Genomic DNA, 117269 nt, shown 5'->3' with positions numbered 1-117269 from the left:
CAAAACTGAAATGGGTAGTAGGGCTGTAGTGTAGTGTCCATATCTAACTCAGTGGGCCACTAGTCAAGGCCCAGTATTCCACAGTAGTGCTCAACTTTCTATGGAAAGCTATGGAAAAAAGGCAGCCCATCCAAAAAGACCATTATACTGTACAGCTGTAGGCAAAAGTGTGGGTAAGTGTAAATACGTCCCATCACCATCACGTCTGCACAGTTTTAATGCACATTTGCTGTTTGTATACTAAATAAAATAAACAGAAATTGTGTCTGAAAACTGCAATATTTCATTTAATATAGAAATATTTTATAATAGAAATAATATATTGTTTCCTATGAAAGACATGCTGTTCTCATATTTACAGTTAAACATCAGCAACACTGTAATTTGAACAAGGATGGCCAAGTTTTGCATAGGATTGTTTACAGATATTGTACAGTTTAAGAAAGTCCATATCTATTTTGTATATCTGCATTTTTTCCCCACATCAGTAGTTTTATTAGTTATTGTATACAGTTTTAAACAATATACGGTCTTTCTGAAAACAGGCTCCTGTATGAATATATGGTCTCAAAATGGCAACTTCACAAGAGAACAAAAAAAAACCTCTTAACTTCTTGTAATACTCAAGTTATACTGTTCATATGTGCAATAATAATAGTAATAATAATACTATTTTATTTTAATATGTGTGCAATAACTCAGAGGTGCAATAATTCAAACTGTTTTCTACAGTATGTTCCATGTTTACTATCACAGTTTGCCAGATTGCCACTTTACTATATTCATATAATTTAGTCATATAATATAGAAATGCATGTATTTGTACATATTTTCATTTGTTCTCTTTTTGTTTACAATTCTATAGCATGTTTGTTCTTGCACAAATGATTGCAACTGTAACAACTGCAATTTACCTTCTGGGATCAATAAAGTATTTCTGATTCTAATGAACTTTCTAGTGGTATCTATTTGCTGATGCAAAATATTGTTGCAGTTGCCCATAAAACGTTTATCTCCAGGCGAAGGAAAAACCCAGTCCATGAAGTCCATGAAAAAAAAAAAAACGTTAATTCCAAGTCATTTTGGAGAATTTCTATTGGTCCATTTATCATAAACTATCATTCACATTGTGATAAAAAAAAGTGAAAATGAAAAAAAAACAGAGTCAGTAAAGTCAATAAAGTTAGTGTAGTCAATCTCCTTCTTAATGCTTGATCTTCACTGTTTGGATCAGACATATTTATGTTTAATGGGCCCTCAGCATTGAAAGCACCCACAGAAACTAGACACTGAATCCATTATATAGTGCTCATTTACACACTGCATACTGTACCTACCATATCAGTATTGCAAAAGCTAATATTGTAAAAAACAACAACACAGAAACGGAGCACTGTGTAGCGCTACTACTGCACTGTTACATGGATCATGGGATTCTTAAAGCTTTCATATAAAGATAATAATCAATGACCTATAACGCTAAATGAATGGTTAAATAGAGATGAAGTGGTGCAACACACGCAAAACTGTAGGCAAAATCAATACAGCTCCTTCAAAGGACAGTAGAACCATGCCATGGTTCACCTTAACACAGCCCTTATGTGTAATTAATGCAGGACATAAAAAAGCTCAAAGTTACAAACTGTAAAAGTCTGTGAATTTTCTCCACAATGAGTTCCACTGATTCCACTTTATATAACAGGAAAACATAAACATACATATTTATATTTAGCTCCACTCTCGCTCAGTCTATACCTGTCTCATAAATGTACATATCAAAGAATTTCTACAAATCCCTTCTGTCTTTGTATATTCTGTATTTTGTGTATATTTTGTGTGTATTTTGTATTTATTTAATATAATTTTTATATAACTTAGTATGTATATAGTTTTGTCTTCCTGTAGAGCATCAACCTGAGCCTCACCAAAAGCATTTCAAAGCATGAATATCTTGACATGTTGTGCAGATGACCAATAAACTTGAAACTTGAAACTTCCTGAGTTTATAATGAACGTTTTGTGTGAAAGTTCTCATTTAAAATATCCAGGACAACATTAGAAGCTACAGTTAATAAAGCCAATCCTGGTTATTTTCCATCTCTAGAGGTTTGCAAAATGGCTTTAATAAGAAATCACATTAATGAACTGAATGAAGTGAAGCATAATCAGTAAGAGTTTAATGACTCATTACACACTGCTTACATAATACCCCCCCCCCTCCCTCCAGTGTTTTAGGCCTTATTATTATTATTTCTTTTTCATTTTCATGAATAAAAAACATTTCTTAATAAATAGCTGTTAAAGTCGTGTGGCAGACTTAGTATGTTCCCGTATGTTCCCAAAAGGTCACACCAAGTCTTGAAGGCATGGAATTAGAATTGTACTGTACTGTGTCCCTGAAAGCTTTGGTCTGTAATGTAACAAAACATGGAGGTGAAGGGGGTGTGCAGACTTTCTGGCTTGACTTTTGGTGAAACAAATAGACACAATCATAAAAAAGTGAATTAATTAAATTGTTTTTTTTTTACAACAATCCAAAATAAGTCTACCAGAGACACACATCAGCTTATTCTAAAATATAACTATGGTTTCTTCACAAAAAGAAGCAGAAATAGAAGCAATCTGGTGTGTTCAAAAGTAATGTAGCATTAAATACATTATGTTTTATTTTTTCCAATCTTTTAAATTCATAAAAAAAAGGGCAGTTTGAGAATTTGAATGGGCCTCTAGGTCATAAACCGACTGATCAACTGACTTTTCATTTGTATTTTATCAGCTGTTGAGAAATCTCATTAGGCATCAGGTAACATTCTATATTATCTGATTCACAGTTTCAAACGTCATCATTGTTTAACTAGGGTTTGAGTTGAAGGACATGTTGAGTCACATGCACGAAAGAACTTCAGATCAGTGACTATCCTGCTGACCTCAAATATCTAATTCAGATATTTGTCAGGCATGAACTAGAAAGATTCAGTCCCTGAATCTCCAGCCTTATTAATAGGATATTAAACTTGTGAACTTCAGTAAGTCCTATTTAGGATGCACAATTAATTATTCAGTGCATATTATGAATTATTATGTATCTACTATGGATTATTCAGTATCTGATATAAATTAATTAGTATCAATCATGAACTATTCAATATCCACAATGGATTTATCTGTATCTACTATGCGTTATTCTATACTATGAATCTTTCAGTAACAATATTTATAAGTATCTTTTGTAAATTATTCAACATCTACTATGGATTATTCAGTATCCACTATGAATTATTCAGTATCTACTATGGATTATTCTACACTATGTATCTTTCAATAACAATTATTTTTTTCAGTATCTTCTGTAAAAGATTTAGTATCCACTATGAATTACTCCGTATCTACTATGAATTATTCAGTATCCACTATGAATTATTCAGTATCTACTATGAATTATACATGACCTATTATGAAAGTAATTTTTCTCAGTTAAGAAAGGCAGGAATTAAAATATGTGCACAGATGCATCTATAGAGATTCAGAGATCACAGAATGATTTGTATCAAATGTGATAATATCTATAATATTTATACTATATATCTATTTTATAGTCTTGAAATATATACTTAAAGCAGGGTTTGTCCTTACAACATCATTAAGCCAACAAAGTGCTCTATTTCCTCTTTACATCTACACCCACTGGCTAATTTTTGGAAATGTACCTTGTACAGTAACAGACGGTAGTCTGTGTTGATGTAGTTTATTACCCTGCCTCTACCCTATTAATCACTATCAATATTATTGAGGAGGTGGTCCATTCTTAGCACAGCAGTAACACAGACATGGAAGTGTAACTGGTAGTGTGTGTATGGTCTTGGTATGACTGCATCAGGAGTTTTTACACAGGTCAGTGTCATTGCTGGATTAATAGTGGGTCCACCACCTAAAAATATCCAGACAATAGCGTCTCTGCAGTCAGAAACTGACCACTGATGAAGAGCTAGAAGATGACTAATGCAAATTGTGCATTAAACAGATGGACTCCACAAGGGAGGGGTGGGGAGTGTATATGTTCTCATGGCAACACATCCTGAGGAATGAAAGGGAAATGTCTGTGTGAGAGTATGGGTGCAGCAGGTTATTGACACAGGAATATGTTGATAATGTAGTTTTGACGCAATCATAATTGAAGGTGGCGTGTGGCATGCAGATCAAATAAACTATCCAAGATGCCACAATCTATGAATCAGACTCGAACACACAAACTGACTCCCACAGAAACACACACGTAAACTTTTCGATAAAAAGCCAAGGCAAGGGGTAGTATGCATACAGTATTGTGTAAAGTTAATCTTAATCAATCACTAGATTTTACCTGTGTATTTCTGCAGTGAGTGTGTTTACCTGTAAAACTGTACAATATTAGAATAAACACGCATTGGTCATTAAAGCTACTGATACATAGTTAGAGGAACACAGGTCGCGGACCACAATTAGAAGAACACAGTTAGAAGGACAAAGTTATGAGAACATAGTTAGAAGGACAAAGATGGAAGAAAACAGAAGGACACAGTTAGAGGAACACAGTTAGAAGAACAGTTTAAAAGACACCGATGGAAGAAGACTGAAGAACACAGTTGAAAGAACACAGATGAAAGAAGACAGCAGGACACAGTTAGAAGAACACAATTAGAAGGACACAGTTAGAAGAACTCTGGTAGAAGAACACACTAAGGACACAGGTAGAACCACACAGGTAGAACAACACAGGTAGAAGACCATAGGTAGAAGAACATCGGTGGAAGGACAAAGTTTGAAGAACATAGTTTGAAGGACACAGATGGAAGAAGACAAAAGGACACAGTTAGAACACAGGCAGAAGAACACACTAAGAAGGACACAGGTAGAAAACCACAGGTAGAACAACACAGATTTGACGGCTGATTCTCTGTGAACACCAGTCACAGCATGGAAGTCTGCAGTTCCATCAGCAGCTCACCTACTTTGATGCGAGACTGATTAGATAAATTAGTTGTTGGATGGAAACTGGAGCCCCAATCAAGAATGAAATGAACCCCTTCCAGGCCCTAGAAACAGCTCCAAAATAGTAAGAATACAGAAGACGGCAGTATGTAGTTAGTGCGTGAGGACCACGCCCTGAAGCTGGCATAGGCAGGCAAACTAAGAAGTGTATTAGGTAGGAGTTCAGGTTCGGCTTTGAGGTGGCATATAAAACATTGTCCCCTGTGGTTTAGGTGAATAGTGGGTGAAAAGGGTGGAGATGGGGTAGTGGTGGGTGCAATGTTGTTCAACACATAATGTAGATGGAGTGAGAGTGGAGGGTTTATATAGACAGGAGGAAAGGCAGGAGTTAGTGTGTGGTCCATCTTTTAAAACTGTGTGTTAAAAATGCCCAGATGTGCTGAGTGTTGCTGTTGCTGTTGTGAAGAGATGACATGATTGGCTAGGGTTTAGCTTTTTGATGATATCTGCAGTGCTTTCCATCATCAATTCTTCACCAATGGGCGCATTCCACAGCTGGGCTTTTCCAAATGTCCAAGGTTTGCTTTTAGCCTAGCACCCTCTATTTTGGCACACCCATGACACCTAGCATCCTGGGGAAAGACTGTCTCAGAAAACTATTTGCAAGTAAACCCACCATTACCATGGCCATCGCTTTTTCCATATTGCAGCTTTAACTAGGCCTGGTAGGGCTTTCAGTAGTGGACTGGGTGTATGTACATTTTGAAAACGTAAGTACACAAGTCAAGCCCTTCAACCCCGAAATGACCCGTATTGCAGCTTTGTTTTAGGTATGAATGAGGAGACTTCTCACTTTTACTATTTAACTACACCAAGGTACACTGTTTTCTATTCTAGGACACCTTTTAGGGTATGTTTTTGGACTGGTGCAATTTGCGTCATAAGTAGCTAATAGAAGTAGCCAATTCAGGTCCTTCTTGGTCTTCCTTAGGTGTCTGGGAAAAGTATGCACTTAAACATGCATACACACACACAGACACACCCACACCAAAAAACAAGCAAACAAAACAAAAAAAAAAAGTTACATCTACTAACTCGAACAGTCTGTGCCCCTCCCGGCCACACCTCTCTCTATATCACGGTCACTTCATAAAGGCCAGGCCAGGTATCTGCCTCTTCAGAAGATTAATTACTGTTCTTTCTTCATCACCACGCCAAGACTCTCCCATTCACTTACAAACTCCCATAACTTCCCCACACACTCTTCAGACTGCCACTGCTCGAGGCCAACACGGAGCTGCGACAGCATCCTCTGAATTCTGAGTTTATTGTCTAATATTATTATTGTCCATCTTCCAGATGGAGCTCCGATTACCATGGATTATCCTGATCTTTGCAATCTTCATGATGTCAGGTAAAATAGCTTTCATATTTTGAATATGTATTTTATTTTAATTTTCTTCAGTAATAGTAATATTAATGAGTGATGCCATAGAGGAACCATTTCTGATTCAAGAAGGTATGAAGAACCTTTTAAAGGTTTAAAGAAGTTGTTGTAAGGGTTTGTTACCAATTTAAAGGTGCTTTATATATATATATATATATATATATATATATATATAGAGAGAGAGAGAGAGAGAGAGAGTGCTCCTTTAGCTCAGTTCTTTATGGAACCAAATGTGGTGTACCTTTGGTTATAAAAGTCAATGCAAAAGCTATTCCAGTGTTGTTTTCTGTGCATGTGCCTGCACTTTTCAGTTGTACTGTACTGTAATCATTTGAATTATGAGTAAGAGTAACACTCATCATTGCATTACAAAGTAATTTGCAGCAATTTCCCCCCATAAAATGTGCAAAATATGTTTTAATTATACTAATTCTTGAATGCAGTTCAATTATTTCTATTAGTAGTCCTTTGGTTGGATTGTTTGCAAGGTTTTTTTTAAAGACATTCACCAACAACTAAACGTTTCTGTTGATGGTTTAAAGTAAGAAACTGTTTAGAGTTATTTTGCCAGATGCTCTGATCATGATCTGAAAGCTGTATTTCGTATCTGCAGTCCTGGTCTTAAAAGTGACAGCAATTTAATTGCATTTCATATCATCTGAAATAAATCAGATCAGAAACTCAATATCTGAAACTTTAACTATAACAGTCTTCCAACCTTGTGACATCCAACGCAAACCAGGAGTGAAGCCTGGGTGCCTAATCAACAATTAGAAACTGCTATTTCTAATTTTAATTATATATTTAGAATTGCTGTGTATTATTTGTGGAATGACCAACCATTACTGTGGGCACTGATGTCAGTCAGATGATGTTGATCATTTTGTAGGGCCTCCTGCAGCTGCCAGTCCAGTGAAAAACATGCAAGCCTCCGCTGTGGCTGAGGTGACCGTCCCTGAATATGCCTTCTACCTGTGCATAGAGATCACCAACCGCATCTACAACAGTTCCCTCCTCAACTCTGAATCAGCTGACTATAAAAACATGTATGCACAAGTTAGCACTATGGTGAGTCCTCAAGTCTACAATAACGAACAGTTCTTATACTTAAGTGTTACTGTGGAGGATTTGTAATTTGCATTACAAATATTTGTATTTTCACTCAATTACATTTTTATTTAGATCTTCAAAGTTTGCATTATAGATCTGGATATTTTCTATTTTGCATGTGTTTCAACGGTTTAGTCAAATGCAGATTACAATTAAACTTAAAAAGCCATTTATTGAGTTCTGCCTGTTAGTCACTGCATCACAGGTTTTTGGAGAAAGCAAGATGCACTCTGTTAATTGAGTTAGATTGAGGTACAGTATCCATACTTTCACTATAGTACAGTTTCTGCTCTTTTAATTGAGTTAGATTGTGGTACAGTCCCCATACTTTCACTATAGTACAGTTTCTGCTCTTTTAATTGAGTTAGATTGTGGTACAGTATCCATACTTTCACTATAGTGCAGTTTCTGCTATTAATTAAGTTAGATTATGGTACAGTACCCATACTTTCACTATAGTACAGTTTATGCTCTTTTAATTGAGTTAGATTGAGGTACAGTACCCATACTTTCACTATAGTACAGTTTCTGCTCTTTTAATTGAGTTATATTGTGGTACAGTACCCACACTTTCACTATAGTACCGTTTCTGCTCTTTTAATTGAGTTAGATTGAGGTACAGTATCCATACTTTTACTTTAGTACAGTTTCTGCTCTTTTAATTGAGTTAGATTGTGATTCTGGCATGAACACTGAATGCTGCAGTCCACCATCCTAAATGTACCCTTGCTGTTCCTTCACAGCTGCAGGAAGTCTTTAACTGCTCCACATGTGGCACACATGGATCCTATAAGGGGATTGCAGTCATGAGCTTCAGGTACCACTTCATAACTTAATTTCCTGCTATACGTATGACATGCAACTACTAGTCATTAGTTAAAATCATGGGGAACCACAGATATTTGAAAAATACCAGACTTGAGTGTGCAAATTTCAAAGGTTCGGTTAAGAAAAGAAAAGAGACAGGAATTTACATTACATGATTACAGGATGCTTCTCCTGTCTGAAAATTGTCTGTGCAAGGTCTTAATGTGACTGACATCCCTTTATGCAACACTCACAGTAGCCTGCTACTGAGCCCATATTGAAATGAACACTACAGCATGAGCATTGTTTTTTTTTCCGACAGAGGTATGCAGGTAGTGCTGCACACATGATAATTCTGTTTACAATGGATGCATTACACAATCTTAGCTTACTATTTTTTGCTTGAGTGTTCCAAAAGTGCAAATGATCAAATAAAAACCACAAAAATGATTTCTTATCACCTCAACAACATTATCTTTATCCTGCTACAGTGATTCAGCCTATCCAAATATTCCACCTATACTTCTTCTGGGAGAATAGTTTATAAGGTTCTCACATCAAAATATCCTACCTGCTGTTCTATAAGGGTTCTGTAAGCAGTTTTACCTATAATAATACACTATGGTAGCACCCTTTGACAAGGTAGCACAACTTGCCAGAACACCGGATGTGCATCTAGGAAATACAAACATGGAGTGCAGGAGAGGTCGAGTAGATGGATAAATGGATGGACAGGCAGACGACAGACAAGGATGACCGAGAGACCGAGAGCTAGCTTGCTTAGGCTGGTTGGGTTAGCTTTAGCCTCCTAGTTAGCTTTTGCTCACTAAGATTCTCCAAAGATCATAGATCGGTCAATGGGACCCGAGTGTCGCAATTTATGTCTACTTCCAACAATTCCCCTGCAACGGCCTGCCACATGAGTCCTAGCAGCTAGTTGAACAGACTCCCAAAAATGTCCTCCTGGCTTTGCTTCTGTGTTTTGTGTAATGGGGGGGAGAAGACAGTCCCTGCCCTCCAGAAAGAAATTAAGATCTTCTCTATTCTCTATTTTTATGCAGTTCTCAGGGGTTCTGAGAGGATCTGTTTGGGACAACCTTTGGCTTTTCTCACTTTGACCAAAATAATATCTCACAGGTTTCCGGTTTGGTCTAATCTCTCTTCTTGGACTAATCTTATAAGATTAAAATAAGAGAGGGGAAAGATTTCAGAAGCCAGCGAAGCACTAGTGAGATCTGCTTTACTTCTTCTCCTTCTCCCTGGACAAGTAGAATGATACCCTAGAGGGATTTTTATACGGTGGCTCTCATCTCATGAGCCCTGTCTGGTTTCTCTGAGTGAACAATGAAACAAGTAGGAATGCAAGTTTAGTTTAAGATGTAAGGGAAACCCTTGTGAGTGTGTATGGTACTAGCCAAGTTTAGAACCTCCCAGTGGAGAAATTTGGTGAAATTTATATACGTATGTATATACTATACAAAACATGAATTTATGTTCCCTAAGGGCTTTAACTGAATCTAACCATGGTTTCTAAAATTGTTTCTTTGGTCCTCTGTTTTTGGTAACAGCAATGGATCTGTGATTGCAAACTCCACCATCGTCTTCCAGACTGCGTATATCAACGCCATTTTGGTCAAGAATCTTTTCCTGTCTAAACTCCAAAGCACAGACGAGATAAACGGCCTTAAAATCAACCGCAAATACACAAAGGGTAAGAATCTATGTCAGCGTGAATGGGTGAGGCTTTACTGCTGTAGGCCCAATCGGTGGCTATAGCTGGATATAGTGGAGATAGTAGATATCTACTGTTTGTAAATGTTAAATGTCAAGTGAATGGTATATACTGAGTAAAAAAAAATCTCTCCACAGACGTAGCCACCCCTGTGCCAGCTACATTACCAACTACTACCTCCACCACCACACCTCTCACGAGAACAACCCATACCACTAAACCAGCAAACACAAAAACCACCCATGACACAACCACCCATAACACAACCACAGTGACTTCGAAACACCCCGGCAACACCCCGACCACTTCTGCTTCGACCAGCAGAAGCCCAGCCCACCAGAACTCCACCACGTCTGCGTTCAACCACACATCCAGACACCTAGCAGGGCTCAACACTACCACTGCAAAACCCCTTTTCAACACAACCACAAGCCACGCAGCAAACATCTCTGTCAGCAATCCCAGCAAACCCAACAACACGTCCACCTCCACCACTAAAACCAGAAAAACCGAAGCCATTAAGATACCCACTACCAGTTCCCCAGTGAGTGGAGGTGGGGTTTACTACTATGAAGGAGTCCCAGGGTGGGCCATTGCTTTACTCGTGCTGGCCTGCATCATCCTCCTGCTCCTTATCATCCTCCTCATCATCACGGTGAGCATGATTTTAGAGTTCCTTTTACTTTAGTGTTGCTTTTTCTGACATGAAAAGTGAATGCTGACAAGGACTTTCAGATATATTCAGTTGGCAATTGACCTTGCATTGCTCTGCCAACAAACTACAGCCAGTTTTTACTGTCCAAATGTTTAGGAAACCACATTTTTGCTCATTTTAGAGGAATTAATATATACATATATACACAAATATATACAAATGTAGCATTAATAAGCCTAATTCAAAAAATCCACTATTAGTTACAGTCATATGCAAAAGTCTAAGCACCCAGTTGTTGATTTTCAAATCTTCTACAGGAAAAATAGATACAAATACAGATCATCAGTACATCAGAGTATTACAAATGTGCACAAAGGCCTGCAGAAGACACCGAAAGTAAAAATATGAACTTTGCTTTTTACTTTTGTCCATGTGCTCCTGAGGGTAGAAAATATGGGGCAATTCCCCCTTTTTAACTGATTTGGGCCAGTTTAGTTCATTATTTTATGCACATGGGTTAACTAATGATCAGCAAACAGAAACAGAAAGAACAGAAATTCCATCAAAAACTGGGTAATGTGTCAGTTCTTGCGGTTTACGTTGATATAATAAAATATAATACATTAATTAACGCTCTCTCTCTCTCTCTCTCTTTTTCTAGCTCATCCGATGGTGCTGCTGGGACACGGAGCCAGAACCTGAACCCCCACTACCAGAGCAGCACACTCCCTATGAGAGAAAAACCTTCAAAGAACCACTTTCAACCCCCAGCTATAGCCCCCAGACCCCCCAAAAGAGCCCTATCCCTGCATCCCCCTTTGTAAGAGAGCCTCTTTAAATTCAGATATGTTCTCATGTGCATAATGTTTGATCGTGTGCGAAATGATTCTGTGCAGCACGAAATTTTACAATTCGGTATTATTTTTAATACAAAGAAGCATTTATGATGACAGCATTTGCACAGTAATAAAACATGGATAGTGAAAACAGGCCAGTACTTACAACAACCTATATTTGAAAGTTTGCATCCATTGTGATGTACATTAATATAATAGATTTTTAGTTGGTTCTAAAAGTGAAAAATTAATGCACCTGAGTGTATTATGATAGCATTGAGTTCTGGGCTTGTTTTTCTTTTCTTTTTTTTTAACTAACTCTGAAAAATGAGTTATTAAAGGCGATGTCAACAATTATCATTATTTATAGCTACTTATCTACTACTTAGCTACTTCAGCCCCATTTTCTCGCTCTCATTGCAGAATGACTGTGTAAATCATACAAATATGACTTCTTAAATGAAACAAAACAGGCCTTACATCGCCCCTTTTGCCTCCTGCAGTGTATTACAGTCTGTCAGAATGACCGTGTGGATCATCTGAGCATTATTGAGTACACAAATGAACAGACCCCAACACCTTTCCTGTTATATTGTTGACGACTAATCAGCGCTGTCCAGTATCAGTTGCAGCCCTCTATGGACTAAACTGAGTCTCGTGATGAATGTTTGTGCATTAAACTTTAAAGAATCTACCAATATCTGCTGTAAAGCCTTTCAAGATGAACAGCTGAAGAAGACCAGATAAAGTAGCCCAAGAACAGCAATACAATGCATCTATGAGGTAGAAAAGGTTTCTTAAAATCGGCTCCCAGAACTGGTTCAGGTCAACAAGTCTAAAGTGCATTGGGTTTAGATTATCAACAAATTGTAAAGGCAGTGAAAGCATTGTTACCACTTTACCACAATGAACACACTTTGATGAAAAACATTGGCCTGATATATTATTAAGGTAAATCTAATGAGATCAGTCTATATGACATAAGTATATAACAGTAATAAACTAAAAGTATATGTATACAGCTTATAATATATTAAAAATACAATTAATTATTACTGTTACAGTCTGAAGAGCTAACTGCAGCTGCCACAAAACCATAATCAGAGCCAAAATAAGAAACACACATCTATTTATATATCTGTGCTTCATTTATTTGCAGTTGTGTTACAATTTTAAGATAAATGTATCAATGAAATGATTTTTTTTACTTCTGTACCCTCATTTTGGAGACACAAGGCCCCTTAATCATCACTTTTGTAAGCAATCGTAACTTTCTAGCAGATCAATGTAGTGTGTAATGTTTTACATTTGAGAGCTTTCTGATATAAAAGACATATATTTTGTGAGCTTGCATTTATCTGCCTATTCAGCCACGGTGTGAGGTCTATTTGGCCTTTTTAACTTCTACACCACCATTATTGACTGCATTGATAACTTACGATAAATTGTGGGTTAACTGTGTCTATCTATTGTGCGTTGACCAGGAGGATCCAACCAAGCCTAGAGTGAACCGAACAGGGATGTATGTGGTGAACCCAGATAGCTGATGAAGAACAGCAACAGCAGCAGCAGCAGCAGCAGCAGCACACTCAGAGTGTGAGTGTGTTCCTTTTTACAGACATGAACAAAAGCACTGACTGAGCACAAAAGACAAAGAACTACCAGCTCCACCTCTGGTGATTTCTTTAAGTTCAAATGTTTTCACTATCAAACAATCAGCGAGTCCATGAGCAGAATAATTCTATTCAGTCCGAACAAACACTCCACAGCATAACAATACACATTCATGAAGTTCAGTCTACTGGGTTGAGGCACGTTAAGCGCAGTGGGGCATTCAGAGAGGCTTTCACTGCTGTTTGTCTAACACTTATACCGGTACTGTTATACAATCCCTCTTTAATGCAGGCAAACAGATTGTGTTTAGCTTTAACTGAGTCAGGATTAGCAGCTGATGATTGGGTCTCTTTCCACCCATAATAAATTCACTGTGCAGTCTCATGTGTCAAGTGCAGTGGGTCTGATTCAAAGCTATCACTGGGAGAAGCTTGCTAGACATGAAAACTGATAAAAAGGTCATGTTTGAAGGAGGTATACTAGAGCTGAAAACTACAGGAAAACTTTCACGCCATGCCCAGCTCTCATCAAAAAGGGACATGGCTAAAATCTATTTGACAGTTGTTACAATATGAACATTTGGCAGCTAGACGAGACAACCAGGTTCACATATGCATTAGTGTTGGAGACACATGGAATGTGGCTTCCAACGTATCTGTGCAGTGAACACACCAATACACACTAAGAGCAAATACACACAGTGGACAGTGAGCACACCTGTCCGGAGCAGTGGGCAGCCATCGATGTAGTGCTCAGGGAGCAGAGACCCAACAGTGGCATGAATAGGCTAGGCTGCCCAAACTAGCTGCCCATTTTTAAGATAATGTACTACTACAGTGAAGTTGATATATCTATACATCTATTTCTGTACATCTATATCTATACATTGATATAGACACACACACACACTATCAATCTATCGATATATCTCATTCAATGAGTTTAACAGTAATATTATATTAACTGTTAAGTTACAGCCATTTTCCATTAAAATTCCATTCATTTGTCATCAAAAATATTCAACACCATCTGATTTCACACTCATGGGCTGCAATTTTCATAAGAATCTTTCATACTCAACTATATATCTTCTGTATATCGATGTAATATTTATGTTGTATCTATGTTTTTAGCTCTGTTGGGGAATATTTTGGAGAATAATAAAAAGGTCCCTCCATTCTCACAGGCTCAAAAGTAATTACGCAAACTAACATCCCTGTAAATAGAAAGCTTTACATTCTTCCTTTAAATGTATCTAATGGTGGGCTATTCAAGCATGAACATCCAGAACATGATGTGTGTTTGATCAATATTTGGTAGGCCTACCTAAACTTTATGATTTGGTTCGATGCATAAGCTACATGTAGTTCCCTTCTCCACTCCCATCATCTTCCACAGAAAGAAGACTCAATTATCAATTGAATAGCAATTATCAAAACCATCACATGCTCATTATCAGTGTCTTTATATATATATATATATATATATATATATATATATATATATATATATATTTTACCACAATATGTAATCCATGATGTCTTAAATCTCCCTGCTCTGTTTCTGGAAACTCTTCCTGATGCTATTACAGTGAGAAAGCTGGTGATGGCCTTATGCAATCAAAACTCACCCTCAAACTCTAATCAGACATCTCTGTGTGACTCACATTAGCAAATGTTAGTGATAAAAAAATTACCCAAGACGATCGGCTTACTTAAAGGTGAGATGCCACAGAAGAATCTTTTTTGGCTCCCTAAAAACCCCTTCAATAGATATTTCTTTAAAGAATGAGAATTCTTTGTGAAGTTTGCGGAACCTCAACATAACGGAAAGGTTCTCCACCTTATTGGTGAACAGAATGTATTCCATAACAAGCCTAGCGCAGATTTCAATGTTTGCAAAATTAACACAAATTCGTTATCTCTCCATCAGATTCCTGAGGATTGTAAAAATGCTGTGGATGCCGGTTACCCTTTCCAACACCACTGCCTCCGGACTATGATGAAGGGACATGTACAACTGTGAGAAAAAGTGCTTGAACCCTTTGGAGTTGCGATAACTACCTGCGATAGTGTGGAGTTCTGCAGCAATGTTTCCTAAAATGTGATCTGCTTTTCAAATAAAGGTAGTCTTAAGCAAAGTAGGTAAACCCTTACATTTAGTAACATAGTTGATCTCGAATGGTCTATCTCATAGCGCTTCAAAGCATTCCAATGTGATTGAGGTCAGATGCCCTGGTGCTTTGCTCTGTGACACTACCTCCGCCATGTTTAACAGCTGGGATTAGGTTTAGGTGTGTAGAGATAACACTGTACAATCTGCCTAAAGAACATTCCTGTTCCTGTAGATCATCCAGCTACATTTTTTATTTATTGGTATGAGGTCGTGAAGATTCATAGCTGTCCATCATGAGGGCTGTACCTTGTTTTAGGAATCCACAAAATGCTTTTCTTTCATTGACCATGGCCCATGACCTCACAAGCTGTCAAACAATGAAACAGGCTTCTGTGTAAGTGCTGGACATTCTACCTATTCATATAGGTACTAAAGTCTTCTGTTTCTGATCAGATGCAGATCAGATTTTAGGAGCCATTCATGCAGAAATGTGTATAACTGTATAAGAGCTTACCAGCATTTTCTCACAACTGTATGTTAAGTAGTCTGAGTGCTATGTAGAAGTATTGAAGCTATTACTGAGAGGTGGTTTATACTATTTATTTATAAGTATTTGAAATATGAAAACATCAGAAAATAGCTGCACCAACACTTTGATTTAACCCCTTAACACAGTAAGGCTTATTACACACAAAGGCGCATTACTCCGTAACTACAGGGACTTCTGTACAAACTGATGAGGCCGTTTGTAGTAACACTTAAGCCTGCTGGCAGTCCATAGGCTTTTTAAGGGGTTAAACTAATCTGAATAAAAGTGTTACATTCAGAGAGATAGTGTCACCTATTTTACGATGTTTTCACAAAGTGCTCCCTACTTATACGCTGGCTTTAAAGCCAGGTATTGGGGTTTGTATTAACATTAGGTCGGGGCCTTTCCTCTCAGAAATATTCAACTCGTCATCTGATTTTACACGAACTTGTTTTTAAATCAGAATTGTAAACAAAGATCTATTATATATCGTTTGTATATCTGTGGAATATCTATGTTGTATCTGTTTTTTTAAGCATCTGTGGGGAAATAAAGAATATTTTTGGGAGAACTAAAAATCTGTGTGCTATCAATTCTAATATTGCCCTCAGTATTAAACTGCTAAAAGATTTAGGGTATGCTTTTAAGGTCTGACTTCAGATCTTTCTGCAAAGGTTTTGGAGGCTGGATTCTCCAAAGGCGTGGCAGAAAACTGTGCTACAGCCCTATCACAGGCTTGTATTTTGAGTCACCTGTATACTTTAGGATGATTCATAGAATGAAGCAAATTGATCTACGCACTCATTTTGATGTTAATGCATATTAAAACTGTTCCATTAAATGTTTAACTAGCATCAAACATTTCAATGCCCTAAACCTATCGTCACAAATTCTCAATTTCCTAATATTCCTTTTGGAAAAATGAAGAAAATGTAATATAGACAATGAACCTGTGTGAGATATTTACAGCAAATTATGTTTTAACCTTCCAGGCTTTAGTTATTGTTTAGAGTTATTGTTGACATCTCAGTTAGACGGCAATTATTGAAATGCTTTTGTATAACTGCAAAATGTAATAAGTAAAATAATACTTATGTTCTGATTTAAAATCTTAAGAAAAGGGAGTTCCTTGCATTGTTCTTTAGTAAAAGCAGTGGTTATATATAGAACCATGAGAACCATTTGCACAATTCCATGGTCTTCTAATTGCATGGAGAAAATGTTATATAGCCTTTTTTAACACTACCTCGAACCATTTTTTTACCCTTTTGTACATTTACACTGTATTTAAAGTCAGGTTTGGTTCTGCACTTCTTGTTTTTTGGGCTTCGTTTTTGTCAGAAAGCAACAAAAACATGAAAAAACGAAATATTCCTAATTCACAATTGCCGATTCCCACCCCTAGCTCCCTCCCTATCACGCAACGGCACCAGCACAGGGACACTGAACGTTGGCACGTGCTTTTTCTGAGTCACATGAAGTGCCACCACTTGGGAGCCACTGTGCATTTTCCTATTCCAGAAAACATACCGTACATACATCAACAACTGTGACAACTGGTTGTTTGGGTTGTAAGGCTTTACTAGATCTATGAGACTATGAAACTAGTCTAATGTCATCAATCAAAACAAAAATGTATACTTGGGTGGCAACCTGAACAAATCCAGTAAAAAAACAAAACACAAAAAAAACCTCGGCGCCTTTAAGCACTAAGCAGATAAGCATAAAAACATTCGCACGTGCCGAAGCTTTGCCACTTTGGAACCCCTTGTTCTTTAAAATACGGCTCACAATGCAGTATATCGGCTTTAGCGAGATTAATGCAGTTCGAATCACCATACAATAAAAACCTAGGTTCACACCCTCATATGTTCCTGCAACATAACTAATCTGTCTTTCCTGCCTGTCACATCCAGCCTGACATTAAAGTGGCATTACTTACATGAACTGAATGAAATTTCCACTTGAAAATTAGTAAGGTTATGACTTTGAGGCCTTGAAGGCAAATCATATGTGAAAAGTCATCAAAAAACATCTTATCCTTATCTGAAGGATAATCTATTTCCTGGCTTCATGACCAGAAAAAAATTGTGGTGTGTCCGAAACAGCATGCGGCCTGAAAACGTTTCTGCATTATGTAAAACACTTGCTGTCTTTAGTCTGCACCAATGGATAAACTGCTATACAGTTATTGCATAATAAAGCACTCGTTTTTTTTTTATGTCCATTTGGTGAATCACATGCAAAACTACTAGAATCGTTATCGGTTACTACAAACAATCGTTTCTCCAGAGTGATGCATATGGTCATTCCTCGATAAGCGTCATTTACACTGTGATTAATCAGCTCTCCATTGAGGAGCGGATAACAATGCAGACTAAAAGGTCAAGCACACAATAGTAGGTGTAACCAAACACTGTCCTCAACCTGTTACCAAGGGAAATGTTTCTCACAAGTTCTCCCACAGGTAGATATTACCAAGTCATAAATATAGATCAGCATTTAATAACAGCTGAACAGCTGTCCAATTCACGAAGGAGTTTCCACTGCAATGCACTCATTCAATCAACTACGGGCTCTTCCATATAGTATAGTACAATTAAAATAGTTCTTACAACTACAGGTTCTTCCATCTAATAGTAAAAAAGGGTTCTAGCATTTATTCAAAATAGTTCTTACAACTACAGGTTCTTCCATCCAGTAGTAAAAAAAGGTTCTAGCAATTAAAATAGTTCTTACAACTACGGGTTCCACCATCTAGTAGCAAAAAGCTGTTCTAGCGTTTATTCAAAATAGTTCTTACACCTACAGGCTTTTCCATCTAGAAGTAAAAAAGGGTTCTAGCGTTTATTCAAAATAGTTCTTACAACTACAGCTTCCTCCATCTAGTAGTAAAAAGGGTTCTAGCAATTAATTAAAATAGTTATTACACCTACAGGCTTTTTCATCAAGTAGTAAAAAAGGGTTTTAGCGTTTATTCAAAATAGTTCTTACAACTACGGGCTCTTCCATCTAGTAGTAAAAAAGGTTCTAGCAATTAAAATAGTTCTTACAACTACGGCTTCTTCCATCTAGTAGTAAAAAAGGTTCTAGCAATTAAAATAGTTCTTACAACTACGGGCTCTTCCATCTAGTAGTAAAAAGGGTTCTAGCAATTAATTCAAAGGGACTCCTGCAAATGTTTGTGGACACCCCTTCTAATAATTGCACTACAGTAAGGTGACCAATTGCTGGCAGAGATGTACAAAAACACACCGCTTGTCTAGTCCCTAATGCCAGACATGGGCTAGATGGGGATAAAGCCCTCCAGTAGTGAGCTGCGGAGCATTGGAATTGTGTATTCTGCAATGATGGTGCTCCACCAAATTCTTTTATAATGAACTGAGAAGACGAGGATGAAGTGGGGTGATGATCATCCAACATCCTGACCTCACAGCAATTCTCCAAAATCTAGTAGATGGCCTTCCCTGGACAGTAGAGACAGTTACTCCAACAAAAGCAGGACTATTTATTTTTTATGCCCTTGATTTTGGAAGGGTATTAAATGAAAGAGCAGGTGTTCCATTACATCTGTCCTTATCGCATAAATGATTTGGAATAGCTACTAGTAAAGTATTTTAAATTTAACTTATTTCTTAGTCAAGTCCATCAAGTGACTTTTGTTGGAGTAGCTGTCTCTACTGTCCAGGAAAGAAGGCTTTCCATGAGATTTTGGAGCACTGCTGTGTAGAAAGTAGAATTAATGGCTTGACTGTTATTCACTTTAAAAAGATAGTATATGCCAATCCCGGAGGTGCTCAATGGGCATGTGGCTTATATCTGCATGGACTAGACCTCTCTGCCTAGAAGTTAGCAGATCAAGCTCACTTTAATGAGCGGTGATGTAATGAAACTGATACAGGTAACTAATTGAGTGATGAATCAGAGGAGCAAAGGTAAGAGGGGTTGCATGTAGAGGTGGACAGGCATGGCTCAGAAACTTTTATCACGTGTCATTGAGGTCACTTGTATCATTGAGGTTTTATTCTAAGGTTTGAGAAACTGTAACAGGAAAAAAACCCAGATTGAACAAGACTGACTATGTAACGTAAAAAATATAAATATAGCCATATTATTATCCACCATGGAATGAGTATTTCTTTTAAAGAATGTTAATGACTGTGTGTCAGAACCTAGGGCTTGGGGGAAAAAAAAGACTGGACCAAATATTTTACCATGCAAATGTGGACAAGCTTTGTTGTAACTGAATTCCAATTATATATAAAAAGCAAATAATATTGTAATTGACAAAAGGCTTCCAAACTTAACGATCAAACTCATTAATCATGGTACTAAAAGATACAAAGTTCAAAGATACAAAAGCTGAAAGGGGCTGTACCTCATTCTATCTTTAGCCACGCTTCTGCGTCACAAGGTTATCACAGTGCAGAACACAGCTAGTATTCAAAGATAATTAATCATTCAATCAATCAATTCAACATTTAGCTTTAAACAGTCATATCTATAAAAAAAAAAAAGGAAACCTTGCACACACTTCATCAGTAGAAATACATAATGATACGGATGGTAAAACAAAGTGTTGTACATTAAATGGGAACAGAATGTGTCCACAGCACCGAAATGGACCAGTTTCCGATCATCTGGTCTTAACAACGACACGAAATCAGGGGTATACACACACACACACACACACACACACACACCTACACACACACACACACACATTCACAGAAAGATAAATAAGATTTTCTGAATTCAGATTTTCTGAAGAGCTTTAAAAAAGGCCAATCAGTGCTGGAGCTGAGTATGCTAGAAATGTGGTGCGTGATGGAAGAGGGCATGTGCGTCAGCAGTTTATCAGCCCTTTGCTTATCAGGACAGCCTGCCTATATATGAAACAGGCAACCAGAAATAGGGCGATTGGAGCAAAAGCACAGCCAGTATTAGGGTGTTAAGCTTTGAGCAGATTCGGGGCTGCATGATATTGATAAAATATCATATTTCAATGCATATCGGTATTATAATACGCCTTGATTGTCAATAATATGATTTTCTTTTTTTAAGTTGGAGTTGTTGGATTAGATGAACATGCACATGCAAAAATACATAAGAAAGGCAAGGGCAGAATTGTGATCATTATTAATTAAATGATATATACACCTTTAGCCTGTTTGTATCTTCTCCCTATTGGTCAATAGAGCACTCACCAACTTCTTTGGACAATTTTGAACATTTATTTCTCATGAAAATATATATTAGGGGTGTCCCAGTGGTTCAGCAGTTGGGCCAATCCGGGCATAGGCGATGCTTTGTTTTTGCTGCTGCTCCTCTGTGTTATCTGCAGTTGCAGTGTTCTGACTGGGTCCAGTGTGGGTCTGTTACGCCACCACTATGGCCCGGGGGTCACGGGTTCAAATCTGGAGCCACTTGCAGTAGAAGCTCCCACTTCTACTGCAAGGCTGTTCCAGTGGTTTGGTGCATGATGTATGAAAGCTATCACCAATATGTTTTATTCTTTGAGGAACAGCTTAAGGAAATGTAAGATCTGAGGTTCAAGGCCATGTTGTGCCAATATGAAAACTAACAGGAAAGCAGCGTAAATACTTAGAAATATGGATAACGTCTGCACTCGGAAACCACAATCCTTCTGGGAGGATCTTATACGTCCTGTGAACAGATGAGACCGAAGGAGAGCTTTTTGGTAAAGAAAGGGGACACCACTTAGAGCCCGGCGAATAAATTGAGGCCCTCAAAAAAAAAAAAGAACACGGCTCGTACAGTCAAACATGGTGGAGGTTCAAAAATGCTTCGAGGTTGTTGTGCTGGATGCCTTGACTCTGCGCATGGCATTATGAAATCTATGAAATCTGAGCACCCAGAAAAGGTTCAAGACAAAGTTCAGAGCTCTGACAAAGACAGAAGAGGCCAGCAGTGAATCCGAGAAAGAACTCCTTCATGGTTACAGAAAGTGACTGATTTCAGTTATTGTTTCTAAAGGGTGTCCCACCAAATATGAAGTTGAGGGCGTCAATAATTTTGTCCAGTCCAGCTCTGGAATTCTGTGCGCAGTGATATCAGATTTGACTTTTTCCTCTGCATTTTTATGTTTTTCAATGCAAACAAGAGGAATAAACATCTGCACTATTAAGCATCTGAATACTCTGCCTGTCCTTATTTGTCGTTTGCCTTTTTCTGGCCATTATTAGAGCAATCCTGATGTGCAATACCATCCAACACAGGTCCTGGAGAGAGCGGTGATTCAGTCTACTTCAGCACTACTGCATCCACCTTTTAAACAACTGTTTGCATCTACTTAGTTTTGCTGCATTGTTAAAGAACAGCTGTCAGTTGTTGACCAATGACGTGTTTCCCAAAACAAACAAACAAACAAACAAAAAAAGCTTAAATTTGTTTTTTGATTTTTTTAAAACCTGGAGCAGTTGCTGCTTATCTTTGTACCATATTCACTTGAGCAGTGTTTCTGTGTGTGTATAACAAACACACACACAGTCTTATACAAACATTTGGGCTCTGTTTAAAACCCTGTTTAAATTACACGTGAAAATATGCTCACGTTCACGTGAATACAACAAATCATATGTACTATTTATTCGCTAAATTTAACATAAAAAAATGAATAAATAGGAATTGTGTCTGAAATGTGCAGAAGAAATGTCATGTTTAATTTTGTTTTCAAGAAGATTTGTGGAAGATTTGTTTACTAATTTGAACAAAGGTGCCCAGACTTTTGTATAAAACCTGTTAAGTCAATTTTTTGCAATAAAAAAAAAAGGAATTCAGCATAATCAGACGCTGACATTCCATTAAAAGTTCAGTAGTTTTTTTCCTTCTTCTGTAAAGTTGACAAACCTCTGAGATACATATGCATATAACCACAGAACAGCTCAATATATTTACAACTTAAAAGTAGTTTTATGGGTCAACACTTACATGATACTTGCAGAAAATACAGTTTTCACAATGTTTCACAATCCTCACTTTCACAAGGTCACTCCCGTTTCGTCTGCTGCCATCTAGTGCAAACCAAAGCACAGTGCAACTATTCCAAAAAGTACAGCTAGAGCAGAATATGCAGAGTGGAGAAGATAAAAACAAGGTTTTAAAAAACAGAGACAAAGACAGGAGATGAGAGGCAGGAGAGGAAAACGTGAAGGAGTGTTACAGTACATGGTTACAGTACCTGATTCCCTAAAATCACCAGTGACTAGTCTATACAGAGACTATAGGGGTTCTGTTTCTGTGATCAGAATCAGCTAAAACAAAGTAAAACATGCTTTGTGTGTCCGTTCATTTTATAAAACATGTGGAAGTGACAAAAGACATTATCCTGAAATGCCCATTTCCTATAATGAAACATACACAGCCACCTGCATTTAGCAAACCAGCATGATGCAAAGATGCTGCTGTTAAAATCTCCAATCCCAGCCCTCAGACATAATGGAGACTCCGGATTAAAAAACAACCCCTGCGTCTCAATTCAGGCACCGTGCACTAGATTCCTCTACAATACACTGTTCATCTCAGTATGCAGGGATGGTATAGTCTGGTATGGTAGTGTGGTCTTGCACTTTTTGCACTGTAGTGACAGAACTTTCCAAACATGCTGGTCATAACATCAGCACTGGTAGTTATACTGGTTGTAGAAAAGGTGATTAACTAGCCCGGGGTGGTGATCTAGAAAGAGAACATAATGTCTGAATGTTATTTGACTGATACCCTTACTACTGTATTTCCAAAATACAGTATATATTTGTATGTCCTTTTCATAATAGTTATTGTATTTCAATAACTTATAGTATAACTACACTTATAGAAGGGACAAAGGGACCTAAATTATCCAAAATTAGGCTGCAAGAGAGGGCATCTGAATACTGGGACATACAATATTATATGTATTTTTTATTTACATACTTAAAAAGTGCATTTTTTTTAAAGCAATCAATGAACACACATTAAATGCAGGACATACACGGCCATTTGCAAGTTTTTTTTTACCAGTTCCAGTATCAATGGCATTTTCTTGCCAATATATTTACAATAATAACTCAAAGAACCACTCAACCGGTTCTGTGTACGGTTAAATAGTTCTCCATGGTGGAAACCCTGGCCATTTTCACCATTGTTAAGATGGTTATAGAAAGTGCCTATTGCTACTTTTGAGTCCAATACAGAACCCTTTCTGCTAAGAGTGTACAATGTGTAGCTAAATATTAATAATCCGCTAAATTAATTATTTTCTATTTTAATTCTGTTAAAATCTTCAATGAAAAGGTTAAAATAATGAACACACTACAATATTATAATACTAAAATGATGAAATTTGGAAACTTATTTTATTTTATATGTTTTAACTTAACTCTCAATGCTATGCAGTTTTTTTCAGCCATGCTACAATCACCTACAGCTCTGTGCATCATTCTGGACTCATTTAACAGCTTCCTAGCATCCGACAAACCAGAGAATGTGAACTGAACGAGCAGGTTGGACTGATTTTAGACATTAATGTTAAAGCCGAACGGTCGGATTTAATAAAAACACAGATTCCGAACTTTTGAACGCTGGTGTATAGATGCAGAAAATTCAAGTGCATAAACATAAAGTGCCATAAACGTAGAATCGCATTTGAAAACGTCCCCTTCCTCCATGTGCGGCAGCCCATGGCCACAGCACGTAACGCTCTATGCTTTATTTCTCAGAGGTTTTAGAACATTATTTTGGTGTTAACACACTACATTCCCATGCATTTCCCCCACAGTGGTCTCACTGCATGCTCTGTCCTTGAATTGAGACGCAGTGAATGACTAGAAAACTGGATCCCCCCACCATAAGCTTCCTTCTGGAGACCCCAAAACATACGTTCACAAGATTTACTCACATTCTTTCACACTATAGTGCAAGTGTCCGATTATACGTGGAGATTGATAGAGTTAGAGATGTGTAAAGGTTATATAACAAAAATGTCTGATTAAGATTACATTTGTTGAGGCCAAAAAAAAACACAACAACTCTTTACAAGTTTATATATTACAATATGTACCAATATATACTGACATACTGGACATTTCTGCACAGCATTTTTTTCATGTTCAGGAATCACTGTTCGGTTTTGCAGTTCAGGATTCTCCAGGCTTCTCCAAAGCACTGACCAGAAATCCTTAGCAGGTACATCCCCCCCTTTGTTACTCCCTTTAAAAACGTATTATGACCGACGTGTAAATGAGCTCTGTCCCGATTTGCTGCTCTGTATAGTGCCTCAATTCAATATTTAACGAACAATATTTAACGTCTTTCTCTGCCACAATCTGACCGCAGGAACAACCCTTCGTGAGCGTGGCAAAACGGTTCTAGGCAGAATCATACAAAAGAATTCCCAACATGCAATTTGTGCATATGGCCTGGGGAGTGAATGGCACGTTTTAAAACCATCACAATGTTTCGTGTACTACAACAAAGCATTTTCCATTAAAAGACGAGGAAAGTCCCTTAAAATATTTCACATGATATTTCACCCTTTAACGCAGTGTTAAGGTCACCATGCCATGTCTCACTGAACAGGACATTACCTGCTGCTCAAACTTAGCATAGCATTAGTAAAGAATGACACTGATGGTTATTAGTCGGGAGTGGAAGTTTACCTCCATCGTCTGGGAGATTATGAGGTTATAAGCTGAGTCCATCTTACTGTTGTAGGTGCAGCAGCAGGAAATGCTCTGTTATACAGCCTGATTAGGCTCTCTGATGAAAACTTCCAATTGTCCTGAATTACAACCCCCTGAACAGTGATCCTTACTGATCTTGGTGAAACAGACTATATTCACTGGCAGCAGGTGTGGGGTCAAATGACCCTGGGTCACACCTCCGCTATAGAGTCTATGGGCTCCACTTGAGGTTCAGTTGGAGGGGTAGGCACCTCTTCTATGACTGATTCTTCCACTATTACTGGGGCTGGTTCAGGCTCCGGCTCTGTGACCACCACCTCCACCTGCTGAAGTTAGACAGATCCATTAGAAAACTTAGGTGAAGAGTAAAAGCATTATAATTTTAAAACACTACTTATTTTTATACATTTTATGGGCAAAAGTATTGGGACACTTGCTAATTTACTGTATTTTCAAGCACTACTGTCTTCACTGTCCAGAAAAGGCTTACTACTGGATTTTGAAGCATATCCGTGAGGATTTGATTGCATTCAGCATCCAGAGCCTTAGTCAGGTCACAATGCTGAACGAACATCACGCCAACTTATCTTTAACTGCCCAAATCATCCCAAAAAGCATTGGAAGGAGCACCCTCTATCATTCCAGAGAACACAGGTCCACTGCTCCACAGCTCAATGCTTTATACACCTCAAGCCCAGGCTTGACATTAGGCCGATTCTGTTGGCAGTACTTCTCTACAGGGAGTAGACAAGCTGTGTGTGTACTTTTGCACACTTAAAATAGCTGAATGCATTCATTTGAAGGGGTGTCCACATACATTTGGACATCGCACTCAATTAATAATCAGAGTTTAAAATAGGCCAAATAAAAACATGGAATTAACTAAACAATAATACAGCAAGCAGAGCTTTCCTTAGAACAGGATTCTAATAAAAGCAATATTAAACAACACAAAACTAAAAATAAAGATAAGCAAATGTAACAAGAATTTCCATCTATTGTAGCAATAACAAAAGTGAAAAGTGAAAGTGAAGGCATCCAGAGATTCAGGCAGTTTCAGTGCTCCACACAAACTGCATATATTAACCCTGGTTTATGACTTAAATCCTTCTAAATGCTGAAAGAGCAGCAGCATCATCTCTCCTCTCTTTATATCTGTGTTTTATCTGACGGGAGTAAAGTTAGATGGTTGTTTAACATATAATGTTAAATTCTGTATTATGATTATTGTAAATCAAATGTATTTGTATAGTTACTCCCACACATCTTTATTACAAAATCAGTTCTTTGTGGAAGTGGGGCTTATCTATGGCGCTGCTCAAAGTACTATTTGAAACACCTTTATGTGTAACTCCTAATCCTATTTATAATTGAATAAACATGTTATAACAAAACTATAAAAATAGTGTGTTAATAAATCTGTAGTGTGTATAAAACTGCTTCTATAGAATTCAGTAGTACATACAATAATAAAATACAAGGTGTTCCAAATTATTATGCAAGTTTGATTTAAGTGTCAAAGATTACATTTTTTGTTATTCAATAATCTCATTGGGCCCTATTTTAGCAATCTTGGGCAAGCCGTCAACCGTGCAGCTTGATTTAGGACATATCAGTGTGTCTTTGCTATCGCAGCGACGGGAAAAGTACACCTTGCGAGGCTCAAAACGTACAAAAGGCATGTACTAAGTCTCTTAATTAATCATGGGTGTGTTTTGGGCGTAACGTGCAATAAACCAATCAGAGTGTCACTCGCCATTCCCTGCAAGAGCCAGGTGCGGTCTGACTTTGGCAGTTTCCTTTTTCAATGGCGCAAAGCGGGGGTGTGTGCACGTTGGGCACGCGCCTGTGTTGACAATTCACTGCCAAAGATAGCAGTGAACGTCTGACTGTTGACGTCTGCCTGGGTTGTTTACGGTCAGTGGGACGCCTGTGTTTTCCGTTGCTAAGATAGCAATATGCCAGAAATGTACTCAAACACACCTCATTTCGAGACCACCACGGTGGGGTGTAAGATAGCAAGGAGCATCATGACACACCTGGCGCAGGGTGTAAGATAGAGCCTATTGTGTCTCGGGACTCTTTGGATCACTGAAAGCAATCTCAGTCACCTGTGATGATTCATTTGCCAGGTGAGCCCAATTAAAGGAAAACTACTGACTCTTAATGCTGCAAATTCAACAAATTACCTTTTCCAGTTATTTACATTCCTACAAAATCTTTTAAAACTCTGTTGTACATAATAATTTGGAACAGAGAATTTTGAGTTTTTTATTTTTTGAACAAAAATAAAAAAACAAATAAACAAAAACAAAATGTTATCACTGGGAGATTAACGGATAATAATGAATTTATCATTTGGAAAGTGGTGTATGTATTTTGAACCAGATGATCTGGTAACCACTGCTGAATGCAGAATGGCTTATTACACACTAAGGTGTATTATTCAGTAACTACAAGCACTTCTGTACAAACTGCTGGGGCTATTCTATGGTAATAGAGGTTTGTAGTTACACTTTTGGCCTGTCGGCAGTCTATAGCCTTTTTAAGGGGTCAAGTCTAATTGAGTAATTATGGTAAAAAGAGAATAGAGTAAAGAGTAATGAAAGTCTAGTCCACAACTGGGACAGTGTTTATGAAAGATCTCAGAGAAGGAATTGCTACTCTGCACTACAGGCTTTATGGACCTGTAATAGCATTACTGTTTACGCTCTAATGACAGCACCAGTCATTATCTCTCAATTTACAATACCTATTTAAGACCAATAGTTTTTTTACCTATAGATTTTATTTAATACACTTTTGATATTTTATTATACATTCTAATATTCTAGCACTGGTTAATCTAATCTGTTTGTTTGTTAATGAGAAAAAGTAGATCACAGTCCAACAAGGTGCATGGAAAACAGCAAATGATTCAAACGTGAAAAAAAAAAAACAGCAACACTTGTTGACCGGAGATTGTCAATTTCCTTATATTACCAACACATTCAGCACTCAGGCCTTAGCACTAGCTGATTTCTTTCGACTTTCCCATGATGTTACACAAAGCAGCAGTGTGTTTCAGGTGTGCCTTAAAATACATCCACAAGCATGTCTCTAATTAACTCAGATCAAGCCAATAAACCTATCAGAAGCTTCCAAAGACATGACATCATATAGGCTGTCCCAAATAGTTTAAAGGCATAGTAATCTTAGTGTATTTAAACTTCTGACTTTGAAGAAAGTAATAAAAATTGCCAAAAATCCCTCCCTTATTATTCTGGCATTTAGCAAATAGAAATAATTTTAATAATCCTAATTGACCTATAACGGGAAACGTTTATTCTAAACTCAGACAGTAAGAAAAAATGAAATGTCTTACTTCAACCTATGTGTGCAAGTTCCCTAATGGACCTGAGTTACTCAACACGTGCAAGCTTTCCAATAGTCGTTCCCCATTGGCTGATCCCATCCCACTGGTTTCAAGTCAAGCAGGTTAATGTCTCATTTCTGTCCAGAGGACATGAATGTAGGTGAGTTGTGTGATTTCATACCTGAGTTGGAACAATCGCAGGCTGGGGCTGAGCTGCTAGACGTTCTGTACGCTGACTCACTCCAAGCAGCTAAGGCAGGAAAGAACATTGATTTTACTGTTATTAGAGCTTAACTCTGCATATTGAGGTTATTACAGCTTCATTCTGGATATTGATCATCAAACATCAGTTTAAAATAATCTATAGCTATGTTCATTATTCTGGATAATAACATCTCAATATTCTTAATAGGATTTCATTGATCATCTGAAGTCTGAACATTCATTTTCTATTTGTTTTTTGTTTTTTAAAAAACACTGATTCAAACGTCTGAATAGTGATTTAACTTTAACTAATCAGTGAAGAGAGTTAAGTACAGATCATTTAAAAACACAGAAGAAGCTACTTTTACAATACATTCCTAAGTCTTGCTGACCTGCAGGCCTCCTTTAGCCAGAACACTCAGTCCAAACAGAATTGTCACAATGCAGACCACCAGCTCCACCACCAGGAACAGCACCAGAGTGGCCAGCAAGCCGTCAATCAAGAGCTAAACCCGCCCACACCCAGGAAGAGCACAGATATCGTTAGGGAAAAAAGCTAATTACACAAAAACACAGTTATTCCTCAGTCACAGCTTCTTAGTAACTACACAAACATGACATGATATAATATCTATAGAATTTGATTTAAAGTCAACTTGAAATCATAACCACCTTTTTTTTAACCATCATAACCATCTTGTTATGATGTGTTTATGGTCAAATAACACACAAATTATCTCCAAAACTTATGATAATGTTAAGTTATGTGAAAGTTTATTCTAAAGTTTGTAACAAATATTAGCATACAGACAAACAAAAATGCTACAAAACTGACTCATTGAAAAGTTTTTTCCCCCCATTAACTTATCTTCCAGGAGATCTAGAGTGATGGTATTATTCAGATAGTCGGGACCACCCACTGGAAATCAGAAAATTATGCTGGGGGTTTATCTGACATGTAAGACGTTCAGTACAGCTCCTGAAGGCCTGATCACAGGGAGAACTTGCTTTACTGGATCTGCCAATAAACCACAAAGGAAACAAATCCGGACTGGACGTTTGACTGGATTAGACACTGAAGACCCTGAGGATTTCCAAATACGTCACGGTACGACAGGAGAATGTGCAGATTCATGTTGACTTTAAATACAATGCTATGAACCTCATTCACTCTATAACGGTCATTAAAGCCTTCACGTCATGTTCATGAATAATTACACGGCTGTTTGACTGAGGATTTACTGAATCTGAAATTCTGATTTTTTTTTTTTAATCACAGTGCAGTTTTTAAAACACTGACCCAAAGTGCAAAACCAGGAACATGTTAGCAACACAGAACTAGTTTATCTCAAAAACAAACAGCTTCACTAGCTCCACTCTTTTATCTGAAATAGCAACAAAGCAAAGAATCTGAGTAAATTATATATATATATATATATATATATATATATATATATATATATATATACACATACACACACACATACATACATATATATATATATATATATATATATATATATATATATATATATATATATATATATATATATATTGTTTAAGTGAAGATAACTACATATTAAAGGAAAGGTTCGGGGAAAAAACTGAACTTACAGTTGTCCATTTAGTCAAATGTAGTTGATTGGCCAAAACCAAGAGGTTTGGTGTCCAGATTTTGCTTCATTAGTTTTCAACTGAAGCTACGAGGCCAACACTGCTAATAAACACTAGAAATCAAAAGTCACCTCAAATAGTCACCTTTCCCACAGACACACACTCAAACAGACACTCGACTGTCATAACCCGCAGAAACAGACAGTGATGTGCATGGATGACAAAGAGGAGGAGTCAGATTCCAACGGAGAATTAAGAGGTGGCTGCCGCTGCTGCTGGTGTTCAGTTACACACTTCACAGTAAGTCATATGGAAAGTAAGTGGGTTATTTTTAGAGTCTATTTTTTTTTGTGTGAAAAGATTTAAGAGTCAATTTGCAATTATCTGTAAATAATCTGTAAATAATAGTTATTGCTTTTTTATCATTTATAATGTGTATATGGTGGTAATGTATCTATGTTTTCGCATCTGAGTGTCTTGCTAACCCTTTCTGCTGTGACACTGAGAATTTCCCCACTGTGGGAGTAATAAAGGATTATCTTATCTTATCTTTAGGTTTAGGACTACAGACGTTGTGTGTTTGCTAGCTACATTAGCCTCATATCTCCATTGTTAAATTAGGGAAGCAAATTCCAGACACCTACCTTGTCTTGGCTGACTGACTACATCTGAGGTAAGTGGGAAACTGTGTACCTTTGATTTTTCACCAAACTACTCCTTTAAATGAAACATAATAAGAAGCCGATTAGTACAGGAACTGATGAAGCAAAACGAACATGACCACACCGAGGTTTACTGTGCGCTCGAAACACTGAGGCAACTAAAATGTAAACTGTGCTTCCTTTTGCTGGAACAAAACAAATGTTCTGAATAGGAGAAGAAAAAAAGAAAAAACCTGGACTTGTGAAATTGTGAAACACTACACAACTCCACATTCACTTAACTCAGTACTTTGCAATTTAGGCTGTTAAGCAGCTTCATGCATTACAGAGCCTAAAACACAAGAGTGGGTTTTACTTACTTTACAGGTTCGTTCGACCGTGTAATTGCATTTCTTGAAACAATACTGTTGCTTTGGGAGAGCAGACACAAGAGACAAAGCAGAGTTAAATTTTGCAAAAGACATTTGCAAAATTTAACCCCCAAACTAAAGCCCTGTCTGAAACCCTTCTGTAGAAACTGTTACAGTTTTTTAGAATTGCTGTTTTGAGTGGAAATCTCTACAGCATCAAAAAAAAAAAACCTGTACCAAGTGCAAACTGTCAGGATTTCACATAAAATTACACTTCTTTAAATGCTAAATCAAAAATTTACAGAATAAAAAACACCCAAAAAAACTGGTTGAAGAAGAGTGATAGTTGCTCATGTTTTAGGATGTTTTTAGTAAATAAAGTTTTTTACTCGTTGGACAGAATAGGACATTATACTGTCTTTGTCCACTACATGTCTCCCTACCAACAAGCACCTAACTGTTGTTTTGTTGGATGTGTCCAGCATAAATGGTCTATATTTAATCAAAAGAATAAATAATAAAACATATACAATACAAGCAACATAAAGCAAATGTAATGCAGTAATACATTCCTTTGATAATGGAAGTGGTTTAGGTCTTCATTCTGGGAGACAACTGTGATCGAAAGCTAACATCCTGCATAGTCCCAACTCCCAAGTGTACATTTTGGCCCCTCAACACTAGCTCCTCGCCAGTCCAGCTTCCCTGAGCTTGATTCCCTCTTTCCAACATTAGAAGAGACGGCCTGTACAGCAAATACCCACAAAGTTCAGCCAACATCTCTAGCCGCGGCTCTCTAGCGGTGTTCTTTTCTGCACCTCTCTAACTGTGCCTCTCTAACTGTGCCGTGTTTTTTTTCTGCACCTCTCTAACTGTGCCTCTCTAACTGTGCCGTGTTTTTTTTCTGCACCTCTCTAACTGTGCCGTGTTTTTTTTCTGCACCTCTCTAACTGTGCCATGTTTTTTTTCTGCACCTCTCTAACTGTGCCTCTCTAACTGTGCCGTGTTTTTTTTCTGCACCTCTCTAACTGTGCCTCTCTAACTGTGCCGTGTTTTTTTTCTGCACCTCTCTAACTGTGCCTCTCTAACTGTGCCTCTCTAACTGTGCCTCTCTAACTGTGCCGTGTTTTTTTTCTGCACCTCTCTAACTGTGCCTCTCTAACTGTGCCGTGTTTTTTTTCTGCACCTCTCTAACTGTGCCTCTCTAACTGTGCCGTGTTTTTTTTTCTGCACCTCTCTAACTGCACCTCTCTAACTGTGCCGTGTTTTTTTTTGCACCTCTCTAACTGTGCCTCTCTAACTGTGCCGTGTTTTTTTTCTGCACCTCTCTAACTGTGCCGTGTTTTTTTTCTGCACCTCTCTAACTTTGCCATGTTTTTTTTCTGCACCTCTCTAACTGTGCCTCTCTAACTGTGCCGTGTTTTTTTTCTGCACCTCTCTAACTGTGCCTCTCTAACTGTGCCTCTCTAACTGTGCCGTGTTTTTTTTCTGCACCTCTCTAACTGTGCCTCTCTAACTGTGCCGTGTTTTCTTTCTGCACCTCTCTAACTGTGCCGTGTTTTTTTTTCTGCACCTCTCTAACTGTGCCTCTCTAACTGTGCCGTGTTTTTTTTCTGCACCTCTCTAACTGTGCCGTGTTTTTTTTCTGCACCTCTCTAACTGTGCCTCTCTAACTGTGCTGTGTTTTTTTTCTGCACCTCTCTAACTGTGCCTCTCTAACTGTGCCGTGTTTTTTTTCTGCACCTCTCTAACTGTGCCGTGTTTTTTTTCTGCACCTCTCTAACTGTGCCTCTCTAACTGTGCTGTTTTTTTTCTGCACCTCTCTAACTGTGCCTCTCTAACTGTGCCGTGTTTTTTTTCTGCACCTCTCTAACTGTGCTGTTTTTTTTCTGCACCTCTCTAACTGTGCCTCTCTAACTGTGCTGTTTTTTTCTGCACCTCACTAACTGTGCCGCTCTAACTGTGCTGTTTTTTTTCTGCACCTCTCTAACTGTGCCTCTCTAACTGTGCCGTGTTTTTTTCTGCACCTCTCTAACTGTGTGTTGTGTTCTTCTCTGTGCCTCTCTAATTGTTCTTCTCTGTGCCTCTCTAACTGTGTTCTGTTTTTTTTGCACCTCTCTAACTGTGCCTCTTTAACTGTGCCGTGTTTTTTTTCTGCACCTCTCTAACTGTGCCTCTTTAACTGTGCCGTGTTTTTTTTCTGCACCTCTCTAACTGTGCCTCTCTAACTGTGCCGTGTTTTTTTTCTGCACCTCTCTAACTGTGCCTCTCTAACTGTGCCGTGTTTTTTTTCTGCACCTCTCTAACTGTGCCTCTCTAACTGTGCCGTGTTTTTTTTCTGCACCTCTCTAACTGTGCCTCTCTAACTGTGCCGTGTTTTTTTTCTGCACCTCTCTAACTGTGCCGTGTTTTTTTTCTGCACCTCTCTAACTGTGCCGTGTTTTTTTTCTGCACCTCTCTAACTGTGCCGTGTTTTTTTTCTGCACCTCTCTAACTGTGTGTTGTGCTCTTTTCTGTGACTCTCTAACTGTGTTCTGTTTTTTTTGCACCTCTCTAACTGTGCCTCTTTAACTGTGCCGTGTTTTTTTTCTGCACCTCTCTAACTGTGCCTCTCTAACTGTGCTGTGTTTTTTTTCTGCACCTCTCTAACTGTGCTGTGTTTTTTTTCTGCACCTCTCTAACTGTGCCTCTCTAGCTGTGCTGTGTTTTTTTTCTGCACCTCTCTAACTGTGTTCTTTTCTGTGCCTCTCTAACTGTGTTGTGCTCTTTTCTGCGCCTCTCTGTGTTCTTTGTTCTTCTCTGTGCCCTGCCTCTCTAACGGTGTTACAGCTTGAGTAGTACAACATGTTTGACTTTATTCATGTGTTTTTAGTTTTTTTTCTAGTGTAAAATAAGACTAGCTCTAAACTGAGAGGCCTGAGTAATGGTAAAGCAATTCATGGCCTAAACAGAGTCAAACTAAACCAATAAAAGGAACTGGTAGCTGAATGTTAATGATTACAATAGAACCGAGGTTAAAGAAGATTCCTTCCCTCCGAGATATATTTGAGTAGAAGTAAAAGTGTTAGCACATTAAAAAGTACAAATCCATCATACATTTCAACAACACACACTTTTTCCACCAGCTAAATGTAAGTGACTTATGATGGTTTCCTAAGACGATTCACATTCACATCTACAAAACAGGCTACATTCACCCAAATTCCTGAAAGATTTCAGATCTTCACAAAATGTAATATAATACAAACCAAACATGAGGAAACAAAGTACAGATTTAAAAACACGGTTTCATTTATTCAGGGCACATACCGCAACCATGTGAAAGTGTAACTGGGCCCTAAAATGGATGTGCTAAGCTTAGCATCAACAACTCTAACCAGACAAGTCTTTCATATGTCTGAAAAGGAATTCTTTTCTAGGTACAATTGCTTTAATTTACCCACACTGGAGGGTTTTTTAAGCATGAGCTGCTCATTCAAGGTCCTGCCATTGCACCTCAATAGGGTTCAAGACTTTGACTAGGCCATCTCAAAACATTCATTGTGTTTCTTTTAAGCCATTCAGGGACGGGCTATCTCGCTACATAACCCACTTACACTTCAGATCATGGACTGATGATCTGACTGAAGTCCCAGAGCCTCAGAAATGGGCACCAACTTATATCTTATTAACCTTTTTTTCTTTTGATTTGTGCACTGTGAGATGCTTGTTGTGAGCTCCAGATGGCTGAAATGGTCAATTTAAGTGAGAATTAGAATTACCAGTAATCAGGCCTGGGTATTTAGGTTTGGTTAATTGGTCGGTTAAGTTTCTATGGGGGGTAATTACTTTTTTTTTTATTAGTATATATATATATTTTTTTTTACACAGGGTCAGCTGCTGTTGGATAACCTTTCCTGCAATAAATGGAACGCTCATTTGAAAGCTGTAGGTTGTGTTCACTCAGATTGTTTTTTATCTTTTATTACATTTTGTCTAAAGATCTGAAACAATCAACTGTGACTTAGACAAAAACAAGAAATCAGGAGGGGCGAATAGTATAAAATGATAATTCACAAATGTCCTTATTAAAGGCTTCACAAAAACAAACCTTCCCACGCTTCCCACTGCAAGCATCTTATAAAAACTAGACATGGACCCCGGACCTCCCTGCATGTGTCAGCTTGGTGTTTTTTTTTTCCTTTTTCCATTTGCATGCTTTTGCAAATGTTTTGTTTTGCACTTCGGTACAGTGCTTTGAAAATGCATCGCTGCAATTGTATCAAAAAACTGTAACAGAACATGTGACGTAACCATTACAGCACAGTTCTAATAGAACATTTCTGATCTTTCTAGTTTTTCAACACAATACATTCTTTTTCTCCCATTTTCAACATCTATATAACTCTAATTGAACAGAGCATGCACAATAGTCTTGATTTCCTTGATTCTGACCAGAGACTTGTTGCCCGTTTCAATACTAGTTTTTAGAAGCCCTCATCCACTTGACCTCTTGATCCCTGCGGAAGAGTCCTCAACACCACCTAAAAAACATGCCATTGCTCTATAAATTTAAGCAATTAATGAATTATATGTACTTTTGCATGGGCAGGGGTAAGAGTAAACACAAGTGTTGACCTTAGCAGTAAAACTACGAAAAACAAATGGTGAATTTTTATGTTGTATAACTTTTTTAATTTGCTAGGCTTTTATGCTGCAAACTACTTCATATTTAATGTAATTTATATGTAATTCTACCCTGCTAGGCTATACAGTTAACAACAACAGAAACAAAAGCTTTTAAAAAAACAGCTTTAAACCACAGCTTACCACCACATCAAGCAATAATTCACAAGTTTAATGTACATTATGTTCAGATTTGTTTTATACTGCAAGGTTTACACGGCTGTTGAGCCATCAGTCTGAATGTAGCCGAGTGTGAGCGTACACTTTCATTTAAAAATGTGCTCCTCACGGTTCCCTCTTGTCCATCTGCATCAAGTGGCCACTCGTAATGCACTTCGAAATGGTGGGTCAAAGTTGGTGAGAGCACGTTAAAAAATATATATATATAAAAAAAGTATTGAAACAGGACCTTAAGAAGGCATCTCTGAACACATTTTCTTTCTGCTAAATCTGTATTGGTCGATCACTACAGTACGGACATTGAATTTGACAAGTTTTCCTGTACCTACAAAAGAGGAGACAACCTTAAAACTTAAGACAAAGACTTAAAACGCACTTAGAATTGAAGCCAAACACTGTCGCTAAATCAAAACCTTGTCTGTCAATTTAGCGTGTTTTTCTATTTTTGACATGATTGGAAAATGCCAACACTATGGTACAATTTCATGATCAATAAAATCTAGTTACATTCATTAAATATCTTTCCACTGACAAAGAGTTACTATTTTAGAGATACAAGGCTTGTTCCAACAACAAGATAACCAATCCGATACAGATGTAGCAGATCAGGAAGAAAAGCATTACAATGTTCCTTTCATTCTGACGTCATGTGCACCAGGAAATCAAGACGACAACAGCATTCATAAGCAAAATTAGGTCTTGTTGATTGTAGTTTGATTATCAGGCTCAACACGTGCAGATGCCCATGAGAAAGCCACTAAAAAGGTTAATTCGAGCTGTGATGCACTCATTTGTAGGCCAATACTAAGCATCACACTTGAGGAGCTGCAAAAGTGAGAATTAACAGCATTTCATTCCCTTAAAGCTTGTTAGTCTTTGTGTAACTAAGGTTTAAGGCAGGTTTGGTATTAGCTGCTCATGCAGACTGGAATGCTCCTACCGTTTTCATGCATCTACTCAGCAGTACAGTGAGGAGGAGTGTAAGCGTTTGGTGCGTTTTACCACAGCGTATATCTCCAGTCTGCGGCAATGTTCGCAGTGGTAGGAGTCCTGTCGGTAGGGCAGGTGTCGGGACAGAAGGCCCAGAACCGCTGTGCTGAACGCAGCGCTCACCAGGTGGACCACCAGTGTGGTTTTAACCTGCACAGACAGAAAAAAGCAGTCAATACAGAAGCACAGAGAGATTGTGGTTTTGTCAGGGACAGGGCTGCACGATATGACAATGTTACTTTTTTTTTGAGCATATCATGAGCTACAGTATGGATTATAAAAAAGATTGCCATCGAATGACTTCAGAAAACCTGTGATCAGTGATGTCAGATGGTTAAATTATACAAACACAACAACAAAAATAATGATGTTATATTTTTATGACGCTCCTGCCAGTTTATTGTGTCCATTCCAGTTATAATTGTAATATTTCATTGTAATTAACAAATAAAATGGGTATATTCGCAGCAAAAGATGAGAAATCTACATATAGTTGGTACAAAAAAAAAAAAAAAAAAAAAGGTTTCTAGAAATCATCTGGACATATGCTGTACATGTGATGGAGGAATGATCAGTGCATGCAGGGGCCGTGGTCTCATTAGCCCTGCAGTGTGTGATGTGCCATGTGCCTGGGATTGAGGAGCAGCTTTGTTATTTAACTGTTTTGGTATCATATCTAATTATTTTAGCCAAGATTATGCTTCAGTATATTTTTTACCAACTATAACATTTTATTCCCATAATTACCTGTTACTTCCCAAGGTAAATTTATTTCTATTGTTATGCATTCATGTCTGCAGTTGACAAAAAACAGTACATTGATGATCGTATTTGATATAGTTTCTTTAAGTTTTCTATTAATTTCAAAAAGTTTTCAAAATTTGCATAGAAATTTTACATTTTGCAATATTTCCAAAGTTCCCGAGCTAAAGTTCTCATGGGAAGATGCTCGTAATTTACCCGGTAATTTACTAGAAATTTTCCACCCCTTTGCAACCCTAGTAATATATTAACTTTATAGGTACCAGCTTCCCTTTTGTAGCACTACGTTATTAAAAATAAGGGTGTTCCAAAGGATTCTTTTAGCACTGTCAAAGAAGAACCGCCTTTGATTCCACAAAGAAACAATTTGTAAGAGATGTGATTTTAAAGAACCTTCACCTGATGTACTGGTTCTGTATCAATTTAAAGCAACACTATGTAGCATTTTTTTAATCTTATAATAACAGTTTCAGATCATTGTGATGCTTCACTGACCTGTAATAGTGAGAACAGTGTTACTGTTGTTGCTCAGTATGATGCTTACCGCACTATTTAACATTGGAGAAGCGTGCAGGACAACGCTCGTGAGAACTGCATAACTATGTAACGCTGAGTCATATTTGTGTAAAATCCTGTAACATCTCTCTACTGCCTTAGTCTACATGCATTCTTTCACTTTTGGTGCTGGTTCTGTGTCTCTCAGATCATCCAAAAATGTCCAGACTTGTCCTTTATTGACGGATCAAAGCAAAAATTACATTTCCCGACTGTAGGGGGAGCACAGGAGCAAGAAATGCCAATTTTCCATAGTGCTGCTTTAAAGGTTCACACATCACTTTTTCCAAACATGGCTTTTTGTTGAATATTTTACTGAAAAGTGCTTTTTCACTGCTCAAACTGTCCTTTGTAGCACCTTCCTTATTTTGTAGGTTTAGTTTAAAGAGCACAAATCAACTGTGGTGAGAAAGGTTTTGAGTTAAGGCCTGAAGTTTGGAAAACCGGCTCTACTTTTTGTGACTCACCCAGAAAAGGGAGGGGAACCTGCCAGCATGGATCAGGATAGAGCCAGACGCTAGCAGCTACAGAGAGAAATCAGAGAGTTAATCTTAGCACTGAATGCATACATAAATACATACATGCTAATATAGCTCCTCTTCTACATCCATTTTTATCATGTGGCCCCATCTTGCTAGGCATGTCAATTCATTAAGAAAATACCAAAAGACCAAAAAAGTGTTTTGTTGTAACTGTTTTTCTACAAAAAGGCCCTGACAATGGACAATTGCAGAGTTAGGTAACTGCATGCAGTACAACAGTAATGCTTATCTCAATACGTTTGTTGTAGCATAGCGTAAATAAACATAGTGTAGTGTAAATGTCTGTTACTGTGAAGAATTACATACGCAGAAGAACAAACATAATACTTAATACTTTAGGGTTAATGTCTGATTAAGCATTAAACTGTTAAGCTGCTGAAATGATGTTGAGCTCACCTGCACTACAATCACTACCACTACAATGAGGTCAGGGGTGAAGTGGACCTCATAGTAGATCTGGAGGATGGAGATACTCAGGCACAGACACAAGACAGCGATGATGATCTGGATTGACTGAAAGACAGAGCAAAAAACAGACAACACGCGTCAATTTATTGGCAGAGACTACTTTTTCAAAATGCATTATATACCCTTTATTGGAATTATGTAATAATACATAAATAAATAAAACAGACACCACAACAGGCTCTTATTTAATTTAAACACATATTGAGGTCAGCAAAAATGACCATGTCCATATATTGTATGATCATCAACGTAATTATCAGAACAGGCTTAATTGTATCTGATATGAATGTGGTGCTGAGAGCTGTGACTTACCCCCAGAGCCTTGGGCTCAACCCTCTGGAATGTTTCCACCTGCCGGGGGGTCAGGTTTCCTGCAGGGGGCGTCGGACCCTGACTCTCAATCCCCATTCTACGGATATTAAAGAGCAAGACTACACAAACTGTAAACCTTTAGGCGTTGGTGGTTTGTTGGGGTGGTCTTTTATCTGGAATAAAGAATAACAAGAACAAATTAGTCTTGATGATAAGGTACCAATGCCTCATGACTTCCTGTTAGTGATCAGGATTTACAACAACGGCTAGCTTCTCAGTGCCTACATCAATGGGTTTGTTTGACTGACGAATATACAGTACGATGGGAAAGTCTGTGAGAAATGAGATTCTCTGGTCTGATGAATCCATGTCCCATCATGTCTGAAGGAAACCAGGCAGTGCTCATCACCAGCTTGTTTTTCAGTGGCTGGGACAGTGACACTGGTCATGGTTGAGGGAAAGCAGAATGAAGTACAGAGATATTCTTAATAAAAGCCTGATTCAGAGCAATCAGGACCTCAAACTGGGCAGAAGGTTGACCTTCCAACAAGACAATCCCCCTAAGAACACAGTGAAGATAACACAGGAGTATGTCTGAGAATGTCCTTGAGTGGCCCAGCCGAGGCCTGACTCTAATCCAATTGACCATCTCTGGAGAGACCTGAAAATGACTGTCTGGCGACAGTCAGCATCCAACCATAGAGATCAGAGACAGGTTGTGCGGAAGCTACAAAATCATGGTCACTCTGGCTGAGCCCTAAAGATCCAGACGGGAGAAACTTCACAACAATAACTGCAGAACTAGAGCTGGGCAATATGATGATATTTTATCATATTGTGATAACTTTTTGTTATTGTGATACACAATATGCTTTTCTAAGCACATCAAGGACACAGTTAGTGCTTAATAAACACCAACAGTGTAATTAGACTTTAGGGTTAATTAGATGAGATCTGTCATTACTGATGTTTTTAGTCTTTGATTACATGTATCGTGATAAATACTGTGTATCTCAAAAAAATACTTTAAATATCGTGATATAGTATTTTTACCATATCGCCCAGCCTTATGCAGAACTCCACCAATCTGGGCTTTACGGCAAAGTGGTCAGACAGAAGCCTCTTCTCAGTAAAAGAAACATTAAAGCCTGCCTGCAAAAAGCACCTAAAGGACTCCCAGTCTGTGAGAAACAAGATTCTCAAGATTGAACTCACTAGCCTCATTTCTAAGCATCATGTCTGAAGTAAACCAGGCACTGCTCATAACCTGACCAATACAGCATGGTGGTAGCGTTTTTCAGACTGGTCAGGGTTGAGGCAAAGCTGAATGGAGTATAGAGATTCTTAACGAAAGCCTGATTTAGAGCGCTTGGGGCCTCTCCGACAAGACAATCATCCTAAAAACACAGCGAAGAAAACAAGGGAGTGGCTTAGGGACAGCACTGTAAATGTCCTTGAGTGGCCCAGCCAGAGTCCTGACTTAAACCCAATCCACTATCTCTGAAGAGGCCTGAAAATGACCGTCCAGCGCCACTCAGCTTTCAACCCGAGAGAACTTGAGAGAATCTGCAGAGAAGAATGGCAGAAAAGCTTCGACTAAAGTTTGCAGCTGACAAGAACACTCTATCAGCTGTGGTGGTGGTAGCATCATGCTCTAGGGCTGTTTTGCTGCCAGTAAAATTGGTACACTGCACAAACTCTTTTTTCTGAGAATGCTTCATAACCTCAAACCATCAGCTAGACATTTGGACACAAATAGCTGTTGCAACAGGACAATGACCACAAATACACATAGTGGTTGTGGAATACAAAGTGGTTGTGGAATGGATAAAGCAGGCTAGGCATTAAACTTTTAAAATGGCCTTTCCAAGGCCCTGATCTCAACCCTATTGAATAAATGTGGACTGTGCTTAAAAGAGAGCACACAGGCTACCAACTCTGCCAACAACAGTAGTCATACGTCCAACCAGAATTCTACCAAAATATATGCAGAATTTTGACCCTGTGTTGATTTCAGAAAAAGCTTGTGGACCAAAGCTATTTTCTGTCTATTAAAACTGAGACCGTTCCCAGGGGGTTGATAATGCAGTAAGCCAGTACAATTTCCCCCTATCAGAGTCCAGCCCCTGAATCACCTGATACAGGATCTTTCCTGACTCAGCCAAACCAAAGCATCTGCAAGGTACCGATGGTGCTGAATGCCCTTGTCATGGTTCAGCTCAGTATGAGATCCAAGCCCAAGAGGCTCTAGAAGATGGGAGGACACAAGCACGTCTGGACACGTGCTTCGCAGCCACACATGAGGAAGAAGGGTTGGCAAAGGCAACTTGTTTCTGAAAAGCATACCATTCACCCCCATAGGAAAGCAGCATCTTGGCCAGCTGGTCAATAAAGGTCTGTTGTGGCGCTCCACCATTCCGCCTGACTTTGGATAATACGCTCTAGTACTACGTAAAGCTTCAGGGATACCATGCAACAGTACACAATCCTCAGACAGACATTGGGCCACTGACTGAACTGTCTGGTTAGGGAGTGCATACTAATACATACAATAGGTATGTATTGATCTCTCCTTAGATCCAGGACGTCCGCAGACACTCTTTGTAAAGGCCGGCTTACAGTCAACCCTCCCATATGAGCTTTACGCTTTGGCACTGGGGATCTGTGTGTCTGACAGGCCTCACACCAGCAACATAAGTCCTTCGGCATAGAGGGCCAGTAACATGTCTGTTTTGGCTTTTTCCAAACACACTCAGCTGAAAAGTGAGCCGAAGTAGGTCCTCCATGGAGATGCTTGCGCAGACGAGGCACGAGGACTCTTCCCTTTCCACACAAAGCTGCAGAGAACCATCCTTGTGGATGATAACCCTGTTAAATGAGTGCAGCTCTAGCACCCACAACCTTGTCGCCCTGTGGGGTCATTATCAAGGTCCATAAACCATTGGCAAGGACTGGTTATAATTGTGAATGTAGACAGCCCAACATAGTGTTTAAACTCTCACACAGCCCATACAATGGCCCAGAGTACCCTATGAAATGTGCACCACCGCTTTTGTGCTTGGATCAGAGCCTGACTGGCATCAGCCACAACATGCTCTCATCCATCAACATTCTGAGCCAGCACCGACCCCACACTCTTTGGAGGATAGAATAGCAAAATAAGCAATAGTTACAAGAGGGGCAGAGGTGAGCACCCTCCTTAGATCATCCATCCATGTTCTTTGGGTCAGGTTGGAGGCCATGCCTGAAGATGACATGACCACTACAAGGAACACTACATGATCTTTGGCTGAGTGACATTTCCTAGCATTGAGTTTTAGCCCAGCAGACTGGATTCTGGAGTAAAATGCATGCAAATATGCCATGGCAGCTCCCAAACGTGAGTTCGTAAGGCCCATGGGCATGGTCCTCCAGTGGTATAGACCCTGTCCCGTGGTTAAGGCTGTTTTCCACCTGCCAGTAGCAATTAGAGAAGATGCCCCCACCCGGGGCAGGGGATGAGAATCCTTGATTGTGACAAAAGTTAAAACACCTGTTTTATGGTGGGTTGATCACCTGTCCTAATGCGGTGCTTACGCAGCTTACATCTTCCCGTATTTCTATCAGAAACGTTGAAAACCCCTGTACGTTTCTATCTGAGTGTAGTAAGCTGTACTCTAGTCACTGGAGACTTCATAGCAACATCAGCTAGCATCAGGAAGTGGTGCAAGGTCGCATTGGTTTCTCCAATGCGATAAAGCTCACCCAAGTGCACTCCCTGTCACCACACTCACATTGGCGTTCCATGTAACCATCAAAACTGAATGAGGTTAGATCCGCAGTGCTGGGAGGACACATGTTAACTGGCACCAGTGTCCCTGGCATTCTGCACACAGAAGGGAAACAGCAGCCCCAGAACCTACCAGCATCGAGCACTGTGCCTTCCATCACCCCTCTGACGTATGAAGCAGGATTCTCATGGCTCACCTCATTACAGTCTATTTTTGACATACATGTTGGAACACCCTGGGGTAAACGGCACCTTGGTGAAGGAGCGGATGTCTGGGCCATCACCTAACAAGTGGTGCTGTGGACAGGCTGTGGTGACAGGAAACCCACGCTGCACCGTCCTGGGGGCACGCCCTCCGGGGCTGGGACTCCGGATGCTCTCCTCAGACCCATGCCATCGGACACTGACTGCACAGCTGCTTTCTCTATAATCAGAAAACTGTCGGGATACATACTCACACCGTCTGCTTCGAGGGTCTCTCTGGCATTCCCCCACAGTCCCCCTATAATCAGAGCCTCCTCCAGGCCAGCAGCTGCCTGCTCCCTGCACTCTACTATATGGAGTACGCTGGACCTCACCTCACAGCGCCCCTGGAGGGACCTTCACTGCACGAGCACACCCCGGACCCCTTACATTAGCAAAGGTATTTCAGCTGCCCACCACGACATAATATTAGTGGGGAAATTAGCTAAATAATAAATGTGGGCTCAAAAAGAACTGAAGAATCATAAACAGCCTAAATTGCCTGAAATCCTGAACTCATGGACCTGCACCATCATCGTAAAGAATCGAAAATAATAAAAATAAATAATAACAATTATTATTATTAAATTGTGAGTGTTTTTTTTTTTTTTGGCAGATATGATCACACAGAAGCCATAACTAGACCAACCTGAGGTAAAAGGTTAACGCACTGGCACAGCGTAATAGCTAGCTAGCTACATGTCCTGCAGACCTATCTACAGAGAAGCAGTGCAGCACTGTCCTCCACCATCAGCACCACTCATGAGGTCAGTAAGCATGCTGTAAGAGAGGTCTGCAGTATCCACTGACCTTACAGTAGCTAGCTACTAACTTTTCTCCCCTGTATTGTTAGTTAACGTGCTGCGGGGCTAGACTCTACACGGGCATGCGGCCACGCTTACCTCTGCGCTCACTCACTCTCACACACCCTCTCTCTCTCGCTCTCTCTTTCTCTCTCTCTCGATCTCAGCGGTCCTGCAGCTCTGCAAAGCGAAGCAGGTGAGGGTGAGCTCTGATAAAAACAGCCCCGTGATCGTCCCGAGTCCTCCAGCGATGCCAAGACGGGAGGGGAAGAAGTGGTTAAAGGCGGCTGGGGGGGCTATACCGCATTGAGGAGATGCTCGGTGCCCGGATGTGTGGAGAAGGAGACACTGCGGCGCTCTGGCATATTCCATGACTCAGGCATTTTCCACTACTGCTGAGCAATGCAGCTGGGCGTACAGGGGTGCTCTTCAAAAGGGAGGTATAGTGCATGCCGATAGACTGAGGACGCAGGCTCCAAAGGTGCATCCTAGTTTAATCAGAGTATATGAAATATGATTACATCTTAAAAGTGCTGGGCTGCCTGAGTACCGTTATACTAGAATGTACACGCCCATGTTAACCCCATACAGGGCTTAGGACTGAGCCGAGACTGCAGCTTCACGACCCCAGACAGATGCCCACTGATCACACAGCTACCCCCCTTAAAAGCAATGCTTGCTCCTTTACGCCTGGGCTGGGGTGCGCCAGATGCGCCAGATGCGCCATTACGCGCGATTACGCGCGTTACGCGAGAAATGAGGAGAAACACAGCCCGCTACCTGCAACTGAACTTGCAGAAACGTTTTTTGCAGAGTGTTTTAAAGTTGTTCTGAGCGAAAAAGCCGAGCAGCCTACCTGCAGACTGTCTGGAGAAGCCAGAAGCAGTGATGAGAGATGAAGGGTGGAGTCCAGTCTGAGCAGGATGCTCGGATCATTTTAACCCCTCATGGGCCAGGGACATATAGCCCAGGTTATATGGCTCCCAAGTAAACAAAAGGAGGAGCTAGACTTATTAAATAGGCCAAGAAAAAAAAAAAGTATATGTACACATATGTATACGGTTATTACCTCCACATTCCAACCTAGATTAAAAATTATAAGCATGTATCATATGATAAAAAATACAAATCTGGAGAGCTGGATAGGCAAAGGGGTGTGATCCCAGGCTCCAGCAGTAATTGTTAATCTTTAGTCAGACAAGACATCTTCCACCACACATCTAACTGCAAATGTGGGAACTTAAAAAAAAAAAAAAAAAAAAAAAAGAGGGAAGGAAGGTGTGTGAATAATCCACAGCATCAGGCAGATGGAGACTAAGGGCTTTTCTAGGTCAGAGCTCACCTGTGCTGCCACCTAGTGGCGATTAAAAACGTTTTGATGTTTTGACCAATCACTTTTTATTTTATTTTAAATGCCTGTATAAAAATAAAACAGCAATCTCTTAACAGTGATATACAGAAAGCATAGAATTTGCCAAGAAAAACAGGTTCAGCACTGGCAAATACACTAATCATTTAGTTCATCAAAGCGTCAAAAACAAAAACAAAAAAAATCATCTTTGACTTTAAATAACAGGATTTGCCAAGCTTTTTTTTGTGCCTCTGATTTCGGACCAAAAGTAGGTCCAGCCTCATACCTTGACAAAATTTGGCAACATCACAGTTCACAAGTGATTGTCATAAATTAGAGATCCGTCCAGTTGGTGGAGCTGTAGGATCGCGAGGCGCTGCCTGTGGTTTAAATCATATCCAAGGTAGTTCACGTTAGGTCCACAGTACAGAAAGTTTTTAAAGATGCAAAATATGTTACAATAGTAGACCATTAATACTTAGCAGCACCCCTGATTTGAACCCCCGAATCCTGTAAAGACCCTTTAATGGCAGCCCCATAGAAAGTGTATGCGCAACTGACTGGTTAAGATGTATTCAAAAAATAAATTAACAAAAACGTGGATTGGTGCGAGATGCGCCGTTTTGGAGGAACTTGCCAAGTCAGAGTTGTTCACAGTGGTGGTGGACTGAACCAGACCGACTCTAAAAGCTGCCTCACAGGAAGCTATTACACCAGATGCTTATGAATACTCTGTTTTGTTTACATCTCAACTCCTCAATTACACAGACATTTTTAAAATTCAGTGGAATTACCCTTTAAGTTAGTTAGCATGTTTCAGACATCGGACATTTTCCTTTAGCTTACATCGTACCATGAAGGGTGATTTTAATATCTGTATATAAGAAGGTGCAGATTTAAATAAGCACACAAACCCAACATCATCATGTGTACCACATTTGCAAACATTGGACATAGGAGATTCACTCAATTACACATATGAAAAAACAAAAAAGCCCCCAAATCATTTAAAAATCTGTCAGGTTAACCAAAGAAAAAATAGAATAAATAAAAACTAAATGAAATCAATGAATAATACTGTAATCAGTGGTCTAAAAGGATTTACAAGAATATTTCACCAACAGATTTGCACCGTTTCCTCACCTTACCCTTAATGGAGCTGCTCACCCAACACCTGTTTGGTGTCTAAGGTTTGCTTCTTTAGTTCTCGAACTAAAGCTACAAAACTAATGCAGCTAAAACATAAAGGGAAGCCTATAGCCCACCAGTTAGCATGGTCTAAATTACCTGGTGGAGTTTCTCTTTACTCCACCTTCTACCACCACCACAACCACAAATTTTCTTTATGACTTGCATGAGGACATGCAATTTAAGGCCAACGAAGGTGGAGTTCAGGCTTCAGATACTTACTGGCTACATTAGTCTTGTAGCTTCAGAGCTAAAACTAAAGGGAAAAAAACTACTAGATTACATTTGGGGTAAAAAGAAGAAGGGTGTAAATTTGAGGTCTCAAACCTTTTCAGCAACTTACAGAAAAGGTCACTGAAGAAATCTCGAAAGACACTTCCTTACCCATTCTATTTTTCTGAAGAAGAGAACCTCACTGTAACCAGGGCTGTTCTGTATGGAAGTGGTTTGAGAGCTTTCTCGTGTGCACATCTACACCATTTTTGGTTCACAGTGAAAGAAACATGTATGTCAAATATGTACAGACTGGAGTAATATTCTCATAGAAAAAGTGCAAAAAGGAGTACAGCATCAAGTCCACTGCAAAAGGTCCTTGCGAGATGTGATTTGAGGTGCTGAACTCCCCAAAATAAAAAGTCCTCTTGGGCTACAAGTACCATTCTGTGGATGAGGATGAGGACCACACCCACTGTAGGTTTAAGCAAAGACGGCATTAGCCCAGTTCTGGCTCAGAAACAGGTGACGGGTGAAATGCTTTGTAATCTGCGGAAGGGAAATGCTCATGAGCTTCAGCACTAGTTTGGCTGTACAGATTCAGACGGATTCTGAATGGTTTGTTTAAGGGCTGCACAAAAAGTTGTTTGCTAATTGCTAGCAGTGCCTGTAAATGTTTTGATGGATAATTACAAAAAGGTCAATTTTAGGTCAAAATAATGGCGGCTAATTCTTTAACCACGCGTCAAACATTCACCGATCTGTTTTACAAGGCATATCGCAATATATAATATGTAGCAATTAGGGCTTGCCCGAACAGCATTGGACAAGCTTGGAATAGGTCTGGTGTTCCTGAACCCATACTCAAATATTCATTCTCAAACCTACCCTGTAAAACAAAAAAGCTCAAAATATACCCAGGGGGTTATATAAATAGTGATGAATTGCTTGAGTACAGGGGTGTTAAAATCAGCCGTTAAAATGACAACATTTTCTGTCCAAACAGGCCAAGTATAACCTGCAATTTTGTTTTTGTTAGGGGTAACCGTCTCCACTGTCTAGGGAAGGCTTCTACTAGATTATGGAGCATTGCTTTGAGGATCTGATGGTAATCAGCGACAAGTGACCACCTTACCTAATCCCGAACTCATCCTAAAAGTATTTGGATGGAGCACCATCATTCCAGAGAACACGGCTTCACAGCTCAATGCTGGAGGGCTTTATACCCCTCTAGCCCACTTCTGGCATTAGGCATACTGCCAGTAGGTTCATATTTACGTATGTTCATGACTCCGATTCTATTGGCAAGACTTCTTTACAGGGTCAGCAATGGGTGTGACGTAAAGGAGCTGAATGCATTTATTAGAAGGGGTGTCCACAAACATTTGGACATGCAGAGTTTTTAAATGTTAATTAAACCTGCCGTGCCTATGTAGTATACCAGGCTGTCACACACTGCACACTGGTATTTTTTTGGATTGTCTGTTAATTTAGGGTAACTGGATTTTGCAGGCATCTCTGAAAGCAGCGCTGTCTGTTGCCCTCTAAGGCGAAGTGACAAGGGTGTCTAGGCATGAATTTACGATGCATTAAGCCACCTTTTATTTTTTATAATTAAAGGGCCCATATCTTACAGTTACAGTTTTATGGGCATGTCCACATACTAAATTTCAACCCCACTCTTTCTGTATCCCTTAAAATTGCTGTTTTTTTTTTTAGCAACACTGCCTGATGTACACTGATGGATGGGTTTTGTGACACAAAAGCAACAAATCCAATACAGGCGGCTACTGCAGCTTTGTTAACAGTGTATATTCTCTACATCAGGGCTGGGCAACAGAGGCCGGAGCCCAGCACAGTTTGCTGATTTTCCTGCTCAATTAGCAGGAGAGTTAAACCCAGTGTAGTTGACCCAGTGGCCTTCCAGGACCAGAATTGCCCACCCCTGCTCTACATCAAACTTTAAACATAAAAGTGAGAAAATTGATATGGGACCTCAAACTCCTCAGAACCATTGGTGGTCCAATTAGTCCAATAACTATAAAGAGAACAAATGAGTACGGAGTACTGAAATCTTTCGGGCCAGCCCTAAGAGCACTGTTATTGCTGTGTGCATCTTGTTTGTATTGTGCAGCCCTTGTTAAAACCAGGCTGAAAAAACACTGAAAAAAAAAGTTTTTCTTAAAAGGAAAAAAAAAAAATTGTCCTCAGATAGGCGTGTTGGGCAGGTGGCCATTGGAGCCGTTCACTGTGCCGTTGCTAAGGGCGTCTGGAGATTTAGCCATGCTCTGGGAATGCCCGTTGCGCTTTCCTCCAGCCGGTGAATTTCCCCTGAGTGCCTCTCTCTCATGAGACGTGGCTTCCCCCGCCCTCTCTGCATCTCTGCGCGAGCCGGGGCTGTGGGGCGCCGTCTTGCTGTTACACCTCTGCCGGAAACTGAACAGCGCGATCGTTAGCAGTGCGCTAACACACAGCGCTAACAGCACTGAGACCACCACCAGCTCCTGCAGGTAGCTAGGGCTTTTAGCCAGCAGTTGGTGCTCCCCTTCGAGGCCGTCGATTTCCTGCCTGTCCAAATTATCCTCCCGGACTGTGTCGTAGTTCCTGCTGCTCTTGCTTGTGGTCACTGCTGGAGTCCCTCTCACCGGCACGGTGGGCGCCAGGTCCTTCGCCTTGGGCTTCGTCTCCGTCTGCATTACAGAAACGGGAGAGACACCAGTTTCAAAGTCAACGTCAACTTAGTCATGCCTTCCCAGCACTATGGATGTGGTCATGCCAGTATTTCTCACAACCGGTTTATTTACTGAACTCTTTGACAGGGTGCCCTGCTGTCTACCGTAACTCCACTATTAGTGTAACACCTATACATATGTTGCATTATTTTCATACCGTCTCATCCCTAGTCTGTGGGGTGGTCATCCATCTTGTGGTAGAACCAGCGCTCCCTCGGCCAGTTTCAGACGCGTGTGTGATCTGAGATCTGCCGGGTGTTGAAGGCTGGAGGGTGGGGCTGCTCTTCTGTCTGACCTGGTAAACGTAGAGCGTCTGCGTGAAGCCGTTTTCCACAGCCTTGCACAGGTACTGGTCCAGGGTGGACAGAGTGGCGAGGAAGCGGAGGCTACCGTCGTCGTGCTGCATGTAGATTCTGGGCGAGATCTGGCTGTTGAGCCGCTCCCAGTGCAGCCGGGCCAGGTGTGACGCCGCCGGGCAGTGCAGATGCACCACTTCGTTCAGAGACACGGACACCAGCTCACCTGGAGGACACGGGGCTGCAGAGGTCAGGATTAGGGGTCAAGGGTGAGCACATACAGGACACCACGAGACACGGGGCACAGACACACAGACTAAGCAGCAACTGTAGTTTAAGTCTATACTAGTAAACATGCAGAAGTTGGACGCAGAATTACAGACGCTGCTCCTGGACTGTATGTAAACGCTGTAATTCTGTATAACGCTCTGAGCTGTTCAGAGAAATAAATGCAATATTGATCAGCTGCAGCTGCTAACAATCTAGCACAGGTGTTGACTGATAAACTCTCGGGCGCTTATCACAAGGAACTACAGAATACTTGACTATTTTCACAGCAGTAGACCGTTACAAGATGATTTCTGAGTGTTTGCAGGTATATAATTTATCCATCAGAAAGCTGAATGCCATAGTTAGCAACACCACAGGCAAGGCAAAAAGCTAATATCACCACACCCTTCGGACGCGGGAGTATGGTGTCCGTTTTGACTAAACGCCAGTGCTTTACCAAGAATCTGTAGTGTGTAGCATGATTAGACAATAAATCTCAGATCCAAATGGGAAGTAGGTAATGATATTTTGTGGGTTGACCCCAAAAGTGAAGAACTCTAATGGTTTAACTGGTGACCTGTGATGGATTCTAGACACATCTGATGGTTATGCTGAGATTTCATAAGATCTAAAGGTGTCAAACGGTCTCTTACAGCGACCACTAAGTCATTATACCATTTATAGAAGAAAGAAAACATCAGGTTTTTATTCTAAGGATTCCAATGGTCCTTTTTTTAGCATATTCTGTTAATAATCTGTAAATAATATTGTTTTTGACTTCTATTATTTATATTGTGTATATATTGGTAATTTATCTACGTTTTGCATCTGAGTGTCTTGCTATCCCTTTTCTGCTGTGGCACTGTGAATTTAACCACTGTGGGACTAATAAAGGATTATCTTATCTTATCTTATTCCTGTGCTCAGTGACTGTAAACCCAGTTGCCACCTGAACAGCTTCCAGAGACAGTAAGAAAAGTGAAGTGCAGTCATTATTTATTTATTGCAAACCATGTAAAGACATGAGAAGTAGAGCAAAAAAAAATAAAAAATCCACACATGGTCACCAGAGCAAGAAAATTTGGTCACTGGCACAGGCCTAGTTTCACAACAAAACCTGAAGGGAACTGGAGCACTAAAAAACTGGTAAATAAGATAAATATGAAGGCTAATAAACAGAAATGGAGGAAACCCTGACAGCAGTGCTACAGTATTTACATTATTTTATTACTTTATAATACAATGAAATTAAGAATTATATTTTGTATTTAAAATGTAACCATTAAAATGTTCATATTAAGATGACACTGACCAATATTCTTTGATGACCAGAATATGCAGCGTCCTAGTCAATAAGGATTCACTTATTATACAGTTGTTATTATTAGGGTCTTTAAACCACCTTAAACCAGCCCTCTTATTTACGACAAAGCACACACACAAGACGAAAGACATTTCCGACACAAGATTATAAGGATACTCACACATAAAAACATTTAAAGCAGCTCATATTGCAGGACATATCGACTAAACTACATCCAGCAATAAACAGACCAGTCCAGGGCCTGGTGTATCTGAGTGTTACTCACCTGCAGGAGTTTTCTGGAAGCTGGAGCGTGATCTGGGTGCCATAGAGGAGGATTTACACACTTCAGACACATTCCCTCCATCCACATCCTGACCACTGTGGAGAGAACGAAGACCAAAACTTTATTAACAGCCCAGTCTGTTTTTACCACCCAGTTTTATTAGTGTTTACACACCAAGGTCTATAGTGTACACCTCCTTAACGTTTTTTTAACCTGTTTGCCTTTTCCATTTTGAGTCTTAAATCATAATGGTTTGCTGGAGATAATGGAAGCACATTCTTGACATCTCAAGGAAGCATATAAAATTAACTCACAGGAAAACTAAAAAAAAAAACTGTATCCATGGTCTTTTTACAGCTGCTGTATCTAAGTGAATTTCACGAAACAAAAACCATTCCTCTGAAAAAGAAAACTCTGGACACTGACAAAGTTAAACTGGCAAAGAATCCAGAGCAGTTCCAGCACACCAGTGTGGTGCATGGAGTGGGTTTTTGTCTAAAGAACACATACGTCTACTTACACATTCCCCTTAATGGAGGCGATATCGGCACAAGCTTTCTGTGAGGGGTCCCAGCCACAGAAAGGGTCTCTGGCCAACACACACTCAGCACAGCTCCAGTAGTACGAGCAGTTAGAGACCGGAATAGATGCTACTCCCTCAGAGGAGCCCACCAGCACCAGACCCTGAATCAGGCACAGGAGATAAAGCATTAGACAACTGCAGCATAGCTGAAGCAATTCACAGGTATTACCAGGATGATGCTAGATGGCTGATATGGTATTACATGTGACCGCAAGGGTGTTAATAGTTGGTTTCTAGGGCAAGGTTGCCGCTAAGCAGTTTTTTCTTTAGTACTGCAGGGGGTGCTGTGTAATCTCTGGCAGTTTCTAGGTGGTTAATATGATGTTCCATATGGTTGACAGGTATAGCTAGACAGTTAACTAAGCCAATTAGTGGGCGCTACGATATTGCAAAGTTGTTATGGTATTACAATTGGTTGCCAATATGTTGCCAGGTGGTTGCTAATGGTTAAGGGTTCACATGTACAGTAAGACTGCTAGTGCTCTCCTTCCCTGTGATTCCTAAAGCTGCTCAGTATAATCTGAAGGTCCAGTTGTACCTTAGAGACCGACAGCAGGATGTTTTTCACCGGCTGCGGCGGTTTGAACACCTGGATCTCCTCTATAATGTGGGCACCTTTCTCCAGAAGTACAGCTTTGTGCAAGTAGCCAGTTTCTGAGAAAAATACAAACAAACAAACCCACTCACTCATGTGTATAAAGAAACCACACAATGAATATAAACAGAATTATCCATAATGTTTGATTCTGTATATACTAAAGATCTTCACATATTTTCAGGATGCACGTTGGACAATGTAAGAAAGAGGAGCCAAACACCTAGTCATACCTGTGTAGATTGCACATGTGTGTGTATGTGTGTTGGCTTAGCATATTAACAAATGCTGTATAGTGTAACCAGCATGTGGGGCATAATCAAACACTTAATAAATAAATAAGTAAGCAAGCCAGGTATGGTCCTATAATAGACCCTTTCCACTGACGGATGGGATTGAGGAGGTCTGGTAAATTCTGCATTTAAAAAATGGATACTGTAAGCTATTGTAAACCTCCTAAAAAGCATCTATTATGAATGTAGATGGACCTGATATATTATATAGTCCCAGACTATAAACTAAAGCGTATCAAAACAGGTGCCAGAAAGGTGGCAGTTACTGCACGATACCTGTGAGAAGGTACAGAACGGTGTAATCTTTCCCACCAGCTGCCCGCACTCTCTGAGCTGCAATGTTGCTGTAATGGTGGTCAGGTGAAACAATGGTCAGCTCCTGATTGACAGGTAGGACATTCCCATCAGCCAGGAAGTTCTCCTTCACAAAGCGCAGCGTGTTATCCGAGGCATTGTGGAGGCCGCACTGCATGGAGGAAAGATACAAACACAAAGAGATGTTCAACAAAACACAAGAATCTCAGTTCACGAACACACACACTTGCATTTAATCTCAAAAGCACTTAATAGTAAAAGCACATTCAGATAAGGACAAAAGTATTGGGACATCTACACATACCTACAGACGCTTTTATGACTTTCAATATATGCCACTCCCCCGCAGCTCGGAATTTTTTTTTATTTACTTTAAGATATTTCCACATTTCTTCCCAGTTTGAATAGCCAGTCACCCAAACCATACCTACTCTCCCCCATTAAATGCTCCCGAAACTCGGAGGGTGAAGAACAACACACGCCTCCTCTGATCTCGAAGGGTTATTCCAACAAGCAACAGTTGTCATTACCATTTCTGAGATAAACTGACAAAGCCTTACTGAGAAATGTTGCTTCTTGGATTATAAAATATTTATGTCGATTTATGTTAGTTTTTATGAAATAAAAACTAAGTTACAAAAAAGAACCAAGTCATAAGACTTTATTTTTTCCTTTTTTTTTTATAATTTTTTTTTTTTTTTTATCTTCCCCACCCCTAATTTACATTAACAAATAGCAAAAAGTATCCACTCCACAGGACATAGTAGCCACATAAAGAGTATATTGTGAGAGGTATCGTGATATGTAATTAAAACAAACAAACAAACAGAAAAACTCATTGTATTAATAAATCAATGACTGGGCTCCATCGTTTAATAATAAATAGTTTTTTTGGAGTCTTAATAAAAGGTTCTTTGCTCCATTTGGTAAACATCCCAAACCTTTTGGATATACAGGTGATATGTGGGGGGTCTGGTGTCATCTATTTAATTATAATGCACTTCAAAGCTACTGTGAGTAGTATTCCTAAAAGGTATTTCTTAGACCCCCCCCCCCATGCCTTAAGGAATTATTCCGTTTACGTCTCATGAAATACTTACGTAGGTGTCAAGTGGCTTTATGAATGGTCCCCTAAGAATTATACAGGCATTTGACTATTGAATCTTAATTCTTTAATTTATACACCATTTTTATAAGCATCCATGTACTCAGAATTACAGCCCGACTTACTACACCCAAAGATGATTTTTCAGTAACTACACCCAAAAAAACAACACAAAGTGACCGAATTATTCCTCTTAAATTGTAAGAGTAAAGAAGGCAACTATTGTAACTAAATATTTTGGACATTTTATAAAAATACATTTTGACTCTGCTTACTGCAAGTAAGCTGGGAAGATCATAAGGAACGCATATGAAGAATGTGTACCTGGCTTTCCAAACTCAAAGACTAGGTTTAATCCATGTCTGATGAACTGGGCCATCACGTTTTAGTCTGGATGATTAAACTTAAAATTGGAGTTGAGAACTTGCCTCTCCGGGGTTGGCGATCTTCTCCTGCACTCGCGTGCTCCATTTCAGCGTGTCCCTGTTCAGGTATTTGTAGTTTCCAGCAAACACTTCTTTAACAGCCCTGAGGCTGAACGCACACACTGCAGAGCGCCCAGAGTTTACGGACCTGCACATGCAGCACAGACGCACAGCTCAGTGAAATCTGTAATAGAGCACCGCATTGAAGCAGACAAACGGCTTACAGTGAGGGCTAGCCGGGCTAAAGTACAGCCTCCACACCGCGGGGTTAGCTTAACACACTGTTGGCAGCTCATGTTTTGGACACTGGTGAATCAGAGATGCAGTTTAGATGTTAAGGGAATACATTCTAGTTAATACTCTATAATAACAGTAGCTAATACTCCCATGTTCTACTTTGTGGTGTAAAACAAATGTGCCACTGATGTGCCACTAAACGGACTGTTTAGTGACTGTTACAATCAGCCCCTTAGTCTGTTATACTTTACCCCGATCTATTAGGGAAGCTGTAGCGCTTGTACTCGCTCTGCCCTCATCTTGCTCAAATCCGAAACTGCCAAGGATTCATTTTGTACACACACACACACACACACACACACACACACACACACACACACACACACACACACACACACACACACACTACAGCATGCACAAGAGCTGCTATATCTGAAGCTAAACTGCTTAGAAACTGGTTTTATCTGAGCCATCACTGATGAGAAGCGCCCATCAGTCTGCGTGTGCACGCATGTGTATGCTCACCACTGTGAGCTGAAGATGCCGTAGAACAGCGTATCGTCCTCAGAGGCTCCCTCTGGAGGCTGAAGGGTGGTCATGTCCTGCAGGACGTTGTAAGGCAGCTCTCCGTTGGCCTGGCAGAGGAGCTGAGCTTTGGTGAAGGTGGTCCAGCGCCGCTGTAGAGTGCGCTGACCTCCAACATCACTCTGCACACAAACACAGAGAGATTTCATTAAACAGCATGACCCATATATTATCGATTGAATCCAGGTCAGGTAATTTTACCTGAATTCTATTGCATTGCAGTTGCTGGGGCACTTATGGGGACCCCAGTGTGACTTATTGTTTACTTATTGTTTTTCCATGTGTGTTTTTTTATAAACAGCCCAAAAATCACTCATTCAATCAATCATTCAAAATCAATCAATCATTTAAGGTTTTAATTTTTTTCTTTGACCAATATCATGGAATATCACGTTTCTTCAGCTCTGTCCATTCACAATGACGTTATAAGGAGGGTTACAGCCAGGACTGCTTTGTGAATGATTCACAATACATGATGGCCAGTCTAAACAGAGCATAGGCCAGTCTTAAAGGAACAATAAGAAAAACATCATGTTTAATTAAAACCAATGTAATTATGTTTAAAATGAAAGGAAAAAGTAGTTGGAACATTGTTTGAAAATTTGGTAAACAAGTCTACACAAATATCATATCAAATAATACATCAGGATAATGACAAATGACAAAAATCAGATATGGGCTCTTTAAACCTCATCTGTATTTTGTACATTTCAGGGTTTTAATTTTAGGTTAATTATGTTTAATATTATAGCAGTATTTATTTATAACAATATAAATAACCAGAACACGGACTCCCCTCCACACCATATAAGAGCATTACCTCAGTACCGCACAGGACAGCCATAGAACATGTGTTATTTGGGTGTTTGGGGTCATTCTCTGGCGTGATTAGACACAGCAGTGCTGCCGGAGTTTATCAACACCTCAGCATCAATGCTAGACTGAGACTAGTGACCCCTCCACCCAATAACAGCTGCTCTGTGGTGGTCCTTTGGGGTCCTGGCCCTAGAAGAAGCATGCAGAAAAACAGAAGGACTACAATCCATTAATATAGAACTACAAAGTGCCCCTATATAGTAAGTGGAGCTGATCAAATGGACAGTGAGCGCAGAAACAATGAGATGGTACTAATATAGGAATGTGAATTCATAATTTGTCTTAAATGCTGCTGGTTATTTTGATGAACACACTGTTCTGGTCGTACAGGAAAACGCAGGAAATGACTCACTGTGCAAACTTGAGCAATGCGAGACACGGTGAACTTGTTGATGAAGTCGTACTCTCTGCCGAGCTCACTGAAGAAAAAATACACTTTCTCCTCACTGGGAATGAAGGTCGAGCTGATGAAGGTGGGATCTGTGAGCCGGGGGAAAAAGAAAGGAAATCGCAAAACGAGCAGCAGAGAGCTTAAACTTGGGCTAACGCTCATATCAAAAATGCAAATCGTAGAGGAGTCTAATTCTTTTTACCTTCTAGCCAGCCTACTGTATCATCCAGCTTCACATCAACACGATCACCCTCACTCAGATAGCGAGAGATAATGGGCCGATTGCCCCTGTAATCCGCCACCGTACCCGTGTATAACTCTCCATCTAAGACACACACACAAACACAGACACAATATATATGCACATAAATAAACATATACACACACACACAAAACTTGTGTGTACAGTTTAGTTTCATTTATGGTTACAGGGATCAATAAAGCTTGTGTGTATAGCGTATTACCACACGTGGAGCCAATAACTGAAGTCACAGGTCACCCAAAGTTAAGTCAATCAGGAGCTTAAGACAAAGAGGATTATGCCAGACTCTGCTCACTTTCTATCTTCTCCTTCTACTTCCTTTCCTTCCTGTTCCCTCGGTTTGGTTTTTGTACATTATTTATTCATACAATCATTTTTTCTGAATATCATCACTTATAATAGGACAAAATACTTAAATAATGTCAGGTCTGGGTGTAATTATAACAAAAACAAAAAACAAAAAAGTATACTTTGGCCACCAGGTGGTGATAAATACTTTCCTACAGCACCTGCTGGTAGTAAAATGTGTTGAGCAACATTACAGTCACAATGAATTCCAGTCAGTGCATCCCTTCTGTCTAAATATATTGATATATTTTATATATTTATTTAATATATATATATTGATATTGGTCATCTCCAACGTATATATCACTGATATATATCACAACGTAAATATCACTGATGACTTTCAAAATGCTCTGCATAATTAACTGGTTAAGATATAAGCAATGCTCATAGTGGTGGTGAATGAAATCCCCAACACATAGCCACACAAACACAGCATCACCCCAAAATCAACCACACAACAGCCGCATTACACCCAGAGCTTAAATGACATGTGCGACATGAGTCTGTAAGTTTCTCTACAATGCTACTACTAAACCTACCCTGAATGGATGTGTGTCTAAATCTCAACTACTGAAGTATACTTGCTTAACACCATCTTCTAGTATTCACCTGTTCCTGGCCTGTTTAAGTGAACCCTGCAAGATCAGGCTTAGGACTCTACCTCTGAACTCTGCTGGGAAAGACGAGCTCCAAAAGCACACTTGGCCCACATGGCCGACTTTTTGCAGTAGAGTGTCTTACCCACAGTGATTGCTGTGTTTTTCTGGTAGGGGTCGTAAGGGCAGCGACCTCTGCCCTCTTCTGGCTTATTGCCGGTCACCAGAGAGAATTGCCCGGAATTCTAAGAGAAAACACAAACAAAATAATTACTTCTGAGGTTCAGACTTCCCAAAGCAAAACAGTAAGCCTAAGCAATGAGGACCAATGAGGTTTAGAGTTGAGTGTATTTGGCAGCGGAGGAGCACAGTTTGAGTGACTGGTGTTGATCTACAATAATGTTGAAGTTTAATAGTCAAATCAGGAGCATCAGCTTACGCTGCGGTCCATTTATCTTGGAAATCTCATCCGAGCTGACAGCGTTCCATTACGATAATTAGAGAAGTGTACACTAACATTTTATGGTTGATCCAATGGAACTTCGTCCTGCTGGGCTTTTTGTTCCTAGTCATCACTGTTCTAGGTTAGCATTGTTCGCTGTGTTGACACATTATGCAGTATTTGGTGCATCCAAACACCATGGAAACACGTCCACGGATAGAAGTTGGACAGTACCGTCTGTACGACTGATTCAATGAGACACAACTAGATAGAAGTGCTAAGATGTGCTGTGCAGCAATCTTACATTTAAACTCTGGCTTTCCGAATTTTCCCAAGGTAGGAAACTTCAGAAATTAGGGAGCTTAGGTAGGGAACCTCAGAAATTCCGACATGTAGCGACCTATTTTTTTTTTTTTAGAGACATTACAGGAGACAAGAGTAAACTGATTTTTACTGAATTTTTTAAATCCCATTCATTTCTGGCATAGAGAAAATCCATGTTAGCTCCGAAGCTCCCAATATAGACAAAACTACAAAACGATGCTTCAGTGAGAAACAGTAAATGAGAAGAGGAGAGTGAGGGTGGTATTGAAGCTTATTAAACCCTGTATGGAGATTAAACCTTTTACTTATCACATCAACAAAATATTATATTAATTAATACTCAAAATCTTTATATTGTTTTACTAGGAGACTGAATAAAATCTGTCCTCTGATCTGCATCTGAGTCTGCGAGCAACAGACATGCCAGTATTATCCTTCAGTCACTGGCTAGGAAGAGATTCATGCTCTCTGATTTCACACGCAATTCACACGCACAGACAGACAGACAGACAGACAGACAGACAGACAGACAGACAGACACACACACACACAGCGGTGCACGAAACCAATGACGGCACAGCCCTGTTCGCATGACAGGATTAGAGAATGTGTGCTGATGTGTGAAGGACAAGCCAAGCACACACACGTGTGCGAGAAAATGAGCAATTAACACACTGGCCACAAACACAGATCCAGACAGACCTTAAAGTGACCCTTTAGGCCTTTGAGTGTTGAGTGAAATATTAATATTATAATATGACATAGGGAATCAAAAAGCTTTAGACTTAGCCTTAGACATTACTGCCCCGGTCACACTAGCTATCTTGGGACCTCAAACATCCCTTTCGACGGAAAGCGTTTCTTCGCCCTTAGCTAAATTTCAGTTTAGATATAAAAGTTAAAACAAGTTTTGTTTTTACTTTTTACACTAAATAAATGAGGAATGTGGTAGCCAGTACCAATACCACTGAAATTCTACTATTCTTGACACCAATTTCAATACCATGACAAAAAATAAATCAATTAATCAAACGTTTTTTTTTTTTGTTTTGTTTTTTTTTTTTAAATCTTATTGTTTAAAAAAAAAAGGAACAAGAGTGGGATGGAAATGTTCTGTGCCAAAAATAATCCAAAACAAATCCACTTTATGATGGCATAACATTTCTATTGCTCGGCCCAGCTGCCTGAAACATGGAAAAATGCAAATAGGCCGGATATAATAAAGAACGAAAAATATTATTTAAAACAGTACGGGGCATGTAGCCTTTAAGTATTTAAAACAAACACTACCACTGTATTCAAAAACTCACTTGCAGCATGTTAACAGTGGTGCCCAGCCTGAACAACAAACAGGCAGTGCTAAACATGTTGACTAGAAGAAGGGGAGCACTAACCTGGTTGATGGTAGCTATAGAACCTTGCAGTGAGATCTAGCCATCATTTTATGTCCGTAACAGCTTTCTTGTAGGTATATAACCACGCTTTAAGTAGGTAAAAACCACCATGACGCTTTTAGCAGGTCGTCAGAGTGGTCAAATGACCACAGTTCAGCGCCTCTAGGTCCAAGTAGCTAGGTCAGACCAGCGTTCGGCCTTCTGAATGCAATTGACAACTAATAACTATGACATTTCACAAACTAAACTAATACAACTCAAATGTCTTAAAATATTTAGTAAAATGTAATTAACAATAATAATTAATAGAATTGAATAAAATAGCTAGTATTTTCCCTCTCGGATGAAATAACTTTCCTATAATGATCTACCAATCTCATCAACTGGGACATCAACTGGGAGAAGGTTTTCCCACTCCTCCATGCAGAAATCTTTCAGCTGTGTGATGTTTAAGTTTTAGTGGTTAGTTATAGATGGTCTCACATTTTTCTGTGCTGGAGAGCTCTCCAGGCCCTACTGCAGAAAAGCAGCCCTGAACCAGGGCTACTGCTCTAATGCGGTGTCTGGTTTTACACCAACCATGTCCTCTGTTACTGTGTCCAAATAATTCAATAATTAGTCTTGTTCTGGTGTTTTCTTTGACGGCAAGGGTTTCCTCCTTGAACACCTCCCATGCAAATCAAATGTGTGTGGTCTCATCCTGATGGTAGATGTTCTACTTTGACTTCAGCTGTGGTAGGAGCTACCTGTAGATCCTGTGATGACATTTCAGGATTCTTGGTGACTTCTTTACTCATTCTTTGGTCTGCTGTTGGACTGAACTTGGTAGGGCGGCCACACTTGTTGCATTTCTGAATTAGTTTGTGGAGAGGGGAACGGCTAAGATCCTTTCAAACCCCTTTTCCCAGACTCATCTACAACCTTATTTCTGAAGGCCTCATAAATTAGCCCCCCCTAAACAGTATTTCTATTAATTACATTTTTCAAATGATTTTTAAAAGAACATTTCTTCAGTTTTATTGGTTTAGATATATGACCTTCATCTCAGTATAGTTCAAGTGAAGATCAAACGTCCATATGTTTAAATATTTTTAAAAAGTCAAAACGATTTAAGGGGTGCCCTACCTTATTCACATGACTGTAGTTACTAAAAAGCTTAATTAAATAATTCATAGTAAACTCACAGCACTTAAGAGTGGGACCAGACTTTATAAGGCAGTTTATGGAGCTTATACATTTAGTGCATCAGGGTTATGTAGGCCCACAGTTTCTAAAGCTTTAAACGTTATAGCATTGAATCCTTTGACATGTTGCAGTCACAGCAGATTTAGCAGTGAGTTAGCAGTTTAGCTAACCACACCATATCCAATATCAGCACTTTTCCAGTTCCACTGTGGTCATAACTGTTTCACAAGGAGACAAAAAGTGCCAATTTCTAGTGTGACTGTGGTTTAACACCAACATGAAGAACTGTTTTAGCAAGCAAGTCTATTAGAGATTACTAAACACCACACGGTCTGAGGGGAGTTTGTGCTGTTTTAGGTGTGCAGTTAGCAAAATGCAAAATAAGGGGTAAAGGCGATCATTACTTATTAACTAACTAAAGACATAAACTTCATACACTAAACATGTCTTGGCTGACTCTCAAAATTTAGGCTAAAGGGGTGCTGGGGGGTTAGAGAATGAGTGGAGGTTAATCAGGGTGTTCCTAGGACTTTGCTGGCTGGCTTCCTGATGGGACTCACTTTGCTTAATTGACTGATCCAAAAATCTGGCAGACGTTAAACTACCTTTGGATGACTGAACAGCATTTTTTTTGCAATACGTATCTATGCAATATGCAAATCAAGCATATCACCACAAGTTAAAATAGGGTTTAGGGTATTAGACACCAAATATTTTATTTTTTTATCGCATTATTGTTCTATTAATGCGCTGACTGAAACTGAAAACGTTAAAGTGACCAGTTACAAAGTACAGATTAGTGTGCGCCATTACACATTTTTAATACTTCATAGTAGTTATTGCACAATTACAGAACATAGGAAAATAATGAGTTATGTAATATTTGTGTTGAGTTTAGTATCTAATTAGTTATGACATTCAGTATTCACTATCATTTTCTGAAATTTATTCATAGCAGATCCTGAATAATTCTTTGTAGTTGCTGAATAATCCATACGAAATACTGAGTCAGTCATAGAAAACACTGAATCAAAAGCCTAGCATCTGACAGATTAATAACAAATACTGCAGGCTAGTTTTTTGCTCGAATATTTTTGATCAAATATTTACCGATGTGTCAATATTATACACGTATTATACAAGCAGAACACTGCTGAAGCAGTAGACAGACAGGACATGAGAAGACAGAGGTGAGTGTAAATGCAGCTCTTACTATGTAGGTGCAGCGGGGGCTGAAGGCAAAGGTTCCACAGGCATACATATGGGTGGAGTTTAGCACCTGCAGAACTCGTACAAAGTTTGGACAGTCCGTCTGAAGGGGAAAGAGAGAGGATGTCAGAAACCATAATATTTTTCAAATATTGTACATAGAGAGTATGTATAGTGTGTGTATAATGTGTGTATAGTATACGTATGGTATGTATGTAGGTTAATGTACATATATTCAGTATTTTTTTTTTGCTACTGTGAGGGACTATGCGCCTATACACAATTTTTTCCACTCACCTTCACACTTATGTAATGTGATGTGACAAATGTGATTTCATTTAATTTGATTGATTTGATTTATTAAAGATGGTTTGAGGGCAGTTAGCACAGTGTTAATTGGTGTGTATGAGCGTCTACATACAGTTAGCTATGAATATGATAGAATCAAATCATGTCTTGGCTAATTGATGACCACTCCCCCTCTCTCTTAAGCCTATATGTAGACAATGAGCCAACTGTGAATTCTTCAAAAAAAAAAAATAAAAATAAAAAATGAACTGCTCAATTCACACAGGGCTCACTCAGACATTACCCAGACTTTGCACTAGGGGGGACTGGCAGGATAAAGTTCGGGTAACGTCTAGTAAAACTGATCCAGTCATTTGCGTTTACATACGCAGCTCCTCTGGGTTATGCTGGTTCAGATTTACATCAGTGACTCTAATGATCTTTCTGAGGAAGAAAGAAGAGGAACTAACTCTACATCATGAATCTCTGAATCTACATCATGAAACCCTGTCTGTGTTATAATGATACTGCGACTTCAGCATTTAGTGTAATCCCAATCGCAATAATCACATTTACTTCATACCTCCTCTTTGCCCTTCATGGAACAGTCACTGACGTCTTGCTCTGTGGGTGACCAGTCGAGCTGAAAGTGGAGAACAGGGACAAGAGGAGTAAGACTCAGCCACCACTGCTTAGCCAAAATAAATCCCATTAGCATTAGAGCATGACAGAGGTACTGGTTGGCTGATCATATCGGTCAATACTCACGACCCACAGTTTTTATAACTGTGTTATAAAACACATCATTAAAACTGAAGACTGGGGTTTCTACTGTAAATTTTGGACATTTAATAGAGGTCACAGACATTCAAATTATTCTCGTTATTAAAAAACACTGGCCCTTTAATAATAGCACTGGCCGCAATGTAAGTAATTCCATGCCCTAAAAGTGGTCCAAACACAAGTGGTCCAAAAATTCATCATTTCTGCTCTACAGACTCCAATATATCTAAAAATTAAGAAAATTATTCTGATTATTTAATAAACATTAAACACTACATCTGCGGGTTGGGCAAATAATCATGATCTAGTGCTGTTTTGGGGGAAGAGAAGTTCCCGCCCCCGGCCCAAAACGAAAAAACTAAAAATACTGTACACATTATTCAAAATGGCAAGTTTGCATGTCTGAATAATGAAACAAAAACTGTGCACTATTCTAAACTTGTTAAAAAGGCTTTACCTTCTCCAAGACTTCTTCTTAAATTTCTGGTAATGCAACCTCACTGGAGCTCAGCATGCTTGGAGAAGAACACTAACTACGAAATTGGTCAACTCCAAGACGCCCTAGCTGGTTGAGCTGGCATTGAGCTGAGTGACTGGGGGTGAGGGAGGACTAACCTACCCACCCATAGTTTTGCTCTGTGTGCGATCACAGAGAATCTAAATCGCACCAGCGTCAAGATTTAAACAGTGTAAAAATGCAGTCTCTCAAACGAAACTGACAAATGTCTAACAAAAAATAAATAAATAAAAACAGCAGATGTTCAAATACTAAAACTGTCCGAATCCCAAGCAATAGAAGAAAACCGACAAAGCAACGGTCTACTCGCACCCACCTTGCGATTGAGGATCAGGCCTCCACTCCGACTGACATTGACTGAGAGAAGAGCGTCCCTCGCGCCGACAAACAGCGTCTCCTCGTCCTCGCTCAGCAGAAGCGTGGTGGAGTTCCGAACATCAGGAGGATTGAAAAGGCCGACGGGTCGGCCTGGACTGTCTGCAATGACAACACAAGAATTTACGGCCAGAGCCCTTCAGACCTTTTACCAACAAGACGACCGCTGCTTCTCAACCTTAAACCGTTTTCACACCAGAAACCTGCCACCAAAAAGTTCTCCTTTGTGGTGCTGTTAACATGCCAAGACTAGCCAACTTGCCAACCATACACATAATAATGAACATAATTATGCCCTATTATTACATATTTACCATGGTACAGCACCGCAGAGTGGGGTTATATACGTCAACATAGGCCCTGCTCTGCTCGGCTGAGGAATTAACGTAGTGATTTGACGTAGCAGAGTCGGCTAATGATATGCACACCACAACGCAGTGCTACACACTTAATTCTAATAGAAAACTGTATAGGCTAGAAAACTGCCATTCTTGGGACAGTAGGCAAGCTGCGTGTCCGCTTCTCTCAGCAAGTTGGCCAACTAACTGAACTAATGAAATGGTACAATCACTGAAAGATGATAAAACGGTCACCGGACAGTGTGCGGTCTTCCCTTTTTCTTATTTAAAGCCAGTGAGAAGAAACGGTCTTGCTTAGACGGAGCAGACATCAGCATTTCCACAGCTAGAGCTCAGGTCAGCTCAGCGAGAGCAGCAGCAGTTTGGTTGTGGATGCAAATTTGTGTGTGAAAGTTGAGCTCAGAACGTTTTGCAAAGATAACTGTGTGGCTTATGTGGTTTAACTGCTGGCTAGAAGCGTTCGTTACCCTTTAGCACTTGTTTCCCTGTACAAAGGCTGGTGTTGTAGGGATCAGCCTGTCTTTAGAGGCCAGGACTGGGCCACAGGTCACAGCACAGAGATCTCTCCACTTTCCACTGTAAGGTGAACAGAGTTCAGCTGAATCTCAGCCTACATTCTCAACCAACCTTCTCAAATGCAGGCAATCAGCTTATAGCATCATGCCTTAAAAGACCACATACTCGCTGCAAGCAGAGTCGAGCTCAGTAAACTCTAATAGACTTGCTTATGTGGTTTTTGACACTGTGGGTCTCACGGTGCTGTCTATAAACTATTCAGCCTTCAGACAACCGCTGCTAGTTTTAGCCATGCAATGTCTATGCTGTCAATGCCTATAGACAACAGCATGTCATACAGTGTAAGAAACCACAGTAGTCTAATAGCGCCACTGCAAAGCTACAGAGGAAAAAGGTCTCACACACGCACACAAACACACACACAAACTGACTATATTTGGGGTAAGCAGGCTGAACCATCACTTCAAATTATGTCCTGCACAAGTACACCTGAACCAGTGGACGTTTGCCATTTTATCAGAACTGGCTCCCAGTGGCAGTGGACCAATATGACCGTGTTCAAATCCAGGAAAGCTTTTTAGAGCAAACACACACACACACACACACACACACACACACACACACACACACACACACACACACACACACGCAGGCGCAGACGCAGACGGATGCATGCACGCACCCCTCCAGGCCTGGTAAGGTTTTCCTCCAGTCCAGTTTGTTTACCACAGACAGAAACTGATCTAAATCACTCTGACAGGTGCCACAGTTCATTCATTTTTTACAACCATCAGGTTCTGCATTATATATAAACACCTGCAGAAGCAGCTCACTGAAACGTTTAACCCCAAATCTGCCAGGGACAAAGGGGAGTTGAGAAATGTCCAGATACAGAGTACACAGAAGAAATTGCCTACTAACTACTATATGCATTTTGTGTGATCGTAGGGTGCATCGGAAACCTGTCACGGGGCTCAGAACACTACAGGCACGTTACAGGATGAGGAACAAAGATCGTTTTCATTGATAAACAGCTTGGGGTCATTATACAAATCATTCAGTTCACACTTGACTAGTGTGAACTCTGTTTCCCTCTCTCCCTCATATACATGTTATTTGTATCATTTTTGTAGTAACCCCCTCCTTGAAGCTTTAAAAGCATAAATCAAACATATAATGAACTTTTTTACAGCCCCTTTCATACATAAATGCAGCTTCACAGAGGTTTTAAAAGCCAACAAGATAAAAAAAATATGCATACATAAGATCATATGAGCATCAAAATAACTTTAAAAACGAAAAATTAAATGAATTAAAATTACATAGTAAACAAAACATAGTAACAAGGCCAAATGAGCAACACAATAATTGAAAGGGGGGGGGGGGGGTATCCCTATCTGATCTCATCTACTTTAAGCAGTGCTGGATCTCTAACAACAGCTTTAAACATACGGAGACGGAAACAAACAAAAAAAAAAAAAAAAAAAAAAAAAAAAAAAGTGTGATCTGTTCGCTCTTGCAGGTTGCGGTTAACACACTGACGACAGCGTTCTGACAAGCTGCAGCTCATCATCTTTTCTGGCAGCCCAGTAAACAGAGTTACATCAGTCAAAGAAAACAGCAGCATGCGTCAGCTTCCAGCATCATGCTGAATAACATATGGTCCAATACAAGCAGCGTTTTTCAACTCGACTGAGTAACCATGTGTACCTAACTGAGAACCTAAAAGTACACTGCGTCTCTCCCTACTGCTGTATTTTGGCAATAATGAATGATTACTGCACATGAAAAAGGGGTAAGATGGCTTAAAGGTGGTTTAGGAGGAGGTCACTATAGAATTTGCACAGCTTTTTAAATAGAATATTTTTTTCAGCCCCAATAATAATAATAATAATAATAATAATAAATAATAGATCTATATTAGTTAAAGAACTGGTTGGGGAATAGTTTTGGGCTTCTCCAGCACCTACATTCAGCATGATTAGGAGAAAACTGCACATACTTCTTATTCGACCTGTCAAAAGGATCAGAATAGTGATGGCATATGATGATCATGGATAAACATCAAACAGGACATGTTCCATTTTGGAGTGGAGGCTTATTATGGACTTATTAATCTTCAGACCAGTATTTGCAAGAGTTAGAGGAACGGTATGCAACTTTGGTAACCTTAAAGAACAGCTTCACTCAAAAATCACTGATTCTCCTCTAGCTTGTAACAGGCAGGAGGGCGTCCCGGTCATTGCTGTGGAAAGTTTTGTGCTCGAAATCATGTGTGTGTAAAATCCCTGAAAATTACCGTATCAGTCCATGAGATTGTCACACCAGCTTGTCAACATCTGTATAGCTGTCCATGGATCCAGGTGTGATTTGTATTTATGGCAGTGGAATAAAAGTGAATTATACTCCACCACTGTAGGGGGAGCCCAGGAGCAAAAGGAAAAAGCCAATTGTCATAAAACTGCTTTAACATGCGAGACTTCAACTGAAATGAATGGAGGGCTGTGAGCTTTTGTTTTTTTGGGGTGACGGTACTGCTGTTACTGGCTTTAAGAGCATAATGCACTTACTGACTCACAAATACCAATAAAACGCTCACATCTTACAGTTCTGTTACAGTGCAAGGTCATGGATTGGCCTGTATGTTTTCTGCATCCTCCCACATTGAAATACAAATCCCCACATAGTGATTTCAGTCCTCAAAAGGACACCTCATACCCACTTAGTTGAGTAGAAGTGTGAATGTAAGCATGCATATCTGGTCTAAATGTTTGGTTGTTTCACTTTCTAAAGTCTGCCTTAGGAAGCTTCGGCCCGCTTTACGTTCTGCTCTGCTAGTCCAACAGCCCCGTTTTTATTCAGGTGCCTGAAATCAAACCACAGACAGCAAGAGACTGATGTGTTCAGGCACGTCTTCAGAAAACAGGAACCCTGACTGACTGTATGTGCACATGAATACTCATATGTGCATGTCTTGGCATGGTTGTGGTTTAGAGGGTTTTGGGGAAAGTGCAGATGAATACAGCAGCCATGCCCAAACACCACACTACTGTAAAAAAAAAAAAAAAAAAAAACTAAAGCCAAAAGCCAGAAGCAAGAGACAGACATAGAGAGAGATTAAACTACTAAGCAACCCACATAAATGCACAATTACTGTTCATTTAGGACAAGAAAAAAAAAAAACCCACAACACAATTTATATCCTATAGTTTTGCCAATTTATTAAATAACTAGTAAAGAAAGGCTGGTGGTGTGTGGCTCAGCCTGTGTTTCGAGGCCTGGATCAGGCACAGCTCACAGCATGGAGATATCTCCACTGACCTCTGCGAGTTAAGGCGCTCCAATGGCCCTGGTTTCTCTGGTAAGCCTGTAGTGTAGTGGTTCTACACTACAAGGTATACGTAATGTGCGATGTCTGCTTCTTTGGTTTTGCACTGCAGCTATGAGACATTTCTCCCTCAATCAGGGAGAGATCTTTAATAAAAGTCTCCACACGGCTTCTCAGTGATAAAACTCATATCTCATATCTGGACGACAATATCACCACCACCACAGGACAGCCCAGATTAGTACCTGAATATTTGCATTGCATGATCAGGTTCACAAATGGTTAAAGAGGCACCTCTGTATCATGATACATATCGTAACACAAGATTCTTCCAGTCAGCTGGCCGTTCCGGACGTAAATAAAATCACAGTGAAGCACCGGTGAAAATTAACATTTAATCCACTCCAATCAGGGCTTAAGAAGTAAGCCACTCAAAAGGCCGCTGGGTCACAAGGTGAAGCATGAGACCATAAAGAAACACTGTCTTTCTAACCTAACCTCAGCTGCATTAGCACAGATATCTAGCTTTCCTTCCGTTTCCTCACAAACACACTTGGAAAGGAAAACGGGGGGCAGGTGCCTCCGAGTGATACAGCAGACACAGTGATGAAGCACGTCTAAGCTGTGGCAACACTGGACTGCTCTGTGCAAGATTACAAATTGCTCAAGAACTTACACCGGAAGCCAAATTCCAGCACATACACCACTCTCCCAGTAACATTCAGGCCTGCGATAACCACAGACTAACAGGGGAAGTAAAAACACATACTGCAACACCATGACCAAAACATCCAACACGTGTTTCCTAAAAACAAAGGTGTTTCAAATGGGTGTTCTTTGAGTGATGCCAGAAACAGCACGTTTGGATTCCATGGGCAGGGAGAACATTTCACAGTGGAATTCTAAACAGTGTATGAGCTATGTGGTTCAGAAATCCCAATTGATTTAAGAATGACTGCTACCGGAAGTTTACCTAGTCTTCCCATCTCTGTGCACCCGACCAGTATAAAGTTAAGTTAAGTTAGATCGGTCAAAACCACTGTTAGTAACAGAGGCACAAACGCCGGCGTTGGCAGCCTTCCTCAGTAAGCCACCCGGCATTTTGACAGTACTACACCAAGTTAGAGCCATATCGAGGCTATAGAAAGTCAGAGTAGATCACATGTGAATGGAAATTTACATAGCAGCCAGAAAAGCAGGCAGTCTTTTGGCAAACAAGCAAATGCCAAGGTAAGGTAACCTCAGCTAACTTTACAATCGTAGCCCAGTACAACTCATCTGTTTTGCAGTCTAGTTTCACTGTACCTCAACTCCGAGGTATCTCATATTTAATATTATACACACACATATATATATATATATATATATATATATATATATATATATATATATATATATATATATATATTTGTTCTATTTAAGCTGGCCTAGCTGGCGTTTACTAAAAAAAAAAAAAGAATCCATGTCAACATGTGCCGGTTGGTTAAATGATCAGAGAAGCAGTGGTACAGTGGTTGGTAAACTAGGACATCCTTGATCATGTCCTAGAAGTCACCTAAGGTAGGGGGTTTTTTCAAACTCAGTGTAGGACTTCCGTAACAAAGTTAAGCTCAAGCTCTGTACGCTAGAATTCACCAATCAAGGCAACCACCTAAAACGGGTACGTTGCATAGCTAGGTGGCCGTTCTGCAGTCCTCTGGGGAGATGAAACTGTACACAGAATGCAGGAAAGAAGTCAGTTTACAAGGTTAACTCCAAGTGAAACAAAAGACGAGGCATTTCAAATCTTGTCTCTGGATTTTTAGATTGCCAGATATGTCGTATATATGCAAAACAGGAACAAACTGCTGAATTTTCATATCGAACATCTAAATCTGAGTCGATTCAGGTCAGGTACAACCCTATGTATCGTTCACACAATTCAGAAGCCATTAGCTTGTTGCATGCTGAGAACAGAGAAGCTCCCTGGACCGAGTGATACAGCAGACACAGTGATGAAGCACGTCTTTAAGCTGCGGCAACACTGGACTGCTCTGTGCAAGATTACAAATTGCTCAAGAACTTACACCGGAAGCCAAATTCCAGCACATACACCACTCTCCCAGTAACATTCAGGCCTGCGATAACCACAGACTAACAGGGGAAGTAAAAACACATACTGCAACACCATGACCAAAACATCCAACACGTGTATCCTAAAAACAAAGGTGTTTCAAATGGGTGTTCTTTGAGTGATGCCAGAAACAGCACGTTTGGATTCCATGGGCAGGGAGAACATTTCACAGTGGAATTCTAAACAGTGTATGAGCTATGTGGTTCAGAAATCCCAATTGATTTAAGAATGACTGCTACCGGAAGTTTACCTAGTCTTCCCATCTCTGTGCACCCGACCAGTATAAAGACAGGGCTAGGAACGAAAAGAGAAAAGGTAGACTAAACTGGCTAACGTTAAGTTAAGTTAGATCGGTCAAAACCACTGTTAGTAACAGAGGCACAAACGCCGGCGTTGGCAGCCTTCCTCAGTAAGCCACCTGGCATTTTGACAGTACTACACCAAGTTAGAGCCATATCGAGGCTATAGAAAGTCAGAGTAGATCACATGTGAATGGAAATTTACATAGCAGCCAGAAAAGCAGGCAGTCTTTTGGCAAACAAGCAAATGCCAAGGTAAGGTAACCTCAGCTAACTTTACAATCGTAGCCCAGTACAACTCATCTGTTTTGCAGTCTAGTTTCACTGTACCTCAACTCAGAGGTATCTCATATTTAATATTATACACACACATATATATATATATATATATATATATATATATATATATATATATATTTGTTCTATTTAAGCTGGCCTAGCTGGCGTTTACTAAAAAAAAAAAAGAATCCATGTCAACATGTGCCGGTTGGTTAAATGATCAGAGAAGCAGTGGTACAGTGGTTGGTAAACTAGGTCATCCTTGATCATGTCCTAGAAGTCACCAAAGGTAGGGGGTTTTTTCAAACTCAGTGTAGGACTTCCGTAACAAAGTTAAGCTCAAGCTCTGTACGCTAGAATTCACCAATCAAGGCAACCACCTAAAACAGGTACGTTGCATAGCTAGGTGGCCGTTCTGCAGTCCTCTGGGGAGATGAAACTGTACACAGAATGCAGGAAAGAAGTCAGTTTACAAGGTTAACTCCAAGTGAAACAAAAGACGAGGCATTTCAAATCTTGTCTCTGGATTTTTAGATTGCCAGATATGTCGTATATATGCAAAACAGGAACAAACTGCTGAATTTTCATATCGAACATCTAAATCTGAGTCGATTCAGGTCAGGTACAACCCTATGTATCGTTCACACAATTCAGAAGCCATTAGCTTGTTGCATGCTGAGAACAGAGAAGCTCCCTGGACCAAAGATTCGCCATCATTTCTTCTCCAACACTTGGTTACGTGCACCTACACCTTAATGGCAGCTCTATTCCCTCTATACACTCTTTCAAGAAAATTTCTCACCCATTTCAGAGCTTTAATTGTGTGCAAATCTTATTCGATATTATGAACTAGACCATTTCTCAAGAAATAGCAGCTGAGGAGTGTTCTATCCAATGCTGAAGTTTGTTTCAGTGTATAAAAGCTAAGAAGTAGCTGCAAAGGTAACACATGCTAGGCAGTCTGATCCACACAGTAAGCTACAGGTTGGGGTCACGAAAAAAAAAACAAAAAACAAAAAGACATGTGGGTTTCTTTTCTTTTCTTCTCTTCGGGGAAGGGATGATCTGGCTGAGGATGTGGTGGTGAGGGGAGTAGTGGTGGTGATGGCGACGGTGGTATTTGTAATCGAGTAGGTGGGGAAAGTCAGATAGCACATGCTGAAGAAGCACACAGCCTTTAAAAGATGAACATGCTGAGGCTTTTGCAGCCCCATGCTACTAACTTCACAAAGAACTGTGAGAACAATAATACAATGAGGTTAAGAGGCTCCCTCTGAGTTCAGCTTTAAGTTCATCCTTACTGGGGTCCCCTAAACGGGGGAAAGCACTAGAAAAAGCACAGGCTGGTATGAGCACAACGACTGGGCTGGAAAACGTAGCCTAGCTTCAGGTATCTTCGGGTATCAACCATGTCTCGCCTGATGAGCTGCATCTGGGGTCAGTGATGAATCATATTATTATTATTATTAGTTTAATTTTAATTTGTTTAATGTTCAACGCCACAAGGTCCACGCTCTCTGCTAACCTCACTTACCATTTTTTTCTAGGCCTTGTAATAGTCACATGCATTGCTGAAGCCAGTTATTGCTGCAACCACACCACTCTCCAATTTTCCTCTTGTAAAACCAGTCAATCAGTTGATTAAAATGGACAAGGGACAGACAAAAGTGTACTATTGTTTTTAGCTCTGCCGTGTTGGAATAACAGCACTCCTACAAATCCCACCAACTGGAGTTTTGGAGATGGGATGTTGCACAACTGGAGTATTCAGACCAACGGATTTAGCTTGTTCCTCCCTGAGCCTGCAGACACATATCTTCAATGACGAGCCCATAAACACATTTACTGGCCAAAACTGAGGCATTCGTGACCTAACTGTCCTATAATCTAGGGGGCACATGTGGAGGAAAGTAAACAGAATACTCAAACTCATATTACAGTTTTTTGTTCCCATAATTACATTACTTTTACAGGAACATTACTTTGCAGTAGTGGTGGAGGTTGAAACCAAGGGTCTCCATTACTACAACACAAACATAGCCATTTTATTTGCTATCTAAACCCAGCAGTGAACCGACACAGCAGAGTTTTACAGGTTGATAAAATAGGATGAATAAAAATCTGATAAAATAAGAACTATATGGGATCTATAGGCCCTGCACTTGCTCCTCCACCATTATTTTTAAAAACATTTTCTAAAACATATTTCAGGTTTACATCTTCTCAAAACTATGTTACATCAGTGTCTCCGGCATCAGGCAGCATATTCATGAGAATTAGACGTAACCACTTTGTAGAGCAGCTTTTCAGAGGGACTTAACTCTCAGACATCCAGGTTCTATTCACCACCACTGCTAAGAAATCTGACTCAAAAACTCAAAACTGAAACAAAACATATATCAGCAGAATTTCCCCTTAGGGATGTCTGCTCCACTGACCTGAGAAGTGCTAGTCTGCAAAGGTGCAACAATGCATTAAAATAATGAAATGCAAAATGGCAACGTGCATCACCAGCATAGTCCAGCCTGCACGTCATGCTCCATGCAGCCTCCTGCATCCTAGCTCTGCTCTCATAAGCAGATTACGCAACAACAGTCTTATTTTTCTTCATTCTAACCTTGTTAATCATGAAAACACTCAATCGGGTTTCATTAATCAAATCGAGTGACTCGTTACACCCGTTTTTTTGTTTTTTTGGGGAACACACCCTTTGTGACTGGCTAGGATCAGTGATGGACCTCAGTCAAGAAGAAGGGCTGATCCCAGAGACTGCATTACATCACCTGGAATTTGAGGTTCTATTTAAACTAATAAACTTCGCCCTGCAGTGCAGCGTTTATTTCCTTGAGAATGTTGCTTTCTTTGGGGCTCCATGCTGTTACTTCCTCTGGTTTAGCTGCACTCGGAGCCAAAAAAACAACAACAAAGGTCTACTCTTTGACTTATGGTCGCAGATTCATTTGTGGGGCTAATGTGCGTTTATTTATAAGAAAAAGACCCTTTTTACCAGGACAAGAACCATTCAAAAGGGCCCACATTCCACATTCTCTTGTATTTTATATTTGTATTTTTTTTTTTCAGGTGCAAAAATGCCCCAACAACTCCTCTTTACCCTTTAGAAATATATGCAGATTGTTTTTAAGACGGCTATAACACGAATGAGCTCTGTTCTGATTGGTTATTCTGTATTATAGCTCTTAGACCGAGGAGGGCTAAACTGGTGGTAGGCTAAATAGGTGGACATATAGTATCCTAACAAATGGTTTGTAGACACCTGCTCCACAGCCCAGCGCAGCTCTCACTGACCTGGACACTTTCCAGTAGGGCTGCACAGTTTGTATTGATTAATAAATGCTTATAGAATACAAGCATAGTTAATGTGTGCTTCCGTACCAACCGTGGAAAGAGCAGGAGTTCAAGAAGGGCTTCTAAATGCGACCACAACATGCATGAAAGCTTCTCTGAGCAGCTGACTGAACACCTGTGAAAACCCACAGAGACTAAAAACTTACTGCACAACAACATCGACACAACCACTTCGTAATATTCAGAGCTGGAATTTACATGGTTAACCCCTTAGTCTATGGTCCACCGAAACGCTAATATAAAGGATAGCCCCACCAGTTTGTACAGAAGTTGGCCCTGCAGTTACTTAGTAATGCATCTGTAGTGCGCAATAAGCCTTGCTGCATTAAGAGGTTAATGCTTAAGTGTAGCGCCGTCACTCCAACCGTCTGCATGGAACCATACGGCATGACAATAAAATAATAAAACAAGAATGTGGGCCATGCGTTACAACCACTGACCCCACAATTAAGGGATCAGTGCAGAATGGTGGGTTGGTGTAGCACAATGGGCAACAAGCCACCTTCAATCGTAGAGTGCTTTCGTAGAGTGGGAACATCACACGTCACAAAGCAGATCCAACTGTTTATTAGGGAAGTGTATTTTTCAGCAGACAGTTCGAACAAGTATAACCAGAGTCTCACGTCTAGGTTTTCGACCCTTTTTTGCCAGCGATTATGCTTTTGTACACCATTAGCAGCAGGCAGAAGATATCATCACACAATCAGTAAGCATGTTCCCTGGCCATTGGCTGTGGTTTTCACACAACAGCAGCAGCTATAGGCCAGCTTTACAGAAATCCAGATCTGAGCCTCTCTTTAGAAAGCCACTTGAGACCGCTTTGAAAGAATCCAAGCCTCAAGACCACCCGAAAGCAGCAGAAAAAAATAATACAATATAATTTCAATAAAAACATGCAGTCTAAACAGTTACATTCACAATTATGCAGTTTCATGCTGTTGTGAATATATGAGATACATGGCCTTAGACCATGGCAACCTAGGGTTCAATTCTCCAGTCAGGTATATTCACCACATTATACCAATAAGGTGTAATGTTCTGGGCAATGTCCTGCTCTGGGAGTCCCTGGGCAAGACTCCCAACAGTGCATTAGACTACCTGTGCAACATGATGCAAAATTGTATTATTATAAATTGCTCTGGATTATTATAGTGTCAGCCAAATGTTGTAAATATCAAATGTAAGAGAAGTAGGCCAGAAGTCCCAGTGGAGCATTTCAAGCACCATTGGTCAATCAGCATCAACTTTGGTAGTTAATAGTCAGAGTTATGACCATTTCCACCTGCATATACTGAAACAGCAGCTTGCTATCACATAGTTGCCAAGAAACCTGAAGATCGTTGGTGGCGAAAGCTCTGATTTGGTCAAACGTTTGTTGATAAGTCAAGGGTCAGTAAATAAGATAAAGGAGACATTGGCAGCCACATTAGCCAGTGTGAACCCTACCTTCCAAATAAAAGTGTGTTTCTCTCAGTGTGTTTCTTACTAGCATGGCTTCTCTGAAACAACTCTGACACTAATGCACTGTGAGGCTCACCTTACAGCCTTCCTCTAGCTGAACTTCAAATGAATCCTACTTGCAACCTACGAAAGGGAAATTCCACTGGCAACAAAACATTCCTGTTTAAACATGTGCTGGACAACATAAGCAAACGACAAGACCACGAATCAGCGCTTGCCTTTGCTGTGGGAGTTTGAAACCTCCCTGTCCAGCCGCATGTACACACCACTCCATCCAGAGGCCTAATCTGCAGGGCTGAGCTGCGGCATACCAGCTGTCCTCCCTCAGGTCTTGCACAGCTAACCGGATGTCAGCACTGTTCGTCCTCCTCCTCGCCCTCCTCTTCCTCCCCACTCACTGCAAACCATCAGGATGGGCCTCTGGCCAGTTCCTGGAAGGGAACTCCCATCCATTCTGAACCATATGCGTCCTAACGACTAACAGATGACCGATCAGCAGGTCCGTCCGCCTTTCAGCCAGCTCCAGAGCTGAAGAGCTGAACGCTAGGGATATAATACACCCTTTCCCCACTTGCAGGCTTTACCTCTTCACTAAACACAGCTGTATGAACACCTGGCAGCATGTTAGACCATTCGAAATTCACGTGTTGTTGTGAGCTTGTATAATCTCTGTATAATTTCTTTTTTTGCCACATTTTAAAGATTTCTTTTCATTTACTGAATTTACCCCCCCCCCCCCCCCAACCATTAAATTCAGTAAATAAGATATGTATCTATTCAAATGTGCAGACGCGTCTCTGACTGTTTATCTGACTCTATATTAGGGAAGTGCTTTTTGTTCATTTCAACAGACCTCATATGTTATTTAAGTCTCAGATCTTAGTTTAACCTTCCAACTTTAGATTATGGTTTTGTACAGTACTCGCTGCAGGCAGACGATACATGGTCTAGTTGGTTCTTAATTAGGATTAGTCTAAGTGTCTCCTGCCAGTCATAAAACACTGACATCACACTTAGATGAAACCCTCAGACCTGCTGAAGAGTGACCCAACTGTGACAGAGGGGTCAGAAACAGACCAAAGTAATAATCATTTACATAGCTAGCAAAGCTGACACCTCATTTATTTGGTAAACACAATCTTAAAATGACTTCAAGGGTCACTGTAACTGAGGAGGAGAATGAGTAGAGAGAAGACAAGGTGAAGACAGAACAAGACAGAGAGGGAGGAGGAGGAGGAGGAGAAGGAGAAGAATGAGTAGAGAGAGGAAGACAAGGTGACGACAGTAAAACAAGACAGATGGAGGAGGAGAAGGAGAAGGAGTAGAGAGAAGAAGACAAGGTGAAGACAGTAGAACAAGACAGAGAGAGAGGAGGAGGAGAAGGAGTAGAGAGAAGAAGACAAGGTGAAGACAGTAGAACAAGACAGAGAGAGAGGAGGAGGAGAAGGAGTAGAGAGAAGAAGACAAGGTGAAGACAGTAGAACAAGACAGAGAGAGAGGAGGAGGAGGAGGAGGAGGAGGAGGAGAAGGAGTAGAGAGAAGAAGACAAGGTGAAGACAGTAGAACAAGACAGAGAGAGAGGAGGAGGAGGAGGAGGAGGAGGAGAAGGAGTAGAGAGAAGAAGACAAGGTGAAGACAGTAGAACAAGACAGAGAGAGGAGGAGGAGGAGGAGGAGGAGGAGGAGGAGGAGGAGAAGGAGTAGAGAGAAGAAGACAAGGTGAAGACAGTAGAACAAGACAGAGAGGAGGAGGAGGAGGAGGAGAAGGAGTAGAGAGAAGAAGACAAGGTGAAGACAGTAGAACAAGACAGAGAGAGAGGAGGAGGAGGAGGAGAAGGAGTAGAGAGAAGAAGACAAGGTGAAGACAGTAGAACAAGACAGAGAGGGAGGAGAAGGAGGAGGAGACCAAAGAAGGAGAGAGAGGGGGAAGACAAGAGAAGAAGAAGTAGGAGGAGACCGAAGAAGACAGGGTTGAAGACAAAAGAGAGGAAGATGACGTCAGAGAGGAAGAAGAAAGGAAGACAAGGTGAAGACCAAAGAAGAGTTGTGAAATGACACTGTAAAACTGATTTTTATGAGCTTATCATCATATCATGAAACTCATCAGATCTGTGCAGCACTAGCTTGTTGTGCTGCACAAGGCCGTTACCTGACAAAGTTTCTGTGAAAGAAGGGGAGGAAAAAATAATAATAAAAATATACACACACACACATATATATATATATATTCTAGAGTGACAAAGGAAAATTCTGCCCTGAGCCTGTGACCAAATTGCCAAGTTGGCAATGCTGTCCTGTGGGTGGTCAGTGTGGGGAGGCCTTTTCAGCAAGAGGATGTGAAACTCGGCACAGTGCTGAGGAATTGTGGGAATTGCAAAACCAAGGGGCACATTTTCTCAGAACTTACTCCATAAGCTTACTTAAACAAACCAGTTCTAACTTACAGAGAGGTTCACCAATACTGGAAAATAATACATGGCGTGGCTTAAAAAATAATGAATACTTAATAATTACAGCAAGAAACTCATTATAGCATGAAGCATGAGCACAATCAACACGGTCATAGAAAATATCGAATAGGTCTGTCAAACAATGTCTGAAGCGTGGCCGATTAGCCAAGACACACTGAGCCGATGAGTTATTTCCTCATTTACTGACAGTCAATGGAGAAGTGGAGCCTTTTTTTAACCTCATTCTTCAACTGGTGTTATTTTAGACAAGCCTACATATTAATTCATTAAATTGATTAATTAAAATAAATGAAATTTAAGTGGATTATGATCCAGAGTTTGAGAACCAACCACCCACCCTAACCCGCCTCAGTAAGAGTTCATCTGCTGGTGCCGACATCGTCAGATGTGTTAACAGCTCTAATCAGCACTGCTGGTACCAGGAAACACAAGGGCCTCTAATAAGCCTCATTAACCCCAGAGGAACCCGAAACCTAACTCCAATCTTTGGAGAAGTGCAGGGTAGTCCGACAAGTAAACATGTTGCTTCTTATTCAGCAGAAAAAAACTCTCACTCTAACAACTGACCAGACCAAAGTTAACCAGCCGATCATACACGAATCTGCATTGCGGAGTTCGGTAATATGCATATTAGCCCTCATTCCAATAAATATGTCATATGGAGTGCTGTGAACATCCTTATCAATCACTGCGTGTTTGCATGAGTCCATTCTAGACCTCAATCTTCACATTTCAGCTTCAGGCCGATACGTGAGCAGTTTTCACAGCTCACAATATAGGTTCTAGGCGCTTTCTGGCTTAGTGGACTTAATCCACCAAGTGGAATTAATCATAGTTAGCACTTTACATCCGAGCAGCAATCCAGTGAATAACAAATTTCACGTATTAAATAATGCAAGAAGAAAACTGTATGAAAATATTGCTCAAATTCAGACTTTTGCTCAAGTGTGGGCATCCCTGGTCAAATTATGAGTATCGCTGATTTTCACATCCTCTGCAGAGACTGCACCTTCTAAAGCAGCTTCTTTATTTGCTTAATTTAACAATTTCAAAAGTAATGGCATTTTAAATGCTAAGTTTTTCCCCCGATATGTTAAATTCCATATTTAGGTTTGCTTCCTTTAGAGGATTTGTTCACTTCTTCATAATGAAAACATCTGCTAAACGGGTCACTTGACTTAAGGTGCCCAAGGTTTGGCATAAGACTATACCATCAAATGAGGCGTTTTGCTCATTTCTGGCAGCGTTCAGGATTCCCCAAAGTTAAGCTCACGAAAATCACCACATTAAAAACAACATGGCCTGTAAATATCACCTTTACATTAACAATACACACAGTTTGACCAGGGTTTCCCCTGAGTTTCCGCCAAACGTTTGCCTCCAACTGTACGTAGCAAATTAAAGTGAGAAAAGTGTACATTTCATTTCTAGAAATAAAAACATAAATAATACCAGGGTTACAGGTAGACGAACTGAGTAGAGATTAAGAAAAGCAGAAAAGAGAGCTCAGCGAACACTCATTCTGAATGACCTGACCCGCAACAAGCTGCCCCCATTCCCCCGGGGAACAAGGCTTTCATTCATTCATTCAAAAAAAAGCCACAAAACAGAAACAAAACAACTTCTCGCCAACGTCAGCGCTTTCATGCGCCTCCTTTCCTTTCTTTTTTATCCAAACAACCCAAAAGTAGGCTACTTGTACTTCCTCTCCCTCGTCCCCAATTCCTTCGCCTAAATAAACACTTGGGATGCTGTTCAAAATAACGAGATCAAAAGCTGCTCAGATTAGCATTCACGGTTAACAACCTGCAGCTCCTAATATACAGAGTCATAAGGAGAGCATAAATCGTCAAGTTCTCAAATCTCAAATTCTCAATAATTTGCCAAACATCAACATTAACATAACTTCATGTTTTCAGTTCTTTAATTAAACAGGCTAGCATGGCCGACTGCATTTTTACTGTATTGGAAAAGTGTTACATGACAAAGTGACCATACGTATATACTCAATATGGGGGAGCACATTAAAAGTACACCATACATACTGCATTAGTGGGGAAAAAAGGGGGGGGGGGTACTTTTAAAGTTGAGTATATACATACTGTATATACATACTGTATGTATACATTTATGTAGTGTTTAGATTATGTTTAAGACCAGAAAGGGGAACCACTCCAGTTCGCCACCCTCGTGCTGATACTATGGCTTTTTTACATAGGCACGCGACCATGCTTAAAAAGCCGTGCCAGTGCACAAGGGCACTTTTGCAGAGTGCTGCAAGATCCCGATCACTAGAATAGTGTTAAACACAACCCCCTTTTTGTTTGTAGTAGTGACACTCCAGTGAAATGCGGGAGGATAATAAGGGTGATCAGAGTACAGAGCAGCCCATTCCAGGCCAGTTTCCACAAAAGTTTTAAAAGTTGTAAAGTTTTGTAGCATCAGGATGATCTTAAACTGTAGATGGGAGTGCTTCTTGTAACTGCTGTATTTATACTGGCCACGATTCCCTGAAGTTAACCCCATGGAACTTGCTACTCTACAATTTAAGGGTGATTGTGCTGAGAGTCTTTTGGGAAACATAGCCTTATAGTTGACAGCAGAGCAGAATAAGGGTAAATAAATGTCCCAACAGTAAATAACTATATTAAGGAGTTTATACTGAAGGTCAGAGCTGAATGGATAATATCTAAATATGGAATAAATTAGGGTCATTATATATATATATATATATATATATATATATATATATATATATATATATATATATATATATATATATATACACATACACCCACATATACATATATACACACATTTATGTTTATGTTTTTCCCCCATATAAATACCCTAATTTATTCTATATTTAGATATTATCCATTCAGCTCTGACCTTCAGTTTTTAATTTATTTAGTGAACAGTAAGTGAGTAAAAGTAAACTAAACAATATGTAAACTAAACTAATAATAATCATAAAATATTTGATGGGTTGCCAGACAGTCTACACATTGGGCCTTGGGGTTGGGAACATCTTCATAATACTGGAAAAGAATTCTTTGACTCTTCATAGAACTATCCACAAGGTTCAAGGTTTTCCAATGTCATGTTCTTGGAGCTGTCAAGGCAAGTGACTTTTCGTTTCAGTTGTTTAAAAGTACAAAGTGGAGCACAATTACCTCCAGACTACATAAACTACATAAAACATATGACAGACATAAGTACAACAACAGACCAGACACTGCAGCTGCTGCACAGCGCTCAGGACTCGGTCAGTACAGAATGAGTGCTGTGAGGACAAGGTGCAGACATGTAACATGTAACATGCCATGACATATGTTATAAGCTTACCGCCTATATACATGTGAACACAGCACTTACTGGGGCATGGAAGCCCTGCCTTTACTGCCTTTTTAAGAAGTAGTATTTTTCTGGTTTTGTGACAACCCCAATCATGACTACAGGCGCAATGTGCTGCAGGAAAGAGTTTGCACAGTAAACACAGAGGCAGGGTCTCATTGTTTTTACGGTAAGCTTCTTAAAGGGTTCTTTAGCCTATGGTGCTTTAATAGACAAAAAAAAACTTCAAAGGGGTCAAAGTTTTTCAGTACTATACACAACCATTTTTACTTAGAGAGAGAGAAGAAAATGCTTTGCAATACAAGTAAGCAAAACTTTTTTTGTTTTTAAAAGGCAATAAAGTTCATAATTCCAAACCTCCAAAACAGCCCATTGATTCAAAGTCTCTTCAACCTAATTTAATTCCTTTAAGTTGGGGGAAACTGCTGTAATGAGCTTTGTACTGTGTGTTTTGGACCCAGATAAACAACAGGGGCATCTGTAATTGGCTCTTAAAATGGTCAAATGACCACAACAAACTAAACCTAAACAAAAAGAGGCCATCTGTTTCCCTCCTGACAACAGACTCCTGAACCATAGCAATGATTCCCATTTGCATCAAAAGCAGAGCTCTGCAGAGCTGCTATAAATCGGCCTGATTTTTGTCTCATTAGTGGATGACTGTAGTTCTGTCCCTTTGTGGAGAAACTGCAACCTCTGAGTGAACCTTCAGGAGTGGCATTGTGGTTTTAATGAGAATAAAAACAGGATAGGAATATACTTTGTTTACATTTCGCACTGAGAAAAGGTCATATCTGCAAGTCTACATCAAGAGGTCTCAAATGTTTCCATAGCAGGGACCCACGTTGCGAGGTTGAGAGGCGCGTGTTGCCTCCAATATTTGCTTACACGTTTTAAAACTCATGTCAAAAACATCAAATTTTGATTCAGCACTGTAATCAACCCAGAAAACTTGACATGACACCAGTCCATGACCACCCGTTCGTAACTCCCCCAAGCCCTAGCAATGGTCCCAACACTAGGAGGGCAAGAACGTATCGAAGGTCTCTTCAAATACATGCAAAGCCAGTCACCCCCTTTTTTCCAACTGCCGCCAACACAGTATTACCGGGCAGCCACATGGAAAGCACAGACTCCACAACAGCTAACAGATGCCTGTGTCAGCAAACACTGCTTAAGAGTGATGAGGGGAGAGAGTGCCATCTACCCACTCGGAGAGAGAGCATGGCTGCCAATCACTAGTGGCAAAGCAGCATGGCTCTGGATCTGAACACTCCTATGTAAATAAAGCTTGGGTTTTGCATGTGCTATTTTTGACGGTTTTAAATAATTACGTTTGATGGAGTCTCTAATTCATTTTATAATGCATTGTATTTTTGCATTTTATTTACATTCTGGATCATCAGACCAAAGCCTGCACTTTTATTGTTTTCTTTGGTTAAAGAAATCTAACCTTTCCACACAATTTCTCAATTTCAATGACCTACTTGGATTCTTGGATTTATGCCTGTTGTAAGATCCAGAGCAGTGCTGAACGTGTACACATTCACAATCTCACACACTATTTTGATTGGATTTGGGTTGTTAGTGCGTCAAAGAAAGTCATGGCGTGTGATCAGACATGCTACCCCACTTTTAGTTTATTCAAAATATTAATAAAAAAATATGTTTATAGAGCTGAATTTCCTTTAATGCATCAATAATCCTTTAACTAGTGATCCTTGTTTATTTGAACAGAAAGAGATCACAGAGAAGTCAGCAACCACAAGTCTTCTAACCTCCTAACCATATGAATTACTTTGCTGACCAGCAGCAAATTCTGACCACTGACTTTGATTTATTTATTTATTTATTTATTTTCAATTTACCAGAAATTTCTTAAATTGGATTATACTTGGAATAAATTGTCTAAACAAACAAACAAATAAATCAATCAAATCACTGAAATGTCCGAGATCCTCTTCAAGCATTAAGTCAATAAAAATCAATAAATCAGGGAAAAATAAATCATTTTAGATTCAGAATCCAAAAGATCTAATGATATTAACATCTGGAATAAAGGTCTATGAACATTAATATCTAGAATGGAGATTTAAAAGATAAAATCATAATTTAAAAAGTTCTAAATTAATTAATATCCAGAAGGTAGACTCGACATCAGTGATATTTAGAACGATAAGAATATCAATACCCAGATATAAAGCTCTAATGATATTCATATCCAGTATGATGCACAAATGACATTAATACCCGGTATGAAGTTAATAGCGTGTGTTAATAACTGGCGTCAAGAATAAAGTCTAATTAAGTTTAGAAAAGTTCTAAAAGAAATTCATTTCCAGTATGTAGACCTAATAACATTCATATTAATATACATTATGACGCTCCAATTAAATAATACCAATACCAATAACTGCATTACAATAGTTCTATTCTAATGATAAACACCCTGTATACAGTTAGAAGTATAATAATACAGCAAAATAAAAATAAAATAAAATATCCAGAATGAGATATAATGTATTTAAAGTCACCGTTAATTACTTATGACTTAATTAACCCGGCAAGTGATTCCAAGCGTTTGCTCAGTGGCGTGCAACTAAAGGGCAGAAGCCAACTTACCCAGAGGAAAGGTGACGCGAGGGACTGCGTTACCATGGCAGTCGCTGAGGAGGACGATTAGGGATAAACAGATGGAGAGCAGCCTTGAGAACGTCATCGTGAGCTGAGGGAGAACAGAGACAAGGCTGGATGGCTCAGCTAACTGCGAGCGTCTGCGCTGGTGTGTAGATCCGCCGCGGTCCTTCCACAGACGCACCACTTCTGCTCACAGATCGCAGCAGTCATCGCATCTGTATAGCAAGACAGAGAGGGCTTTACTTCAAAGGAGGAACACCAATGGGGCATTGAAGAGTCATCATTTCCTCTAAAGACTGAAGACATCTGCCCTTCCTCTTTCACAGTGACAAGCCAGCATGACAAAATATGGTCATAGCGGAACTTTTTTAAATCAATTCTAGATCACAGACGTACACATGACCACTCCAATGCGAGCATCATGTGATGGTATTGATGACTGAATTACTCAACCTAAAGAACATCTACAGTGCTCATCAACAGAACAGTGTGTGCGTTCACTACCACTCATTTATATGGAAACAAATAAAATGTTGTGGGGGGGGGTTAAGGGCTCTGGTTCATCTGCACCCTAGATGCAATTCGTTTGTGCAGGTGAGAATACAGTAATCGCACTCGGGCGCGAGATCTGGTCTCGGTTCGATCCCAAGCGAACTCCGGAGCGGTTTGTTTGTGGTGAGAACACGATCTGGCCTTGATCAGACCCAACTTCCAAGTGCACCCTGCTAGTTTCAGGTAAACGGCTCCTGTAGCCGGGTATTAACCTGGCATACTGCCCAGACACTTATTACAACTTGGAACAAACGTCACCTCTGCCATCAACGTCAAACTGCTGTCCTTGGCAGGGAGTCCCAAAGAGCATAACTGTTAAGATAACTCCCTCTCCTCCAATCACAGAGTGCTATTCAAGTCAGTGCAGGCATCTGTTAGCTGTTGTAATGTTGGTGCTCATCCAAGCATGTTCAGCTGGCCAATGACGTTGCGTTATCGGCCGCTTCATGTGACTGACTAAGCATGTTAGCCTTCAGAACCCCCAACACTGGAGGAATCATGTGACAGGGGTTGAGGGCCAAAAGCGTACTGGCACAGTACCCTTTTCCCCCCATGTTAGCATAGGTTCAGATTTGGTTTAGACCGCTGGAGAAGAACAGATCTGTTACTTTTACTGTTCGTTCTGCTTGTAAGCTTGTGACCTGTAGTGCATAAACCAAATGCTATTCCAACTGTAATTCATAGTTTATTCATGTAAACCTGAAAGGGGGAGGGGGAGGGGGGGGTACAGCCAAAATCAAAACTACAATGAGGATGCAAAATCAAGAAGGAAGACCAAATGGGAACACAGCTGTGAGGGCTACTCATTCCAGTAAATGCATTAACAGATAGTTGACTTGATTTTGCATGAAAGTGTATTTGTTTCCTGAGTCAACCTGCATGATATTTAATCACCTTTCCTCATAAACTGTCAACAACTGAGAACCCAAGTTGAACACAAATACACTATATGTAACTACTCTCTACTCTCCAGATTATGGAGCATTGCTGTGAGCACTTGACTGTTAGTGAGGTCAGGATGTAAGATGATCACCAGCACATCTCATTCCAAAAGTATTGGCACAGTCCCACTGCTCCACAGCTCAATGCTGGGGGCTTTATACCCTTCTAGCTCATGCTTGGCATTAAGCATGATGCCAACAGGTTCAGGGTCATCTGCTATGTGGAGTCCTATTCTATTCTATACTTCCCTAACGAGACTAGACAAAATGAGTGTGTGCATTTGCACATCGGTGTCAGCAATGGGTGCAACTTAAAGTAGGTGAATGCATTCATTAGAAAGGGTGCCCGAACTCCTTGCGCAGCTCGAAATGTGCAAAAGGCATGTTGTAACTCTCTTAATTGATCATGGGTGTGTTTTGGGAGTATAATGTGCAATAAACCAATCAGTGTGTCACTTGACATTTGACTTTAAGAGCCAGGTGTTTCACAGGTGGAAATAGACTGTCGGCGGGGGTAAGACAGCGACAAGCATAGTGACGCGCCTCGCATCGCAACTTTGAGTAATCACTGACCTAGATGAGGTCTGGAACATTGTGTTATGAACAAGTGAATCCACAGAGGAGCTTTTTGGCCTTACATGGGCCCTGTTCTGCAACACTGCTTTTCAATGTAAAAAAAACTCATACCAACTGTGAAGCATGGTGGTGGTAGTGTGATGTTTGGGGATGCTTTGCCACATCAGAACAAGGACTTGGACGCCTTGCTGGCAACGAGGGAACCGTTCTTCAACAGAGAGAGAATTCTAGGAATAATTGATTGCCTAATTACTTAAAGGGGTGTGAAAATGAACCAGGTCACAGGACGTTTGCAAGCACATGTAACTGCTACAGACAAAACTATCAAACAGTCTGGAGAAACTGGCACTCAAACTGGTCCGTTCCGGTCAAAGGTGATCCCATAACCAGGCTGCAAGTTCGTTCAAGCCTCAAAAACCAAGAATAGGCAGATAATTGCCTGTGAAATACAACACACAGCTGAAGTGGATCCTTGAGGATTGGCCAGTCTTAATAAATAAAATATATAATAAAATTATATATAATGTGCTAAATAGCTCAAAAGCAAACACTTTCCTACAAACATGAACTAAAGGGTCGCATGGCTAAGAACAGTAGTAGCAACAGAAAGAAGCGAACACATCCTGGCTAACTGCCTTGTAGGGGTTTCATTTCTTATGAATGATTCGGTTACTATGCAGTGCACAGAAATTAGCTTGCAGTTAAGTGGGTAATTGTAAAATTAAATAAATAAAAAAATACAATAAAATAAAGCACCGACAGGTGAAGTTAATAACATTCGCTTGATAAAACAGCATCTATGAAGGCGGCTGGCTATTCATATTAAAAGGGCACAGCGAGTTTCTGAAGGAGCAACTCTGGCAGAGGCCAGGTCAGAGCATCTCCAAAACATCTGGTATACAATGACCAGTACCTACCAAAAGTGCTTGAAGGAAGGACAACAGATGAACCAGTAAAAGGGTCATGGGCACCTAGAGCTCATTGATGCCATGATTCATGGAGGCCCCACCTCCCAACTTACAGGACTTAAAGGATCTGCTGCTTTAGTATTGGTGCCACATACCACAGGACGCCTTCAGAGGTCTTGTGGAGTCAATGCCTCGGCAGGTCAGATCTGCTTTGGCAGCATGAGGGGTACAGAGAGTTTTTAAATATTGCAGTTGATTGGTATTAGTCTTTATGTGACACAGAAACCCAACCGTGACATGTTGGAAAAGTGAAAGTAGCAGATTGAGTTTCAGGTCCTCATTCAGGAGCTGAAAATTGATATCTGAGCTGTGTTTGGTGTGCCATGCATCAGTTACATCAAAACTGAGATTTAGCTGTGATTAACTCACTGGCAGCTATCAAGTCACGCTCGCAGTGTGAAGGTCTTGCATACTGACAGTGGCACAAAACTGGAAAAACTCTCCCACGCGCCACAGCTGCACCACGATGGCCCTGAACCCACGGAACCTCCCCAATCAGCATACATAACAGGATTACTCATCTCTACTTAATATGGAAGGATTAACACAGATATGTCAGCAGGCTCCCTCTCAAGCACCAGGGCTGAGCTGAGTAAGGTCTGTCTGGACAGGAGGTGCTTACCCCACACAGATCCAGCCAATAATCTCCATCAGCCTTACTCACAAATGAGACCACTGCTCACCATTAGCACAGCTTACTTCAGGACAGCTCTGCAAATTTGATTTTGCTAATAATGGAAAGAGAAAAGGTGCTGAAGAGGAAGCGTTCTTTGGAATCGCTAATATCTAGCTCCGATCCAATCCAGTCTAATCCTGAGGGAGAAAACATGCCGGCCCACGATGCAGTCATTAGTGCAGGGCTTCAAATCAGATCCTTATGGTGGGTGGGGGTTGTCTTCTTTGGAGCTGTCCTACGCAAAGCATGCCAAGAGTCACAAATCAAAATCCAAACAATAATAAACACACACTGGAAATCATTACACATCATTTGAAACATTGCTAAGTAACTATAAAATAAGTTAATAAACCCACACAAAAGTACCAGTAGGCACTACATTAAAAGATATTAATGAAAATAATAATAATAATAATAAAAATATTTGGCAACATACTGGACATTCTTAAACAACAACTTAAGAAGGGCTGGGCAATATGACCATATTTTATAACGTACCGTGATGAATTTTGTTCTTGTTATACACATGTTTTTCTAAGAATATTGAGGATACTGTTAGTAGAGCTGGGCAATATGATGATATTTTATCGTATAGTGAGAAATTTAGTTATGGTAATACACAATATACTTTTACTATACTCTCTCTCTCTCATATATATATATATATATATATATATATATATATATATATATATATATATATATATATATATATATATATATATATATATATTTAACTACATAGAGGATTCTGTGCTTAATAAAAGTTGCAGTTGATCAGTGTTTATTACAAAGAGTAGTTTGATGCAGATGTTGAATGACAAATGACTGTTCAGTACGGGAGAGTATCTGAATCAGTTTTTAAGAATCTGTTAGCTACTGATGTATTTGGTCTGTGGTTACGTGTATTGTGATTAACTGTGAATTATTAGTGTGAAAAATGTCTTTTTTTATGTCTATGTCTATTTTTACCATATCGCCCAGCCCCAATTGCTAGTACTTAAAGTAAACGGATCAGCTGAAAGTTTCATTATAAACAGTGTAATTAGACTAGGGATGCACCGATCTGAACTGATCCTTTAATGTGTTGGTGTGAATGTTTACGTGTTTGCAATGTTTGATTACTGATTGTGTTTGACCAAGTTACTTATTTATTCTCAGGTTCAGATGCTAGTTTTATTATTTTTTTATTAGTTTGAATTACTATTTATGCTAAACATATATATAAAAAAAACTGAGTACTGTTTGTATGTTTGACAAGGTGAAGCTACTTATTTTCAGATTTGGCTAGTATGTTTTATTTACTTTAATATATTTTAAGAAGTTTGACTTTTTTATTTTGAATGCTGTGTGAAGGTCCTGCCCAATTGTTTATTTAGTGACTAGCACAGATATAAATGTACTAAATCGCTAATTATTTATTTGTTATATATTTTTTTTTACAAAGTTAGTAATGTTTAAGTCAATCCTGATGCCTTAAGTTAACAACGGTATAGGATTGGTAGAGAGTACCGACCGATATGCGAAGTTTATGTATCGGAACTGTTTCCAGATGTTTTCAGAATGGGAGAGCATCTGAATAGTAGTTTTTAAGTCATTATTGATGTATTTAGCCTGTGATCACATCTATCGTGACAAGTATTATGTATTGTGAAAATCGTTAAATATCATGAGATAGTATTTATTACTTACAGCTCTACTTTTAGGCTTTTGCTGGGTCCAAGCTAGGTGTATCCTACTCTCAATTGTTTTGTTTTTTTGCAACGGAGATCGGATGTTCTCAAATATGTGCGACACAAACCATTGACAAGTATCTAGATAATATACATGTTCCATTCCTGGCCATGTAAATTTAATGAGAATATCAAGTTGTTGCACCGAGCTTTAGCTGCTAGACTCCAGAAATTATCAGATGAGCACGGTTTAGATTAGGTATGCACCGATCTTACTTTATTAGTTCCGATGTAGATACCGATACATAAACTTTGCCTATCGGTCGATACCCGATACCAGTCCGATACCATTGCTGAATTAATAAAGGTGAGGTGGTGATCAATAGACATCCTGATTTCACTAATGTTCTTGTCGCTGAATACAAACCAATCCTCACAGCGATACTCCTCCACAACCTAGTAGAAAGCCTTCTTGCCTGGACAGTAGAGACCGTTACTCCAACAAAACCAGAATAAACTCTTATTTTTAATCCTTAATTCTAATCTTAATTTTGAAAGAAACATTAATAAGCATGTGTCCCAATACTTTTGCCCATATAGTGTACTATATCTGAGCAATAAGGCTTCTAATGTAAACTTCATTTTCTGGGTCCATTAGTCGGGATTTAATCCTTCACACTGGAGAAAAGGACAAGCTGCTATCTGTGAAGTTCAGCACTGGTGTGGTTTCACCTAGTCTCAACAGCCACCTGACCAAGTCCTGTCTGAGTAAGTCAAGTTCCACTGAGTCACTTCAATCATAAGACCAGTGTTAGGAATCTGTTGTGTTCAGATTGCAAAAGAACGGATTCACACGCTCATCCTCCGCATGCTCATTTTTTAATCATCATCTTACAGAAACCACAACTGCTGTGTGAAGCATGATGGAGTCTGGCACTTGTTGTTGGAGGACTAGATTCTAGTGGAAAAACATGCACTGTGATACTACTGGATCTACTGTTGCAATTAGTCATACAGGGCTCCCCCAAACATATTGCAAAACTAGAATATTACAAAACCCAGAGCTTCTGAATGCAAAAGGTTTGGACTGACATGACTGGCAGTTTAAATAAATAAATAAATAAAATAAAACATTTTATAAATATATATATTTATATTATATTATTATTATTATTATATTATATGACTTAAATATATATTTTATGTATATATTTTATATGACTTAAATACTTGTGTGTATATATATATATATATATATATATATATATATATATATATATATATATACATACACATACATACATACACACACACACACACACACACACACACATATATATATATATATAAAAATACTTATGAGATCCCGCAACACAATATTTATCACAATACATGTAATAACATCAACTAAAAACATCAGTAGTGACAGATTCTTATAAACTACTGTTCAGATACACTTATGTACTAAATTTGCTGAATTTACTCAACATTGCACTAATTAACCCAGTCTAATTGCACTGTTGGCAATCAAACCTGCAGCTGATTAGTGTTTATTAAGCACCAACAGTGTCCTCCATATGCTTAGAAAAGCTTATTGTTATCACGACACGATGCTCTATTTCAGAGCCATGAGAAAACAAAAAACGCCACAGTGCAGAAACACCTGCAAATAGGGAAGCATAATCTGTCAAAACTCGCCCAAGCAGCTTTTTAACTGGTGTAAAACTCAGCAGTGAAAAAAATGGCAACTTTTAAACTCAACTTTTGGCTGGCTTTTACTGGTTGTAAATGTTCTATGAAAGAAAAAAAAATCAATTTAAAATAAATAACAGTATGAACACCTACGGTTTACTGTACTAAACAAACCACAATCAAATAAGCAACAACGCCATTTCAGCAAGGTCCGGAAAGGTGGATTACCTTTGAGACAAGCTCATAAAGTGGGGGTAGACAAACGTAGGCCGAGACCATTACTGACTGGCGGGAGTCAAGTATGCTGATAACGGATACATTTGACTGCTATTCACTGGTCATAAATTCAACTCAACTCATATTATTGCCTATGGATTTAGAATGGGAGGTCCTAGGAGAATCTGGATGTGTAATGTGTAGGCGAGTGTACACACACATATACATACTTTTGGATAAGGCTATTAAACAGGCAATGGAACTGTTTGCCAGATGACTGCATTGACTAACTTCGGCAAGTCTATCTCCATCTCCCCACTCTGACTTTCAGCCAGTGCTCTCTCAAAAGCAGAGGACTGACTGGTTTCACTCGACACAAAAACTCTACACTCTGTACAGTGTGGCTGTGGTAAAACCCAACTAGCATACCACAAAAGCAGCATGTCAGTGTGGCAGCATCTCAGCAGTGAGCATCCAGTCTATGCATTCGGTCCACAGAGAGGACCAGACACAAGATGAGGTTAGCATTTAGTTGAGATGAAGAGCAGTAACATGTGGACTACTTCAGAAAGTAATATCAACATAATGGCTAGTTACGAGGCCCCTAAGCCTTGCTCAAGAACATGACCATCTCAATCAACATCTTTATAAACATCTGCAGTGCAAAAGTATAGCACAGCTAATTGTAACAGCAAGTCCATCTGTACAAGTGTCACAAGTCTAGCACTAGAATTAGCTGTCTCCAAATACTAAGTCAAAAGCACCCATCAGAAACTCATGCAGAGATGTCGAGACGCAGAACGGCAAAAGATCAACAAGTAGATCCGAATTGGAAGTGACAGTACAGCTGAACCATGACTCGAAGATCAAAGTTAAAGGTGCACGCTCACTGCTCCTGTCCATTTGCGTTCCAATCTCCATAATGGGTTTAACCATCAGGAGGCCGTTAGTGGAGCCCAGAGGGGGATCAACACACTGACAAATATATCCTGGTCACTTCAGACGCAGCTGCTGTGCAGTTAGGCTTCCACAGTTTCATTACTGATCCAGGACAGAACGGCCGTCAGTGATACTATGATACAGGGTAAATAGGCTTAAACTAAAGCTTACCACGTGATTTCTGCACAAGGATCTCCCTCATACACAGAGCAGTTACAATAAATGCATTTATTAGGACCTGACCAATATATAAAAAAAAAAAAAAAAAAAAAAAAAAAAAATCAATAATCTCATAACTGCCTCAGCACTCGATAAGGCATCCAGCTTCCACTTTTCAGGAATACCACTCGCAGTTAATAGTGAAATATCTAGGAGGGACGAAATTTCACCAACTGACTGGTTACAATAGTGGCATCCTATTACAGAACCATGCTGGAATTCAGCGAGCGCTAGAACCACTTATTGTATAGGTTTTAAAATGTGACTTTGTTTTTGCACCAGTAGAATTACATACATTTATTTTAAAATAAATAAATAAATAAAAACACACAAAACCTAGAAACAACTCTCAACATCTGTGGGGATTCATTTTAAAATTTGAAAGTAATAAAAAAAATATTTATTAATATTTGCATATTAAAATATAAAAGTATATTACTTTTTAGAACAGATCAAGTGATACAACAGGCCTTTTTTCCAGACTCCACTGCATCAGCATGAAATGGTTAGACTCTGTACTTTCCTAAAGAGGGAGAGAAGCATCCAACAGCCATCATCACCCACATACAGGCCCCTGCATGTTTAACAGCATGCTCCGTAAGGCTTGCGGACCTTGTTATTTGACTGTGAGCTTGTAATCTGTGTGCCAAGGGAACAAGGTGCTACAAAACACAAACACACTGTAATTTACACCAAAAGAAAAACAAAACACGGTGAAACACAGCTGTACAGAAATGTAGCCCTCACTTCTGCAATACTATTGCATATAACATACAGCAGAAAGCCAGTTGTCAATAAAACGCAGTGGTCACGGATGTAGGGGTACATCCGTGTAGGTTTGGACCTGACGGTTCGGTACGAGTTCGGCACAGTGAGGAAGAAGCAAGCATGAATGAATGAAATATATATATTTTACACCCAACTCAGATATCTTTTCATTGACCTTACAAAATTACAGCTGGGGGTGTATGAGATGCGAAACCTTGGTACCAAAACGATACCGGAAAAAACGTGACTGTTCTACTGCAGACATCATAGATACACGAGACGGTGATTTCTCTGGAACGGACATGGGCAGCACAATAAGCCTACATGTGAAGAGGGGGAGAAGGAGGAGACGGTAACCATAACAACAATACGTGGATTGGCGTCAGGAGTGGGGGATCAGAAATTAGTATGCAAGCGGTTTGACAGGGCATTCGGAACAAAAGGAAGAAACACCTCAAAAGACACACCCCCAGATGTGCACACATCTTTTTAAAATCATAATACCATACATCATAAACCACTTCATAACCTGAAACGTCAACATTACCATTTCTGTATTGAAATGATCATACAGTTATCATGACTGTATGACATTATCATACACTATTGTTTTGTTTTATATTAAAGTTAGTCTTTATTACTTGGAGATAACATACTTTATTAATTGAATTGTTTGAAGTGGTACTGAGAAATTTCAAACGGTACTGGTACCGAATACCAAAATACCAAAGGTAGACTTTTTACGTATTTTAAAGTAGTGTGCTTTATGATCCAGCATCGTTCACAATGTGTTCAGGTCTGAAAAGAGGAAACATGTTCGGGAGTGCAGTGATTTCCTAAATAAACATCTGCATTCATTCAATAATACAGCCAATTTCACTTCAGCTTAAGTAATGAAGCCTGTATGACAAAATGACTCACCAAAACAAGCCCCCCCCCCATTTTTCTTTTTATAAATAAATGAATAAATAGTAAAATATGAAGTTACAAAAGTCAGGCTGCATTCACAGTGCAAAAAAACGAAACAAAAAACACTGCTGAACAACAGACAATGCAGCGCTCTTCTTTTATTGCATTTCTGTGAATCAGGGCCCCCTTGCTTCTCTTCATATCCTCTTATCATTTCCTTTCAAGAAAGAGATGTGAGCATGAGAACACTCCACGGCTGCAGACATTTTCTTTTTTCACAAGCTAGAAAACATTCTGGACAGGTTTGAGTCTTTCTTGATTTCCAAAGATCAAACGTTTTGTTCCATCTTAATATGCAAAAACCTTCACCCACAGAAACTGTCCTTAATATGTAACCCTGTATATTGTAGGGCTGCATGATATTGAGGGGAAAACACTGTAATTGCAATATTTTGAGGGCAGTGGTGGCTCAGTGGTTAGAGCACTGGGCTATTGATGACAGGGTTGTGTACCTGGGCTCGGCATTGCTGCCCACCACTCCGGGTGTGTGTATGTGTTTGATCACTAGTGTGCATGTGTGTGTTCACTGCAGAGGCCAAATTCCATCTATGTCCTTGTCATTCAGCAAGTTTGGTTATATATTATACATTACATATAAAATAAGATTTATATTTATTTATTTGGGGGGCTTGTTGTTTTGGCAAGTCATTTAGTCATACATGCTCCATTATTTTATTAAGTAATGGCTGTATGATTGAATGAATGAAACACATGTAGAAAATATAAATAAAGTGTGTGTGTGTGTGTGTTTTTATAGCATATGATGATGATGAAGCTGCTGATGATGAAGGCTTCTCCGTGACGCCCTATTACACTGTTTAAACCTCTAGTAAATTGGGACAGGAAGAGATACACAGCTCATCTTTCATAGCAGGAAAAAAAGTGATGTGTGATGATGCATTTAGTAGGGATGCATCGATCTGATATTAGGATCGGATATCGGCCCAGATATTAACAACATTAGCTGGATCGGGTATCAGATAATTAGGCCGAAGTAGAACCAATAGAACCGATCCTTTCACTTTAATTTGGTGGTGTGAGACTGCACTAAATTCCAAAAAATAAGAGACGGATGGCAATTTAGTACATTTATATCTGTGTTAATTTGTTATATTATATAAAGTAATGTTGAAGTCAATCCTGATGCCTTAAGTCTCTCCCACATGGTGAGCTATACGGTTTATTAATTTAGCAATGGTAAGGACTGGTATGGGGTATTGACCGATATGCAAAGTTTATGTATCGGTATCGGAACTGAAAAAGCCAGATCGGTGCATCCCCTAGCCTTTAGCACCATGCTAATTGGTGGGGTATAAGATTCCAAGACTTGTTAGCTATGTTCGCCCTAAATAGAATCAAATCAACCCTAAAGAATCAAATAAAAATAAAGGGAAAGAGAAAGAAGAGTGCGCTTAAGTGAGCGAGAGTGTCCCAGAGAATAATAAAATCGAGCAAAAGAAAAACAGAACAGGAGAGGGAGGTTGTGCAAGTGAGCAAGATTGCGAGAGCGTGAGAGTTAGTGAGCAAGAGAGCGAAATAAAGAAAGAACAAGAAAGAGGGAGCATGAGAGAGTGAGCAAGAAAAAGTATATGTGCAGAAGAGAGAAAGAGAGGGAGGTGAGAGATGTTTGGAGGCAGGGAGGGGCCAGGAGGGGTTGGGGGGGGAGCAGGGTGGAGGGAAAATAATCTCTTAGTTTGCAAATATCTCTCAGTTTCACACGACCATGCAAAGCTTTCTCTACGCTGGGCGTTTCAGTTGAACCAACGGAAAAATACACCCCAAAAAAAAGGGTGGGGCCTTGAGGTTTGGGAAAACCTAAAAGCTGCTTCATTATATGATTAATGGCACATGAATTATGACCCAGAAAACTGCAAAAACGCCTGCTGGTGACTGACAGACGTTCCGCAGGTGGCTTAAGGTGGAACTTCTGAGCCATATATTGCAATTTTTAAATAAATGTTTAATATATTAAATTTTTTTCCTGATCAATTTAGTCCGTCATCGTCAGTTCCTACCCATTAGCTAAAGTTCCCCCGATCATACTATACCACTAGCGCTGGGAGGGTGAAGGCCAACACATGCTTCCTCCTAGGATCATGCTTCCCACCCAGCATGGATCCAGTAACGCTCTCTAAAGATTCCCAGCCACGCATGGCTGTGGCATCGCCTGGATGTTCTGATAACAGCCAAATATTCCAACAAGGACACATAGTGTCATTAATGCGGAGCACCAGCTAACAGACGCCTGTGCTGGCCAACGTTGCTTAAGGGTAATGAGGGAATGAGGGGATCTTTCACACTCGCTCTTCAAGTGGGTAGAGTGTGGAGGCAAAGCCATCTAACAACTGCACAATATTTCCACGCCCATCTACCCACCCGCACATAGCATGGGCAATTGTGCCCTCTCTGACTCCGGCTGCTGATGGCAAAGCAGCATGGCTCAGGATTCAAGACTGAGCAATGCAGCTTTGTCCCGTCGGCTGAATGTTAGCAAACAGCAGCTTTATGAACTGCAGCTACAGTATGGATCGGCTGCGTGAACCAGGGCCGCACTGCTCGGAAAAGAGGATTAGCATGGTAAGTGTGCACACTTCAGACTGGGTAGAGCCCAGAACTTCAAAGGCTGCACTGGAAAACTCCCAAACTGTCTTCTGGAAGGCCGGAGTCCCACGGGCTTTGGGGACTTCCCTGATCTAACAGAGCAACTCCACTTGAGCCTGAATTGAACTGATGAGCTTGATCAGGGGTTCTCGAGACTGGTTCTGGAGTACCACTGCCTCACACACACTTTTCTACTACTAAAAGTAAGATGTGCTTGTCAAACTGAGTCACACTGTGGACAACTAAGCATTTAAGTAAGTCACTCTGAAGAAGAGTGTCTGCTAAATGGTATAAAATGTGCCAATACAAACATTTACTATCACAATAAATATCCAACCTCACCGGTTGTATTGTAATATTGTAAATATATGTAAATATATACGCATTTTCAAATCAGCCACATTGACCTGATACTCATACTTTACATCCATACCCATACCAATCTAGACCATACCCATATGATCTACAGTCACACCCATACCAATATACAGTGATGCACATCCATAGCTATACATTCTACCATCAAATCCAAACAATCATCATACTCCTACATACAAACCTATAGTCATTCCCATACCAATTTATAGTCATAGCCATACCAACCTACAGCCATATTCATAACAACCGATATAGCTATTCCAATCTACAATCTTATCCATACCAAACCTAGTCACAGCGATACCAAACTATAGCCACATCTATACTAACCTACACACATTTCCATGCAAACCTACAGTCATTCATATACCAATCGACAGCCATTCCCATGCACTAGTGTAATAGGGGCAGTGAGCACACACATACACCCGGAGATGTGGGCAGCTGGGGGTTAGGTGACTTGCTCAAAGGCACTTCAGCCGTGGATTGAGGGAGGAGACAGCCTTCACAGCATTCAAATCGGTGACCATCTGGTCTCAAGCTCACTTCTCTAACCATTAGGCCACGACTTCTACCTATTCTACGAATCTACCTAGCCATCCACATACACCAACCTACCCAACCATACATAATTATTAGGCAAGTTGTATTTGAGAGGATTCTTTTTATTATTGAACAACAACTATGTTCTCAATCAACCCAAAAGACTCATAAATATCAAAGCTTAATATTTTTGGAAGTTGGAGTGGTTTTTTTTTAGATTTGGATATCCGTTTGTGCAGGTAACTATTACTGTGCAGAATTATTAGGCAAAAACAAATATATACCCATCTCACTTGTTTATGTTCACCAGGTAAACAAATATAACACAAAATTTAGAAATAAACATTTCTGACATTCAAAAACAAAACCACAAACAAATCGGTGACCAATATAGCCACCTTTCTTTACGATGACACTCAAAAGCCTTCCATCCATAGATTCTGTCAGTTGCTTGATCTGTTTACGATCAACATTGCGTGCAGCAGACACCACAGCCTCCCAGACACTGTTTAGAGAGGTGTACTGTCCCCCCCCCCCCCCCCCCCCGTAGATCTCACATTTTATGAGGGACCACAGGTTCTCTATGGGGTTCAGATCAGGTGAACAAGGGGGCCATGTCATCATTTTTTCTTCTTTTAGACCCTTACTGGCCAGCCACGCTGTGGAGAATTTGGATGCATATGATTGAGCATTGTCCTGCATGAAAATCATGGTTTTCTTGAACGATACCGACTTCTTTCTGTACCACTGCTTGAAGAAGGTGTCTTCCAGAAACTGGCAGTAGGTCTGGGAGATGAGCTTCACTTCATCCTCAACCCAAAAAGGTCCCACAAGTTCATCTTTGATGATACCAACCCATACCAGTACCCCACCTCCACCTTGCTGGCGTCTGAGTGGAGCTTTCTGCCCTTTACTGATCCAGCCTCGGGCCCATCCATCTGGCCCATTAAGAGTCACTTGCATTTCATCACTCCATAAAATCTTAGAAAAATCAGTCTTAAGATATTTCTTGGCCCAGTCTTGACGGTTGTTTCTGTTCAAAGGTGGTCGTTTTTCAGCCTTCCTTACCTTGGCCATGTCCCTGAGCGTCGCACACCTTGTGCTTTTTGATACTCCAGTAATGTTGCAGCTCTGAAATATGGCAAAACTGGCAAATGGCATCTTGGCAGCTTGGCACACTTGATTTTTTTCTCAACTCATGGGCAGTTATTTTGCGCCTTGCGACCCTGTTGGCTATTTGCCATGAAACGCTTGATTGTTCGGTGATCACGCTTCAAACGTTTGGCAATTTCAAGACTGCTGCATCCCTCTGCAAGACATCTCACAATTTTTGACTTTTCAGAGTCCGCCAAATCTCTCTTCTGACCCATTTTGCCAAAGGAAAGGAAGTTGCCTAATAATTAAGCACACCTTATATAGGGTGTTGATGTCATTAGACCACATCCCTTCTCATTACAGAGATGCACATCACCTGATTTACTTTACTGGTAGTTGGCTTTCAATCCTATAGAGCTTGGAGTAGGACAACATGTATAAAAAGGATGATGTGATCAAAATTCTCATTTGCCTAATAATTCTGCACACAGTGTATAGCTATACCAATCTACACAATCATACTCATATACAGCCTAATCCATATATACCAATCTACCTAGCCATACCCATACCAATACCAATCTATATAGCTATACCAATCTACACAGCCATACCCATATACAGTCCAATTCATACCAATCTACACTTATCCATACTTATACTGGTCATAGCCATCCATAACCAAACAATCTACAGTCATACCCAAACCAATCTATTGGTCATACCCAAACCAATCTATTGGTCATAGCCATCCATAACCAAAGCAATCTACCTAGCCATAGCCATGGCAAGCTACCTGGCCACAGTCATACCCAAGGCAATCTACCTGGCCGTACCCAAGGCAATCTATTGGTCATAGCCATCCATAACCAAAGCAATCTACCTGGCCACGGTCATAGCCATGGCAATCTACCCGGCCGTACCCAAGGCAATCTACCTGGCCGTACCCAAGGCAATCTACCCGGCCGTACCCAAGGCAATCTACCCGGCCGTACCCAAGGCAACCTATTGGTCATAGCCATCCATAACCAAAGCAATCTACCTAGCCATAGCCATGGCCACCTACCTGGCCGTACCCAAGGCAACCTACCTGGCCATCCCCACGGCAACCTACCTGGCCATCCCCACGGCAATGCTGACCTAATTTAAAACACTGAACCTTTGAGGCTAGAACTGCTTGTTAAATGTCAGTACAGAGGAAAAAGTACTGGCCATTTTAACTCGCCACATCTGTCTCTACAAGACAAGGCACTCCCAAGCAGACCTGACCAAGCCTGACCAACACCAGCAGGCAGGTAAAGTAGCCTGATTAAAGAGTGCATGGGTTCCCATGTCAAAGCCACTGCTTATTACCAACCAACATGCAGGCGATGGCAGGACACATACCTGCGGCTCAGGAACTACAAACAGCAGACAGATGCAGATACAACCCGAAGCCCACCAAAACCTAAACAGTGGACAAGTGTGCGTCCATTAAACCTGTTGAATGCAGCACAGCCCCACCTCGCGCTAATCTGACCAGGTGTTAGCTAGCTAGTAACGCGGTGCTGCTGCTGCTGGTGCTGCTGGTGCTGGTTGGATTTACTATCCAGCTCAACCCTAAGACACAGGCAGACCGCTCCGTGCAGTCGACGGGGTGTCTGTGCGCTTATTTAAGCGCTGTGCTGGTCATCAGGTACTCACAGGTCCGCGCGTGGGCTAAAGCTGCAGCTCGGCTCTGTTGTTTCCTCGGACTCCTCGTCTCTGCGCACTTCGGCCGAAAACACGATTCAGACGCAAACAACCGAGACACGCAACGTGTGCCCTGACTCCCTTGTCTAGCAGCAGGCAAAACAAGCATGTCCTCGCCCTCCGGAGGGAGTTTTGTCTGAGCTTTCTCGCAGGCTCGGCGCCACGGCTCGCCACTCAGAGCAGAGCCGCTTTTCTCCCTGTTCTTTTGTGCAAAGCGCAGGCAAAGTTTTCCATGCGTCCTGGCGCCACCTGGCGGTGATCAATAGAGGCGAGGCCGGGCAGAGCGCATCAGGGTTTTCCATAAATCTTTAGCTATATATATATATATATATATAGAGAGAGAGAGAGAGAGAGAGAGAGAGAGAGAGAGAGAGAGAGAGCTCTGCTCCAGTTCCAACTGTTTACAAACACGCAGGGTTGCCAGATCCACCAGAATTAGCCATTCCAAAAACTGGTGAAAACCCACCCACCAGATGCTGCTGAAACTAGACTAAAATTAAAATAAATAAACTACAATTTTAACTGGATCAAGAAAAAAAAAAAAAAAAAAAAAAAAAAAAAAAATATATATATATATATACACACACACACACCACATATATACCATATATACCACTAATAAATAATAAATTAACAGTATAATATTATAATAAATAATAAAATAAATAAATAAATAAAAAATTTAAACTGCATTTTTTCCTGTAACTGACTTAACTTTATTTAATGATTTTTTATTAGATGTACACATTTTAAAATTAAAATGCAGCCTCTCTCTCTCTTTCAGCAGCATCTGGTGGGTGGGTTTTCACCAGTTTTTGGAATGGCTAATTCTGAATCTGGCAACCCTGCGTGTTTGTAAACAGTTGGAACTGGAGCAGAGCTCTCTCTCTCTCTCTCTCTCTCTCTCTCTCTCTCTCTCTCTCTCTCTGCTTAGTGTACTGTGTCTGTCCTCATATTTCTGGCATTAGGGTGATATACACACTGATGATGCAGTTTGTTTTCATTCTTTCAGTTATTATTTATATATATTTTAATTTAATTTAATTTAATTATTTATTTCTTGCTGGCCCCAGTATATTTGTGATTTTTTTTTTGTTAGGGGGGGGGTATATTTAAGTAACCCCCACAAATGCACCCATTAATCTTAGAATATTTGTAACAGAAAGCTCTGGTGCTCCTAAGTCACTGTTTTCCTACAGTTTCCACTACAGTTTCCTACAGTTTTTAAGTTCCACTTAAAAATGCAAGCATAAACACCCCACAATATACCGTTTATAACAAATCTGACCACTCAAACCACTTCAGGAGGCTAAACATGTAAAGCAGTGTATAGCAGTGTAAACGCATCTGTCTCCAAGACAGACCAGTGTAAATGCATGTGGCTAAAATCAGGATAACATCCAGATACTAGTCACCCAAGAAGTGTAAATGGAGTCTTAGAATATTCCTTTCTCTGAGCATTAGGGAGTCTTAGTTATATCTGTTGTAATGCTAAAGGGAATGGAGAAACTGGCTGTACTCTACAGATCATGCTCAACACTTTAATAAACTGAAAATCTCCTTATTTTTGCTAATTATAAAAAATATATATTGGATCGAGAAACTGCTGTATCACATCAAGATGGATTTGGTGAATTTGGGGAAGTCAAGGCTTTACTGGTATACTCAATGTCAGACATTTGATATTTCATACTTTAAATTGAATGCCATAAATCACAACCTGAAGCTATGAAGAGTTAGAATACACTTCTGGAAGTTTTGCACTTGGTTCCTGTGGCAGTTATTTAGCCTGCTTTCTTTCCTTTCTTCCTGTAATCACCACTAGATGGAGTAAACCTTCAACTGGGCTTTGCACTGAATGATTTACAGTCATAACCACTTCATTAAAAGCCTGAAAAAGTACATTAATAACATAAAAAAATAGATTGAGTAGGTCCTGGGTGGTCGAGCAGAATAAGGCGCCGTTACTATGACCAGAGGATTGCCGGTTCGAATCCTGGTCATGCTGCTAGCCATCGACAGCCGGGGCCCTGAGAGAGAACAATGGGCCTTGCACTTTCCATTTTCCGTTTACATTTTATGGCATTTATCAGATGCTCTTATCCAGAGCGACTTACAAGGTTACTCGTATTACAGAGGTGGGTCAGTGTAGTGTTAGGAGTCTTGCCCAAGGACTCTTATTGGCATAGCGCTGCATAGTCACCCAGACTGGGAATCGAACCCCAGTCTCCCACATGGTGTGGTAGCTCACTGGCAGGTAGTGGTGTTATCTGTTGCGCCACACCAACCACTTGTTGTGCCACACCAACCACTTTCCAGGGTGGGTGGATGGTGCTTTCTCCCCACATAACTCCAGTGTGGTGCTGGCCGCCACTGGCGTCCCCTGGCAGGTATATATGGGCTTATCCCTAGGCCCGTTGGTTCAGTTCATAAAAGAGTCTGGCTGCAACCGTGTTGGTCTTCCCCCCACTTAATTAGCATTACATGCGATAGTTGGAGAATGCATATGGGCTGGGTAATTGGTGATCCAAATGGGAGAAGAAATGGGAAAAAATAAATATAAAATTAATAAATATAGAATGGGAGCTAATAGAGTAGATATTAACAACATTAACAATGAAAAAAAAAAAAGGTTTTTGAAGCTCCCTGTATGCTGCTTTCTGTTGCTTTACTCCCAAACAAACTCCCACACAATGAATCCTGCTTTTGGAAATATCATGGTGCAGTTTGAGGAAGGCATGCTTGCGAACGAAAAAGGTGCACCTGTGCAACGAAGGATAGCCTTCGTTCCACAGAAGAAAAAGTTGCGGGCACGATCAATGGGCCTCATTCACCAATAACTTTCTATGAATTTTCTTAAATTCATTTCTGAGAGACGTCCTAACAGAAAGTCTGTGTTTTTCAATTGCAGAACTGGTCTCATCTATGCTCTTTATTGACGGGTCTTGGGCAAGGTTCACACAGGAGTGTCCCACACCTTATTGTTTTCATCATATGTGACATAGATGTGTTACCTGTGTGGCAGTGCGTGCGGAAATATATACATTTTCAGTTCTGGGCCTCTTTCATATGCAGTCTTGAAATTCAAAACTCTTTAATTTAACTTAACATTCCTCATAAATGCTAATATCTGGATAATTATTGTTATTATCCAGATATTCCTATCCAGTGAAGTTTCTGCCACGACCCCAGCCTCTGCCACTAATTAATATGAGCATTAAGAAACTGGCTGTTACTGTTGACCTCCATACCAGTGGGTCACATGAAGCACTTGAATCTCTTTTGAGCGTGTGCATTGTGTTTAGGAGCATGAACTGATGAATGTGGGATATATTTTACATTAAAAAAGACAGTGGGAACACCCTAAAAATGGATTTGGTGAAAAAAATCGGATTTTGGCCAACGTAGCCTTATTGTCCTCGTAAATTGAACAAAACCCAAATACGAAAAACACTGGTGAATGTCTTTGTGAAAACTGCATAAAGAGATTTAAAGAAGAGAATTCTTCTTAAAAAAAAACATTGGTGAATAAAGTCTAAAGCGCCTAAGCTAAAGTGTCATTGACCTCAATTCATTCTTAGGGCTGTGTGGCGTCTAGGAGGCGGGGCTCTGAGCTCCTCTCTAACAAGCCCGCCTGGAGCCAATCAGGAGAGCGTTCTCCAGGAGGGTTTTAAAAAGGATTCAGTAGGTCCATGTAAGAGGAACTCGGAGAGAGAGAAAGCTGAGCCAGTGGACACTACTGCATTGGTATTGCTTGTGTTTATTGACTGCAGTATCCAACTTGGGCCTTTCTTCTATTTACTGTGGTGTTTGATGATGGGGGTATGTAAATACAGGCACTTTTTGAGTCGTCCATCCTGCGTCCGGGTGTCTCTCTGTGAAAGCTGCCCTTCCCTGGGGACGTGCCACAGCTGTTAAACTACTATAGACGATTCCTGCAAAATCTGTCTGCTGTACTTGCAGACCATGAAACAGACCCTTCAGCCTCACCTGCGATGCATGCGGGTGCAGTGATTTTAGCACATTATGAATGATGAGGAAGAGCGACCAAGAGCTTTTGCTAGAATTATGCACAAATTCAAAGGCAGGGCCTGTCAGTCTTTTTTGGAGACCTAAAGTTCCACATGTATCTTTATGGAGGGAAACTCATTCTGGGGACAAACCACATGCCTTTATCTGACCATTCTGGGGTGCAGATATGTTATCCAGACTGCCAGGACAAGGAAATAACCACATCATGGCAGAAGAAAATGCTGTGTAGCCCAGTTTACATGATAGAGGCAGCATGCTCTGGGGTTTACATGTCATCATAAACCCAGCGTACAGAAAACAGAACCGGAAGCAGGAATATTTGTCAAATGAAGGCTTTAGCCTGGGGGTAGGGAACTCTGGAACTGGAGGCTGGATTCCAGGCTGGATTTGTGCTCTTTCTGTTCAAACACATCCGGTTCAACTCACCTGTTAATTGCTAGGTTTAGTAGATGTGTTCGACCAAGGAAATCACTCAACTGTAAGTGGATTCCAGTCCTCGGTTCCCCACCCCTGCTTCAGCCTGAAGCCATATGTGATGGCCGGGTATGGATAGTGAAATTGGAAGCAGTGGAAAAGATATACACAATTCAGACACCCTATTGGTTTGTAAGCGATCTTTTGTACCTCCACGTTACGTCACACTCCAGCAAGGACACAAGGTCAGAGACTCAAGAGAACTCAAGTGAAATGTCTCGACTAAGCCCTACATTTACACTCCAATAAAGCTTACTGATCACATGCCTCTGAAGTTTGACCTTTTGCACCATTACAATACTTATAGGCAACTTCTCATTATACTTTTGTTACGGTGTGGTGTGGGGTTAGGACCCAAGTGCAGTTAAAGTTTGTTTTATTATGATCAAATGGAACTAGTCCTCTTGTGGTGTGTGCTAGGTGACTGTTGGGCTTGAACTCCCAACCCTGGTAATGGGAGCCCAGTGTAGTTCCACTGTGCCACCACGGCTGTGAGGGGTGGCAGTATAAACACTGATCTTAAGCAACACAGAAAACGGCAGGAAAACAAAGGAAAAACCAGGAGTGATGTTAACTCAAACTAAAGACAACAACTCAAATGCTTTTCTCTTTTCTGTTCACAACTTTTCTCTTTTTTGTTCACAACTTTTCACTTTTCTCCTTTCTGTTCACAGCTTTTCACTTTTCTCCTTTCTCTTCACAGCTTTTCACTTTTCTGTTCACAACTTTTCACTTTTCTCTTCACAACTTTTCTCTTCTCCTTTCTCTTCACAGCTTTTCACTTTTCTGTTCACAACTTTTCACTTTTCTCTTCACAACTTTTCACTTTTCTCTTCACAACTTTTCACTTTTCTCTTCACAACTTTTCACTTTTCTCTTCACAACTTTTCACTTCACAACTTAAACCCACTGTTACCGTTCGCCCCTGCACCAGGGAAGTGTGTTTGGCTGGGTGTATTTATACCGTGCCACACAGGTGGGTCTGGTCAGTGTTGATTACCGCTGGGAATTCTGGGGCTTGGAGTTCTTTGCTCCAACCCCACCAGCTTTCCTACTTTGCTGGCCGGGCCCCCTGCTGGTGGTAGGCGGTACATGCTGCCTGCTCACAACTTTCCCCTCCCTGAAACACATAAATGCTCAGTAGAGCACAGAGATGCTCCTTTTTATTTATTTGATATTTCTAAAATGCTTCATTTTCAATGGGCAGATCTGCAGCTGAAACAGGCAGCCTAGTGCAACATTTTTCAACATGAACATTATAGTCATTATGGCTTATTGGGGAGGTGGGGGTAGTGCACTTTAGGCTCCTGTGGCACGGCCTAAGCTTTTGGCATTACTTTTACACTTGAAGTAGTTTTAAAACCAGTTATTTTACACTTACACTAATACTTCATCTTCTATAGAAGTCTTTTTAAACCCTGGTATCTACACTTCTACCTGAGTAATGAATGGGAGTTCCTTTGACACCTTTGCATCCAGCAAGGGTGCAAGTTTGATTTTGACATTGCTGGGGACATAACAGCACTTCTGGAAGCAGGGGATTTTGCATTTATGATGGACTTCTAACAGCAATTTCATGTCATCTAGAGACTTTATTCATAGATATGGTAGCCAACACACTCATCTCTGTCAGTTTGTTCCTGAGAAAATAATGACAATTGTGATTATGCTGAGCAGCCACACAGTCTGGTTGTTTCTGTCACCAGACACTGACACTGAAAAACATTCATGGTTTGTTGAGTATCATTACCACTATTGTTGAGTCTGTTGAGGCTTCCTCAGAGAAAATAACTTGACCCGTCCATTCCCTGTACTTCCTGCAGAATGTCAGTCTGTCCTTGATGTTTTTCTTGGAGAGAAGTGGCATCTTTGCTGCCCTTCTTGACACTAAGCCATCCTCTGAAGCCTTCCCCTCACTGAGCATGCAGCCCTTTTTATGCAATGCAATGGTGACGGCATGTGTTTCCTTGGAGGTAACAACGGTTAACAGAAGAAAACCACCACCCTTTTAAAGCAAACAGTCTGCTCTTCTTATCAGCATGACCGAGTGATATCAGCTGCCTTATCCTCATCAACACTTCCTCCTGAGGTAACGAGAAGATCACTGAAATGATATTAGCAGGCCATTTTGTGGCAGGGCTGAAATGTAGCAGCTGGAATGCAGATATTTTTGTGATTCAGTTCATTTTCAAGGCAAGAAATGACTTTCCAATTCATTGCAACTCTGAAAAACAAGATTTGTGTCAGTCTCAACACTTCTGGCCATGACTGTACTGTTATTTCTTACTTTTCTTTAACCATTTAGTTCATGTCTTTAACTGTATTAAGGGTTCATCGCATCGATTCATTAAAAATGTGTGACGTTGGTCCTCTGTCATTAAGCCCTTCATTGATATCTCTGTGCAGGATAGGCAGAATTGCATGGGGTTGCTTTCCCCTGCACCTACATTGTTTGTTTAAAGACTGTAGGTGTCAGACTGTAGGTGCTTCAGCTATTTGCTCTGCCTTTATGCAACCTTAAAAGCGATTTAGGTATAGCTGCCAAATGTCACGTCGCTTTTACCATGAAGCAGTCATAGTCATGGGCGTTGTGCATCGCAGGTCATCTGCCTTTACTCTCGCCTGCAGACGTCTTCATTGCCTATGTGGTTTAAATCAAAGGAACAAGCTGAAATAAACACCTGCCTGTTTTTAAGGTGGCGACCACTGCTTAAAAAACAATGTGTGCTAACTCACTGTGATATTACACTCTTAAAGTGCAGTGAAGAACCCTTTTTTGGTTCCTGTAAAGGACCACGTTTGTAGTACAGATGTGTGAATGTGAAGAACCTTTACTTTCACTTCACTTCACCTTCACTTTAGCACTGCCTTTCATATCCGGTTGGTCTCAAATGCATATTTTTTACATTTATTCTATTTATTGTTATTATTGTAATTATTGTATTGTATTGTATTACTGTGCTGTATTGTGCAATTGCTACTGGTGGATACATTTCCTTCAGGATCAATAAACGATCTGTCTGTCTATCTATCTATCTAGAGACCAATTTGAAGGTTCTTGACACATCTCTACTCTATCAAATGGTAAAGGAGGCAGTCCTACTTATGCATACTGTATGTATAGCTATGGGCAGTAGTGGCTCAGAAGTTAGAGCACTGAGCTATTAATGAGAGGGTTGTAGATTTGATACCTGGGATCAGCAAGCTGCCACTGCTTAGCCTTAACCCTCTCTGCTCCCCAGGTATGCAGTGATGTCTGCCCACCGCTCCAGGCACATGTGCTCACTGCACAGATGGGTTGAAGGCGGAGGCCCAACACAAATGGTAAAAATGAGGGTCTTTGCATGCAAACAATAAAAAAGTAGCATTTTTGTCCTAAAATAGCTTAAAATAGCAGCTTCAAAATCATTTCGATGATCCACTGACATGTAGGGAGAATAGCATCTTTATCATTGGTACTCAGTACACAGTTCAGCTCTATGTCACTTTAATAAAGTGAGCCGGACAATGCTCATGAGAACTGTGTACCGCTGAGCAACCCAAGTCATATTTGTGTAAAATCCAGAATAAACAGTCCTCATGCCTCTTTCACCTTCAGTGTCGGTTCAGTATCTCTCAGCTCATCCAAAGCGTGATTTACACTTCCTGACTGGGGGTCCCAAGAGCAAGAAATACCAATTTTTGCACAGTGCTCATCTCCTCAAACTGTAAAGGCCTCTGTATGCTTTCAGAGAATAAGGCTTACAAGGGTTGCATAAAGTCGAAACCACTCTCTCGAGCACTCTCTCTTTATGATGTTCATTTGGCTGCAGCCTACAGATGTTCCAGTGCTATGGTGGTGCTATGACTTTTTGTGTCATTTAACCTCTTAACACAGAAAGGCTTATTGCATGCAAGGTGTATTATTTAGTAACTACAGGGACTTCTGTACAAACTGCTTTGGATTTTTTTGGGTAATAGAATATTTTAATAACACTAGAACAATAGAATTTTACAACACTTTTGGCCCACTGGCAGGCAATTAGTTGTTTAGGGGTCAAAGTGCCACCTCTGCATAGTGAGTTCACTCAGCTGCCATGTGCATGACACAGCCTGCAGTCTGTGCATGTTTTTCAAACATTGTCTCAGAAAGACGTATATTTAGTCATTAAGGGTCCAATTAAGGGTTTACCCTTTGATTCCTCAATTTTATAACTACACAACTTACACGTTAGTTTTATGGTAGTTAAAGAACAGATTATAGTAGGTATTAAATCAACATGAGGCAGATTGGTTCCCCTTTTGAGTCCTGGTTCCTCTCAGGGTTTCCTCCTTATCTGAAAAAGTCTCTATGGCCATTGGCTTGCTCACTTGGGAATTAGTCCCGGATGTTCATTTGAATTTTAATCAATCATAGTAGGTGAACTGAATAATTCATAGTAGATACTAATAATTAGTTGCTTAAATAAATAACAATAGAGAGATAATTCCTAGCAGAGAAAGTATTTGTAGTTAATAAATAAAGTGTATTCAATTAATTGAGAAATAATAATGAATAAATATACAACGGAGTCTGACAAAATTGTTTAAGCCTTCACTAGCATGGCTCCATTAAAAAACAAGGCCTGTACATTGCCATAAAATACACTAAACTTTAAACTGTGTAGTAAACCTTCATTCATTCAAATCTTCAAGCATTCATTTTTTACTGGTGCTTATCTAAAGCACTCAGCAAATGACATTCATTGCAGTTATGATGTGCAATATGTTTATTAATGTATCTGTACTAATAAGGTATAGTAGTAAGGTACGGTGATGATTATACCTGATGTCTGATGTCAGATTTCTTATAAAGAAGGCCATGTAAACAGTTGAATACACATCCAGGAACCATTCCTAACTTAAAAGCCTCTAAGCCCTTCATGGTTCCCATGGATGTTTTGTGATGATTAAAGCATCAGTCCCTAAAATTTTGTCCTAAAGCTATTGTAATTAATTGCATCAGTGTGCTGCAACTGATTGCCACATTCCTGCAAAAGCCTAATATATCCATCCTAAAAACAGAGTGGTCTGGTAGGTTTTTGTAGGAGCTTTCCGGGCCATGTCACATCTTTAAGTACTTGCATCGCATGCACACCGGCTAATACAAAGAGAGCGGCTACTGCTGGAACTACTGCGAACATGAGGATGCATGCTTGATGCCATCACAACAGTTTCACTAGAGAGGTCTCTAAATCCCCAAACCCATAAAACTTATGGACTGTCACTTTAAACTAAGTTACATGCCACAATGGCTCTGCAACAACCAGACCATGTTTACTATTGGCTGGTAAATTACTCACTTGGCTTTGTGCTCTCAGATTAGCAGAAACATGGTCTGTGCTGTGGAGGTTGGCCAGCTAGGTTGGAGAGCTAAGAGCTCTCTGAGGCCTTCAGAAAGAAGGTTGTAGATTAATATGAGTCTGGAAAGGGATTTAAAAAGATCTCAAAACAATTAGAAATCAACTGCCATCATGGCCAAGTCAGGCCGTCCTATCAAGTTTAGTCCAAAAGCAGATCGTAAGACGTGTAAAGACAATGCTAACAATGCTATAATGTCATCAGGGGATCTACAGGTAGTTCTTGCCACAGCTGAAGTCAAAGTACAGCATCTACCACCAGAAAGAGACCCCACACATTTGATTTTCAAGATATGGACATTTGAAACAGTGTGATTTGGACAGATGAACACAAAGTTGAACTATTTGGACACAGTCACAGAGGACAAGTTTTGCATAAAACCACATTAGAGCACAAGAACCCAGATCAGCTGCAGCAGGGCCTGGAGAGCTCTCCCATACCGAATCCGCTAGGAATTCTTTATTGTATCAGAAGGTGCTTGAGAAAAATGTAAGACTATCTGTACAAAAAACTAATCCTGGATTTAATCATATTGAGATGCTGTAGGGTGATTGGAATGGGACGTGTACGTGAGAAGATAATAAACATAATACATGAAATATATTAATAATTTTAGCCAAAGTGGGAAAGATTTTTCTCAATAGGATATGATGTTTTTTATTTTTAAAAAAATAACTAATCAAGTAAAAAGAATTAAAAAACTAACAACAAAACATTTTTAATTAACTTTTTTTTTATCTTTTATTTTTTACACTGCCTTCCATTGGAAGTTCAGAAGGTTTTTGACCTTCTTCAGTAGACTTCCCATTTTCAGTTTCATTCGTGGCCTGTGCTGGTAGTTTTGACAAAGTGGCATCTTCTATAGCCGTTGCTTTTAAAGGGGAGGGTGTCTGGAGGCTGTGCAGCCTCTGTTCAGAGAAGCTCACCCTTTATACTCTTTACCTTTTCTCAATATGTCCCAAGGACTGCTTCTTGTTTGCTTGTTTTCTTTTAAAAGTAAGTATTTTTTATTTAATCAACCGATGCCAGTTTCACATATTCCATAAGCTTGTATTTCCTTTCTGTACATTTCATTTACCCAGGCTGTCTGTGCTATCAAGTTCATCCTGGATTTTGTTTTCCTATCTTTAAATGTACCCATATATCATCTGCTTTTCAGTTGTTTTATCATCCATCATTCAGTCTCCTGGACTTGTGACGGTGCCGCTTGGTGGAACAGCTATTCTGAAGTGTGAGCTGGTGGATTTAATGACACGTTGTAATGCGGTCTCATGGTTAAAATTGCACCCAAGAACTAAACAGCTGAATGCAACCACAGTCGTTAATACTGAGGAGGAGAGCAAAAGACGATGCCTCGGAGTTATCCGCAATGCAACTTTATCCGATTCAGGCACATACCACTGTGCTGCTGCATATACTGTTATGTTATATGTGGGCAACGGCTCCAGGGTCATCGTAACAGGTACTTTCATTAATGTGGCTGTGAAAGATAACCTGCTGTTTGATGTGGAATACTTACTTCCATTTCTTTGTGACAACCCTTTGAAGTTATAAGAATAGTTATTGCCAGTGATAGCAGTGACAGAAGAATGGTGACATTTGTTATGAATAATTTCTGACTTAGTGGAGAAGTGCAGATTGTAAACTTTCAGTCCGTGACACATTTTTATTATGAATTTGTATTATTTATTATATTTAAAGTTGGTCAATTTATGGCATACCAGCAGAAAATCAGAAGTGACCGTTGGAAAAGATGCTCATATTGATGCAGAATTCAATTGTAATCCAATGTAAATATAATTCATTATGTAACTATATCATTTAATGCATAATTGCAATTGATTAGCCAGCAAAATGTATAGCAGAACCTAACTAATCAACTTCTAAGGGTCTAAAATCTCACATTCTTTACAATAAAGTACAGAATAGATGAATAGAGTTTTATAGTGTAGTATAATGGAGGACATCATAAATCAATGCAAATGAATCATGCATTACATAAATATGTAAATGACCTTTCTTGACCCCCAGAGCCCAGTCGTCAGCCTACAATCGTTCTATTGCTCCCAGAGGAAAGTGCTGTGCCAAATGTCTTTCTGCAGTGTCTGGTGATGGGGATCACCCCTTCTGAAGTTCATGTTTCTTGGGTCATAAGGCAGACAGTACTGACTGGTTGGACAGAATCAGGCTGGACAAATGACAGTGATTCAGCTTTAGAGTTCACCCGAGCTCATATTACTGTTCCCGCCGAGAGACGGATGGATGATATTGAGTGTGTGGTTGAACTGGATGGACAAATTTTCTCTAAAAAGTCTCTGAAAACAGGTAGTTAGAAATAATAATCTAAACAAATTTACTGTTAAAATCTACTGTAGATAGCCTGTATGCATGATGTCTGTCAATAATAAAAATAATAATATTAATAATAATCATCATTATCACCTTTCTCTACTGGTTCAGTTACAGATCAGATATGTTTTCTGTCTTTGGGCTTCAGTGCAGTATTTGTCATCGTTATTGTGACTATCGTTATAGCTGTTTCTACACACATAGGTAAGACTCTTAACAGCCTCTTTAAACATAGAAAAGGCTTAAACATTATTGTTGACTCATTTGTCTGTTGATTTGTCCTTTGGCAGCAAAACAGAAGAGCGTGACTGTGAGGTTGGTGTTTCATTCTGTGGTAATACCCATTTATTAAATCTGCTTTTCCTGTGCATGTGACTAAAAATACATTTTCATTTTAGGTCTGATGGTTTGGAATCTCACTTCAGACACCAGAATGGTAAGGCACTCTTATACTCTTATAATGCTTTTATTTAATATAAACATAACAATATAAAACTGTAAATATTCAAAAAGGAATGTTAAGTATGTTAGTCTTGACTCAAAGTTTGGGATGTATTGTTGTGTACATGTGTACGTAAGTCATACAGTATTTTAAAAATAACAATTATAAAATATTAAATGTACATACATTTTAAACATTCCAATGAGCTTATCATAACATTAATATCCAGAATGACATTCTAATAACATTAATATCCAGACGGAAATTGTAATAACATCAATATTCAGACTGATGACTGAATGAAGTTCTAATAACATTAATATCCAGAATGAAGCTCTAATAACATTAATATCCAGAATTAAGTTCTAATAACATTAATATCCAGAATGAAGCTCTAATAACATTAATATCCAGAATGAATGTCTAATATCATTAATATCCAGAATAAAGTCCTAATAACATTAATATCCAGAATGAAGCTCTAATAACATTAATATCCAGAATGAATGTCTAATATCATTAATATCCTGAATAAAGTCCTAATAACATCAGTCATAACCTGAGATACATACTATACATTATGTTTGATGATCTGTCAGAGACAGAGGTATTGATTTTGTCATCAGTCTCAGGTAAACGGAGAACCTACACTGTAGAGGACTCGTGCATAACGGTACGTCAAGGTCACATACACACATACACACGTCAGTACCTCATAAACATCTTCCAGGTAAAATAACTCTTATATAACTACACTTCTTTACAGGAAGTGCAGTATGCAAGTTTGGACCTGACTGAGACTGGACAGCGAAGCAGGACTACTTTATGCTGCTAGAAGTGTTGTACAAGTGTGTAGTAGGTTAGATGAAGTTGTGGGTCTTTGAAAACTAATATGGGTTGTGTGCTAAAATGTAAAATAAACTTGTCCATCAAATGCTTATTAATGTTTTTTTTTTTTAAAGATGCAATAATGCCACACACATAGCACATTCACATTCAGTACCTCTGAAATAAGAGAGTCGGAGCTGTGCCTTTTTGTTTTGTGCTGAAAGGTTCCTTTCCAACCACCCTCACAGGATTCATGAGGAGTGTTTAGCTAAGTGAGCTAAAAGTGAGCTTTCAAATGACACTGTCCAATATAGAGAGCCATATGTAGCTCATTATCTGTGATATATGGAAATCGTTGTATCGCAACAGAGTTTTAAATGTCAAAAAAAAAGTACCAAGTTCAAGCCAAAACCCAACCCGAACTCGGGCCGGGTCAGACCGAGATTTCCCACCACTTTCCTTGAGCCCTGTCGGGTCATGCCCAAGAAAATGGTCTGTGACATGGGCCAGTTGTTTTTTTTAATGCTATTATTTATTTTATATAACGCTTTAGCCTGATAATCACAATACAGCAAAGTAACAAATCCCACTGTGATCGTAAAAAAGTTGCACAAGTTAGAATGTTATAATAGTTTGTTCATAATATTTCTTTTCATATGTTATGACCTAAATGTAAAATTAATGTGTGCAATAGTGTTATTTGTTTGCAGCAACCTGAACATTTGCAACAGTCTATAGCCTACTTAATTAGTTTAGATTAGACTACAGTTTGTTTTTAATAGGCTATTATAAGCCTTTATTATTTGAAGAATATCTGATATTATCTTGGTTTATTTTGCATGTAAATTGTGATATTGTTGTTGGCCTATCGCAGTTTATGATTGTGCTGATGATTAAGGTTTAGGCCTGTGAATCTTTGTTCGTTTAATCATTTCGAGTTCCATCCTTAAGCAGTTTTCTTAAATAATAGGCTACTTCTATGGTGCACTGTTCATTAACATCATTCTGAACAGATTTTTTGTCTAGTCTGAATTGTAGTTCAATACAGTCTACATTCTAAAAAATGTCGGGTTTAAATTGGGCTCGGGCTCAAAATGACTGTGAGTTAATGGGGTGGGCGGGGGGGACTGGCTCGGACAAAACGTGCAGGTCGGGCTGTTCTTTTTTTGGGTCCGATCTAAGCTTAAATTTCCTGTTGTAATGGTAGAAAAAATTAACATGGAAATTTTCTTTAATTTAGCTTAACTAGGATCAGGTAGAGAAGTTTGGGCCATTTTATAGATTTTTTTCATAAATTTCAAAACAA

General features: G+C 39.9%; 3 protein-coding genes across 7 annotated transcripts; 1 reads left to right on the top strand and 2 right to left on the bottom strand.

Moving 5' to 3' along the window:
* Positions 1 to 22722: 22722 nt before the first annotated feature.
* Positions 22723 to 45896, bottom strand: LOC140551872 (uncharacterized). 4 transcript variants are annotated; one of them, XM_072675641.1, is made up of 9 exons: positions 45824 to 45896; positions 40153 to 40325; positions 39769 to 39885; positions 39298 to 39354; positions 37526 to 37663; positions 31688 to 31738; positions 29445 to 29558; positions 29030 to 29098; positions 22723 to 25819 (listed from the first exon to the last, which is right to left on the bottom strand). In XM_072675641.1, the coding sequence occupies exons 2-9, from the start codon at positions 40246 to 40248 to the stop codon at positions 25685 to 25687; spliced, it is 777 nt and encodes a 258-aa protein (XP_072531742.1). In that variant the 5' UTR covers positions 40249 to 40325; positions 45824 to 45896; the 3' UTR covers positions 22723 to 25684. The 4 variants fall into 4 exon arrangements, with proteins under 4 accessions (XP_072531742.1, XP_072531741.1, XP_072531743.1 ...); XM_072675640.1 differs by lacking the exon at positions 45824 to 45896 and adding an exon at positions 45067 to 45532; XM_072675642.1 differs by lacking the exon at positions 45824 to 45896 and adding an exon at positions 44206 to 45032.
* Positions 45897 to 46346: 450 nt separating this feature from the next.
* Positions 46347 to 102649, bottom strand: sema4ab (sema domain, immunoglobulin domain (Ig), transmembrane domain (TM) and short cytoplasmic domain, (semaphorin) 4Ab). Of its 2 annotated transcripts, none has more exons than XM_072675638.1 (16): positions 102412 to 102649; positions 85908 to 86137; positions 65679 to 65839; positions 64646 to 64705; positions 63779 to 63877; positions 59366 to 59465; positions 58214 to 58336; positions 57973 to 58100; positions 56685 to 56866; positions 55926 to 56070; positions 54354 to 54543; positions 53728 to 53843; positions 53127 to 53290; positions 52607 to 52701; positions 50609 to 50988; positions 46347 to 50409 (listed from the first exon to the last, which is right to left on the bottom strand). In XM_072675638.1, the coding sequence occupies exons 2-16, from the start codon at positions 86002 to 86004 to the stop codon at positions 49927 to 49929; spliced, it is 2523 nt and encodes an 840-aa protein (XP_072531739.1). In that variant the 5' UTR covers positions 86005 to 86137; positions 102412 to 102649; the 3' UTR covers positions 46347 to 49926. The 2 variants fall into 2 exon arrangements, with proteins under 2 accessions (XP_072531739.1, XP_072531740.1); XM_072675639.1 differs by having other exon boundaries at positions 50609 to 50973.
* Positions 102650 to 113241: 10592 nt separating this feature from the next.
* Positions 113242 to 116069, top strand: LOC140551293 (uncharacterized). The gene is made up of 8 exons (XM_072674694.1): positions 113242 to 113340; positions 113504 to 113806; positions 114376 to 114669; positions 114805 to 114897; positions 114984 to 115008; positions 115092 to 115129; positions 115762 to 115808; positions 115902 to 116069. The coding sequence occupies exons 1-8, from the start codon at positions 113298 to 113300 to the stop codon at positions 115968 to 115970; spliced, it is 912 nt and encodes a 303-aa protein (XP_072530795.1). The 5' UTR covers positions 113242 to 113297; the 3' UTR covers positions 115971 to 116069.
* Positions 116070 to 117269: the final 1200 nt, after the last annotated feature.

This window comes from Salminus brasiliensis, chromosome 3, assembly GCF_030463535.1.
Source record: "Salminus brasiliensis chromosome 3, fSalBra1.hap2, whole genome shotgun sequence".
Lineage (NCBI taxonomy): Eukaryota > Metazoa > Chordata > Actinopteri > Characiformes > Bryconidae > Salminus > Salminus brasiliensis.
The sequence above is the reverse complement of the archived record's forward strand: the minus strand, read 5'-3'. Positions and strand labels throughout refer to the sequence as shown.

Excerpts from the sequence above, each read along its gene's own strand:
- sema4ab (XM_072675638.1), bottom strand. The coding sequence starts at position 86,004 with ATGACGTTCTCAAGGCTGCTCTCCATCTGTTTATCCCTAATCGTCCTC. Across the intron at positions 63,878-64,645 it reads CCATGAAGGGCAAAGAGGAG|ACGGACTGTCCAAACTTTGT; the intron begins GTATGAAGTAAA and ends TTTCCCCTTCAG. Across the intron at positions 53,844-54,353 it reads CGTTCTGTACCTTCTCACAG|AAACTGGCTACTTGCACAAA; the intron begins GTATCGTGCAGT and ends TATTTTTCTCAG.
- LOC140551293 (XM_072674694.1), top strand. The coding sequence starts at position 113,298 with ATGTCCCAAGGACTGCTTCTTGTTTGCTTGTTTTCTTTTAAAA. Across the intron at positions 114,898-114,983 it reads AGCTGTTTCTACACACATAG|CAAAACAGAAGAGCGTGACT; the intron begins GTAAGACTCTTA and ends GTCCTTTGGCAG. Across the intron at positions 115,130-115,761 it reads TCACTTCAGACACCAGAATG|TCTCAGGTAAACGGAGAACC; the intron begins GTAAGGCACTCT and ends TTTTGTCATCAG.
- LOC140551872 (XM_072675641.1), bottom strand. The coding sequence starts at position 40,248 with ATGGGGATTGAGAGTCAGGGTCCGACGCCCCCTGCAGGAAACCTGACC. Across the intron at positions 39,886-40,152 it reads TTGAGCCCAAGGCTCTGGGG|TCAATCCAGATCATCATCGC; the intron begins GTAAGTCACAGC and ends TCTGTCTTTCAG. Across the intron at positions 39,355-39,768 it reads TGGTAGTGATTGTAGTGCAG|CTGCTAGCGTCTGGCTCTAT; the intron begins GTGAGCTCAACA and ends TTCTCTCTGTAG.